Genomic DNA, 144,179 nt, shown 5'->3' with positions numbered 1-144,179 from the left:
ATGGTGATGAGGACAATGATGGGGTGGAGAGGGGCTGCATTATACTTTATGAGGAGGCTACATTATATTCTGTGGGGGGACTGCATTATTCTCACGGGACTACATTATATTCTGGGGGGGGCTACATATTACTATATGAGGGGGCTACAGTATACTCTATGGGGGGCTGCATTATATTCTGTGGCGGGGCTGCATTATTCTCTCAGGGGACTACATTATATTCTGGGGGGCTACATCATACTATATGAGGGTGGCAGAATTATGCCCTATGAGGGGGCTACAGTATACTCTATGGGGGGGCTGCATTACTGCATTATATTCTGTGGTGGGGCTGCATTATACCCTATGAGGGTGCTACATTATATTCTATGGTGGGAACTGCATTTTACCTTGTGAGGGTGTTGCATTATATTTTGTGGGGTACTGAATTATATTCTATGAGAGGGGGCTGCATTATATTTTATGAGGGAGGCTACATTATTTTATGACGGAGGCTACATTATAATCTGTGAGGGAGGCTACATTATATTCTATGAGGGGGCTACATTATATTCTATGAGGGGGCTACCCCTCTATGATTCTATGATTCTACCCGAACCCCTGCTACATAATTAAAACGTGTACTACCTTATATTATACCGTGATATTAGCGCGTTTTACCACACAATTGGTGGTCTTGTATTTATTTCTCTGTAGCTACATAGTAGGCCCCAAGAATGATTTTCTCCGGTGGGCCCAAGGTGCTCCAGTCCGACGCTCAACATGGTGATAAGTTTTTGTATGTAAAAGTGTGTAACAAAGATGGCATTGATCCCTTTGCCACTCCCAGATTGACTCTACCGCCTTATATTTTCCCTGAAGGATGGACATCTTGTGTATGCAGGAATCAGAATTCAGATTGGACCTGTCGAGTATGTGATGCCACCTGTCAGCACATAAAAACTGATAAACCTCCTGCTGCTAAGACAGAATTCTACACTTTGTTATCGCCTCACAATCCATTTGCATATGATAAACCCCCAGAGACCGGTCATGGCAGTGTAGCACCCCCGGCTTGTGCCCCAAGTGCTGCTTCACCACATTCCCCCAATGAATATCATGCCTGCACTGGACGGGAACAACGCCCCTTCAGGCCCTGCCCTCCAGCTCCTCGCACTGACACAACCCAAATGGTACAGCAGTGTTGGAATATGTTTGGTGCAACAACTCCATTCCTGTCTATGAGTGTTTAGTTGCTAGATTTGAATGCTGTTTATAAAGTAAAAAAAAAACTCCCAGAGGCTCACACAGGGATAGCATGTGACAGTATTTTCTTGTTTTCCTGTGTCTGTGAATGAGAGAAGCAGCCTGCTGTAGATGCTGAACATATAGAGACACACAAATGATTTATTCCTGATCTATCAAGCTTATCATATATTGCTCCTGTTTGTTCCTAAATAAAGAAGCTCTTCTCATGTTGATGGCAGTATTTTGATGTTAGAAAACTAACACAGTGAGGGCAGGCCAGATTAGCTTTCCAGTCAGCCACCCTTCATGATATTCTACAGGATGCTAACGAGTCAGTAGAAAAATATTATATCTGACTCTGGCAAAGATGGCAGGACTTAGGATATGAGAATATGTCCGATGTCCACACCCGTTTACTGTCCTGTGCCTTTGTTGAAGGTTTAAAGCCCATGAATAAAGAGCCACTAATAGTGTCCCACCTGGAGTACAGGACTATGTCCCAGGCCGTGATACTCCAAGTAGCCAAGGGTGTAGAAGAAACCAATGTCCTGAATAACAAGTCAAAAACTTGGTCCTGAGTCCCCCCTTATGCATGACCAGACCCAGCAAGGGGACCAGACCAGGCAAGGCAAAGTAACATCACACACATGTTATAATTGTGGAAAACCTGGACACATAAAGAGAATTTGCAGGCTCCCTCCTAGACCCACAGGAGAGCAAGACAATCTCCTTCCTCCCTCTTTTCCAGCAGAGGAGTCAGGATCTCACTAGGAAAATGACAAACCAGAGACAGTACCTGTGTGTGTAATGTCCCTCAGTAATTTTGGTCCCGCACCAATTGTCCTCATTTCAATTGCAGGTGGTGATCCCTTGCCTTTTCTCATTGACAGTGGTACAGGCAAATCAGTATTGCGCAAGAAAGATATAGAGGCTAGCTGACTCTCCATGCAGTCTCTTCCTTATGTTGGGGTAGAAGTAAAAGTGAAAGCCATTCACACCCCACTAACATGCCCCATTACAGTCTCAGTCCACTTTAAGCAGACTCCTTGTTAGCGACACTGCCCCTGTGAATCTCCTTGGTGCTGACCTGCTGCAGAATATGTGGCGCCCCTGAGGGTTCAGTCACCACAGAGGTACTGCACCTCCTCCTGAGGTGTGGTACCCCACTATCCAGGTAAGGTGGAGACTCCTGACCACACTCCAACACTCACATCCCACACGCACACCAGTAGTGTAGCAGAGCAACCTTTGTGGCTCCCTGCTTAGAACACGAAGAGTGCTGGGAGGTGGATGGAGCTTAGACTACACAAGAGAGCGGGAGAATATTAGGAAAGGGTCAGTCTGTGAGAGAAGATCCCCTGAGAGGGATGGAGTGAAAGAAGTGCTGCAGCAGACTCCTGTGACCTGGAGCTGCTGGCACAGGAAAGAGCTATAGAAAGCCTGATTCTTCAGAAGGAAGATAGTTTAGTACGGAATGTAAGGAGAAGAAGAGAACTAAGGACTAGGGTCAGAGCAGAGCCCTTCCTCAAGTTTGAAGCGCATGGCCGGGGTCCGGTCCCCGAGGTTGTATGGATACTGATGTTCCTGCAGCAGAAACCGGAGGAATAGAAGTCGTCACCACTTTATTCCCATCTTAGACTTGGGGGCACAACAGCAACGTGGGTGAGCCGGCACATGATAGCAAGGAGTCCCCGAAGCAGGCTACAGCTGTCTGCCGTACAAGTAGAATTCTAAGTAACATCAAGAAGGAGGAACTTGAGTTTAATACGCAACTACAAGTACTTTAGATTAGGAGCTAGTGTGGAGACGTTCAGAGAAGGCACATGTTGGAGGAGTGCTGGAAAGGTGTACTTTACCTTGCCTGGGAGTTGGCTGAGCCCCTGACCTGGAGGACGCGGCACCGAAGCGGGCATCTGTGTGCACCAGACTGTGAGCAAAGCCTTGGAACGACATGCCCTTGTGTCCTCCACTTATTCTTGCGCCTTGCACCCAGCTCTGCTACATCTGCGTCTTTACACCATCTCCCCATGTGCCAACCTCATCCACACTGCCCTGGGACTACAGCTCCACCTGTGGGGAGCTTCAACATCATTGCTGCACCACACCGTCTGTCCCAGAGAAGCAACCCTGCAGCGCTGGTCAAACTGACCAGAAACCACAGGTGGCATCAGAAATCATCTCAACAACTTTATCCCCATCACTCTACCCCTTTTACATTGACCGCCTGAGGCCACGGACCGGGTCACTGCCACTGTGACATCTCCCATTGTAATCAACGGGCCCGGCACCGAGTACCCCACGGACTCTGGGGTCGAGTCAAATATACATGCCAACATACATTATCTGGAGGATGGTACTGTGCCACTCTACGGTACCGTAATCAATAAGAGATTTTCCTACTGGCTGTCTGTGATTATAACCCTTGGTTCATGTTTGTCATGGTATGCTCCGAAGAGTGGACCGCCCAGTTTCTGCTAACTATACCAGAATACCTCTGTTCCAAGTGGCCAGCTGATAAAGTCCCCCTGTCTGTGCCCCCACTTAGAGTTGACCTAAAGCCTTGAGCCCCTTTGCCAAGGAAGCCACAGTACCCATTGAACATGGCACAGGCAGATGCATTATCCAAGAAATTGAATGATTTTTTAGAAAAAGGAGTTATTGTCAAAATTAAATCACCATGCATTACCCCACTGTTGACAGTCAATAAAAAAGGTAAAGAAAGCTTAGCCTGCCACTTTCCTCAAAACACCCACTGTGCCTAACCTGTATGTCCTATTGACACATATCCTTCGCATGGCCACCTATTTCACTGTCAGTGATCTAGCCAATGCTTTTTTCTCAGGACTACTCCACCCTGATTCTTGACATTTGTTTGCCTCCACACACCAGAGCAAACATTAGGCCTGTATGGCAAAGTGCCTGTCATGGTTTGAACAGGGTTCTTGCCCTGCACTCACAGGGTTAAGTGTTCGTGGCCTCTTTCTGGATCTGGGAGGGGTATTTATACTCACTCTTTACCAGGGTTCTCTGTCAGCTATACTGTTGTTCTGGTGTGTCTGACCCCTGGTGTGCGTGTATTCTGCATTGCTTGTTTGCTTCCCGTGTATGACCCGGCCTGTTCCCTCACTCTGTACTCCGTCTCTCGCTTTGGTACTATTGTCTTCTCCGCTTCTGATCTCCTGGCTTGGCTATCGGTACTCCGTTACAGTTTACCCCTATTGTACCGTCTATTGCCCGTTCTGGTTTTCTGACCTATTGCTACGTCCTGACTATCCTTTCTGTCTAAACCCTGTGGTACTGTATTTCTATCTTGTTCTTTGACCCTGGCTTCATCTGGTTTCTGTCTCTGTCTATGCCCCTTGGTAACATTGTCCCGTAGTTATCTTTCTAGGAGTTTCCCTGCAGCTCCTAGATCTGTGGAGCTTAGGCCACGCCCCCAGCAGTCATGTGCTTCAGGTCCTGATACTCTGAAGCACGCATCGTCACCGCTGCTGCCCTGCTCCACAGGTATCTTTGAGTACTGTCTTTGTACTCAGGACACCCGCACTGGCTCAGTGAGCAAGTGCAGTGCGGTGTTCCTGACAGTGCCCAAAATTCGCCCAGCCAATACATGGCCGCCATGTCTTCAGTTCTAGAGAACTGGCAAAGACCATCTGCCCAGGCAGTCTTTCTCCTGTATGTCGATGACTTGCTCCTTTGCTGCCCCGGTAAAAAGTACTGTATTGGAAATACTCTGTCCCTTCTACAGCTCCTTGCAGACAGTGTCTGCAAAGCTTCTAAAAGGAACCTTCAGTTTTGCTGTACAACTCTCACATTTTTGGGCCACTGTATTTCTGCGAAGGTAAAGCACCTCACTACCAACAGAAGGCTATTGAGATGCTCCCCCTCCTTCCAATCCTGCAGGCCTGAGAACTTTTCTTGGCCTTGTCTCATATTGCCGCCTATGGGATCGAAATGCCTTGGTCCTTATGCAGCCTATGCATGATTGCCTATCCACCCAGCCTTTCCAACTGACATCTGAAGAACTAGAAAACTTCCATACCCTCAAACTTACCATTGCTTCTGCTTTGGCCTTAGGCCTTCCAGACTACTCAACAAGTGCTCACTCTTGTTTGAGAGCCATAAATGCTGTGTCGCTCCTCTTGGAAGAGACTGCTAAAATTGTTCTGACTTTCTCCCTCACTGCTTATGTCCCTCATGATATTACTGCCATTCTCTCTCAAGTTCAACCAAAACATCTCAGTATTGCTTGCCATCTTAGTCTACAATGTGCCCTCCTCAAGCCAGATAACATCACCATTCACCGTTGCACTACACTGAATAAAGCCACCTTGTTGCCTCTGGAGGGGAGGGAGAGGTAGTGGTGACCTGCTAGTTGAGCCAGAAGAGGAACCACTGTATGGTCTGTGAAAGACGATAAAGTATTTTTTTTTATTCCTGAGGGTATGTGCACACGTTGTGGATTGGGCTCAGGAATTTCCTGAGTGGATTCTGCATCTCATACTAGAAAACAGATATAGAAATCCGTGCCTTTTTTGTGGATTTTGTGCGTTTTTAGTGCAGATTTGTTGGTATTGGCCTGCGTTTTTACCCCTGCTGATTTCATTAATTCAATGGGTGTACATGTGGATCCGCAAAAAGAATGCTGCGGAAAATAAACCGCTGCAGATTCCATGTGGAATTTTCCCTAGCATGTGCACAGCAATTTTTTTTTCTCATTGAATAACATTGTTTGGTCTCGCACTTGTGGATCTGCAGCGATCCGCCGTGGATCCGCAACGTGTGCACATACCAGGTTGATGATGCAGTCTAGTCTCCATGCAGTGGTAGGTATACAGTGGTATTGGCAATATTGGTCTTTTTACGTTGTGTTTTGTGCAGTAGAAATATGCTAATATTATTTATTCATTAATAATAATAATCTTTGTATTTGTAAAATAGTCCTGGTATAGCAGCAACAGTGTTATATAATACATTTATACAGTATGTATACATTGTTTTAAGTGGTGGCAGGTTGGGGCATTTGAGGAGACATATACCTTTGGTCTTGTGCCCCTGATATTTTAAAAACCCAATCCACGCCCATGAGGAACGAGGTGATAAGATATTTTTTACATAAATATGCATATGTCTCTTTGTAAAATTCCTGGTAACTTATTCTTATTTGCAGACCACATAGAAAACACAAAAGTCCTGTTTATGTTTAGTACATTCACATATAACATGTGCATTGCACCACCTTACTTGACAGGTATGCCCCTTGCTATGGAATATGCTGAATATGCCAATCTGGAAATTCCATTTGGCATGCCTTGGGGCACAATTCCAGTCTCCTAGAAAATGTCACCAACTCAGACCAGTCAGAACAATGTCTGCACAGACAATACGAGCAGAAAGTATTGGGGTTCTATAAAGTGGGATTTTCTTCCAAGTACACAAGAAGGAGTGAAGTGCAGAGCGAAGAGATTTCTGCTGTCACAATGAGAGTACAGTTGGATCAGCAGTTTTTTTCTTGCACAATTGCTTAAAAAAAAACACCCCATGACACCGGCATATGTAAGTACACCCAACCAAATGGTCCACTCTCTCACCTTATCTCTATCCCATCTCAGGTCTTGCATCTCTTTACTAAGGTAGGTTAGTTTCTCTTGCAGATCAGGTATAGTCCAGGCAAGGTCATCTAGGAGAAGGGAGGACAGCAGATAACTGAATAACTTCCTACTATTCATGTCATGTGGTGGTGACTGATGATATATCAATGTCTATGGACAGGTTAGAATGTTTAAATATTCTATCCTGTATTCATTGAATAAGTCAACTTGTTTTAATGTGTACTTATTTTACAATTCAATCAAATACGCTTTATGCTTTAAATTATTACCAGTTTGTTTCACTTTAAGCCATTTTTTACATGTACATTAATGTGAATCTGTCACCACGTTTTGTAGGGGCAGAGACCCTGATTCAAGCAATATATCACTTAGGCTGGTTTCACATTTCAAGTTTTTGGCGTCAGTCACAATCCGTCGGCGCGACGGATCGACGGATCCATCGCAGATTGTGAAAAACTGATGCAATGGATCCATTTTTTCGATGGACCCAACTAGCGGATCCGTCGAAAAAAAAGGATCCGTTGCATCCATTTTTTCATCCATTTCGTACGTTTTTCGACAGATCCGTTTTTTAAAATAGAAATAGAAAGAATAGATAGACAGGTAGAAAGAAAGAATAGATAGATAGAAAGAATAGATAGATAGAAAGAATAGATAGAAAGAAAGAATAGATAGAAAGAAAGAGTAGATAGATAGAAAGAATAGATAGAAAGAATAGATAGAAAGAATAGATAGATATAAGGAATAGACAGATAGAAAGAAAGAAAGAAAGAAAGAAAGAAAGGATAGATAGAAAGAAAGGATAGATAGATAGATAGATAGATAGATAGATAGATAGATAGAAAGAAAGATAGAAAGAAAAAAGGATAGATAGATAGAAAGAATAGATAGAAAGAATAGATAGAAAGAAAGAGTAGATAGAAAGAAAGAGTAGATAGAAAGAATAGATAGATATAAGGAATAGACAGATAGAAAGAAAGAAAGAAAGGATAGATAGATAGATAGAAAGAATAGATAGATAGAAAGAAAGAATAGATAGATAGAAAGAAAGAATAGATAGAAATAATAGATAGACAGAAAGAATAGATAGATAGATAGAAAGAAAGAATAGAATAGACAGATAGATAGATAGATAGATAGATAGAAAGAATAGATAGATAGAAAGGATAGATAGACAGAAAGAGAATAGATAGATAGATAGAAAAAAATTAGAAAGATAGATAGAAAGAATGGATAGATTGAAAGAATAGAAAGATAGATAGAAAAAATAGATACAAAGAATAGATAGATAGAAAAAATAGATAGAAAGAATAGATAGATAGGAAGAATAGATAGATAGCCTCTTCCCTTGGATTTTCCCACGCTTCAGAGTTCACTCCAGGTCAGGCTGTGAGGGGGCGGAGCTTGAGTGACGTCAGCGCTAGTCACTGAACCTCCGCTCCCAGCAGCTCATTCCTCAGTGCTTTACAGCCGGGGTGGTCGCATTACCACCGCTCCTGGTTGTAAAGTATTTACCCCCCAGATATGGATTACGCCATGGGAATTGACTGTTCGCCGGACAGGTATGGGTATATTGTTTTTTTATTTTTTATTTCTTTCAGGAGATCGAGGGCTTCGATTGGATTAGGAGAACAGTAAAGATGGGAAACCTGTGTGTTTATTTATTTCATTAAAGGGAATCTGTCACCTATTTTTTCGCCTATCAGCTTCCAGCACCGCCATCAGGGCCTTATCTACAGCATTCTGCAATGCTGTAGATAAGCCTCCGATGTAACCTGAAAGAGTAGAAAAACGAGTTATATTACACTCACCCAGGGGAGGTCCAGGTCTGGTTTTGGTCCGATGAGTGTCGCAGTCTGGTCCGGCGCCTCCCATCTTCTAGCGGTGACGGCCTCTTCTTTGCTTCCCGTCGCAGGCGCAGGCGCACTGCTCTGCCCTGTTGAGGGCAGAGCAGAGTACTGCAGTGCGCAGGCGCTTGACCTCTCTGACCTTTCCCGACTCCTGCACACTGCAGTACGGATGCCGTCCAATTTTTCGACGGAGACAAAAAACATTAGGTTGCCCGTCATCTCTGTCCGACGAACAAAGAATTTCCGACAGATCCGTCGAACGACGGATGAAACGTGCGGCCATCCATCGCAATCCATCACAAATAAAAGTCAATGAGAAAAAAACGGATCCAGAGGCATCAGTCGCCGGATCTTTTTTTTTCAAAATTTGATGGATTGTGATGATGGCAAAAAAAACTGATGTGTTAACGGGGCCTTACTGGGCTGCTTGCTGCTGTTTTGATAAAATCACAGTTTTATTTCCTACAGATCTACCAGTCATCTGAGTGCTAAGCTCTATATAACTCTGCCCACACTACTGATTGGCTTTCTGAGTAAACAATGCATAGGCAGAAAACTGGCAATTAGTAGTTGGGGCGGAGTTATATAAACCTCATGAATATGGATGACTGTATGGCAGCAGGTGTACTAGTTCTCTGGTGATAATCTCCTGCTGATAAAACAAATTTTATGAAAACTACAGCAAAGTAAGTGTCACGCCACTGGAATCAGGGTCTCTTTTTCTAAATTCTGCTGCTCTCAGGTTAGGTGTTAAAAACCACCTGACAGATTCCCATTAACAAACACTTTACATTTTATTTAACCTCTTCAAGACCGCAATACGTAAATATACTGACCTGAGATATAAGAGAATATCATCCCCATAAAGGTGACAATCCAGCAGTTTTCGGCTGTCCACTATATCTGACAACTTGCCGTATCACAAATTATCGGTGTTGACACCGTCCATATCTGTTTAACCCCTTAGTTGCTGCTGTCAAAAGTGACTACATCAAATAAATGGTTAAAAGATTGTGGGGGCTTGCACTTTAATCTAATTGACACACCGAGATCATGATTGTGTGGTCCTGATGTTTGCCATAGCTGTTCATGGCCAAATAGCGGCCTTAAGGCCCTTTTACATTTAGCGATGCACCAGCGATCCAACCAGCGATCCAACCAGCGATCCGACCCGGTCAGGATCGCTGGTGCATCGCTAAATGATCGCTAGTGAGCTTTCATACAGAAAGATCTCACAGCGATGCAGCAGCGACGCAGCGCACGATACTTACCATTCACACACAGCGATCCTGGCGTCCTCCCGCCTGCCTCCACGCGTCGCTGGACGTCACAGCAGGAAGTCTCAGCAGGAAGCGCCCGACGAGAAATGGAGCCGGACATTCTCGCGCGATCAGCGATGGACAGCGGGGGAGCCGGTCGCTGGTAAGTATCACACATAGCGATATCGCTAGCAATATCGCTATAACGTCACAAAACCAGTGACGTTTTAGCGATATTGCTAGCGATATTGCTTAGTGTAAAACCCCCTTTAGAGTCTCCTGGCTATAACGGTCAGTTCAGAAGTTAGCGACATTTAGGTGGTAAACAAACACTTTTTCATTCTGGCTATACCACTTTGCGTTAATTCCTAAAAATCACCTGAAGGGTTAATAAACTACCTTACAGCGGTTTTCAATATGTCAGGGGGTGCTGTTTTTAAAATGGTATCACGTTTGGGGTTTTCCAATATATAGCACTCCTAAAGTCACTTCAAACCTGGATAGGTCCCTCAAAAAAATAAATTTTGTAAATTTCCTTGAAAAAATGAAAAATTGCTGCTACATTTTTAAACCTCCTAAAAGGCTAACAAAATAAATTAGGCTACTTTCACACATCAGTTTTTTGCCGTCAGGCAGGATCCGGCTATTTTTAGAAAAAACGGATCCGGCATAAATTTTGGAGAACTGTAGAAACGGATCCGTTTTTTTGCTGGATCCGTCTAGCAGGTTATATCTGTTCCTGGGGGCTGGCCAATTGGATCTGAGCATGCGCAGACTTAAAAAAAACGGATCCGGTGGCTGGATCCGTCTTTTTCTGGATCCGGCGCATTCCGGCGCCCATAGACTTTCATTGTAGCAAAAAGCTGGAAGCGCTGGATCCGGCGCTTCCGGCTTTTTCGCCGGAGACAAAAAACGTTACAGTAGCCGTTTTTTCCAGACGCCGGAATGAGACAAGTTGCCGGATCCGGCAAAAAACGGATGAAACGCAATGCCATCCGGCACGATCCGGCGCTAATGCAAGTCAATGGGGAAAAACTGGATCCGGCATTGCATTTTGCCGGATCCGGTTTTACAAAAAAAAGCCGGATCGCGCCTGAAGGCAAAAAACTGATGTGTGAAAGAGGCCTTACAGTTTAAAAAATTGTGCTGATGTAAAGCCGACATGTGGGAAATGTGGTTTATTCATGTTTTTCTGTGGTATGACTATCTGGATTAAAGGGATAATCATTCAAAGTTTGAAAACTGCAATTTTTTTTACATTTTTGTCAAGTTTCTGATACTTTTATAAATAAACACAAAACATATCAATCTAAATTTACTATTATCATAAATTATAATGTACCGTGAAAAAACAGTATCAAAATAATTGGGATTTGTTGAAGCATTCCAGAGTTATGACCACATAAAGTGACATTGGTCAGAATTTAAAAAATTGGCCCGGTCACGAAGGGGTTAAAGTATCTGCATTACCTGTATTTTTCTGTAGAAGTCCCAGGTCACTGCGGTCCACCTTGCCTTTCTCCAGGGCTTCTATTCTTGTATGAAGCACTGCATACTCCTGAGATGTGACTCCAGGTGACCCTGGGGCAGCAGTACTATCCATGCCAGTCATAGTAGGGTTAATCTCAGTATTGTGAGGTACAGGAGCCGCAGGGTCAGCGGGGGTTAGGTCTCTCTCAGGCTGCTGTCCTGACACCTCTATCTCAGTGTCCTTCAATGTAGTTGGTGTCATACCATCCTGAGCAACATGTGGGGTCTCCACAAGGAGAGCAGAGTCTTCAGCCTGACTGGACCCTTGTGTCAGAGACGCTGTCGTCCGGGACGTGGTCAATCTGGGTCCATCAGAAATAGGAGTAGATTCTCCTGAATATGATGTCTTAGCATTCTGGTGACATAAGGAAAGTTACAAAACAGTGAGATAATCTCCATATAAGTTCAAGCCCTGTCTTGACTTCATACATAACTGATAGAAAAAGACAATAATGACTATGGTGCATACCATATATACAGTATATGGCGTATACTTCAGCGATGAGTAAAGAGTAGTATATTTTCCCATCCAGAATAATTACCTTAGTTTCTGGGCTTCCAGTCGCACTCTTGCGCAGTACTTTCAATTTTTCAGAAATAACATCTTATATCCATCTTAAGTACTTTTTTTATTGATAGCCTTTCTTCAAGATAGGATCATTGGGGGTGCCGCAATCAATAAAAAAGTAGTGTCCAACCCCATTAAGCTACTGCAGAGATCGAAAATTGCAGACCCGGATTCTACACCCCAATCCAGGGACAGGACCTGATCAGGACCAACAGACCTTGTGGCATTATTTGGCTACTGTTCAGAGCGCTGCGTGTCTCAGGGTGTAGGACATCAAGAACTGTAAATTAGGGGTAGAGAAATACCCTAAGGCCGGGGTCACACTAACCTGCGCAAAATACGGTCAGTATTTTACATGCGTAATACGGATGACAGACCCCTAAACAGTGCTCCGTATGTCATCCGTAATCAAGGTGTGGTCGCGTATTGTGCGCATGTCAGCATCCGTATGTAATCCGTATGGCATCCGTATGGAGAGATTTTCTCGCAGGCTTGCAAAATGGACATATAATGGAGCCCTATGACAGTTTTAATAAAGAATTGAAAGAATAGATATAGACACATAGAATGCATATATATATATATATATGTATTCTATGTGTCTATATCTATTCTTTCATTTCTTTATTAAAACTGTCAGTGTGAGTTTACTGTATAGCGCACTGAATTGCCGGCTTTTCTAAAAGACACCTGGTGCGTATTTCTCGCAAGTCACATGTGTGGTCCGTGTGTAATCCGTATTTTTTGCGCACCCATAGACTTGAATTGGCGTACTACGGGCGTAGTACGCTGACAATCGCAGCATGCTGCGAGTGGCACGGAGCGTAGAATACGGATGAGAAATATACGCCTGGTGCGAGGGACCCCATAGAGAATCATTGGTCCGTGTGTAATGCGTGCTTTTTGCGCCTCTCACTCTCCCGTATTCCTCGCCAGTGTGACTCCGGCCTTACAGGCAATACTTGTCTACACTGAACAATTACATTATTCAACTTCGATTTTATTATGTTATAATCCTTTTCAGATCAAGGATTACTGCAGTATAATATAGCAGTATTTCTTATAAAAAGTTGGAACAGCACAAATGTTACACAGTTATCTTGGGGCTTGTGCACACACGTCAAATACGCAGTGGATGGGAGATCTGATGTCTTACCATGCCAACAACGTAGATTTTTTAGTTGAATCTTTAATTGCGCTAGAATGCTATATATACATATTCTTATTTATTTCCACAGCTTATCACAGCACTGTAGTGTTAGTGTAACTGCAAATTGTTGTTTGGTTAATATATGGCAGTGGAAATGAACCAAAAGAAACTGCTTACTGCATGGTGCTGGTCAGTGTGTGTAAAGGCTGGCCTAAGGCTAGTTTCACACTAGCCTATTTCCCATGCAGCGCACGGCGCCGCTAAGCCCCGCCCCCTGCCGGCTCCCTGCCCACCCCATCCGGTCATCGCCGCCTACTATCGCACACGGCCGCATGCGATCTGCGCACCCTATCTTTAGCATAGGGTGCGCAGACCGTGCACTGGCTGTGCGCTAGTAGGATTTTAGCGTGTGCTGTGCACTTTTGAAGGTGCGCCCGTGTGCGCCGAACACTAAAGATAGGGTGCGCAGATCGCATGCGGCCGTGTGTGATAGTAGGCGGCAATGACCGGATGGGGCGGGCAGGGAGCCAGCAGGGGGCGGGGCTTAGCGGCACCGTGTGCTGCATGGAAAATACGCTAGTGTGAAACTAGCCTAAAACTAGTAAAAGACCAGGCTGGCAGACAATTTGTTTGGCAAGCAGAGTAGCATCTCACATGTGTTAGAAGGGGAATGTATGGCCTGAGTGACATGAAAGCGGGATACAGGCTAAATGTATAAAAGGTAAAGGGGTGTATGAGATGAAATAATGATTGTCCAAGGGGTTGAAATTGCTGAATGAGTGGCGGGTAAAGAGTTTATGGGCTAGAGAAACAGCAGACAAGAGAGTCTTTGGGCTGGATAAGTGCACATTCAAGTTCCAGATGCAGCAAAACAACCCCAAAATATGTTCTAACCTCCACCATATCTGACTGTAGGTACTGTGTACTTTTTGTAGGCCTTATTTTATTTTCAATAATGATGTGCTTTACCAAAAAGCTCTATTTTGGTCTCATCTGTCCAGAAGATGCTTTCCCAAAAGGATTTTGGCTTACGTACATTTTGACAAACTGCAGTCCAGCTTTTTTATGTCTCTGTTCAGCAGTGGGGTCCTTCAGGGTCTGCTGCCAAAGCGTTTCATTTCAGTCAAATATTGATGGATAGTTTGCACTGATACTGATGCACTATGAGCCTACAGAACAGCTTTAATTTCTTTAGATCTTGATTGGGGCTACTTATCCACCATCCGTACAATCTTGCGTTGCAACCTTTCATGAATTTTTCTCTGCTTTCCATGTCCAGGGAGATTAGCTACAGTGCCTTTGGTTGTAAACTTCTTATGTTTTGCACCATGGACAAAGGAACATCAAGAACTTTGGAGATGGACTTGTAAGCTTGAGATTATTGTTATTTTTCAACAATTTTGGTTCTCAAGTACTCAGACAGTTCTCATTTCCTCTGTCTGCTTTCCATGTTTAGTGTGGCATACACAGACATACAATGCAAAGACTGAGTCAACTTCTCTTTTTATCTGGTTTCAGGCGTGATTTTCATATCGCCAACACCTGTTCCTTGTCACAGGTGAGTTTGAACAAGCATCAGATGAGTGAAACAAAGTTGCTTATGCACAATTTTGGCATGGGCCATTTTTGCGAAATTATCATATATACTCGAGTATAAGCCGACCCATGTATAAGTCGAGGCACCTAATTTTGCCACGGAAAACTGGGTAAGCTTAATGACTCAAGTTTACGCTAGGTATGCATTGTTCCTTCATCCCTGTCCTGGTATGCATGGCTTCCCTGTCGCTGTCCTGCTATGCGTGGCTCTCCCTGTCCCGTCATTGTATGTATGGCTCCCTCGGTCCTGTCGTTGTATGCATGGCTCCCCCAGTCCGTCGTTGTATGCATGGCTCCCCCAGTCTCGTCGTTGTATGTTGTATGCATGGCTCCCCTGGTCCATTGTTGTATTCATGGCTCCCCAATCCCGTGTTGTATGCATGGCTCCTCCAATCCCATCTTTGTATGCATGGCTCACACCCTACTTTCCTGGTATACATGCTTCAAAAAAAAAAAAATCCTACTCACCCTCCTCCAGTGTGCCATCACAGGCGCAGCAACTCATTCCAGCTTTCAGCAGCGCTTCCTGTGCTGAGCGATCACGTGGCACCGCTCATTAAGGTACTAAATATGCGCTCCACGCCTATGGGAGTGGAGAGCAGTGCATATTCATTGCCTTAATGAGCGGTGCCAAGTGATCGCTTAGCACAGGAAGAGCTGTCAGCGCCGGGAACAACGGAGATGCAGCGACAGCGCAAGGAGGGTGAGTATGATGTGTTCTGGAAGCCGGCGGCTGCAGCTGTCACTGCTATAAAAGAAATGAATATTCATTTCTCTTTAGCAGCGGCACAGTTACAACCGCAGCCTCCGGCTTCTGCCGCTGCTCCGCCGCTCCCCCTCCCACACCGGCTTTCTGGACAATGACTCTTGTATGAGCCGAGGGGGGCGTTTTCAGCACAAAAAAATGTGCTGAAAATGCCGGCTTATACACGAGTATGTATGGTATGTCCAATTGGCCTTTTTGTCTCTGCTTTTTTTGTGTTGTTCCAATATACACACAGGAAGTAGACATGTGTATAACAAACAAAATGTATAATTGCAATAATTTTCTGGAACAATTTCAAGGGTGCCAATGCTTTCCGCCATGACTGTACATGCTGGATCTGCAAGTTTTAGCAGGCTTATTGGGGAGGATGCAAATATAAGGTTATTGTAAGAAAAGTTGATATTTGGATTAGCTCATTGATCACCATATCACCAAATGTAAGGTCTTCTGTGTATCTGTGGAGAGTTTTCCTTGGCCACTACAATTATTATATATCACTAACCATTGCTGCAGTCCCGGTCATTTTCTGTGTCTGATCTTCTATCCCACGCTGTGAATCTTTTAGGGTGTTAACCACTTGCATGAGGTCCTGCAGCATGGTCATAGCCTAAAATGAAAAGAAGGAACATCAGGATGAGTGGTAACACAAAGTTCTTTATACACTGCTCAAAAAAATAAAGGGAACACTAGACACTCTTACTGAGCAGACACATGGATGTTAGTGACCTTCCTATCATTTCTACCTGTTGTTTATTCCATTGGCACAACAGCAGGAGAAACTGAATCACAATCAGTGTTGATCTCACAGAAGTGTGACTGACTTGGAGTTACATTTTGTTGTTTAAGTGTTCCATTTATTTTTTTGAGCAGTATAGTAACTGAGTGGAGCTTTTCAATATTGATGCCCTTGGATATGACACAGTTTAGCTATACACAGTGCAGGAGATTCAATAGTCTCCAGAATAATTTTACTTTATATGTGATAAATTTGGTGCATCTTACTCCAGCACACTCTTCATCAAGACTGGTGTACAAAATGCCAGTCTTGAAGAATCGGAATCTCTTTCCTGGCTGAAGGAAGCCCTAGTCATCAATCTGTAGTCAGGATTGTAGGTTTTGTCATTTGTACTAGTGACAACAGTTACGCTGTTCATATAATGATGTACAATAGCAAATTATGTTGTGGTACTGTGTTAGCCAGAAAAATCGATGTGAATACTTTTCTAGCCAGTGATGACAAAAGTATTCTAGGAGTGATACCTTTTTTGGCTAACCAGAAAATAGTATGCCTGCAAGCTTTCAGAGCACCAAGGGTGCATACATACTATTACTATAACATACTATTTTCTGGTTAGCCAAGAAAGGTATCACTCCTAGAATACTTTTGTCATCACTGGGCAGAAAAGTATTCACATTGCTGTTCATATAACAATCTTATAAAGCTTTGTTGAATCAGTAAAGCAGTGTACACAAGCAGACATTTCTGACTTTTATAAGAACACATTTTGTCATCACACATATTTTCTGATCAGTGATAAGTAGAGTTGAGCGATACCGTCCGATACTTCAAAGTATCGTATCGGATGGTATCGGCCGATCTTTAAAAAAAGTATCGGTATCGCCGATTCCGATACCGGAAGTCCCATTCAAGTCTATGGGACTTCCGGTATCGGAATAAGAAAAACCCTTTCCTGCCCTTGTACAGCCTCTCTGGGGTCTGTACGGGCCTTTCGGGGGGCTGTGCCGGCCTGCCAGGGGGTCTGTGCAGGCTCCGGTGGTCTGTGCCGGCCTGCCGGTGGTCTGTGCAGGCTCCGGGGGGCTCTGCCGGCCTGCCGGGGGGCTGTGCCGGCTCCGGGGGGCTGTGCCGGCCTGCCGGGGGGCTGTGCCGGCCTGCCGGGGGGCTGTGCCGGCCTGCCGGTGGTCTGTGCAGGCTCCGGGGGTCTGTGCAGGCATCGTCCGATGGGACTACAAGTCCCATCGGGCGATGCCTGCTACCATGACAGTGATTGACACATTAGCCAATGATGGGACAGTAGTAGTCCCATCATCCGGCTAATGTGTTAAATGTAAAAAAAAAAATAAAAAAAAAATTACATGCTACATACATACAACATGCATACTACATACATGCTACATTCATACTACATACTACATACATGCTACATTCATACTACATAAATACTACATGCAACATACATACTACATATATACTACATGCATGCTACATACATACTGCATGCTACATACATACCACATATATACTACATACATACTACATGCATGCTACATGCTACATACATAACACATATATACTACATGCATGCTACATACATACTACATGCTACATACTACATGCATGCTACATACATGCTACATACTACATATATACTACATGCATGCTACATACATACTACATGCTACATACATACTACATATATACTACATGCATGCTACATACATACTACATGCTACATACATACTACATATATACTACATGCATGCTACATACATACTACATGCTACATACATACTACATATATACTACATGCATGCTACATACTACATGCTACATACATACTACATATATACTACATTCATACTACATACTACATATATACTACATACATACTACATACATACTACATGCATGCTACATACATACTACATGCATGCTACATACATACTACATACATACTACATGCATACCACATATATACTACATACATACAATACATTCATACAATACATACATAGACATACAGTACATATAACATAGAGTAACATACTTACCAATACTTGTCACATTGTTCCCCGAAGCCATTGTCTTTTCCGGGATAAATATTAACATAACAAACCACAAAAATACTCACCCACGATCCGAAGCAGTCCACGAGTGTGTCCCACGACGATCTTGGGTAGAGAGCTGCAGCATCAGATGATGCTGCCGTTCTCTACGGGCTGCAGGAATCCAATGACGGAAGGTAGGTATCCTTCCGCACTGTATTCCTCCGCCACTTAAAAAAAAAAAAGTCCCTAGTCTCACTTTATGCCATTGCTGTGTGGGAAATTCCCACACAGCAATGGCATAAAGTGAGACTAGGGACTTTTTTTTTTTAAGTGGCGGAGGAATACAGTGCGGAAGGATACCTACCTTCCGTCATTGGATTCCTGCAGCCCGTAGAGAACGGCAGCATCATCTGATGCTGCAGCTCTCTACCCAAGATCGTCGTGGGACACACTCGTGGACTGCTTCGGATCGTGGGTGAGTATTTTTGTGGTTTGTTATGTTAATATTTATCCCGGAAAAGACAATGGCTTCGGGGAACAATGTGACAAGTATTGGTAAGTATGTTACTCTATGTTATATGTACTGTATGTCTATGTATGTATTGTATGAATGTATTGTATGTATGTAGTATATATGTGGTATGTATGTAGCATGTAGTATGTATGTGGTATGTATGTAGCATGCATGTAGTATGTATGTAGCATGCATGTAGTATGTATGTAGTATGCATGTAGTATGTATGTAGTATGTATGTAGTATGTATGTAGCATGCATGTAGTATATATGTAGCATGCATGTAGTATATATGTAGCATGCATGTAGTATGTATGTAGTATGTATGTAGTATGTATGTAGCATGCAGTATGTATGTAGCATGTATGTAGTATATATGTAGTATGTATGTAGCATGCATGTAGTATGTATGTAGCATGCATGTAGTATGTATGTAGTATGTATGTAGCATGCAGTATGTATGTAGCATGTATGTAGTATGTATGTAGTATATATGTAGTATGTATGTAGCATGCATGTAGTATGTATGTAGCATGCATGTAGTATGTATGTAGTATTTTTTTTTTTTTTAACATTTAACACATTAGCCGGATGATGGGACTACTACTGTCCCATCATTGGCTAATGTGTCAATCACTGTCATGGTAGCAGGCATCGCCCGATGGGACTTGTAGTCCCATCGGACGATGCTTGCACAGACCCCCGGACATCAGCACAGCCCCCCGGCAGGCCGGCACAGCCCCCCGGCAGGCCGGTACAGACCCCCACAGGGTGCACAGACCACCGGCAGGCCGGCACAGCCCCCCGGCAGGCCGGTACAGACCCCGGGCAGTCCACACAGCCCCCCGGCAGGCCGGCACAGCCCCCCGGCAGGCCGGCAGAGACCCCCGGAAGGCCCAAAATGACGGCGCATCATGATGCGCACACACCGCGCATCATGATGACGTCAGGCCGTCAATCAACTGAACTTCCGATTCCGATGCCGAATTCCGATATTGAAAAAATATCGGAAGTCGGTATCGGAATTCCGATACAGCAAGTATCGGCCGATACCCGATACTTGCGGTATCGGAATGCTCAACACTAGTGATAAGTGGTTTACACTGGTGACTAGATGGAGATGATATATTCTGGTCTGTATCATCTTCTCCATACAAGACCCCCAGGACCTGATCAGTGATATGTGGTCTACACTGGTGATTACTGGAGATGGCTTATTCTGGTCAGTATTGTATTCATACAGGACCCCCAGGACCTGATCAGTGATATGTGGTCTACACTGGTGATTACTGGAGGTGGTATATTCTGGTCAGTAATGTCTCCTTCATACAGGAACCCCAGGATCTGATCAGTGATATGTGGTCTACACTGATGATTACTAGAGATGGCATATTCTGGTCAGTATTGTATTCATTCAGGACCCCCAGGACCTGATCAGTGATATGTGGTCTACACTGGTGATTACTAGAGGTGGCATATTCTGGTCAGTATTGTCTCCTTTATACAGGACCCCCAGGATCTGATCAGTGATATGTGGTCTACACTGGTGATTACTGGAGATGGCATATTCTGGTCAGAATTGTATTCATACAAGACCCCCAGGATCTGATCAGTGATATGTGGTCTACACTGGTGATTACTAGAGGTGGCATATTCTGGTCAGTATTGTCTCCTTTATACAGGACCCCCAGGATCTGATCAGTGATATGTGGTCTACACTGGTGATTACTAGAGATGGCATATTCTGGTCAGTATTGTATTCATACATGACCCCCAGGACCTGATCACTGATTCGTGGTCTACACTGGTGATTACTAGAGATGGCATATTCTGGTCAGTATTGTATTCATACTGTACATGACCCCCAGGACCTGATCACTGATTCGTGGTCTACACTGGTGATTACTGGAGATGGCATATTCTGGTCACTAATGTCTCCTTCATACAGGACCCCCAGGACCTGATCAGTGATATGTGGTCTACACTGATGATTACTGGAGATGACATATTCTGGTCAGTATTGTATTCATACATGACCCCCAGGACCTGATCAGCGATATGTGGACTACACTGGTGATTACTAGAGATGGCATATTCTGGTCAGTATTGTTTTCTTCATACAGGAACCCCAGGACCTGATCAGTGATATGTGGTCTACACTGGTGATTACTGCAGATGGCATATTCTGGTCAGTAATGTCTCCTTCATACAGGACCCCCAGGACCTGATCAGCGATATGTGGTCTACACTGGTGATTACTGCAGATGGCATATTCTGGTCAGTAATGTCTCCTTCATACAGGACCCCCAGGACCTGATCAGTGATATGTGGTCTACATTGGTGATTACTGCAGATGGCATATTCTGGTCAGTATTGTATTAATGCAGGACCCCCAGGATCTGATCAGTGATATGTGGTCTACACTGGTGATTACTGGAGATGGCATATTGTGGTCAGTAATGTCTCCTTCATACAGGACTCCCAGGACCTGATCAGTGATATGTGGTCTACACTGGTGATTACTAGAGATGGCATATTCTGGTCAGTATTGTCTCCTTCATACAGGACCCGATCAGTGATATGTGGTCTACACTGGTGAATACTGCAGATGACATATTCTGGTCAGTATTGTATTAATGCAGGACCCCCAGGATCTGATCAGTGATATGTGGTCTACACTGGTGATTACTGGAGATGGCATATTGTGGTCAGTAATGTCTCCTTCATACAGGACTCCCAGGACCTGATCAGTGATATGTGGTCTACACTGGTGATTACTAGAGATGGCATATTCTGGTCAGTATTGTCTCCTTCATACAGGACCCACAGGACCTGATCAGTGATATGTGGTCTACACTGGTGATTACTGGAGATGAGTCGATGACATATTCCTGTCTGAACCCCAAGACCCAGGAAGATGATGAACATCCATTACCTTGCTCACTCCTTCCTCATTCACCTCCAGTCTCTTCTTCAGCTGCAGTATCTGCCACATGTCCTCCACAGCACCGCATCCCCTCTCCTGTCCAGATTTACTCCTTTCAATAAGATCTAACCCAGAGGGCAAGGTGTTTAATGCCTCTAGCTGCTTCTCCAAGTGCAGGATTCTGTTCTCCATCCTGTCCACCTGCCCATTCTCTTTCATCACCAGGATTCCTCCTGATGGTGAGTGCTGTCTGGTGCCACCTGGGAGCTGTACACTAACATCCTGGATCTGTAGGTGCTTGATGAAGGCATGAAGGAGAGTGTGCAGTGCAGTAAAATTCACTGCCCCAACTTCTGGGGTCCCAATGGCCAAATTGGCCAAGTCAGATAGATGGATTCCTTCCATACTCCAACATATATTCCCTAATCCATTCGAGTTCTGACTGCTCAATGCATTGTTCTATAGTCAGAACACTTCAGAAAACCACACCTACTTGTGACATCATAAACAGCTGGCTCTGCCTATGACACTTCCAGACATAATTAATGCAAGCTATATATATTATATACAAACTGTTCTATTGAGATCACTGAATATGTGCATGGTTTTGTAGTTGGGACGGACTAAAAAGAATGAAGAAAAGGAATGAAGAAAAAGAATGAACATAGTAACTTATAGGTCCAAAGAGATGGAGAAGTATTATAGATTTCTTATGCATCTTGGATATGAAATGAACGTGAATTATATGTAGACAATTAGGAAATCATCAGAGATCCTATGTATGCAGGTGTATATTATATTATATTCCCTGGGCTTTATAGGAGAGGAATGAACATGAATTATATGTAGATAACAGAGGAATGAACAAATATCACATATATACAGGTGTATATTATATTCCCTGTGCTTTATAGGAGGGGAATGAACATGAATTACAGTGCCTTGCTAAAGTATTCGGCCCCCTGGAACTTTTCAACCTTTTCCCACATATCATGCTTCAATCATAAAGATACCAAATGTAAATTTTTGGTGAAGAATCAATAACAAGTGGGACACTGTATATGTAGATAATAGAGGAATGAACACACATCCCATATAACAGGAGTATATTATATTCCCTGTGCTTTATAGGTGGGGAATGAACATGAAATATATGTAGATAATAGAGGAATGAACACATATCCCATATAAACAGGTATATATTATATTCCCTGTGCTTTATAGATGGGGAATGAACATGTAATATATGTAGATAATAGGAGAATGAACACATATCCCATATAAATAGGTTTATTTTATATTCCCTAAGTTTTATAGGTGGGGAATGAAGATGAAACAGATGTAGATAATAGAGGAATGAACACACATCCCATAAAAACAGCTATATATTATATTCCCTGTGCTTGGTAGGTGGGGAATGAACATGAAATATATGTAGATAAAAGTGGAATGAGCAAATATCTCATATAAACAGGTGTATATTATATTCTCTGTGCTTTTTTGGTAGGGAATGAACATGAAATCCATGTAGATTGTGTTGACGTGCTGCTGGTTTCACAGGGGGTTTTGCCTAGGGAGCGCTGCAGGACAGAGAGAGGATGCAGACCAGCAGTAAGGTTGAGTAGGCACCGCAACGTGAAGTGTGAGCGGGACCGAGGCCTAGCTAGGAGCACGGCATCAGGAGAGACGATGGGAGCGGAGCCAGCAAGCAACCAGGAGGACGGAAGTCGGCCGAGGCTGCGGTACAGAGAGGGAGAAAACAGGATGCAGTCAGAGCCGAGACAGAGGGTCAAACCCCAGATGGGAGTGTGGGATTCGGAGGACAAGATGCAAGCATAGTCAGAGGTGAGCCGGGGGTCAGAAGCCAAACGGGAGCGTAAAACCCGAGGACAAGACCGGAGCATAGTCAGGGGCAAGCCGAGGGGTCATATGAGATATGTGTTCATTCCCCTATTAGCTACATATATTTCATGTTCATTCCCCACCTATAAAGCTCGGGGAATATAATATACACCTGTTTATATGAGATATGTGTTCATTCCCCTATTATCTACATATACAGTATTTCATGTTCATTACCCACCTATAAAGTACAGGGAACATAATATACACCTGTTTATATGGGATATTCCTCTATTATCACACATACAGAGGAACAACGATTATAGCAGAGAAACCTGGGTCAGCTGCTCTAGCCGAGAGAATGGAAGTATCACTGACAGTGCACCCAGGAAGTAGCGTCACTAAATAGCCACCCCTGAACCAGAGAGAGGCGAATTAAATTAACTCTGACCTAACCAGGACAGAAAAGGAACAACCCCGTCCTGGATCATGACATAGATTATATGGGATATGTGTTCATTCCTCTATTATCTACATATATTTCATGTTCATTCCGCACCTATAAAGATCAGGGAATATAATATACACCTGTTTATATGGGATATGTGTTCATTCCCCTATTATCTACATATACAATATTTCATGTTCATTCCCTACCTATAAAGTACAGGGAACATAATATACACCTGTTTATATGGGATATTCCTCTATTATCTACATATATTTCATGTTCATTTCCCACCTATAAAGCTCAGGGAATATAATATACACCTGTTTATATGAGATATGTGTTCATTCCCCTATTAGCTACATATATTTCATGTTCATTCCCCACCTATAAAGCTCGGGGAATATAATATACACCTGTTTAAATGAGATATGTGTTCATTCCCCTATTATCTACATATACAGTATTTCATGTTCATTCCCCACCTATAAAGTACAGGGAACATAATATACACCTGTTTATATGGGATATGCCTCTATTATCTACATATATTTCATGTTCATTCCCCACCTATAAAGCTCAGGGAATATAATATACACCTGTATATATGGGATCTGTGTTGATTTCCTAATTGTCTACATAAATGTCATGTTCATTTCATATCCAAGATGCCTAAGAAATCTATAATACCGCTCTCTCTCTTTTGGACCTATAAGTTATTATGTTCATTCTTTTTCTTCATTCCTTTTCTTCATTCTTTTTAATTCGTCCCTTTGTAGTTCAATGCCATTAACAAGTCATTTCATTATATTTCTTTCCTCCTAAACATTCCACAATCAACTGTAATAAAGTTTTTTAAAGAAAGAGTTGACATGTCCAGCACTGAGGCACATAGCGTATAAAAGTCACTTTAATTTAAAGTAACTTTAATTTTAGCAAAGTGAGCGTAAAATCTGCTAAAGTGCCCATTTATCTTTGGAAGATACCAACTGTGAGCTGATTCTATACATCAAGACTGGTGTGTGCAAGTTTGTGAACTCTTCAGAATTTTTCATACTTGTATATAAGTTTAATATAAAACTACATCAAATTTTCATACAATGCCTAAAAGCAGATGAGAACCAAATCAAACATATGAGTTAAGAATATTAGAATTTGTCGTTTTGATCAAAGAAAATGATCCAGTACCTCATAATCAAGGGTTCACAAATTTTCAAGCACCACTATAAGTGGCAAATGTAGTCTTGTAGTCAGACCTGGCAGTATTTGGAGGGAACAAATCCATGTGTCTGTTTTGTCAAGTACAGCAGGGGGATTCATGCATGAATGCATCCTGATGGACAGGCAATTAGTCAACAGCAGATCAGGAGAAAAAAATTGTATCTCCATATTTTGAAAATATTCTGTATATACTAATAGATACAGCATACTGTTATCTGACTGTGAGACACATGTAGATGTCTTTGAGACTGCAAACAGGTAGTAGAGGTACTGAAAACCGCAAACAGGTAGCAAAGGCCCTGGAAGCCACAGGAAGATTGGAGGTGTCCATGAGACCACAGACAGGTAGCAGAGTGCCATGGGTGTGTCAGATGCTACAGACAATCGCTCTGAAACTGTCTGCAAAAGGTCTCTGCGTTTGGCATTGTAGATGCAGACTTAATCCTTTTAACTTTTGGATCTACTGGCAACCTCCCTCCGGCTCTAATTGGCACACCAGGACCTGGGTGTTTATAGACTCCCAGTCTGCTTCAGTGAGTCACTGGTGATATTCACATTTTCCCTTGTGAAGGCTTGGAGAGGAAGTAAGCAGTTGGCTTACTTCCTCTCTGGCGCTGTAGGAGGACATTTGGTGTTACCTCTCCGAGTCTCCTCAAGATAGGTTGCTTACCCCTTGTTTGTCTCCCATCATCACTTTAGTGTACAGTGGGGACTGACCAGTGCTCATCCCCCCTTCCCTATTCAGGGCCTATCTCTAGGGATATACAGGGCTTAGGTTCCTGCTCGGCGATTGATATAGAACCAATATAGGGACGGTAGAGGCAGGGTGCAATTAGATCTGCCTAGGGGGCTCCACTCCCCCTTTCTCTAGCGTTTGGACTTCCTTCCCCTCATGTTGTATTTAGTCTTCCCACACTGTGCGTGACATTATCACCGGTGACTCCCTGAAGCAGACTGGGAGTCTATAAACACCCAGGTCCAGGTGTGTTAATTAGAGCCAGAGAGAGGCTGCTACTGGGTCCAAAAGTCAGAAGATTTAAGAAGGCATCTGCAATGCCAAACACAGAGACCTTCTGCAGTCAGATGCAGAGCAACTGTCTGTAGCATCTGACACACCCGTGACAGAGGTACTGGAAGCCGCATACAAACCGGAGAGCATGGATAGGGTGTTAGACACAGATGAGAGAGATGTATGGAGGTGGAGAACTGTGGAGAGCTTTGTGGGTGAAAGATATGTTTATTGCCTATTTTTTGGTCTTCCCATCCACCATACTTACTGTGGACCCTTTGCCTTACACCTGTGTAACTCAACTATCTACTGTCATGGCTTTGACAGGGTTCTTGCCCTGCACTCGCAGGGTTAAGTGTATGCGGCCTCTTTCTGGATCTGGGAGGGGTATTTATACTCACTCTTTACCAGGGTTCTCTGTCAGCTATACTTTTGCCCTTGGCTTAGTGTAAGTGACCCCTGTACATTTGTACCTTGTGCAGTGCGCATGCTTCTGTGTTTGATATCTTGGCTTCTGACCCCGTCTGTCCCCGTTGTGAGCTTGCCTGCTGATTCTGTACTGTGTGTCTATTTTCCTGGTTTCTGACTTTGGCTATGTCTCTGGTGATTCTCCTTTCTATGCCCCTGGTACTTCTGCTGTCCATACGGTTGTGAAGTCCTTATTCTCGGGCCAGCATCTCTCTCTGCTTCTGCTCTCTCTGGGAGACCTGCAGCCGGCTCCGCCCCCTAGTAGTCACGTGGTGCAGGTCCTGCTAGTGTGCAGTCACGCTGGGACGTACTCCTCTCCCTAGGGACCCCGGTAAGCCCCTGCAGCAGCGCGGATTTCTCAGAGTCCAGACACTGAATGGATGTCAGTTCTGGATATCCTTACATCTACTTTGTCCTTTAATGTGTTTGTGCTTTATTTTTCTGTATTTAAAAATATGTTTTGAATACATTTTGATATCTTTTTATATGGGACAATTTTTGCTTGTTTTTTCTTTGCGTTTTCATTAATTATGGAAATGTCCCATGCTAATATAACCCCCTTCGCCACGAGGTATGGGGTTTGACTGATTTCTTTTATGCATTCTGTTCAAAGGATTTCGTTCATGGCTGGAGGTTGTTGTTGGTTATTGTTGAAGAAGGCATTTGGTGAATTTATTTGTGACTGTTGCTAGGTTTAGAATGTGTGATAACTCCCTTTCTTCTCCTACTTTAGTTTAACTCCACCCTCCACTCCCCGGGGTTTACCTCTGTTGTTTATGTGTGTATATTTGTATGATTGGTATTTTCCTTTATCTCTGTTCTTATTACTTTGTTAGTCTGGTTGGTATTTTGCGGTACACTACTGCGCCTCTCTTCCCTGTGTGGGAAAAGGGTACAGACTGAGGTTGGATTCAGGAGCTAAGGCAAGGTATGTGACATCAGTGTCTTCGCCATCAGAAGTAATCAGGGGAACACGGCAAGCTAGGGCGTCCCTAGCGTTAGGGACTGGGAAGGAGCCAGTGGTCCTGGGACACCTGACAACAGAGTCGTGACAGACATGTTCGTGTTTTGACAGGCATTTTGATGTGGATCTGCTCCAAAATCCATCTCAAAAACCCTTCAAATACTCTTTATGCTCTTCAATGGGAAATTCTAATTGTTGTTCATACAGTGAATTATTTTCTTATGAGGTTTTAACTATCCTCGCTATGGAAAAAACATCACTACTTTGCGGAATTCTTATCAAATCTGCTCCAAGCTTAACACTGTCATGTAAAAAGTCAGCAAAAAAATGCATGGGAAAAAAACCTTCAAAAACAGAACCAAAACTGCACCGAAAACCACTTCACATTTGAAAACCACCTAAAAAAACATGGTTTTCTGACGTGCATTTTTCCTGAAAATCACTGTGGATATTTACACCTCAAAAAACTTGATGTGAACATAACCTAACAGACACCATCCACATAACATGCTATAAATGTCTGAGTATATCATCCATAGATCTTATTACTGAGAATAGGACATGTGCACAATACTATTTGGGTGCCGGACAGTTGCCACATCAGTTATACCACCCAGTGTGCAATAGCTCCTGCATACAGTATATGCATAGGCGTAGCTGGGGTTTTGGTTCAAGGGGGGCAAAACTTTTGATTGGGCCCCTAACCAGGTAACCTTGATTACAACTTGGTGACACACCCTAAGGCTATGTTCACACGTAGCGGAACTCTCGTGGAAATTACCGCGAGAATTCCGAATTCCATTCTGTGGGAAAATCGTATTTTAAATTCCCGCGATTTTCCCAAGGAAAAACTAGCATTTTGCAAGCATTATTAGCTTGCAGAATTGCTAGCGTTTTCAAAGCGAATTGTAGCATCGCTTGGACAACTGATTGACAGGTTGGTCACACTCGTCAAACAGTGTTTGACGAGTGTGACCAGCTTTTTACTATTGAGGCTGCCTATGCGGCATCAATAGTAAAAGATAGGATGTAAAAAATAAAATAAAAAAATATATATATTGTTATTCTTACCTTCCAGCGTCCCGCGCAGCCTTCCCGCCTCTCTCCACGCTCCCGGTCCCAGTAATCCTTTGCGAGAATTACCGCGATGACATCTGTTCTCACGGGATCGCGACGTCTCTCGGCCATTTGCGATGACGTCGCGCGAATGACCGCGAGACTTCACAATCCAGCGAGAACGGACGTCATCGCTCGCAAAGGATTACTGGGACTGGGAGCGTGGAGAGAGGCGGGAAGGCTGCGTGGGACGTCGGAAGGTGAGAATAACAATATTTTTTATTTTAAATTCTATTTTTTACAGGGATATGGTACCCAAAGCCCGGAGGACAGTCTCCTCTCCTCCGGACCGTGGGTACCATCCGCAAATATTCTGCTTACTTTTCGCATGGTGTGCACAGCCACATGCGGAAAGTAAGCAGAACAATGCATTCCTATGGGTGCGGGATCGATTCCGCTAAATTAATGAGCATGCTGCGTTTTTTACCGCGAAGCGATTCCGCCACGGTAAAAACCGCAGTATTAGCACAGCATTGCGGAATCCCATAGGAATGCATGGGATGCTTATTTTTTGCGTTTTCGCGGCAAAATCGCGCGGTTAAATCCGCCGCGAAAACGCGAAAAAACCGCCACGTGTGAACATAGCCTAATAGTGGATGTAGGAGAACCTCATCAGATGACCGCGCTGTTACTGAAAATAATTTCTATATAAAGACCAATATTGATATTACCGCCATATGGTCAGTGGTAGATACCAGTCCTACGGAACATATAAGAAATCACAGCAGAGTTACAGCTAATGACTTACCGCTGACATTCTTTCTGATGGAGTCGTTTCATCTGGTCCAGACCAACATGACAACTTCTTCCAGCCAGGACTTGGCTGCAGAGAATACAACAAAGACACATTTCACTTCTCACATTTTCAGCACTGTCCCCAATGGGACTATTCCCAACCTGCACAAACACCTCATCATGCTGATACCCCAATGCTGAGCCACTGCTGCCATTTGTGTCCTTATTACTGCACCTGCTGTGTCTCTCTGTGTGACCTCCAGCTGCTAAAACAAAGCTCTAGAATATAGTAATGCCGGGTGCAAGTGCCCTAGAAAACAGTGCCCATATATTATCCCCTAGAATGTAATATTGCCCTGTGTGTGCCCCTTTGACAGTCATACAGTTGTGGCCAAAAGGATTGACACCCCTGCAATTCTGTCAGATAATACTCAGTTTCTTCCTGAAAATGATTGCAAACACAAATTCTTTGGTATTATTATCTTCATTTAATTTGTCTTAAATGAAAAAACACAAAAAGAATTGTCCTAAAGCCAAATTGGATATAATTCCACACCAAACATAAAAGAGAGGGTGGACAAAAGTATTGGCACTGTTCGAAAAATCATGTGATGCTTCTCTAATTTGTGTAATTAACAGCACCTGTAACTTACCTGTGGCACCTAACAGGTGTTGGCAATAACTAAATCACACTTGCAGCCAGTTGACATGGATTAAAGTTGACTCAACCTCTGTCCTGTGTCCTTGTGTGTACCAGATTGAGCATGGAGAAAAGAAAGAAGACCAAAGAACTGTCTGAGGACTTGAGAAACCAAATTGTGAGGAAGCATGAGCAATCTCAAGGCTACAAGTCCATCTCCAAAGACCTGAATGTTCCTGTGTCTACCGTGCGCAGTGTCATCAAGAAGTTTAAAGCCCATGGCACTGTGGCTAACCTCCCTAGATGTGGATGGAAAAGAACAATTGACAAGAGATTTCAACGCAAGATTGTGCAGATGTTGGATAAAGAACCTCGACTAACATCCAAACAAGTTCAAGCTGCCCTCCAGTCCGAGAGTACAACAGTGTCAACCCGTACTATCCGTCGGCATCTGAATGAAAAGGGACTGTATGGTAGGAGACCCAGGAAGACCCCACTTCTTACCCCGAGACATAAAAAAGCCAGGCTGGAGTTTGCCAAAACTTACCTGAAAAAGCCTAAAACGTTTTGGAAGAATGTTCTCTGGTCAGATGAGACAAACGTAGAGCTTTTTGGGCAAAGGCATCAACATAGAGTTTACAGGAGAGAAAAGAGTCATTCTAAGAAAAGAACACGGTCCCTACAGTCAAACATGTTCCCTGATGTTTTGGGGTTGCTTTGCTGCCTCTGGCACTGGACTGCTTGACCGTGTGCATGGCATTATGATGTCTGAAGGCTACCAACAAATTTTGCAGCATAAGTTAGGGCCCAGTGTGAGAAAGCTGGGTCTCCCTCAGAGGTCATGGGTCTTCCAGCAGGACAATGACCCAAAACACACTTCAAAAAGCACTAGAAAATGGTTTGAGAGAAAGCACTGGAGACTTCTAAGGTGGCCAGCAATGAGTCCAGACCTGAATCCCATAGAACACCTGTGGAGAGATCTAAAAATGGCAGTTTGGAGAAGGCACCCTTCAAATATCAGGGACCTGGAGCAGTTTGCCAAAGAAGAATGGTCTAAAAGTCCAGCAGAGCATAGTAAGAAACTCATTGATGGTTACCGGAAGCAGTTGGTCGCAGTTATTTTGGCTAAAGGTTGTGCAACCAAGTATTAGGCTGAGGGTGCCAATACTTTTGTCTGGCCCATTTTTGGAGTTTTGTGTGAAATGATCAATGTTTTGCTTTTTGCTTCATTCTCTTTTGTGTTTTTTCATTTAAGACAAATTAAATGAAGATAATAATACCAAAGAATTTGTGTTTGCAATCATTTTCAGGAAGAAACTGAGTATTATCTGACAGAATTGCAGGGGTGTCAATACTTTTGGCCACAACTGTAGTAACCTGAGTTGCCCTATAACAATAAGAGCCCACTTTACATTTAATAATGTCCTTAGTCTCCCCTTTAAAGCTCCCCTCTACACAATATGATGCTCTCTTATACAGTCTAAAGCGCCCTCACTGCATATATACTGACGCCTTAGTATCCCCCAAACTGTTTGATAGCTCTAACACTAATCTCCACACTGTATGATGGCCCCCTAGATAGCCTCCATATTGTATACCGCACCAGACAATCCTCAATATAGTATAATGCACTCACCATAGGCCTCCATATAGTATAATGCACTCCCCATATCATAGGCCTCCATATAATGCACTCCCCACAGGCAGACTCTATATAGTATAATGCATTTCCCGTAGGCAGACTCTATAGCATAATGCAGCCCCTAATATATTGCACCCTGATAAGCAGCCTCTATTGTATATTGCACCCCCAGAGGCTGCCTGTATAGTATATTGCACCTCCATAGGCAGCCTGTATAGTATAATGCACCCCCATAGGCAGCCTGTATAGTATAATGCATCCCCATAGGCAGCCTGTATAGTAAAATGCACTCCCCATTTGCAGCCTGTATAGTATAATGCACCCCCATAGGCAGCCTTTATAGTATATTGCACCTCCATAGGCAGCCTGTATAGTATAATGCACCCCCATAGGCAGCCTGTATAGTATAATGCATCCCCATAGGCAGCCTGTATAGTAAAATGCACTCCCCATTTTCAGCCTGTATAGTATAATGCACCCCCATAGGCAGCCTTTATAGTATATTGCACCTCCATAGGCAGCCTGTATAGTATAATGCACCCCCATAGGCAGCCTGTATAGTATAATGCATCCCCATAGGCAGCCTGTATAGTATAATGCACTCCCCATTGGCAGCCTGTATAGTATAATGCAACCCCATAGGCAGCCTGTATAATGTAATGCACCCCATAGACTGCCTGTATAATTTAATGCACCCCCATAGGCAGCCTGTATAATGTAATGTACCCCATAGACAGCCTGTATAGCATAATGCAGCCCCATAAAAAATAAATCCAATACTCACCTTTCTTCCTCCTGGTTCCTGCGCTGCTCTGAGCGCCGGCACATCTCCAGACTGCGAGCGCCAAGTAGTGACGTCATGGCGACCCCGTCAGTGTCGGTGACATCAGACGCTGAGAGGGGGTTGATGGGAGAGGGAGTGTGACGCTCCTTTTCTCATCAGTGCGGTCAGCTGTATCGGCGCAGATACAGTTGACCCTGCAATGACGAGCGGGGGGGGTGGCAGAGCAGGGAGGTCGATTCTCGCTGTTCTGCCACAATGTAACTGTATCGGTGAGTGGGGGCTCGGGGCAATGGCCCCCTCTACCCCCCGGTAGCTACGCTACTGAGTATATGCTAAACATATCTAAATATTCACCTGACAAAGGCCAAGGGTATCCTTGGGGCTTTTAAGGCTGATAAATGGGCGTAGCCTCTGAAATGCTGAGTGGCTAATTTTCGCCACTGTAGTGTGCATCTCCCAGAATTGTTAGCAATGGGTCACGTTCAGTATTTGGTCAGTTTTTAACCTCAGTATTTGTAAGCCAAAACCAGGAGTGGAACAATCAGAGAAAAGTATAATAGAAATACATCACCATTTCTGTATGTATCACCCACTCCTGGTTTTGGCTTACAAATACTGACAAAATACTGAACATGTGAACGTGGCTCAATGTCATTATGTGTGAACTGAGCCTAACAAGCCATCACTATACAGTACTTACAGGGGTGATTCAATACGATAGTCGTGAACAAGCGTAGTTAAAAGGGCTCATTTCACGATTTTCTTGACGTGTAAACAGGCTGCCAGTCATCCAAACAACTTATTTATTGGGTGAAATTATCTTTTATTCGGCACAAAAGATCATTGTTCTTGGTGGTGCACACCTTTCACAGGACAGCTATGGTCAGTAATTGGCTGCAGGCTAATATACTGGCAGTGCTGCACATCTCCTTATCTATACTGGCAGTGCTGCACATCTCATATACTGGCAGTGCTGCACTTCTCCTTATCCATACTGCCAGTGCTGCACATCTCCTTATCTATACTGGCAGTGCTGCACATCGTATACACTGACAGTACTGCACATCTCCTTATCTATACTGGCAGTACTGCACATCTCCTTATCTACACTGGCAGTGCTGCACATCTCCTTATCTATACTGGCTGTGCTGCACATCTCATATACTGGCAGTGCTGCACATCTCTTTATCTATACTGGCAGTGCTGCACATCTCCTTATCTATACTGGCAGTGCAGAACATCTCCTTATCTATACTGGCAGTGCTGCACATCTCATATACTGGCAGTGCTGCAAATCTCTTTATCTATACTGGCAGTGCAGCACATCTCCTTATCTATACTGGCAGTGCTGCACATCTCATATACTGGCAGTGCTGCACATCTCTTTATCTATACTGGCAGTGCAGAACATCTCCTTATCTATACTGGCAGTGCTGCACATCTCATATACTGGCAGTGCTGCACATCTCCTTATCTATACTGGCAGTGCTGCACATCTCATATACTGGCAGTGCTGCACATCTCTTTATCTATACTGGCAGTGCTGCACATCTCCTTATCTATACTGGCAGTTCAGCACATCTCCTTATCTACACTGGCAGTGCTGCACATCTCTTTATCTATACTGGCAGTGCTGCACATCTCTTTATCTATACTGGCAGTGCTGCACATCTCCTTATCTATACTGGCAGTGCTGCACATCTCCTTATCTATACTGGCAGTGCTGCACATCTCATATACTGGCAGTGCTGCACATCTCCTTATCTATACTGGCAGTGCTGCACATCTCTTTAATCTATACTGGCAGTGCAGCACATCTCCTTATCTATACTGGCAGTGCAGCACATCTCCTTATCTATACTGGCAGTGCTGCACATCTCTTTAATCTATACTGGCAGTGCAGCACATCTCCTTATCTATACTGGCAGTGCAGCACATCTCCTTATCTATACTGGTGTCATGATCCAGGACGGGATTTCGCTTTGACCCGTCCTGGTTAGACTATGGGTTAATTGTGCTGTCTCTCTCTGGCAGCGGGAGGCTATTTAGTGCTCACTGGACCTGGGTCCGGTGTCAGTTATACTCCTGCCCTCGGCTGAGTTAAGTGACCTCTTGTATACGTGTGCCTTGTGCCTGATATCTTGCTTGCTTGTTCGGTTGTGATTTGGTTCTGTCCCTGTTACGAGTTCTGCCTGCCCCTCTTGTACTGCGCTACCTCTCGTGTATGACTCTCTGCTTGTGACCTGATTTCTCTCTGCTCGTCCCCTTGGTACTACGTCGCCCTCTTGTGTATGACCTTTGGCTCTGTCTGACTACCCGTCTGTTTGTCCCTCCTGTACCTCATTTGCCCGTACTGCTGTGACCTCTGTTTTGCCTGACTCTGAGTTGTTGTATGGTGTCCTGTCCTCTCTGAATACAGGACGCTAAGCCCCGCCCCCTTGCAGTCACATGACCATAGGTCCCTGCACATTATTCAGTTTCAGTGTCCGCAGGTCCTATGCCTATTTACCTTCCAGCGCTGACTGGACCCTGACACTAATAGCCTGAAGCACGCATGGTCACCTCTGCTGCCCGTCTCTACAGGTATCTTTTAGCACTGCTTCTGTTCTCAGGACATGCGCACTGGCTCTATGAGCAAGTGCAGTGCGGTGTCTCTGACAACTGGCAGTGCTGCACATCTCATATACTGGCAGTGCTGCACATCTCCTTATCTATACTGGCAGTGCTGCACATCTCCTTATCTATACTGGCAGTGCTGCACATCGTATACACTGACAGTACTGCACATCTCCTTATCTATACTGGCAGTGCTGCACATCGTATACACTGGCAGTACTGCACATCTCCTTATCTATACTGGCAGTGCTGCACATCTCCTTATCTATACTGGCAGTGCTGCACATCGTATACACTGGCAGTGCTGCACATCTCCTTATCTATACTGGCAGTGCTGCACATCGTATACACTGGCAGTACTGCACATCTCCTTATCTATACTGGCAGTGCTGCACATCTCTTTATCTATACTGGCAGTGCTGCACATCTCTTTATCTATACTGGCAGTGCTGCACATCGTATAAACTGGCAGTGCTGCACATCTCCTTATCTATACTGGCAGTGCTGCACATCGTATACACTGGCAGTACTGCACATCTCCTTATCTATACTGGCAGTGCTGCACATCTCCTTATCTATACTGGCAGTGGTGCACATCTCCTTATCTATACTGGCAGTGCTGCACATCTCTTTATCTATACTGGCAGTGCTGCACATCTCCTTATCTATACTGGCAGTGCTGCACATTGTATACACTGGCAGTGCTGCACATCTCCTTATCTATACTGGCAGTGCTGCACATCGAATACACTGGCAGTGCTGCACATCTCCTTATCTATACTGGCAGTGCTGCACATCGTATACACTGGCAGTACTGCACATCTCCTTATCTATACTGGCAGTGCTGCACATCTCTTTATCTATACTGGCAGTGCAGCACATCTCCTTATCTATACTGGCAGTGCTGCACATCTCTTTATCTATACTGGCAGTGCAGCACATCTCCTTATCTATACTGGCAGTGCTGCACATCTCATATACTGGCAGTGCAGCACATCTCCTTATCTATACTGGCAGTGCTGCACATCTCCTTATCTATACTGGCAGTGCTGCACATCTCCTTATCTATACTGGCAGTGCTGCACATCTCTTTATCTATACTGGCAGTGCTGCACATCTCCTTATCTATACTGGCAGTGCAGTACATCTCCTTATCTATACTGGCAGTGCTGCACAACTCCTTATCTATACTGGCAGTGCTGCACATCTCATATACTGGCAGTGCTGCACTTCTCCTTATCCATACTGCCAGTGCTGCACGTCTCCTTATCTATACTGGCAGTGCTGCACATCGTATACACTGGCAGTGCTGCACATCTCCTTATCTATACTGGCAGTGCTGCACATCTCCTTATCTATACTGGCAGTGCTGCACATCTCCTTATCTATACTGGCAGTGCTGTACATCTCCTTATCTATACTGGCAGTGCAGCACATCTCCTTATCTATACTGGCAGTGCTGCACATCTCCTTATCTATACTGGCAGTGCTGCACATCTCATACTGGCAGTGCTGCACTTCTCCTTATCTATACTGGCAGTGCTGCACATCATATACACTGGCAGTGCTGCACATCTCCTTATCTATATTGGCAGTGCTGCACATCGTATACACTGGCAGTGCTGCACATCTCCTTATCTATACTGGCAGTGCTGCACATCGTATACACTGGCAGTACTGCACATCTCCTTATCTATATTGGCAGTGCTGCACATCTCTTTATCTATACTGGCAGTGCTGCACATCTCCTTATCTATACTGGCAGTGCTGCACATCTCTTTATCTATACTGGCAGTGCTGCACATCTCATATACTGGCAGTGCTGCACATCTCCTTATCTATACTGGCAGTGCTGCACATCTCCTTATCTATACTGGTAGTGCTGCACATCTCCTTATCTATACTGGCAGTGCTGCACATCTCCTTATCTATACTGGCAGTGCTGCACATCTCTTTATCTATACTGGCAGTGCTGCACATCTCCTTATCTATACTGGCAGTGCTGTACATCTCCTTATCTATACTGGCAGTGCTGCACATCTCCTTATCTATACTGGCAGTGCTGCACATCTCATATACTGTCAGTGCTGCACTTCTCCTTATCCATACTGCCAGTGCTGCACGTCTCCTTATCTATACTGGCAGTGCTGCACATCGTATACACTGGCAGTGCTGCACATCTCCTTATCTATACTGGCAGTGCTGCACATCTCCTTATCTATACTGGCAGTGCTGCACATCTCCTTATCTATACTGGCAGTGCTGTACATCTCCTTATCTATACTGGCAGTGCTGCACATCTCCTTATCTATACTGGCAGTGCTGCACATCTCATATACTGGCAGTGCTGCACTTCTCCTTATCCATACTGCCAGTGCTGCACGTCTCCTTATCTATACTGGCAGTGCTGCACATCGTATACACTGGCAGTGCTGCACATCTCCTTATCTATACTGGCAGTGCTGCACATCTCCTTATCTATACTGGCAGTGCTGCACATCTCTTTATCTATACTGGCAGTGCTGCACATCTCCTTATCTATACTGGCAGTGCTGTACATCTCCTTATCTACTGTATACTGGCAGTGCAGCACATCTCCTTATCTATACTGGCAGTGCTGCACATCTCCTTATCTATACTGGCAGTGCTGCACATCTCATATACTGGCAGTGCTGCACTTCTCCTTATCTATACTGGCAGTGCTGCACATCGTATACACTGGCAGTGCTGCACATCTCCTTATCTATACTGGCAGTGCAGCACATCTCCTTATCTATACTGGCAGTGCTGCACATCGTATACACTGGCAGTACTGCACATCTCCTTATCTATACTGGCAGTGCTGCACATTTCTTTATCTATACTGGCAGTGCTGCACATCTCCTTATCTATACTGGCAGTGCTGCACATCTCTTCATCTATACTGGCAGTGCAGCACATCTCCTTATCTATACTGGCAGTGCTGCACATCTCATATACTGGCAGTGCTGCACATCTCCTTATCTATACTGGCAGTGCTGCACATCTCCTTATCTATACTGGCAGTGCTGCACATCTCTTTATCTATACTGGCAGTGCAGCACATTTCCTTATCTATACTGGCAGTGCTGCACATCTCATATACTGGCAGTGCTGCACATCTCCTTATCTATACTGGCAGTGCTGCACATCTCCTTATGTATACTGGCAGTTCAGCACATCTCCTTATCTACACTGGCAGTGCTGCACATCTCTTTATCTATACTGGCAGTGCTGCACATCTCTTTATCTATACTGGCAGTGCAGCACATCTCTTTATCTATACTGGCAGTGCTGCACATCTCCTTATCTATACTGGCAGTGCTGCACATCTCCTTATCTATACTGGCAGTGCTGCACATCTCATATACTGGCAGTGCTGCACATCTCCTTATCTATACTGGCAGTGCTGCACATCTCTTTAATCTATACTGGCAGTGCAGCACATCTCCTTATCTATACTGGCAGTGCAGCACATCTCCTTATCTATACTGGCAGTGCTGCACATCTCCTTATCTATACTGGCAGTGCAGCACATCTCCTTATCTATACTGGCAGTGCTGCACATCTCTTTAATCTATACTGGCAGTTCAGCACATCTCCTTATCTACACTGGCAGTGCTGCACATCTCTTTATCTATACTGGCAGTGCTGCACATCTCCTTATCTATACTGGCAGTGCAGCACATCTCCTTATCTATACTGGCAGTGCAGCACATCTCCTTATCTATACTGGCAGTGCAGAACATCTCCTTATCTATACTGGCAGTGCTGCACATCTCATATACTGGCAGTGCTGCACATCTCCTTATCTATACTGGCAGTGCTGCACATCTCATATACTGGCAGTGCTGCACATCTCTTTATCTATACTGGCAGTGCTGCACATCTCCTTATCTATACTGGCAGTTCAGCACATCTCCTTATCTACACTGGCAGTGCTGCACATCTCTTTATCTATACTGGCAGTGCTGCACATCTCTTTATCTATACTGGCAGTGCAGCACATCTCTTTATCTATACTGGCAGTGCTGCACATCTCCTTATCTATACTGGCAGTGCTGCACATCTCCTTATCTATACTGGCAGTGCTGCACATCTCTTTAATCTATACTGGCAGTGCAGCACATCTCCTTATCTATACTGGCAGTGCAGCACATCTCCTTATCTATACTGGCAGTGCTGCACATCTCTTTAATCTATACTGGCAGTGCAGCACATCTCCTTATCTATACTGGCAGTGCAGCACATCTCCTTATCTATACTGGTGTCATGATCCAGGACGGGATTTCGCTTTGACCCGTCCTGGTTAGACTATGGGTTAATTGTGCTGTCTCTCTCTGGCAGCGGGAGGCTATTTAGTGCTCACTGGACCTGGGTCCGGTGTCAGTTATACTCCTGCCCTCGGCTGAGTTAAGTGACCTCTTGTATACGTGTGCCTTGTGCCTGATATCTTGCTTGCTTGTTCGGTTGTGATTTGGTTCTGTCCCTGTTACGAGTTCTGCCTGCCCCTCTTGTACTGCGCTACCTCTCGTGTATGACTCTCTGCTTGTGACCTGATTTCTCTCTGCTCGTCCCCTTGGTACTACGTCGCCCTCTTGTGTATGACCTTTGGCTCTGTCTGACTACCCGTCTGTTTGTCCCTCCTGTACCTCATTTGCCCGTACTGCTGTGACCTCTGTTTTGCCTGACTCTGAGTTGTTGTATGGTGTCCTGTCCTCTCTGAATACAGGACGCTAAGCCCCGCCCCCTTGCAGTCACATGACCATAGGTCCCTGCACATTATTCAGTTTCAGTGTCCGCAGGTCCTATGCCTCTTTACCTTCCAGCGCTGACTGGACCCTGACACTAATAGCCTGAAGCACGCATGGTCACCTCTGCTGCCCGTCTCTACAGGTATCTTTTAGCACTGCTTCTGTTCTCAGGACACGCGCACTGGCTCTATGAGCAAGTGCAGTGCGGTGTCTCTGACAACTGGCAGTGCTGCACATCTCATATACTGGCAGTGCTGCACATCTCCTTATCTATACTGGCAGTGCTGTACATCTCCTTATCTATACTGGCAGTGCTGCACATCGTATACACTGACAGTACTGCACATCTCCTTATCTATACTGGCAGTGCTGCACATCGTATACACTGGCAGTACTGCACATCTCCTTATCTATACTGGCAGTGCTGCACATCTCCTTATCTATACTGGCAGTGCTGCACATCGTATACACTGGCAGTGCTGCACATCTCCTTATCTATACTGGCAGTGCTGCACATCGTATACACTGGCAGTACTGCACATCTCCTTATCTATACTGGCAGTGCTGCACATCTCTTTATCTATACTGGCAGTGCTGCACATCTCTTTATCTATACTGGCAGTGCTGCACATCGTATACACTGGCAGTACTGCACATCTCCTTATCTATACTGGCAGTGCTGCACATCTCCTTATCTATACTGGCAGTGGTGCACATCTCCTTATCTATACTGGCAGTGCTGCACATCTCTTTATCTATACTGGCAGTGCTGCACATCTCCTTATCTATACTGGCAGTGCTGTACATCTCCTTATCTATACTGGCAGTGCTGCACATCTCCTTATCTATACTGGCAGTGCTGCACATCTCATATACTGTCAGTGCTGCACTTCTCCTTATCCATACTGCCAGTGCTGCACGTCTCCTTATCTATACTGGCAGTGCTGCACATCGTATACACTGGCAGTGCTGCACATCTCCTTATCTATACTGGCAGTGCTGCACATCTCCTTATCTATACTGGCAGTGCTGCACATCTCCTTATCTACACTCACTGGCCACTTTATTAGGTACACCTGTCCAACTGTGTGTTAAGACTTAATTTCTAATCAGCCAATCACATGGCGGCAACTCAGTGCATTTAGGCATGTAGACATGGTCAAGACAATCTCCTGCAGTTCAAACCGAGCATCAGTATGGGGAAGAAAGGTGATTTGAGTGCCTTTGAACGTGGCATGATTGTTGGTGCCAGAAGGGCTGGTCTGAGAATTTCAGAAACTGCTGATCTACTGGGATTTTCACGCACAACCATCTCTAGGGTTTACAGAGAATGGTCCGAAAAAGAAAAAAAATCCAGTGAGCGGCAGTTCTGTGGCCGGAAATGCCATGTTGATGCCAGAGGTCAGAGGAGAATGGGCAGACTGGTTCGAGCTGATAGAAAGGCAACAGTGACTCAAATTGCCACCCGTTACAACCAAGGTAGGCAGAAGAGCATCTCTGAACGCACAGTGCGTCGAACTTTGAGGCAGATGGGCTACAGCAGCAGAAGACCACACTGGGTACCACTCCTCTCAGCTAAGAACAGGAAACTGAGGCTACAATTTGCACAAGCTCATCGAAATTGGACAGTAGAAGATTGGAAAAACGTTGCCTGGTCTGATGAGTCTCGATTTCTGCTGCGACATTCGGATGGTAGGGTCAGAATTTGGCGTAAACAACATGAAAGCATGGATCCATCCTGCCTTGTATCAACGGTTCAGGCTGGTGGTGGTGGTGTCATGGTGTGGGGAATTTTTTCTGGGCACTCTTTGGGCCCCTTGGTACCAATTGAGCATCGTTGCAATGCCACAGCCTACCTGAGTATTGTTGCTGACCATGTCCATCCCTTTATGACCACAATGTACCCAACATCTGATGGCTACTTTCAGCAGGATAATGCGCCATGTCATAAAGCTCGAATCATCTCAGATTGTTTTCTTGAACATGACAATGAGTTTACTGTACTCAAATGACCTCCTCAGTCACCAGATCTCAATCCAATAGAGCATCTTTGGGATGTGGTGGAACGGGAGATTCGCATCAGGGATGTGCAGCCGACAAATCTGCGCCAACTGTGTGATGCCATCATGTCAATATGGTCCAAAATCTCTGAGGAATGCTTCCAGCACCTTGTTGAATCTCTGCCACGAAGAATTGAGGCAGTTCTGAAGGCAAAAGGGGGTCCAACCCCTTACTAGCATGGTGTACCTAATAAAGTGGCCAGTGAGTGTATACTGGCAGTGCTGTACATCTCCTTATCTATACTGGCAGTGCTGCACATCTCCTTATCTATACTGGCAGTGCTGCACATCTCATATACTGGCAGTGCTGCACTTCTCCTTATCCATACTGCCAGTGCTGCACGTCTCCTTATCTATACTGGCAGTGCTGCACATCGTATACACTGGCAGTGCTGCACATCTCCTTATCTATACTGGCAGTGCTGCACATCTCCTTATCTATACTGGCAGTGCTGCACATCTCTTTATCTATACTGGCAGTGCTGCACATCTCCTTATCTATACTGGCAGTGCTGTACATCTCCTTATCTACTGTATACTGGCAGTGCAGCACATCTCCTTATCTATACTGGCAGTGCTGCACATCTCCTTATCTATACTGGCAGTGCTGCACATCTCATATACTGGCAGTGCTGCACTTCTCCTTATCTATACTGGCAGTGCTGCACATCGTATACACTGGCAGTGCTGCACATCTCCTTATCTATACTGGCAGTGCAGCACATCTCCTTATCTATACTGGCAGTGCTGCACATCGTATACACTGGCAGTACTGCACATCTCCTTATCTATACTGGCAGTGCTGCACATTTCTTTATCTATACTGGCAGTGCTGCACATCTCCTTATCTATACTGGCAGTGCTGCACATCTCTTTATCTATACTGGCAGTGCAGCACATCTCCTTATCTATACTGGCAGTGCTGCACATCTCATATACTGGCAGTGCTGCACATCTCCTTATCTATACTGGCAGTGCTGCACATCTCCTTATCTATACTGGCAGTGCTGCACATCTCTTTATCTATACTGGCAGTGCAGCACATCTCCTTATCTATACTGGCAGTGCTGCACATCTCATATACTGGCAGTGCTGCACATCTCCTTATCTATACTGGCAGTGCTGCACATCTCCTTATCTATACTGGCAGTGCTGCACATCTCCTTATCTATACTGGCAGTGCTGCACATCTCCTTATCTATACTGGCAGTGCTGTACATCTCCTTATCTATACTGGCAGTGCAGCACATCTCCTTATCTATACTGGCAGTGCTGCACATCTCCTTATCTATACTGGCAGTGCTGCACATCTCATATACTGGCAGTGCTGCACTTCTCCTTATCCATACTGCCAGTGCTGCACGTCTCCTTATCTATACTGGCAGTGCTGCAAATCGTATACACTGGCAGTGCTGCACATCTCCTTATCTATACTGGCAGTGCTGCTCATCTCCTTATCTATACTGGCAGTGCTGCACATCTCTATCTATACTGGCAGTGCTGCACATCTCCTTATCTATACTGGCAGCGCAGCACATCTCCTTATCTATACTGGCAGTGCTGCACATCTCCTTATCTATACTGGCAGTGCTGCACATCTCATATACTGGCAGTGCTGCACTTCTCCTTATCCATACTGCCAGTGCTGCACGTCTCCTTATCTATACTGGCAGTGCTGCACATCGTATACACTGGCAGTGCTGCACATCTCCTTATCTATACTGGCAGTGCAGCACATCTCATATAGAGGGGCAATGCTGCACATCTCATATACAGGGGCAGTGCTGCACATCTCACATACAGGGGCAGTGCTGCACATCTCACATACAGGGGCAGTGCTGCACATCTCACATACAGGGGCAGTGCTGCACATCTCATATACAGGGGCAGTGCTGCACATCTCATATACAGGGGCAGCGCTGCACATCTCATATACAGGGGCAGCGCTGCACATCTCACATACAAGGGCAGCGCTGCACATCTCACATACAGGGGCAGCGCTGCACATCTCACATACAGGGGCAGTGCTCTCATGGACACGGGCAGTGCTGCATATCTCAGACACGGGCAGTGCTGCACATCTCATATACACGGGCAGTGCTGTACATCTCATATACAGGGGCCGTGCTGCACATCTCATATACAGGGGCAGTGCTGCACATCTCATATACAGGGGCAGTGCTGCACATCTCATATACACGGGCAGTGCTGTACATCTCATATACAGGGGCCGTGCTGCACATCTCATATACAGGGGCAGTGCTGCACATCTCATATACAGGGGCAGTGCTGCACATCTCATATACAGGGGCAGTGCTGCACATCTCATATACAGGGGCAGTGCTGCACATCTCATATACACTGGCAGTGTTGCACATCTCATATACAGAGGCAGTGCTGCACATCTCATATACACTGGCAGTGTTGCACATCTCATATACAGGGGCAGCGCTGCACATCTCACATACAGGGGCAGTGCTGCACATCTCATATACAATGGCAGTGCTGCACATCTCATATACACGGGCAGTGCTGCACATCTCATATACACGGGCAGCGCTGCACATCTCATATACTGGCAGTGCTACACATCTCATATACACTGCCAGTGTTGCACATCTCATATAAACGGGCAGTGCTGCACATCTCATATACATGGGCAGTGCTACACATCTCATATACACTGTTAGTGCTGCACATCTCATATACAGAGGCAGTGATGCACTTCTCATATACACTGGCAATACTGCATATCTCATATACACTGGCAGTGTTGCACATCTCATATACACTGGCAGTGTTGCACATCTCACATACAGGGGCAGTGCTGCACATCTCACATACAGGGGCAGTGCTGCACATCTCACATACAGGGGCAGTGCTGCACATCTCATATACAGGGGCAGTGCTGCATATCTCACATACAGGGGCAGTGCTGCACATCTCATATAAACGGGCAGTGCTGCACATCTCATATACATGGGCAGTGGTGCACATCTCATATACACTGTTAGTGCTGCACATCTCATATACAGAGGCAGTGATGCACTTCTCATATACACTGGCAATACTGCATATCTCATATACACTGGCAGTGTTGCACATCTCATATACACTGGCAGTGCTGCACATCTCACATACAGGGGCAGTGCTGCACATCTCACATACAGGGGCAGTGCTGCACATCTCATATACAGGGGCAGCGCTGCACATCTCATATACAGGAGCAGCGCTGCACATCTCACATACAAGGGCAGCGCTGCACATCTCACATACAGGGGCAGCGCTGCACATCTCACATACAGGGGCAGTGCTCTCATGGACACGGGCAGTGCTGCATATCTCAGACACGGGCAGTGCTGCACATCTCATATACACGGGCAGTGCTGTACATCTCATATACAGGGGCCGTGCTGCACATCTCATATACAGGGGCAGTGCTGCACATCTCATATACAGGGGCAGTGCTGCACATCTCATATACAGGGGCAGTGCTGCACATCTCATATACACGGGCAGTGCTGTACATCTCATATACAGGGGCCGTGCTGCACATCTCATATACAGGGGCAGTGCTGCACATCTCATATACAGGGGCAGTGCTGCACATCTCATATACAGGGGCAGTGCTGCACATCTCATATACAGGGGCAGTGCTGCACATCTCATATACACTGGCAGTGTTGCACATCTCATATACAGAGGCAGTGCTGCACATCTCATATACACTGGCAGTGTTGCACATCTCATATACAGGGGCAGCGCTGCACATCTCACATACAGGGGCAGTGCTGCACATCTCATATACAATGGCAGTGCTGCACATCTCATATACACGGGCAGTGCTGCACATCTCATATACACGGGCAGCGCTGCACATCTCATATACTGGCAGTGCTACACATCTCATATACACTGCCAGTGTTGCACATCTCATATAAACGGGCAGTGCTGCACATCTCATATACATGGGCAGTGCTACACATCTCATATACACTGTTAGTGCTGCACATCTCATATACAGAGGCAGTGATGCACTTCTCATATACACTGGCAATACTGCATATCTCATATACACTGGCAGTGTTGCACATCTCATATACACTGGCAGTGTTGCACATCTCACATACAGGGGCAGTGCTGCACATCTCACATACAGGGGCAGTGCTGCACATCTCACATACAGGGGCAGTGCTGCACATCTCATATACAGGGGCAGTGCTGCATATCTCACATACAGGGGCAGTGCTGCACATCTCATATACAGGGGCAGTGCTGCATATCTCACATACAGGGGCAGTGGTGCACATCTCATATACACTGGCAGTGCTGCACATCTCATATACAGGGGCAGTGCTGCACATCTCATATACAGGGGCAGTGCTGCACATCTCATATACAGGGGCAGCGCTGCACATCTCATATACAGGGGCAGCGCTGCACATCTCATATACAGGGGCAGTGCTGCACATCTCATATACAGGGGCTGTGCTGCACATCTCATATACAGGGGCAGTGCTGCACATCTCATATACAGGGGCAGTGCTGCACATCTCACATACACAGGGGCAGTGCTGCACATCTCATATACAGGGGCAGTGCTGCACATCTCATATACAGGGGCAGCGCTGCACATCTCATATACAGGGGCAGTGCTGCACATCTCATATACAGGGGCTGTGCTGCACATCTCATATACAGGGGCAGTGCTGCACATCTCATATACAGGGGCAGTGCTGCACATCTCACATACACAGGGGCAGTGCTGCACATCTCATATACAGGGGCAGTGCTGCACATCTCATATACACTGGCAGTGCTGCACATCTCATATACAGGGGCAGTGCTGCACATCTCATATACTGGCAGTGTTGCACATCTCATATACACGGGCAGTGCTGCACATCTCATATACAGGGGCAGCGCTGCACATCTCATATACAGGGGCAGCGCTGCACATCTCATATACAGGGGCAGCGCTGCACATCTCATATACAGGGGCAGCGCTGCACATCTCACATACAAGGGCAGCGCTGCACATCTCACATACAGGGGCAGCGCTGCACATCTCACATACAGGGGCAGTGCTCTCATGGACACGGGCAGTGCTGCATATCTCAGACACGGGCAGTGCTGCACATCTCATATACACGGGCAGTGCTGTACATCTCATATACAGGGGCCGTGCTGCACATCTCATATACAGGGGCAGTGCTGCACATCTCATATACAGGGGCAGTGCTGCACATCTCATATACACGGGGAGTGCTGTACATCTCATATACAGGGGCCGTGCTGCACATCTCATATACAGGGGCAGTGCTGCACATCTCATATACAGGGGCAGTGCTGCACATCTCATATACAGGGGCAGTGCTGCACATCTCATATACACTGGCAGTGTTGCACATCTCATATACAGAGGCAGTGCTGCACATCTCATATACACTGGCAGTGTTGCACATCTCATATACAGGGGCAGCGCTGCACATCTCACATACAGGGGCAGTGCTGCACATCTCATATACAATGGCAGTGCTGCACATCTCATATACACGGGTAGTGCTGCACATCTCATATACACGGGCAGCGCTGCACATCTCATATACTGGCAGTGCTACACATCTCATATACACTGCCAGTGTTGCACATCTCATATAAACGGGCAGTGCTGCACATCTCATATACATGGGCAGTGCTACACATCTCATATACACTGTTAGTGCTGCACATCTCATATACAGAGGCAGTGATGCACTTCTCATATACACTGGCAATACTGCATATCTCATATACACTGGCAGTGTTGCACATCTCATATACACTGGCAGTGTTGCACATCTCACATACAGGGGCAGTGCTGCACATCTCACATACAGGGGCAGTGCTGCACATCTCACATACAGGGGCAGTGCTGCACATCTCATATACAGGGGCAGTGCTGCATATCTCACATACAGGGGCAGTGCTGCACATCTCATATACAGGGGCAGTGCTGCATATCTCACATACAGGGGCAGTGGTGCACATCTCATATACACTGGCAGTGCTGCACATCTCATATACAGGGGCAGTGCTGCACATCTCATATACAGGGGCAGTGCTGCACATCTCATATACAGGGGCAGCGCTGCACATCTCATATACAGGGGCAGCGCTGCACATCTCATATACAGGGGCAGTGCTGCACATCTCATATACAGGGGCTGTGCTGCACATCTCATATACAGGGGCAGTGCTGCACATCTCATATACAGGGGCAGTGCTGCACATCTCACATACACAGGGGCAGTGCTGCACATCTCATATACAGGGGCAGTGCTGCACATCTCATATACAGGGGCAGCGCTGCACATCTCATATACAGGGGCAGTGCTGCACATCTCATATACAGGGACTGTGCTGCACATCTCATATACAGGGGCAGTGCTGCACATCTCATATACAGGGGCAGTGCTGCACATCTCACATACACAGGGGCAGTGCTGCACATCTCATATACAGGGGCAGTGCTGCACATCTCATATACACTGGCAGTGCTGCACATCTCATATACAGGGGCAGTGCTGCACATCTCATATACTGGCAGTGTTGCACATCTCATATACACGGGCAGTGCTGCACATCTCATATACAGGGGCAGCGCTGCACATCTCATATACAGGGGCAGCGCTGCACATCTCATATACAGGGGCAGTGCTGCATATCTCACATACAGGGGCAGTGCTGCACATCTCATATACAGGGGCAGTGCTGCATATCTCACATACAGGGGCAGTGGTGCACATCTCATATACACTGGCAGTGTTGCATATCTCACATACAGGGGCAGTGGTGCACATCTCATATACACTGGCAGTGTTGCACATCTCACATACAGGGGCAGTGCTGCACATCTCACATACAGGGGCAGTGCTGCACATCTCACATACAGGGGCAGTGCTGCACATCTCACATACAGGGGCAGTGCTGCACATCTCATATACAGGGGCAGTGCTGCATATCTCACATACAGGGGCAGTGCTGCACATCTCATATACAGGGGCAGTGCTGCATATCTCACATACAGGGGCAGTGGTGCACATCTCATATACACTGGCAGTGCTGCACATCTCATATACAGGGGCAGTGCTGCACATCTCATATACAGGGGCAGTGCTGCACATCTCATATACAGGGGCAGCGCTGCACATCTCATATACAGGGGCAGCGCTGCACATCTCATATACAGGGGCAGTGCTGCACATCTCATATACAGGGGCTGTGCTGCACATCTCATATACAGGGGCAGTGCTGCACATCTCATATACAGGGGCAGTGCTGCACATCTCACATACACAGGGGCAGTGCTGCACATCTCATATACAGGGGCAGCGCTGCACATCTCATATACAGGGGCAGCGCTGCACATCTCATATACAGGGGCAGCGCTGCACATCTCATATACAGGGGCAGTGCTGCACATCTCATATACAGGGGCAGTGCTGCACATCTCACATACACAGGGGCAGTGCTGCACATCTCATATACAGGGGCAGTGCTGCACATCTCATATACACTGGCAGTGCTGCACATCTCATATACAGGGGCAGTGCTGCACATCTCATATACTGGCAGTGTTGCACATCTCATATACACGGGCAGCGCTGCACATCTCATATACAGGGGCAGCGCTGCACATCTCATATACAGGGGCAGCGCTGCACATCTCATATACAGGGGCAGCGCTGCACATCTCATATACAGGGGCAGCGCTGCACATCTCATATACAGGGGCAGTGCTGCACATCTCATATACACTGGCAGTGCTGCACATCTCATATACAGGGGCAGTGCTGCACATCTCATATACAGGGGCAGTGCTGCACATCTCATATACAGGGGCAGTGTTGCACATCTCATATACACTGGCAGTGCTGCACATCTCATATACAGCGGCAGCGCTGCACATCTCATATACAGGGGCAGCGCTGCACATCTCATATACAGGGGCAGTGCTGCACATCTCATATACACTGGCAGTGCTGCACATCTCATATACACTGGCAGTGCTGCACATCTCATATACAGGGGCAGTGCTGCACATCTCACATACAGGGGCAGTGCTGCACATCTCACATACACAGGGGCAGTGCTGCACATCTCATATACACTGGCAGTGCTGCACATCTCATATACAGGGGCAGTGCTGCACATCTCATATACAGGGGCAGTGCTGCACATCTCATATACAGGGGCAGTGTTGCACATCTCATATACACTGGCAGTGCTGCACATCTCATATACAGGGGCAGTGCTGCACATCTCATATACAGGGGCAGCGCTGCACATCTCATATACAGGGGCAGCGCTGCACATCTCATATACAGGGGCAGCGCTGAACATCTCATATACAGGGGCAGCGCTGCACATCTCATATACAGGGGCAGCGCTGCACATCTCATATACAGGGGCAGTGTTGCACATCTCATATACACTGGCAGTGCTGCACATCTCATATACAGGGGCAGTGCTGCACATCTCATATACAGGGGCAGCGCTGCACATCTCATATACAGGGGCAGCGCTGCACATCTCATATACAGGGGCAGCGCTGCACATCTCATATACAGGGGCAGCGCTGCACATCTCATATACAGGGGCAGCGCTGCACATCTCATATACAGGGGCAGTGCTGCACATCTCACATACGGGGCAGTGCTGCACATCTCATATACAGGGGCAGCGCTGCACATCTCACATACAGGGGCAGTGCTGCACATCTCACATACAGGGGCAGTGCTGCACATCTCACATACAGGGGCAGCGCTGCACATCTCACATACACAGGGGCAGCGCTGCACATCTCACATACAGGGGCAGTGCTGCATATCTCACATACAGGGGCAGTGCTGCACATCTCACATACACAGGGGCAGTGCTGCACATCTCACATACAGGGGCAGTGCTGCACATCTCATATACAGGGGCAGTGCTGCACATCTCACATACACAGGGGCAGTGCTGCACATCTCACATACACAGGGGCAGTGCTGCACATCTCACATACACAGGGGCAGTGCTGCACATCTCACATACACAGGGGCAGCGCTGCACATCTCACATACACAGGGGCAGCGCTGCACATCTCACATACAGGGGCAGTGCTGCACATCTCACATACACAGGGGCAGTGCTGCACATCTCACATACACAGGGGCAGTGCTGCACATCTCACATACACAGGGGCAGTGCTGCACATCTCACATACAGGGGCTGTGCTGCACATCTCACATACAGGGGCAGTGCTGCACATCTCACATACACAGGGGCAGTGGTTCACATCTCACATACAGGGGCAGCGCTGCACATCTCACATACAGGGGCAGTGCTCTCATGGACACGGGCAGTGCTGCATATCTCAGACACGGGCAGTGCTGCACATCTCATATACACGGGCAGTGCTGTACATCTCATATACAGGGGCCGTGCTGCACATCTCATATACAGGGGCAGTGCTGCACATCTCATATACAGGGGCAGTGCTGCACATCTCATATACAGGGGCAGTGCTGCACATCTCATATACACGGGCAGTGCTGTACATCTCATATACAGGGGCCGTGCTGCACATCTCATATACAGGGGCAGTGCTGCACATCTCATATACAGGGGCAGTGCTGCACATCTCATATACAGGGGCAGTGCTGCACATCTCATATACAGGGGCAGTGCTGCACATCTCATATACACTGGCAGTGTTGCACATCTCATATACAGAGGCAGTGCTGCACATCTCATATACACTGGCAGTGTTGCACATCTCATATACAGGGGCAGCGCTGCACATCTCACATACAGGGGCAGTGCTGCACATCTCATATACAATGGCAGTGCTGCACATCTCATATACACGGGCAGTGCTGCACATCTCATATACACGGGCAGCGCTGCACATCTCATATACTGGCAGTGCTACACATCTCATATACACTGCCAGTGTTGCACATCTCATATAAACGGGCAGTGCTGCACATCTCATATACATGGGCAGTGCTACACATCTCATATACACTGTTAGTGCTGCACATCTCATATACAGAGGCAGTGATGCACTTCTCATATACACTGGCAATACTGCATATCTCATATACACTGGCAGTGTTGCACATCTCATATACACTGGCAGTGTTGCACATCTCACATACAGGGGCAGTGCTGCACATCTCACATACAGGGGCAGTGCTGCACATCTCACATACAGGGGCAGTGCTGCACATCTCATATACAGGGGCAGTGCTGCATATCTCACATACAGGGGCAGTGCTGCACATCTCATATACAGGGGCAGTGCTGCATATCTCACATACAGGGGCAGTGGTGCACATCTCATATACACTGGCAGTGCTGCACATCTCATATACAGGGGCAGTGCTGCACATCTCATATACAGGGGCAGTGCTGCACATCTCATATACAGGGGCAGCGCTGCACATCTCATATACAGGGGCAGCGCTGCACATCTCATATACAGGGGCAGTGCTGCACATCTCATATACAGGGGCTGTGCTGCACATCTCATATACAGGGGCAGTGCTGCACATCTCATATACAGGGGCAGTGCTGCACATCTCACATACACAGGGGCAGTGCTGCACATCTCATATACAGGGGCAGTGCTGCACATCTCATATACAGGGGCAGCGCTGCACATCTCATATACAGGGGCAGTGCTGCACATCTCATATACAGGGGCTGTGCTGCACATCTCATATACAGGGGCAGTGCTGCACATCTCATATACAGGGGCAGTGCTGCACATCTCACATACACAGGGGCAGTGCTGCACATCTCATATACAGGGGCAGTGCTGCACATCTCATATACACTGGCAGTGCTGCACATCTCATATACAGGGGCAGTGCTGCACATCTCATATACTGGCAGTGTTGCACATCTCATATACACGGGCAGTGCTGCACATCTCATATACAGGGGCAGCGCTGCACATCTCATATACACGGGCAGTGCTGCACATCTCATATACAGGGGCAGCGCTGCACATCTCATATACAGGGGCAGCGCTGCACATCTCATATACAGGGGCAGCGCTGCACATCTCATATACAGGGGCAGCGCTGCACATCTCACATACAAGGGCAGCGCTGCACATCTCACATACAGGGGCAGCGCTGCACATCTCACATACAGGGGCAGTGCTCTCATGGACACGGGCAGTGCTGCATATCTCAGACACGGGCAGTGCTGCACATCTCATATACACGGGCAGTGCTGTACATCTCATATACAGGGGCCGTGCTGCACATCTCATATACAGGGGCAGTGCTGCACATCTCATATACAGGGGCAGTGCTGCACATCTCATATACACGGGCAGTGCTGTACATCTCATATACAGGGGCCGTGCTGCACATCTCATATACAGGGGCAGTGCTGCACATCTCATATACAGGGGCAGTGCTGCACATCTCATATACAGGGGCAGTGCTGCACATCTCATATACACTGGCAGTGTTGCACATCTCATATACAGAGGCAGTGCTGCACATCTCATATACACTGGCAGTGTTGCACATCTCATATACAGGGGCAGCGCTGCACATCTCACATACAGGGGCAGTGCTGCACATCTCATATACAATGGCAGTGCTGCACATCTCATATACACGGGCAGTGCTGCACATCTCATATACACGGGCAGCGCTGCACATCTCATATACTGGCAGTGCTACACATCTCATATACACTGCCAGTGTTGCACATCTCATATAAACGGGCAGTGCTGCACATCTCATATACATGGGCAGTGCTACACATCTCATATACACTGTTAGTGCTGCACATCTCATATACAGAGGCAGTGATGCACTTCTCATATACACTGGCAATACTGCATATCTCATATACACTGGCAGTGTTGCACATCTCATATACACTGGCAGTGTTGCACATCTCACATACAGGGGCAGTGCTGCACATCTCACATACAGGGGCAGTGCTGCACATCTCACATACAGGGGCAGTGCTGCACATCTCATATACAGGGGCAGTGCTGCATATCTCACATACAGGGGCAGTGCTGCACATCTCATATACAGGGGCAGTGCTGCATATCTCACATACAGGGGCAGTGGTGCACATCTCATATACACTGGCAGTGCTGCACATCTCATATACAGGGGCAGTGCTGCACATCTCATATACAGGGGCAGCGCTGCACATCTCATATACAGGGGCAGCGCTGCACATCTCATATACAGGGGCAGCGCTGCACATCTCATATACAGGGGCAGTGCTGCACATCTCATATACAGGGGCTGTGCTGCACATCTCATATACAGGGGCAGTGCTGCACATCTCATATACAGGGGCAGTGCTGCACATCTCACATACACAGGGGCAGTGCTGCACATCTCATATACAGGGGCAGTGCTGCACATCTCATATACAGGGGCAGCGCTGCACATCTCATATACAGGGGCAGCGCTGCACATCTCATATACAGGGGCAGTGCTGCACATCTCATATACAGGGGCTGTGCTGCACATCTCATATACAGGGGCAGTGCTGCACATCTCATATACAGGGGCAGTGCTGCACATCTCACATACACAGGGGCAGTGCTGCACATCTCATATACAGGGGCAGTGCTGCACATCTCATATACACTGGCAGTGCTGCACATCTCATATACAGGGGCAGTGCTGCACATCTCATATACTGGCAGTGTTGCACATCTCATATACACGGGCAGTGCTGCACATCTCATATACAGGGGCAGCGCTGCACATCTCATATACAGGGGCAGTGCTGCATATCTCACATACAGGGGCAGTGCTGCACATCTCATATACAGGGGCAGTGCTGCATATCTCACATACAGGGGCAGTGGTGCACATCTCATATACACTGGCAGTGTTGCATATCTCACATACAGGGGCAGTGGTGCACATCTCATATACACTGGCAGTGTTGCACATCTCACATACAGGGGCAGTGCTGCACATCTCACATACAGGGGCAGTGCTGCACATCTCACATACAGGGGCAGTGCTGCACATCTCACATACAGGGGCAGTGCTGCACATCTCATATACAGGGGCAGTGCTGCATATCTCACATACAGGGGCAGTGCTGCACATCTCATATACAGGGGCAGTGCTGCATATCTCACATACAGGGGCAGTGGTGCACATCTCATATACACTGGCAGTGCTGCACATCTCATATACAGGGGCAGTGCTGCACATCTCATATACAGGGGCAGCGCTGCACATCTCATATACAGGGGCAGCGCTGCACATCTCATATACAGGGGCAGCGCTGCACATCTCATATACAGGGGCAGTGCTGCACATCTCATATACAGGGGCTGTGCTGCACATCTCATATACAGGGGCAGTGCTGCACATCTCATATACAGGGGCAGTGCTGCACATCTCACATACACAGGGGCAGTGCTGCACATCTCATATACAGGGGCAGCGCTGCACATCTCATATACAGGGGCAGCGCTGCACATCTCATATACAGGGGCAGCGCTGCACATCTCATATACAGGGGCAGTGCTGCACATCTCATATACAGGGGCAGTGCTGCACATCTCACATACACAGGGGCAGTGCTGCACATCTCATATACAGGGGCAGTGCTGCACATCTCATATACACTGGCAGTGCTGCACATCTCATATACAGGGGCAGTGCTGCACATCTCATATACTGGCAGTGTTGCACATCTCATATACACGGGCAGCGCTGCACATCTCATATACAGGGGCAGCGCTGCACATCTCATATACAGGGGCAGCGCTGCACATCTCATATACAGGGGCAGCGCTGCACATCTCATATACAGGGGCAGCGCTGCACATCTCATATACAGGGGCAGTGCTGCACATCTCATATACACTGGCAGTGCTGCACATCTCATATACAGGGGCAGTGCTGCACATCTCATATACAGGGGCAGTGCTGCACATCTCATATACAGGGGCAGTGTTGCACATCTCATATACACTGGCAGTGCTGCACATCTCATATACAGCGGCAGCGCTGCACATCTCATATACAGGGGCAGCGCTGCACATCTCATATACAGGGGCAGTGCTGCACATCTCATATACACTGGCAGTGCTGCACATCTCATATACACTGGCAGTGCTGCACATCTCATATACAGGGGCAGTGCTGCACATCTCACATACAGGGGCAGTGCTGCACATCTCACATACACAGGGGCAGTGCTGCACATCTCATATACACTGGCAGTGCTGCACATCTCATATACAGGGGCAGTGCTGCACATCTCATATACAGGGGCAGTGCTGCACATCTCATATACAGGGGCAGTGTTGCACATCTCATATACACTGGCAGTGCTGCACATCTCATATACAGGGGCAGTGCTGCACATCTCATATACAGGGGCAGCGCTGCACATCTCATATACAGGGGCAGCGCTGCACATCTCATATACAGGGGCAGTGCTGCACATCTCACATACAGGGGCAGTGCTGCACATCTCACATACAGGGGCAGCGCTGCACATCTCACATACACAGGGGCAGCGCTGCACATCTCACATACAGGGGCAGTGCTGCATATCTCACATACAGGGGCAGTGCTGCACATCTCACATACACAGGGGCAGTGCTGCACATCTCACATACACAGGGGCAGTGCTGCACATCTCACATACAGGGGCAGTGCTGCACATCTCATATACAGGGGCAGTGCTGCACATCTCACATACACAGGGGCAGTGCTGCACATCTCACATACACAGGGGCAGTGCTGCACATCTCACATACACAGGGGCAGTGCTGCACATCTCACATACACAGGGGCAGCGCTGCACATCTCACATACACAGGGGCAGCGCTGCACATCTCACATACAGGGGCAGTGCTGCACATCTCACATACACAGGGGCAGTGCTGCACATCTCACATACACAGGGGCAGTGCTGCACATCTCACATACACAGGGGCAGTGCTGCACATCTCACATACAGGGGCTGTGCTGCACATCTCACATACAGGGGCAGTGCTGCACATCTCACATACACAGGGGCAGTGGTGCACATCTCACATACAGGGGCAGCGCTGCACATCTCACATACACAGGGGCAGCGCTGCACATCTCACATACAGGGGCAGTGCTGCATATCTCACATACAGGGGCAGTGCTGCACATCTCACATACACAGGGGCAGCGCTGCACATCTCACATACAGGGGCAGTGCTGCATATCTCACATACAGGGGCAGTGCTGCACATCTCACATACACAGGGGCAGTGCTGCACATCTCACATACAGGGGCTGTGCTGCACATCTCACATACAGGGGCAGTGCTGCACATCTCATATACAGGGGCAGTGCTGCACATCTCACATACACAGGGGCAGCGCTGCACATCTCACATACAGGGGCAGTGCTGCATATCTCACATACAGGGGCAGTGCTGCACATCTCACATACACAGGGGCAGTGCTGCACATCTCACATACAGGGGCTGTGCTGCACATCTCACATACAGGGGCAGTGCTGCACATCTCATATACAGGGGCAGTGCTGCACATCTCACATACAGGGGCAGTGCTGCACATCTCATATACAGGGGCAGTGCTGCACATCTCACATACAGGGGCAGTGCTGCACATCTCACATACACAGGGGCAGTGCTGACTGGATGGTTTTATCCAACTCTGTGCTGACGCTCAGCTTCCTCCTCTGCAGCGCCCCCTCCTGTTCGCACTTGTCAGCACAGAGGTTTCACTTTCGTTTTCGGGAGCTGGCGCGCGCTACTCCTGCAGTTACAATGGAGGCGGACGACCATTACTCACACCTACTGTCCGACCATTTAATCTGCAGCATCTGTTGGGAGGTGTTCGCCAACCCCCTCACCCTTTCGTGCGGGCACAGCTTCTGCCTGACATGCATTAACAAGTACTGGGACAAGGAGATGCCTTCCTACACCTGCCCGGAATGCCGGTTCCCGTTCGCCCAGCGGCCGGAGCCTCAGAAGAACGTGAGCCTCAGTAAGGTGGTGGATGGCATGAAGGCTCTGGAGCTTAGCAGAGCCCTGCTGCCCCCTGTGCACACAGACCCCGGTGCCGACAATGCCGCGCTGTGCCAGCGCCATCACCAGCCGCTGAGCATGTACTGCGCCACCGACAGTCGCAGCATCTGCGGCAAGTGTCTGCTGACAGGCTGCCGGCAACATGACGTGCAGGACGCGGAGGAGCTGAGTGGGCAGAAGAAGGTGAGGCCATCCCATAGCCTGCGAATGCTGAGCCCTGGAGTGTACCAGCAGTATCTGTATATACATGACTGTGTGCACGGATGTGGATGTGCTCTGGCACAGCTAAAGCCCTTAAAGGGGTTGTACAAAGTTTCCATAGGATAGGGTTCTTTCCCCACCGTTGGGACCCCCACCGATCCTGACAACTGGGGCTAATGGAACAACTCTGTGTGATGCAGCCCTATGAATCCGCCAGGGCACGGACTTGGCGCTCGGTCGGTTTCAGACCCGGGCCGGACCGAAGCGTATGTATGCGTTATATTTAATGCCGGCCACTTGCATGGAGCATGCTGCACCCTCTAGTCGGAAATGCTCATTGGCTGTCCGTTTCACTGGTCGGTGAGCGGCCTTGGATCTATACAAGTTTATGGAGCAAGACTGCCGCCACTGGCCGGGGGCATGTATAACACATACCCTCCAATCCTGGGCACTATGCGCTGGGGGGATTCATAAGTCTGCAGTCACACAGAATGTTGTAGGCATATCGGTTTTGACTGGACAACCCCTTTAAGGGAGTGCTGTAGCTCTGCGAAACGTGGAGTTCCCATTAAGAATGAATGGAGCGGTGGTGCTCATGATCGACCATGGCTCCCTTTGTCCCAGTTTTCAGGAAAGTCAGGTTTCCTATTGTTCGGTAAGGGATAGGCCCAAACTTGGTACAACCCCTTTAAGAACCAGGGGTAACCTCTACAATGAACAACCGTGTAAAAATAGATAAAAAAAATTGACAAAAAAACTATGGAATAAGGTGCAATTAAAAAGACTAATGTAAATAATAATGTCATCTCGTCCCACTAAAGACAAGACGCCATACAGCTCCATCAGTGGAATATTAAATATAGCTCTCAGAATACAGGTGCAAAAACAATATTTTTATATAAAATTATTTTGTGTAGAAGCTGCAAAATATAAAAAGTATAATACTGGTATCGCTGTAATCATACTGACCCAAGGACTAAAGTCGTCTAAACACTAATAATGCACGAGGAACAGCATAAAAAAAAAAAAAATCTGAGTTGCTTGTTTCTGTTTATTCTGCCTCCTAAAAATTTGATTAGAAAGCGTTAAAAAAATGTTATGTGTCAAAAATAAAAACTCTGACTCATTCCGCAAAAACCAAGCCCTCACATGACGGCAGAACTATAGAAAAATTATAGCTCTCAAAATATGGCAATGCAAAAATAGTTTTTTGTTAAAAAAAAAAAAAAAAAGGGTCTTTTAGTGTGTGATATTAGCAAAACCTAAAAACCTTAGTCTAGTATCACTTTAATCACACCAACCCGAAGCATTAAGTCTTCTAATCACTTATACGGCACAAGGAGCTGCGTAAAAAATGAATAGAACCACTTCTTCACCTACTGTTGATTTGTTCATTCTGCCGCCCAAAGATAGCAGTAAGGCTTAACTCACATTTATCCTGTGCTCTACACTGAGCGCTTATACCGGGGTATCCGTGTAAATCTCTGAAATGCGTGATTCAGGTGGAACCCCTGGCGGAAGATTCCCTATAATGAGGCAGATAGAGTTCACAGTGCCTCCATCAGGCCTGTGACCTTGGGTGTCTTTTTAGGCATGCGTAAAAGCATGGTCTGCCACAGTTTTGTGCACTTCTGTAATGCCCGTTACCACCAAAGAGAAGCTACACGCAGTCCAGAGTAACTGCTGCCACGTTAGTGAATTGATCCTTCAGGAGTTTCATCCAAATCACATATTTTGTGGATTTAGATGAAAACCTTGATGTAAGTACTCAGCGTAGAACGCAAGATAAATGTGATCTGATCTAAAACGCCACCAAAGAATCTGCTACTCATTCCACAAAAACAAGTTCCTACTCAGGTCCGTCATCTGTTAACAGAAATATAGGGGGTGTCCACATTTCTGGTAGCACAAAAGCTTTCGAATATTTTACATGGCTCCCTCCAGACAAAATCCAGCAAAATCTCAGCTCCCAAATCCAAATGCCCCCTCCTCCTGAGCCACACATCAGCCAGTTGGCATCCATATGTGTGGTATTATTGTGGCTATGAGAGCCCACTTCATTTGCGGAGTGTGTGTCTCCAGAAGCACGAGCTAGGCACAATGTACAGGCACACATACATCTGCACTTTCGGTCGTGTGCACTGCACCTCTGAAGCCTGGAAGCGTACACCCGGCCAAATCTGCTGTGGAACCGCAGCAGAATCCGCAGCGTGTGCACACACCCTAACATATGAAGAGGGATGGAGAAACTATCGCAAAATCGACTAGCCAAAGGACTAATGTGCATAAGAAAAACAGAGCTTATAAATATTTTTTTAACGTGTGTAACACCGATGTCCTTGCATGCTTCCGCTCCTCCCTCCCGACAGGGACACATACTTAACTCTCTGGTTGCCCTGTCATGTCCCCCTGCTTCGGCTCCCCCGTCTTGGTCGCACACTACCGGTCTATAAAAGAGACTGCGCTCTTAATCCTATGTGTCCCCAGCCAATACCTAAGAGACACAATGTTTCAAGCATCTCCACCTGGGGGGAGGTGCCTGAGCAACAATTGTAGTTTGTCAGTCTACAAGCTGCTAACTTATGATCAGGACTCAGTACCTACCTGTTCCCATCTTGTCTGAGTTGATAACTGAACCCGAAACCGCTCCAGCCGTGCCTGAATATGAAACCAATCTGGCGGTGCGTGAACTTCAAACCGCACCTGCGATACCTGAACCCCCGAAATCGCTCCTGCTGTGCCTGTAATCGCACCCACATTACCTGAACCCTGTAAACGCTCAGGCTGCAACTTTGCCTGAAACCAACGCTTCAATTGTCTGTCCTGTGTGAACCAGCGGCTACGTCTGTACCATCTGTAACCGATGCTGCCTTGGACTCCTAGTCCGTTGCTGCTGTCCTGACCCTTGGGTTGTGTTGCCGCTGTACCGTGATCTGTCTTGAGTAGCACCTGGCGTCTACCTGGGCTCAGGTCTAACCCCACCATCAGGGGCTCTAGTGAGAAATCAGGTGGTCACTTAGTCATGCCTATCAAGGCTCTTGCCAGTCTATGGCGCAGTGGGTCCACGATCCACAAGCTTGACAGTTTGCTCAGGCCACGGACCCCGCTAATCCTACAACTCCTCTGCTTATGGAGTTGTTCCAAGAAATGTCCCGGCAACGGATCATCCCTCCTCTGAGAGGTCTAACTGTAGGCCAATATAAAGCCCAGTTTCGCACTCTTTCTTCTGAACTAGCCTGGAATAATGAGGCCCTGGTGGCGGCTTTCTGGGAAGGTTCTTCAGAAGAATGCAAGATGAACTGGCTGGTCGAGACATCCCTGCCACATTGGATGACCTAATTTACCTGACGTCTCTGTCCGTGAAAGATCACATACATGTGAATGGCCCCAAACAGGTATGAGTGCTATCCGTGAAAATCATGGATAGCACTCATACGCAAAAACAGACAACCGAATGAGTCCTTAGATGTAATCACACACAGTTCTGCAGTGAGATCAGTACAACAGATTGTCAGTCATTAAACATGATACACTGGTAACACTCCCTTCATTTAAAATATTTTCTGGAGACAGATTCTTGGGGAAATCTATGTCCTTCCCATAAATTTTAAGAAAAAATGTAGCTGCACTCTGAAATACTAAGAATAATGAATTTAGAATATTGAAACTACATTACTTCCATAGAAAATAGGTAAACACAACATTATGTATACCGTATATGGAATGTTTGAAAAATAGAACTGCAAAATTGCTATAGAATAATTACAGTAAAAAGGAAGTACTATGCGCATAGATTGGCCAATATATGTGAGCCCAACAGCCGTCATACTTAATTGTTGGGTCCCTAACCTGATAAGTCACCTCTTCTGGGCTTCAAAGCTCAGAGTTATGGGATTGTACACACTAGCTTGGATGTGCTGGTCAGTTTTTCTGTTTGTAGCAAACTCTTATGACGTGCATCACTACTCCCATCAGCCTAAGGTGATTTTAATTAGCTGGTTCCTTCCTGCCCTATAAATTGTAGGCTTTTCAGCCCAGGCGAGGTGACTTATCAGGTTAGGGACAAAACAATTCGGTACGCCTTGACAATGGCTGATTGGCTCATATATATTGGCCTTTTACCGTAATTCTTCCTTAGCAATTTTGCGGTTCCTTTTTTCTAATATTCCATATGTACATATTGTAGCCTTTACCTATTTTCTATGCAGGTAATAGAGAAACAGTAAGTTAATACTGCGCTGCCGTGTAGGAAGGATAAAGAATGCCAATCCGATTATAAGTGGTTTATTTGTCAACGAGTTTCGAAGTATATAAACTTCTTCTTCAGGACAACCATGATTGTGTTTGCCCCCTTCCTAATTTCCTATTCTTTTGCATGTTTGTCACACTTAAAGCTATGTGCACATGTTGCGGATCCGCAGTGTTTTTGAAGCGCGGAATTGCACCAAATCCACAATGTAGTGCCCAACCAATATCAGGGTATGTGCACACACGGTGCGGATTCTGCTGCGCATCTGCAGCTGCGGGTCCGCAGCAGATTTAGGTGCGTTGTACAGTACCATTGTTGTCAATGGTAAACTGGAAAACGCTGTGCACATGCTGCGGATTTTCCTGCGCGGTTTTGCTGCGGTTTACAATCCGCAGCATGTCAATTCTTTTGTCCAGAAACGCTGCGGTTTCACACCTCATCCATTATGAGGTGGAAAACCGCAGGCAAAATCGCAGATAAACCGCAGGACTTTAGTCCTGCGGATTTATCTGCGGTTTTCACTACAAATTCCGCAGAGGCAAAAAACTCTGTGTGCACATAGCCTCAATCAATGGGAATCCAGAATTGGTGTGCACATGCTGCGGGAAAAATCAGCACGGAGTCGCAGCGTTTTATTTTCCGCAACATGTCAATTCTTTTTGTGGATCTGCAGCGTTTCTGCACCTGTTGACTTCCATTGAGTCAGTCAAATCTGCAGCAAAACCGCAGTTGTAAAAAGGTTTGCGGATTTGCTGTGGACGTGCGTGCCAAAAACGCTGCATAAAGGCAGGAGGAAGAATGTGTGGGCGAAGACTGTGTGAGCGGAGAATATGCGTCTGTCTGCGGGTGTCTATGTCTAACTGTGTTTGTCTGCGGGGGTCTGCGAGTGTGGGCGCGGCTCTGTGCGGGTCTGTGTGTGCGGGTGACCTTGTGTTGGCAGGCATCGTCTGATGGGACTACTACTCCCATCCGGCTATGTCTGCTGTCAGATATTCAATGACAGCCTGAGCCGATGATATGGGATAGTGGTTCCATCATCCGGCGACTGTGTTGAATAATAGAAAAAAAAAAAATTCATACTCCCCAAACAGCTAATCCCCGACTGCCTTGATTTCCTGCAACAAAAATAAAATAATAAACTAACTAACCTATACTTACCTTTCTGCCGTAGTCCATTTAATAACGATTGTCCCATGACTATCTCATGTGTAGAACAGTCACAACGAGAGATGTGACTGCTCTACAGGGCCTCCGGTGATACAGTGACAGGAGATAATCCTCCCTCAATGTATCACTCCGCCGCCGTGAGTTCACCAGAGTTCATGCTGTCACTTGCAGCACGAGAAAATTCTCACGCAGTGGTAGTGCCGTAAAGTGAAAGTACGAACTCCGATGAACTCTGATACACTGACAGGAGATAATCGCTCCTGCAGTGTATCGCCGGAGGCCGTGTAGTGCAGTCACATCTCCCGATGTGACACATGAGATTGCCGTGGTACACTCGTTATTAAATGGACTACATTGGAGAGGAATTATTTGTGTTGATTTATTATTTTATTTTTGTTGCAGGAGATTGAGGGAGTCAGGGATTAGGTGATGCAGTAAGTATGGTTAATTAAGATAAGGACTTTATTCTGGCTGTGTCTTTATTTACCATATAACTATAGGATTAGTAATAGATAGGCGTCTTATAGATGCTTCTCCATTGCTAAGCCGTGGGCAATACAAAGGTGACATCAACCCCACATATATTACCCCACTTGCCACCACTACAGGGCAAGTGGGTGTCACGATACTAGTGGAGACAACTGGACACCAGTGGCTAGGTCAAAGAGACTGCAGACACAATGGGTTGCGCAAGCAATATTGTATTAGTAATCTGAATGCAATATAGCATATAAGTCCAGATAAATGTTCAGTCAATCTGATAAATGGTTATAGCAGAGTTGATACTCTGTGACACAGCATTCAAAGTCACTGAGCAATGCGGGCACAAGACACAGACTCTTGCAGAGCGGAGGAACACACTAGCTGGCTGGAGTTCCTACTTCACCGCAGGTGTAGTCAGGCAGAGGTTTCTGAAGTCAGGTGTTCAGCAATCACTCGGTCAGCAGGCAGGGATCCAGACGTGCAGGTTGATGGAGGAATCCGCTGTTAAGAGAGGACCAACAGGGATAGTAAGTCCAGGCTTGGGACTGCAGAGGCACAAAGTCCAAAACATAATACTCAAGCAATGAAACAGAACAGGTGCTGGCTTTATATACAGCTTGGGCAGAAAGCAAGATGGCCGACGTGTGAAACATCAAGATCCATGTTGTCTAAGGGCAAGAAAAAACAGATTCTAGGACTAGATACTGACATTACTCCCACCTCAAGGATGGCCTCCGGACGACCCTAAACCAGGCTTGCCAGGGTACCTTTGATGGAACTGCTCAATCAGTCGGGAGGCGTTAATATTATCCACGGGTTCCCAGGAATTCTCCTCTGAGGAATAGCCTTGCCATTTAATCAAATACTGCAGTCGATTTCTGTAGATTCTTGAATCCAGAATCCTCTCAACGATGAACTGCTCTTGACCATCCACAAGAACGGGATCAGGAGGAGGAGATGAACGTCCTGGAAAAGGATTTGGTACTACAGTCTTTAGTAGAGAAGTATGAAAGACAGGATGTATCTTCAGTGTTCTTGGGAGTTTTAAGCGACATGCAACAGCACCTACCAGGCCACTGATCCTATAAGGACCGTTGTACTTCTGTCCCAACTTAGGGGAAGGTATCTTCATTTTTAAATTCTTTGTAGATAACCAGACTAAATCTCCTACCTTAAATGTTGGCGTTGGTTTGCGAAATCTGTCAGCTGCATTCTTGTACCTCTCTTGTGCGGAACCCAAAGTCTCTTTCAGAAGTTCAAGGTTCTGTTGAAGTGAAGAGATCCTGTCGGCAACTGCTGGTAAAGATGTATCTACCGGTAATCTGGGGAGAATGCTAGGGTGATATCCCAGGTTAGCGTAGAATGGAGACTGCTTGGTGGAGGCACTCTGGGAGTTATAAGAAAATTCAGCCAATGGGAGTAGCCTTACCCAATCATCTTGCAAATGGCAAACGTAGCAGCGAAGATATTGCTCTAGTGTTTGGTTGGTACGTTCTGTCTGCCCGTTGGACTGAGGGTGGAAAGCAGAAGATAAGTTAACTTCTATGCCTAATGCTGAACAAAAGCTTCACCAAAACTTTGAAGTAAATTGAACTCCACGGTCAGAAACAACTTCATCCGGAACCCCGTGCAGGCGAAAGATGTTCTGGATAATTAGGTCAGCAGTGTCCTTCGCAGAGGGTAAACCGGAACAAGGGATGAAATGGGCCGCCTTGGTCAGGCGATCGACCACCACCAAAATCGTACTCTTTCCCTCAGAAAGGGGCAGTTCTACAATAAAGTCCATAGAAATGGATCCCCACGGGCGAGACGGCACCGGCAAAGGCTGTAACAGATCAGTAGGGGAGGCACGTGGAACCTTGAATTTGGCACATACCTCACAAGATGAAACGTACTTTTGGACATCCTTCCGAAAACCTGGCCACCAGAAGAAGCGAGATAAGAATTCTTGAGTCTTCTGAATTCCTCTGTGCCCTGCAACCTTAGAATCATGAACCAATCTCAACACTCTTAACCTCACAGCTTCAGGAATGTAGAGGCGCCGTTCCCGGGTCCATACTCCATTCCTAAAAAGAAGGCTTACCTCATCAGATGGCTGAGACAGGAAAAGATCAGAGTTGTAAGCTTCTTTGATGACCTGCAACAAATCTTGATTATGAATGACTCCTACAAAATTGCAATCAGAAAGTATGGTCTTAGGTGGAGCATCTGGAACAGCGTCAGTGGAGTACATCCGGGATAGAGCATCTGCTTTTCCATTGCGCGAACCTGGTCTATAAGAGATTGTAAAATTGAATTGATTAAGGAAAAGACTCCAGCGGGCCTGCCGTGGGGTCAGGCATCTTGCTGACCTGATGAACTCAAGGTTGCGGTGATCCGTGAGGACCACGATCGGCTGTGAAGCTCCTTGCAGAAGATGTCTCCACTCCTTGAAGGCGGCGATGATAGCCAGTAATTCTTTATTTCCTACATCGTAGTTCTTTTCGGCAGGAGACAGTCGCTTGGAAAGAAAAGCACAAGGATGAAGTAAATTCTTCTCACCTGTTCTTTGGGACAGTATAGCCCCAGTGGCACAGTTTGAGGCATCTACTTCAATAATGAAGGCGAGTTCCGGGTCAGGGTGGATCAGTACCGGTGCTGACGTGAACTCGGTCTTGAGCCGAGAGAATGCTTCTTGGGCTTGAAGGGACCAAATAAATGCTGTCTTCTTCTGTGTCAACTGGGTGATGGGCGAGACAATGTCAGAGAAGTTCTTGATGAAGCGTCTGTAGAAGTTAGCAAATCCGATGAAGCGTTGGACCTCTTTGACATTCTTAGGGATTGGCCACTCCTGAATCGCCTTGATCTTGCTGTTATCCATACTCAGACCCTGTGGGGAAATTACATAACCTAAGAATTGGATCTCCGACTTGTGAAATTCGCATTTCCCGAGCTTGATGTACAGATGGTGTTCCCTCAACCGCTGCAAGACAGTCTTGACATGTTGCTGATGTTCCTCCATGGAGCTAGAAAAAAATCAGAATGTTATCCAAATAGATTACGACAAAAAGATCAAGAATGTCTCTGAAAATATCATTTACTAGATGTTGGAAAGTTGCTGGGGCATTGCAAAGTCCAAATGGCATGACCAAATACTCAAAGTGTCCATATCGAGACCTAAATGCTGTTTTCCATTCGTCTCCAGGTCTTATACGGACTAGATTGTATGCCCCGCGTAGGTCCAATTTTGAAAAGACCTTGGCCTGACGAACTCTCTCTAGAAGCTCCGGAATTAATGGCAGGGGGTAGCGGTTCTTGATGGTTACCTTGTTAATTTCCCGGTAATCAACACAGGGTCTGAGGGATCCATCCTTCTTTTTAACGAAAAAGATGGGTGCACCGGCTGGAGAGGATGAGGGGCGTATAAATCCCTTAGACAGGTTTTTGTCTATATATTCTTTGAGAGTCTTGAGCTCAGGACCGGACAATGGATAAATATTACCAAAAGGAATGGAAGCAGCAGGCAGAAGCTCGATTGGGCAGTCATAAGAGCGGTGTGGTGGTAATTTATCTGCATTCTTTTTATCGCACACATCCGAAAATTCTTTATAAACTGCCGGTAAACTTAGGTCCGATGATGGGTTGCCCGGAGATTGATCAATCGATTTCTCAGAAGTTACCTCTTTAGCTGGGAAGCGTAATCTCTTAGTCTCCCAGTCAATGATGGGATTTTGAGCCTGCAACCAAGGTAAACCCAAGATAATAGGAAAATGTGGAGAGGAAATCAGAAGGAAGGGCAATTTCTCCTGGTGATCATCTCCCATGAGGACCTTCAGTGGTTCAGTCTGCTGGTCTACGGGCCCCGAGGTCAAAGGGGACCCATCCACAGTCTCCATCAGAATTGACGATACTCTTCTCTGTGATCGGATTCCATATTCCTTAGCAAAAGAAGTGTCCATGAAGTTACCGCTAGCCCCAGAGTCTATCATGGCGGAACTGTTCACCCAACGGGTGTCAATCCAGATCTTGATAGGAAGGTAACAATGTGAATCTTTTTTCTTATTGCAAGGGTATGAAACTGCAGAAGATAGAATAACAGCATTAATGGGTAGTATAGTTTCGGATGTAACAGAGTTCATATCTGAAAAGTCATAATCAGGTGCGGTTGCTGCAATTTCAGGTGGCCCGGATTCGGAAGTTATGGAGTATGATTCAGAGAAGTCGCGTTCTACCACGGCTGCGGTTGTCCTGCGAGAACGATTGGGGCAGTTGATAATAAAATGTCCTGACTTCCCACAGTAAAAACATAAATTCTCCTTGAAGCGAAATTCCTTCCGTTCGTCACTTACTCAACTTCGTAGTGAATTTACTTGCATCGGCTCAGGTGCGGACTCCTGAGGACTTGGGTCCAGATTCTCCTTAGGAAGGAAAGGAAGAAGCGATTTATTGCTGCGGTTCATCTCAGACCACCTTTCTAGTTTTCGTTCGGAGATGCGAGCGTCTAGGCGAATACAGTGATTGATGAAATCACCTAGAGCAGTGGGAGCCTCCGCACGTGCAAGCTCGTCCTTGATAGAACTGGACAACCCCTTCTTAAATATTGAGTACATTGCTGCACTATTCCAGGTGGTGTCCTGAGCCCACCTTCTAAAATCCATAGTATACTCAGTCACTGGGCGTTTACCTTGACGCAAATTCAGCAGGGCCGTCTCAGCTGTAAGGCCACGGTTCGGATCATCAAACATCTGCCCCATGGCGGTAATAAACATATTGAAGTCGTTCAGACATGCATCCTGTGATTCTATCAGAGGGTTTGCCCAGGCAAGAGCCTTATTAGTCAGCAACATGATGATAGTCAATACTTTGGAACGGTCCGTAGGAAACTGTGTGACATGTGCAGCAAAGTATAAACGACACTGGTTCAGAAACCCACGGTATTTGTCTCTGTCGCCACCAAACCTAAATGGTGGTAGTTTGGGGATGGCAGGAACAGAAGCCTGAGATTGTGCCTCCAGAGCCGCAACTCGGCCACGCAATTCCTGAAGGGTCTGACTAAGCACTTGCATATCATATTTAGTCTGCCCCTCTAGGCCTTCTATTCTGCTCTTCCATGTCTGCACTTCAGCGTGTACAGTGGCAGTGATATTATTTAGCTTCTTAACACGCACTTCTAAAGTCTCTGACCCAGCGGCATCCATTTTTTAAGGCTAGTGGAGACAACTGGACACCAGTGGCTAGGTCAAAGAGACTGCAGACACAACGGGTTGCGCAAGCAATATTTATTGTATTAGTAATCTGAATGCAATATAGCATATAAGTCCAGATAAATGTTCAGTCAATCTGATAAATGGTTATAGCAGAGTTGATACTCTGCGACACAGCATTCAAAGTCTCTGAGCAATGCGGGCACAAGACACAGACTCTTGCAGAGCGGAGGAACACACTAGCTGGCTGGAGTTCTTACTTCACCGCAGGTGTAGTCAGGCAGAGGTTTCTGAAGTCAGGTGTTCAGCAATCACTCGGTCAGCAGGCAGGGATCCAGACGTGCAGGTTGACGGAGGAATCCGCCGTTAAGAGAGGACCAACAGGGATAGTAAGTCCAGGCTTGGGACTGCAGAGGCACAAAGTCCAAAACATAATACTCAAGCAATGAAACAGAACAGGTGCTGGCTTTATATACAGCTTGGGCAGGAAGCAAGATGGCCGACGTGTGAAACATCAAGATCCATGTTGTCTAAGGGCAAGAAAAAACAGATTCTAGGACTAGATACTGACAGTGGGATAAGCAAGGCTAAGTGACAGAATTGGCACATCTATAAGATGCACCATTTCTGGGGCGGATGAGAGCTGATGTTTTTAGCCGGGGTGGGGGAGGGGGGCTATATCCATGGCCCCTTCCTAGGCTATTAATATCAGCCCGCAGCTGTCTGCATAGCCTTTGCTGCTTATTACAGGGGGACCCCACATCATTTTGGGGGGGGTTCCCCTATTTTAATAGCCAGTAAAGGCTAAGTATACAGCTGCGAGCTGATATTAATAGCCTGGGAAGATCCATGGGTATTACCCCCTTTCCAGGCTATAAACATCTGCCCCCAGTCATCGGCTTTCCCTCTGCTGGTTAACAAAATTACGCAGGAGCCCGCGCCATTTTTTTTACAATTTTTTTGAAAATTAAACAGCTCTGCATATTTGTGTGTGTCTTTATTTAAATCTTTATGTACCAGTTTATTATGTTCATTGATAAACCTCGGGCTTGGTATTATCTACCAAAACATTTACCTATATATATATATATATGTATATATATATATATATATATATATATATATATATATAGTGAGAATCATGTGGGAATAGTGGATGAGGGCAGGTATATCTCGCCCAGATTCCTTTCCTATGTGGCCTAGTCTGGTCAGTATCGCACCTGCTTACTAATGGATAATGGGAGGTGGATATAAAAGGATGCCAGGTGGTTGTGTGAGTGTCTCAGCCTGGGAACACAGAGAGCCTGTCTGTGTGAGAGACACACGTGAGTGGAAGCAGTGCCCACTGCAACTGTGGTTTGGCTGGACGGGAGAAGCCCGCCAGTTGGTAGTTAGGTTGTCCATTGTTTAGTTAGTGCCGGACAGGCAAGGATTTGTTTTATGTTTTATTTCCTTTTGCATTGCTTTCACCGTTAATAAACCTGACCCAGGGTCAGTTACACCCGAATCCCAGCTCTGCTCCTGAGTTTCATGCTGAATGCACGTGACCTTTGACCCCAGCAAAGGCGATACCGGAGTGTTTTATCACAATATATATATATATAAAAATTATATTCACTTATATTTGTTTTGTGTGTGTAAACATTATGCACTGCTCAAAAAAATAAAGGGAACACTAAAATACTAGATATCACTGAAAGAAATATTCCAGTTGCAAGTCTTTATTCATTACATAGTGGCATGCATTGAGAACAATAGAAATGATAAATGTAAATCAAAATTAATATCCCATGGGGGTCTGGATTTGGAAATATACTGAAAATCAAAGTGGAAAATAAAATTACAGGCTGATCCAATTTCAGTAGAAATGCTTGAAGACAAGGAAATGATGCTCAGTAGTGTGTGTGGCCTCCACGTGTCTGTATGACCTCCCTACAACGCCTGGGCATGCTACTGATGAGGTGGTGGATGTTCTGATGAGGGATCTCCTCCCAGACCTGGATTAAAGCTTCAGTCATCTCCTGGACAGTCTGTGGTGCAATGTGGCGTTGGTGGATGGAACGAGACATGATGTCCTGGATGTGCTCTATTGAATTCAGATCTGGGGAACTGGCAGGCTAGTCCATAGCATCAATGCCCTCATCATGCATTAACTGCAAACACACTCCAGTCACTTGAGGTCTGGCATTGTCCTGCATTAGGAGGAACCCAGGGCCAACCACACCAGCATATGGTCTCACAAGGATCTCATCTCGGTACCTAATGGCAGTCAGGCTACCTCTGACGAGCACATGGAGGGCTGTGCGGCCCTCCAAAGAAATGCCACCCCACACCATTACTGGCCCACTGCCAAACCAGTCATGCTGAAGGATGTTGCAGGCAGCAGATTGCTCTCCACGGCGTCTCCAGACTCTGTCACGTCTGTCACATGTGCGAACCTACTTTCATATGTGAAGAGCACAGGGTGCCAGTGGCAAATTTTCCAATCCTGGTGTTCTGTGGCTAATGCCAAGCATCCTGCACAGTGTTGTGCTGATCACAACCCCCATCTATGATCGTCGTGCACTCAGACCATCCTCATGGAGTCGGTTTCTAACCGTTTGTGCAGACACATGCACATTTGTGGCCTGCTGGAGGACATTTTGCAGGGCTCTGGCTTTGCTCCTCCTGTTCCTCCTTGCACAAAGGCGTAGGTAGCGGTCCTGCTGCTGGGTTGTTGCCCTCCTACGTACCCCTCCACATCTCCTGGAGTACTGGCCTGTCTCCTGGTAGCGCCTCCAGCCTCTGGACACTATGCTGACAGACACAGCAAACCTTCTTGCCACAGTTCGCATTGATGTGCCATCCTGGATGAGCTGCACTACCTGAGCCACTTGTGTGGGTTGTAGAGTCTGTCTCATGCTACCTCGAATGTGAAAGCACAACCAACATTCAAAAGTGACCAAAACATCAGCCAGAAAGCATTGGTGTAACAACCCTGCTGGCATCACTGAATGGCCTCCCATCCCCCGCACACCAACTTACTTTCTGCTTCAAGCCATGCTGTGAATTCTGTCTGTTGCCAGCTCTGTGCCTCTGCTCTCCATGTTTCCGGACTGTGTGTATAGTGGGGCGGCGCCTGAACTCTCTGGTTCTTATGTAGTCAGGGTGCACCTGTGTAATATGTCCCTTACCAATCACCTAGAGCCCTTGACTATTTAGTTTCGCCACTCCCACTGAAACATTGCCTGTGCAATGTCTAAACTCAGCTCCTTGCTGCTGAGCCAGCCAGGCCCTGTCCTATGTCTTGCCTTCTCTGAAGGCTCTTACTGCGTATTCTTGTGTCTTGGTACCTTGCCTAGCATTTCTCTGTCCGCCTGCCAGGAGGCAGAATATCCTGGCCCTTGAGTCTTGTTCCCAGTGCCTTGTCTGTTCTCTGTCCGCCTGCCAGGAGGCAGAATATCGTGGTCCTTGGGTCTTTGTCCCTGTGTCTCTGTCTGAACTCAGTCTTACCTCCGTCTGTCAGTCTCCTTGTTTGTGGTTCCTTCTCCGCCGTGTCTTTCCTTGTGTCCTCCCTATCTGTGTGTCTGCTCCCTGGCCGCTCTGTCTGCACTGCTCCCTGGCCGCTCTGTCTGCACTGCTCCCTGGCCGCTCTTGTCTGCACGGCTCCCTAGCCGCTCTGCCTGCACGGCTCCCTAACCGCTCTGCCTGCACGGCTCCCTAGCCGCTCTGCCTGCACGGCTCCCTAGCCGCTCTGCCTGCACGGCTCCTTATCCGCTCTGCCTGCACGGCTCCTTATCCGCTCTGCCTGCACGGCTCCTTATCCGCTCTGCCTGCACGGCTCCTTATCCGCTCTGCCTGCACGGCTCCTTAGCCGCTCTGCCTGCTCGGCTCCTTAGCCGCTCTGCCTGCTCGGCTCCTTAGCCGCTCTGCCTGCTCGGCTCCTTAGCCGCTCTGCCTGCTCGGCTCCTTAGCCGCTCTGCCTGCACGGCTCCCTAGCCGCTCTGCCTGCCCGGCTCCCTTGGAGCCCAGCCTACTCCGCACTCCTGCGGCTCCGCCTACCTGCATCTCCTGTGTGAACAGGTCCAAACCTGTCCCTTCATATTCCACTCCTTCCTGACTATATCCATACCTGCACCTCCTGTGTGAACAGGTCCAAACCTGTTCTCTCATATACCACTCCTTCTTGCCCTATGTCTCCAAGCCGTGCCCGCTTGCCCAGTGTCTCCAAGCCGTGCCCGCTTGCCCAGTGTCTCCAAGCCATGCCTGTCTGCCAGTGTACTAAGCCGTGCCTGCTTGCCCAGTGTCTCAGCCTGCCTGTTAGTCACACCTGTCCAAGTGACTTGTCCCCGAGTGGGACCAGCAGCCACAGCCAGACACCATCCTGGAGTAGCACCCGACAGCTATCTGCCGCACAAGCCTGACCTCACCATCAGAGGCTCCAGTGAAGACCAAGGTAGCTGTCGTAGTCACGCCCCTTCCAGGGTAGTCTGGTTTGTGGCTCAGTGGGGCCACAAACCCCCGGCTCGCGCCATTCAGCCAAGGCTCGAGCGTGACAATTGTTGTCACGACTGCAGACGCAGCCCAGCAGGCGCCTCCACGCCGATGGCGAGGGGCGGGCATCCCCCGGGGACGCAATATGGACCTCCCACAGAGGGGGACCAGGGCCTACCCGAACTAGGGAAGGGCAGCGACCGGGATTCTGTGGCAGCTGAGCATGTGGACAAAGAAGACGTAGGACTTGATGACACCGCACAACTTCAGGTATAAATAAAGTAAAGTTTACTTAAAGTAAAGTCACAGTACATAAACAAAATCAGGACACATGAGGTCATCAGGACACACGAGGTCATCAGGACACGAGGTCATCTGGACATCAGGACACACGAGGTCATCCAGACGCAGATAGGACATCAGAGTCACCGGCAGACATCAGATGGGAGTCGTTTGGTTCCGGACATCCAACACGACCTACAGGCACCACTGCAGTCATCCAGCTCCAGGCTCCAGGCAGCGGTCACCAGGTTCCAGACTGCGGTTGTCAGGCTCCAGGCATTGGACCTAGGAAGGAACTCAAGCGTGATGGTACTAACACCACAGGATTGCTTGGCCTGCATGGAGCTAGCACCGCATGGTAGTCAGAGCACAGCATAATAGATGCTCAGCAGGAACACCGGTTACAAGAGTCTCAGAGTCACTGGGTGCGGGGCTCCATTCACAGAGGGATTCAAGGAACATAACACATCAGACAGTTCAGATATAGTCAGGTACGGGATAGGTACAGGATCAAGGATTCAAGCCTGGATACACCGCCTCCAGGCCAGGGCGGATTTAGATGGGGTCAGGTACAGGCTCAGGGATTCAGGCCTGGGGATTCAGGCCTCCGGGGCAGGGCGAGGGAACAGGACAAAGCAGAAATCAAGGCAGGGAATTTGGTACCAAAACAGAGACAGACGAGGTCCAGGGACACACACGAGACACACATGGCAAAGTTCAGGAGCTTTGTGAGTAGCTCTGGCCCCGCCCATAGAGCAGGTAAGTTTATAAAGGAGCTGCCCCTCAGCAATTGGCTGGGGACAGCATTTCAAGTACACATACTAACCCTGATAAAAGCAGGGAAGGTGTGGCTGCGCCCGCCCTAAGCACACACAGAAACCATTGCAGCACAATCAGTGCAGGAACTGCAGCTTAGAGCACCTGGCCATGGCTGCCAGCCAAGACACACGTGGAAAGTCATGCACCAGCTGCAAATGACCTCACAACCCGCGGACAGCTTCCACAGCGGCGACCAGGGACCGCACATGTGAATGGTCAAGCAGCAGAGCAAAGACCTAACACCACATGTGCAGCTACGCAGCAGAGCAGGGAACCGAGCAGGCTCCATACAGGTAAAAGCCAGCAGTATCCCAGCTCAATTAGGGGGAAAGGAGTAAGGGGTTAAAGCAAAAAACATGCATTGTCACGCCGACAATCAAATACAAACAGAACGGCGTGACAATTGGTACTGAGTTGTGATCTGTGGTCCCCACCTGCAGAACCACTCCTTTATTGAGGGTGTCTTGATAATTGCCAACATTTTTTTTCATCTGTTGTCTATTCCATTTGCACCACAGCATGTGAAATTGATTGTCAGTCAGTGTTGCTTCCTAAGTTGGCAGTTTGATTTCACAGAAGTTTGATTTATTTGAAGTTATATTCTGTTGTTGTTGTTTAAGTGTTCCCTTTATTTTTTTGAGCAGTGTATTTGAACATGGTATGTAATGATATTATGGAGATTGTAAAAGAAGAGGTTGGACAAGGAAATTACATCACATTTCTTTTTTTTGTTGTTAAATAATATAGCTTTATTTAGCTTACAAATCCGCATGAAAATCCACATCAAAAACGCATCAAATCCACACAGATTTTTATCTGCATTTTCTGCCAAGAGAGGAAGATTCCGCGTAGACTTTTACAAAAGCAAATCCGCAACATGTGCACATAACCAAATGTTTCAGATCACCAAACAAATTCAAATATTAGACAAAGATAACACAAGTACACAAAATGCAGCTTTTAAATGAAGATCTTTATTATTAAGGGAAAAAGAAACCCAAACCTACAGGGCCCTGTGTGAAGAAGTGTTTGCCCCCTAAACCTAATAACTGGTTGGGCCATCCTGCAATCAAGTGTTTGCGATAACTGGCAATAATAACAATATAATAATAAATTTTATTTCTATAGCGCCGACATATTCCGCAGCACTTTACATTTCAGAGGGGACTTGTACAGACAATATACATTACAGCATAACAATAATCACATAGATCATAACAGATACTAAGAGGAATGAGGGCCCTGCTCACAAGCCTACAGTCTATGAGGAAAAAGGGAGACACGAAAGGTGGGTGGTAACAATTGCCCTGATTGTATGGACCAACCATAATGTTAAGTGTGTAACAGTACCGACACAGAGGGCTAATGGATGCATAAAGCATGTGGGAACATGATGCGGGGAACCTGGTTATGGTAAAACTTTTGGCTGTGCCACACAGGGATAGATTAGGTTAATATGTTGAGGCGATAGGCCAGTCTGAATAAATGCATTTTCAGGGCACGCTTAAAATTGTGGGGATTGGGGACTAATCGTATTGACCTGGGAAGTGCATTCCAAAGAATTGGCGCAGCACGTGTATCGTCTTGGAGACGGGAGTGGGAGGTTCAGATTATTGAGGATGCTAACCTCAGGTCATCAGCAGAACGGAGGGCGCGGGTAGAGTAGTATACTGAAACAAGGGAGGAGATGTAGGGTGGTGCTGAGCCATGGAGGGCTTTGTGGGTGAGGGTAATAAGTTTTATACTGAATTCTGGAGTGGATGGGTAGCCAGTGTAATGATTGGCACAAGGTAGAGGCATCGGTGTAACGATTGGTGAGGAATATGATCCTGGCTGCAGCATTCAAGACAGATTGGAGAGGGGAGAGTTTGATAAGAGGGAGACCGATTAGAAGAGAGTTATAATAGTCGAGACGAGAATGAATAAGAGAAACAGAAAGAGTTTTTGCAGAGTCAAAAGTAAGAAAAGGTCGAATTCTAGAAATGTTTTTGAGGTGCAGATGACAAGAGCGAGCCAGTGATCGAATGTGGGGGGCAAAGGAAAGCTCGGAGTCAAGTATGACCCCAAGACAGCGGGCATGTTGCTGGGGAGTAATAGTGGAACCACACACAGAAATGGCAATGTCGGGTATAGGTACATTAGTAGAGGGAGGAAATACAAGGAGTTCAGTCTTTGACAGGTTCAGTTTCAGATATAGTGAGGACATGATGTTAGACACAGCGTTTAGACATTCGCAGGTGTTTTCTAGAAAGGCTGACGTGATGTCAGGAGAAGAAGCGTATAATTGGGTGTCATCAGCATAGAGATGGTACTGGAAACCAAATCTACTGATTGTTTGACAAATAGGGGCAGTGTACAAGGAGAAGAGGAGGGGGCCTAGAACCGATCCTTGAGGAACCCCAACAGTAAGGGGAAGGTGAGAGGAGGAGGAACCGGCAAAAGATACAGTAAAGGAGCGGTAAGAGAGATAGGAGGAGAGCCAGGAGAGAACGGTGTCATTGAGGCCAATGGAACGGAGCATAGTGAGGAGGAGCTGATGATCCACAGTGTCGAATGCTGCAGAGAGATCCAAGAGAATTAGCATGGAGTAATGACCATTTGATTTAGCTGTTAGTAGATCATTAGAGACTTTAGTGAGGGCAGTTTCAGTAGAGTGCAAAGAGCGGAAACCGGATTGGAGAGGGTGGAGAAGAGAGTTATCAAAGAGATAGCGGATAAGACAGGAGTGGACCAGGCGTTCCAGGAGTTTAGAGATGAAGGGAAGATTAGAGACAGGTCTATAGTTAGCGGCACAGTTTTGGTCGAGGGATGTTTTTTTAAGTAGTGGATGTATGATGGCATGCTTAAATGAGGAGGGAAATATACCAGAAGAGAGAGAGAGGTTAAATATTTTAGGTGAGGGGTGACAGCAGAGGAAAGGGACTGGAGGAGATGTGACGGAAATGGGTCACTGGTGCAAGTGGTCGGGCAAGAAGCCTGCTTATTTCTTCTGTGACTGGTTTAAAATCAGGGAGTGAGCTAGATGCAGTGGGGGAGGGAGGACAGTGCATGGTATGAGGTGATTGGGAGATAATTTCCTGTCGAATTCAACTCTCTGGAGGAATTTTCGCCCACTCATCTTTGCAGAAGTGTTGTAATTCAGCCACATATGACTATTGCAAGACTCGTTAAAGAGTCGACTGTGACTTGTAGGATTGCTGCTTCCAACAGGTGGCGCTGTAGAGTTCAAGTCCTCTTCCTCTCTGAAGAGGTTATTTTTATATTAAATTTCCCAGCAGAGCATTGCACGGTGAATAAACCACCTTGGCATGCCAGAGCTGGTATGTCACTCTACACAAGGAGAAACTTTACCCCAGGCTTTTTATTAACTTGTAAAGATATTATGACTTGTAAAAAACGATGTTGCAAACTATACTAACTATTTCTAGAAAATCTGTTAACAGGTTTTTGCTACCTTATCAAAAATCAAAATAATGATAAGGCAGAGACCTTGATTCCAGCGATATATCACTAACTGTACTGCTTAGTGTAGTTGTCATAAAATCACTGTTTAATCAGCAGGAAATCAACACTACATTAGAGGACTAGTAAACTTGCTGTCATGTAGTCCTCTATATTCATGAGCTCTCTGTGACCTCCCAAAAAGAAACAGTATGAACGGAACACTGTGACATGGCATGGTTTAAAGTAGAGCGAGGCGTCAGACAAGTCGGCATCCTGTCACCATTTCTCTTCAATTGATATGTAGAAACTATTTTCAGGAAGGCTGGACTTGACAAAAAAGAAGTAATCAAAATTGCTGGACGAATTATCAACAATCTTAAATACGCAGGCGATAAAACATTGATAGCAACAAGTGTAGATGGAATGAAGGACTTAATACGGAGTGTCAAGATGGAAAGCTCAAGCATGGGACTCCTACTCAGTACAAGGAAGACAAAGATATTGGCCACTAGCAAGTACGACTCATACACATTTAAGATGTAGTGCGACGAACTGGAAGTTGTAAAGGACTTCAACCTACTCGGATCAATGATCACTCAAGATGCAGCAAAGAAATCGGAAGTCAATAGAAGAATAGCTATGGGCAAATCAACAATAAAGTCACTGCACAAGGTCTTCAAATGGAAGAACATTTCACTGACGACAAAGGCACGGCTTGTACATAGTCTGGTCTTTAATAATAATAATCATTTTATTGCTATAGCGCCAACATATTCCGCAGCGCTTTACATTTTAGAGATGACTTGTACAGACAATAAAAGACATTACAGCAGTTGACCAATCTGAAGAAATGCGTTTTTAGGTCACGCTTAAAGCTGTAGGTATTGGGGATTAATCAAATTATCCTGGGTAGTGCATTCCAAGTAATTGGCGGCAGCATATGAGAAGTCTTGGAAACGGGAGTGGGAGGTTCTGATTATTGAGGATGTTAATCTTCGGTCATCAGCAGAACAGAGGGCTCGGGTAGGGTGGTAGACTGAGAGGAGAGAGAAGACGTAGGGTGGTGCTGAACCGTGGAACGCTTTGTGGGTGAGATTGATAAGTTTATATTGAATTCTGGAGTGGATGGGTAACCAGTGCAATCACTGGCACATGGTAGATGCATCAGTGTAACGGTTGGTCAGTCTTTTCTGTAGTAACATATGTATGCGAAACCTGAACGATAAAGAAACAAGACAGTAGAAGAATCAGTGCTTTCGAGATGTGGTTCTGGAGAAGGATGCTATCAATACCATGGATTGCAAGAAGAACAAACAAATCAATTTTGGATGAAATAAAGCCAGACATGTCACTCGAAGCAAGGATCACCAAGCTATGACTTGCCTACTTTGAAAACATCATACGAAGAGAGCAATTGCTTGAGAAAGACATCATGGTCGGAAGTATAGAAGGAACAAGGCGAAGAGGAAGACCAGCAACTCGATGGTTTGATGCAATCAAGATGACAGCAGAGAAGACCCTGGTTGGCCTACCTAGGCTTGCACAAGATCAACCTTCCTACAGAGCGTTCATCCATTTAGTTGCCATGGCTCGAGATCGAACTGAAGGCTGTTAATAATAATAATAATTTGAAACCTCACCCCCACCACTAATTGGCAGCTTTTAACTTTAGGGCACAGTCAGACGGCCATATAACACGGACGATGATTACATTGGAGTTAAGGACTGGCCGGCACTTCTCCTGACCCAAACGTGACAGCTTCATGTATTTCTATGCAGCTGTCATGCTTGGGTCAGGAGAAGTGCCGGCCAGTCCATTCACTGCAGCGCTATCACTGTCTGTGTTATATGGCCATCTGGCAGCTTTTAACTTTATGGTGCAATCAGTTATACAGCTGTCTGACGTTGTCCATATACACATTGTACATGGAAAGCTGCCAATCAGTCATGTGGGCCGGGTTGTACAGAGCTCAGCTTTTAGAGAACTGTTAAATCTGCAGCAGAATAAAATGTGATTTTATCAAAACTGCAGCAAGCTGCCCAGTAAGTGATGCATCGCTAGAATCAGGGTCTCTGCCTCTACATCATGCTGCTCTTAGGTTTGGTAGCTAAAACCTGGTGACAGATTCGTTCTAATATGGATTTGTCAAAAGATTTCATGATCGAAATTGTGTATGTTATTAGAATAGAAATGTTTGACCTGATGGGACAGGTGTACTCCCTATCAGAATGTTTTTTATTCCTGATATTAAGATGAGCATATTATGATCTTAGCAATACAGTGAAATAGCTCATGTGTACATGTGTATGCTGTCTCCGCTCTCACGTGGAGCTTGTACTGAACAGTGTGAGATCTCAGCAAGAGGGACACTGAGGAGCTGCCAATTAGGCCAGGTAAGTTGAGATTAAGTTAAACTTTAATAAAGGATTATACAACCATTTTAACATAGATGTTTAAAGTAAGTACAGCATCCTCATGATGTCTAGGATCTATTTAAAAATGTATGTAGTTTGCATTTGGGGATTGGGTGACGGACTGGCTTTAAAGGGCATCTGTCTGTAGCATCAACCCAAGTAAGCCGTTTATATGGTGTAGGGATTCGCTCTGGTAGGTAATGGCAGGGCTGCAGTAACGAGGCAACACACAGGCTTAAAGTCCAATTTCAGTGGTTTAATGTCAGGTTGCAAACAGCCGGTTAACAGAAAGTAAGGAAAACCTAAATATACTCCAGCTTGGAGAACCATTGGTCCCAGACTCACCCCTTGCACGGGACAGGCTTAACTAAGCGGCTGCCAGGTCCGCGGCATCCGCCAGGTGCCATTCCCAGGGTTGTTGAGAGTCTTGCTGCTATAGTCCTGCAGCACGGGGAGCCTGTATACAAGTTCAGGCTAACTCCAGCCAAGTTCCTGTAACTTCCAGACACCTCACCATGTGCCAAACACCAACCTCCATTACATAGCCCATAACCCCTCCCACAGGTGAGGTAGACATCACATGGGCTAATCACGTGACCATAACATCATCGCAGGTACTGTCTTTAGGGAATAACCCGGCCAAACATTAATCTGATGGGAGAAATGTATCTCCCATCCAGTAAAACACCCTTTACTGTACCACAATGGGCATGTAGCTCATAGAAAGTTGATACATGTAATGACTGACACTTTGCTCTCATAATCATACAAAGCTTTAAAACAGTACAGCAGAGCTAACCCATTAGAGCCGAAGTGAACTGTCTGATTACAAACATTTGCAGCAGCATTTGACCTCTCATAGTGCTGTCAGCTCTGCTGCGGAGCTGTGTCTGAATATAACTAACACAGTACCACAGAGTTGAATCGTGTCTTATTACGAATACAACAAGCACATTTTGCAGCTGTTGGCTCTGCTGTACTGCCTTTCCACACTAGCAGCCTGTGAGAACGAAGCTGAGGTACTGTGAGTGGACTGCAGCTGCAGATATTTTTGTAATGAGGCACAGTTCACTGCTGTTGTGCTATATTAGTTCAGAACTCACTGCAGAGCTGTGTATGATTATGAAAGCAAATTGTCAGTCATTACATGTCTCAGTGGTAATGCCCCCTTTTATTTAAAATAACCTCTGGAGGCAGATTCTCAGGGAGATCTACATCCGGCCCATAGCCCTGAACAGCCCTAATTACATATAAGAAAAACGTGGATTTCTCTGGAAAAAGACATCAGATTGCACATATCAAAGTTTCACTTTATTCCGCTTCCTATGACCTACATGCCCATATAGATGGCTTGGGAGGGTTGATTCTATTCTTTTTAAGTCAACCCTAGTGCTAGATGTAACCAGTAATCCATTCATCCTGTACCTGTATAATACTGTTTTTATCTCATTTTCTTTATTTCCACACAAATAGAAGAAACTCTTAAATGACTTGAAAGCCAACGACTGTCAGCAGAAGCATACGGAAGAAGAGATTGAAAAATGGAAGTGTAAAATAGAAGACATTAAGGTACTGTATGCATGCAGCAGGGTTAATGTGCTTGCTATTGTGCTAGGTGATTAAAAATGCTTTGCTGGAGATTTCTAGTGAATGTGGAAGAGCAGTGGGGGTTCCACACTGAGTAGAGAATCTTTGCTTTAGTGTGAGATCTAAGCTCAAAGACAATGTTATATGATTATTTTACATATGACCTGCTAAAAGGCTTCTACTTATAGGTGCTGTTTTAAGGTGACTGTGCCGTGCCATGCTTCTTAAACTCTGAGACATGTCTTGTCGGCCGGTGTGGCACAGGTTCGTTCCAATATGATCATTGCACCCCTAGAGTAATTCATTGAGAGCTGTAGTTTGTAAAATGGGGTCTCTTATGGGGGGTTTGCTATTCTGGCACCTCAGGGGCTCTGCCAGTGTTACATGGAACGCTTCTTTTCTCCTGAGCTTTGCACTGTGCCTCAAAAGTAGTTTTCAACCACAGGTGGGGTATTGACATATTCAGGAGAACTTGCACAATAAATTTTGGGGCCCATTTTCTCCTGTCTTTGTGAAAATAAAAAATGCGGGGCTAAAATAACATTTTTGTGGGAATCTTTTGATTTTTTTTTATTATCTTCACAGCTCTACATTATAAACTTTTGTGAAGCACTTGGTGGTTCAAGGTGCTCACCACACATCTAGATACATTCCTTGAGGGGTCTAGTTTCCAAAATGTTGTCATTTTGTTTTTTTTTCACTGTTTAGGCACATCAGGGGCTCTCTAAATGAGACATGACACCGGCAGACCATTCCATCAACGTTTGCGTTGCAAAACATCACTCCTTCTTTTCTGAGCTCCACCGTGAGCCCCAACAGTGGTTTACCCCGACAAATAGGATATCGGCATACTCAGGAGAAATTGCACAATAAATTGTATGGTGCAATTTTTTCTGTTACCCTTGTGAAAATGCAAAATTTGAGGCTGAAAAACATTTTTGTGGGGAAAATGTGAAGCACCTGGTGTTATGATCCCAGTGCAGGTTTTGACCTGCACGTCAGGGGTTAATGTCTTGAGCTCAGTGCAGGCTTTGACCTGCACGCCTGGGGTTAATTATTGTGGCCTCTCTTTGGTTCTGCGAGAGCTTCTTATAGCCCTGAGAAACTCCCATCCCTGTCAGTTATACTTTTGCCGTTGGCCGAGTGTATTGACCCCTGTGTGCCTGTGCATTGTCTTCTAGCTTGCTATATGCTTCTGATCCGGTTCTGTCTTCCGTTGTGAGTTTGCCTGTTGATTCTGTACTGCGCTAACCTCTCTGTGTATGACTCATTGCCTGTGACCCGACTATTCTTTGCTCGCCCCTCTTGTACTTTGCAGCTATATCCGTGTATGACTCATTGGCTACGTCCTGACTATCTGTTCTGTCTAAACCCCTGGTTTTGTCGTGCTATCTCGTGCTGATCTGTTTACGTCCCTGTCTATGCCCCTTGGTAACTTTGCCCCGTCGTTACCCTGCTAGGAGTTTTCCTGCAGCTCCTAGCTCTCTGAGGTCTAGGCCACGCCCCCAGCAGTCACTTGCTTCAGGTCCTGTTGGTCTGAAGCACGCACCTTCTCTGCTGCTGCCCGCTCCACAGGTATCTCTGAGCACAGTTTGTCTTACTCAGGACACGCGCACTGGCTCAGTGAGCAAGTGCAGTGCGGTGTTCCTGACATTATATCTGACCGTGAACTTTTTTTTCTCCTCACTTCTGCAGCATGGACCCAATGCATGCTTTATCTGAGCAGGTGAAATGCTTTACTCAGTCGCTGCAGAAGCTAAGTTTGGAACACCAAGCTCTGGCCCAGTGCCAACGGCAGGTTGCAGACTCGGTTCAGGGGGCGCTTTCCGCAGGCTTTCAGCAGATGGGGATTAGAGATGTCATTTTAGTCCCACCCGAATCTCTGGTTAAATTGCCAGATACGTTTGCTGGTAACAAAAATGAATTTAGAGCATTTAAGGAGGGTTGTAAGCTCTTTTTCTCCTTGAGACCCCGCTCCTCTGGGGATGAGAAACAGAGGATGGGGGTGGTTATGTCCCTGCTTAGAGGGGCCCCGCAAACCTGGGCATTTTCTCTTTCCTCTTCTGCCCCAGAGAGAATGACTGTGGATGCATTTTTTGAGGCCTTAGGCCATATTTACGATGAGCCGGATAGAATGCGTTTGGCTGAGGACAAGGTGATGAGTGTCTGTCAGGGGAAGCACTCGGCCGAATGGTTCTGTTCTGAATTTAGGCGTTGGGCAGCTGAGATTTCTTGGAGTGATGCCGCCCTTCCGGGGTTGTTCCGTAGAGGCCTGTTTGAACGTCTGAAGGATGCCCTGGCACTTCATCCTCTACCTGACTCCCTGGAGGATGCCATGACCCAAGCGGTTCGTATGGATCGCAGACTGTGGGCAAGAGTGGTTATGCAACTCGAAACATCATTATTCTCCAGTGGAGGTGAGACCCGGACTCCTCCTGTGGCTATGGAGGTGAGCACTGTCACCTGTGAGAAGGAAAGAAGACGCCGCCGGGAGGAGCAGTTGTGCTTCTATTGTGGGGAATCTGGACATTGGAAGAAGGACTGCCCCTCCTGTCCGTCATCCTCCAAGATGGCGGTAAACGACTAGGTCTGGGTAGTAGTCGAGGAGGCTACCCAGACCTTCAGGTACCTTTTTCCTCACTTGCAAAAATTGTGCTTCAGGTGGAACTGGAACTTGGTGATGGTCCTTTTCAGACTACCGCCTTTGTTGACTGTGGCTCTGCTGTTAACCTGATTGATGCCTGGATTATGACTCTTAATAAGATAGGGACAGTCAGGCTTCAGGATCCTGTTAAACTTGTGGCAATTAACTCGTCCTCTCTTACCCCGGATGGTATCTGTTTCAGGTCTGAACTTTTTTCTCTGAAAGTGGGTCCCACTCATGTGGAAAAATTAACTTGTCTTGTGTTAGATAACTTGCCTGCAGGACTGGTGCTGGGGATGCCTTGGCTACAACGCCATAATCCTACCATTGATTGGGTGATGGGGGAGATCACTCAATGGGGATACAAAGATAAATGTTGTAACCTGGGGCCTCTTGTTAACTCTGTTAAAACCGTATCTGTGTCGTCTGTCGGTCAGGAAGGTATTCCGGAGTACCTGAAAGATTTCGAAGATGTGTTTTCCGAAAGTGAGGCTGAACTGCCACCACATAGACCCTACGATTGTGCCATTGATTTAATACCCAGATGTTGTGAGTTCATTTTCCCCTTCACTACTGAGGCCCGAGGAACTCCCTCTTCTGCTAAAGAAAGGTAGTGAGTCTGATTATCAAACACCTGAGTCTGATGATGATGACTGGATGAGTGGAGTTACTGACTGGATATAAGGCTGCCAACGCCCTTCGGCCCTGCGGGTGATTTCTCTGTGGGATCCTTGGAGACCAGTCTGAATTCCTGCTCCTCTAAAGCTAAGTTTTCTGCTCGGCCTTTTGCATTTGTGCTTAGACTTTGTTTTGCTTTGTTTTTCTGGATTTCTGCCATTCCCTGCTGGGGTGTGCTGAATTCCTTTAGCTCTGTCTTCTGAAAATACCTGAGTGCTGATTTAGTTTTTGAAGCCTAGCTGCTTCAGGGTCTTTTTCATATCAGCTTGTTGGCTTATGTCTTTGATAGGGTTTTGGCAGATTGCAGACAGCAACCTTCCTTTCCTGTTCTGTTTAGCTAGCTTGGGCCCCATCGTTTGCTCAGCCTATCTTTCTATCTGTGTGAGTGTTTTTTCATCTTGCTTCACCGTCATTATGTGTTGGGGGCTGCCTTTTACTTTGGGGTCTGCTCTGGGGCAGTTTAGATTTCCTTTTCTGTCTTTAGGCTATTTAGCGCTCCGGCTGTGATCGAGGGGTCTAGGGCATCGTAGGAACCCCCCACGGCTACTGCTAGTTGTGTTGATAGGTTCAGGGGTCTGCAATCTGATAGTTGCCAACTTCTCTGGTTTTCTGGACGTAGCTTCTATTTTTGTGTCTGCCTCCTACGGTGACTCAATCATAACACCCAGAGCCAAGCTTCCTAAGGCTCGATTGTTCAATTTGTCTGGGCCTGAGCGCCAGGCCATGAAGGAGTACATAGCTGAGAGTCTCCGCAAAGGGCATATCAGGCCTTCTGTGTCACCCGTGGCAGCTGGATTCTTCTTTGTGGAGAAGAAAGATGGTGGTTTGCGACTGTGCCTCGACTTTCGGGAACTTAACAAGATAACGGTTAGGAACACTTACCCGCTTCCCCTCATCCCAGACTTGTGTAACCAGTTATCTGGGGCCCAATGGTTCTCCAAGTTAGATCTCCGGGGGGCCTACAACCTGATAAGGGTTCGGGAAGGGGACGAGTGGAAAACTGCGTTCCTCACATCAGAAGAACTCTTTGAAAACCTGGTTATGCCGTTTGGGTTAACTAATGCACCTGCTATTTTCCAGAATTTTATCAATGTTGTGTCTTCTGACCTGATAGGCCGTTTTGTTATAATTTATTTGGATGACATTTTGGTGTATTTCCCAGACAGTCAGTCTCACTTGCACCATCTACAGACAGTTCTCCAGAGACTCAGGGAGAATGACTTGTTTGCTAAATTGGAAAAGTGTTCGTTTTTCATACAGGAACTGTCTTTTTTGGGGCTCATTGTGTCCTGTGAGGGGTTTCGTATGGATCCTAAGAAGGTGCTGGCGATCGCTGACTGGTTTCAGCCTCGAGATCTCAAGGGGCTCCAGCACTTCTTAGGATCTGCAAACTATTACCGGAGATTCATTAAAGGTTTCTCACAAGTGGTTAAACCACTCACGGATCTCACCCGGAAGGGGGCTGATGTAAAAAATTGGTCGGTACTCGCTAAGGAGTCCTTCTCAGCTCTAAAGAAATGTTTCATGTCCGCCCCGGTGTTGGTCCAACCAGACCTGTCCAAACCATTCATTGTGGAGGTGGATGCTTCTGAGGTGGGGGCTGTGCTGTCCCAGGGTCCGGCCACCCTTACCAATCTCAAACCCTGTGCTTTCTTCTCCAAGAAGTTCTCTTCAGCCGAGAGAAACTATGATGTAGACAATAGAGAACTTCTTGCGGTCAAGCTGGCATTCGAGGAATGGAGGCACTTTTTGGAAGGGGCGGCTCACCCTATCACTGTTATCACGGATCACAAAAATTTGGCATACCTTGAATCTGCTAAGAGGCTTACTCCTAGACAAGCCCGTTGGTCACTTTTTTTTTTTCACGATTTCAATTCTCCATTACTTTTCGACCGGGGTCCAAAAATGTTAAAGTGAATGCCCTGTCCAGACGTTTTGACCCGGTGTCTCCCCCCGAGCCACCGTCCTCCATTCTTCCCCCAGGGGTGGTAGTGGCGGGGTCTCATCAGAATTGGAACAAGAAATTTTAGGGGCTCAGTCCCTAGCTCCGGCAACCAGGCCAGGGGATAAATTTTGTTCCAGAGTCATTGCGGCCTAGACTTCTGCAGGAGTTTCATGAGTCTAGGCTGAGTGCTCATCCTGGTATCCGGTCACTAGAGAAGCAGTAGCCAGGGGTTTTTGGTGGCCTTCACTGAGGTCCGATGTCAAGAAATTCATTTCTGCTTGTAATGTGTGTGCCCATTCCAAAAGCTCGCATAACCGGCCGTCTGGGGAATTCATACCTTTACCGGTTCCTGATAGGCCATGGACTCATCTCTCCATGGACTTTATTACCGGCCTCCCACCTTCCAGGGGCAGTACCGTGATCTGGGTGGTGGTGGATAGGTTTTCAAAGCAGGCCCATTTCATTCCCTTGGCAGCATTACCCTCAGCAGAAACAATATCAAGGTTGTTTGAGCAGCATGTGGTCTGATTGCATGGGGTACCCCTGAATGTGGTGACTGACAGAGGTGTGCAGTTTGTGGCCAAATTTTGGACGGCATTCTGTATGAAATTGGGCATCTCACTCTCCTTCTCGTCAGCATATCACCCAGAGAGTAATGGTCAGACGGAACGCACCAATCAATCCCCGGAACAAATTCTCAGGTGTCTGACCTCGGCCAGACAGGAGGATTGGTGTGATGCGTTACCGTTGGCGGAATTCGCTTTTAACAACCGGGTGAGTCAGTCCACCAACATGTCCCCATTCCTAATCAATTATGGGTTTAATCCTCATTTTGGGGAGTTTTCACGGGTGGATTCCGGTTGTCCAGGGGGCAGAGGGGTCCGTCCAACAGTTTAAAAACCTCTGGGCTGAAGTCCAGCATAATATCTCTCGGGCCCAGGGGAGGTACAAATATTTTGCTGACAAAAGGAGAGCCCCGGGGGCCGGGACACATGTTTCAGGTGGGGGAGAAGGTTTGGCTTTCCACACGTAACATCAACTTGAAGGTACCGTCAGCTAAGTTGGGACCAAAGTTCATTGGTCCGTACGAGATTATGGAAATAGTCAACCCGATGGCATATAGGTTGCGTCTCCCCGCCTCCTTAAAGATATCCAATTTGTTCCATAAATCTCTGTTGAAACCCGTGGGGTCTGTCAAGGAGGACTCCGAGTCTGTTGTTCCTCCAGTGTTGGTGGAGGGTCACTTGGAGTATGAGGTTGGACATATTGTGGACTCTCGGCTGGTGCACCGCTCTTTGCAGTACCTGGTCCACTGGAAGGGATATGGACCGGAGGATCGCTCATGGGTCCCTGCTCACTCTGTACATGCAGATCTCCTGGTTCGGGCTTTCCATGCCAAATACCCAGGGAAACCTGGGGGTCCAGAGGCCCCCCGTTGAGAGGGGGGTACTGTCATGATCCCAGTGCAGGTTTTGACCTGCACGTCAGGGGTTAATGTCTTGAGCTCAGTGCAGGCTTTGACCTGCATGCCTGGGGTTAATTATTGTGGCCTCTCTTTGGTTCTGCGAGAGCTTCTTATAGCCCTGAGAAACTTCCATCCCTGTCAGTTATACTTTTGCTTTTGGCCGAGTGTATTGACCCCTGTGCCAATGCCTGTGCATTGTCTTCTAGTTTGCTATATGGTTCTGACCCGGTTCTGTCTTCCGTTGTGAGTTTGCCTGTTGATTCTGTACTGCGCTAACCTCTCTGCGTATGACTCATGCCTGTGACCCGACTATTCTTTGCTCGCCCTTTTTGTACTTTGCAGCTATATCCGTGTATGACTCCTTGGCTATGTCCTGACTATCTGTTCTGTCTAAACCCCTGGTTTTGACGTTCTGTCTCATGCTTTGACCCTGGCCTGATCTGTTTACGTCCCTGTCTATGCGCCTTGGTAACTTTGTCCCCTCGTTACCCTGCTAGGAGTTTTCCTGTAGCTCCTAGCTCTCTGAGGTCTAGGCCACGCCCCCAGCAGTCACGTGCTTCGGGTACTGTTGGTCTGAAGCACGCACCTTCTGCTGCCCGCTCCACAGGTATCTCTGAGCACAGTTTGTCTTACTCAGGATACGCGCACTGGCTCAGTGAGCAAGTGCAGTGCGGTGTTCCTGACACCTGGGGGGTCAAGGTGCTCACCACACATCTAGATAAGTTCCCTCAGGGGTCTAGTATCCAAAGTGGTGTCACTTGTGGGGGGTGTCCACTGTTTAGGCACATCAGAGGCTCTCCAAACGCAACGTGGCATCCACTATTTCCAGCAAATTTTACATTTTACATTCAAAAAGTCAAATGGTGCTCCTTCCCTACTGAGCCCTGCCTTGTTCCCAAACAGTAGTTTCCCCCCACATATGGGGTATTGGCGTACTCAGGAGAAGTTACACAACAAATTAAATGTTTATTTTTTCCTTCCACATTCCAAAAATTCCAGTGACGCTCCTGAAAGGTTGATAGACTTCCTGAATGTGGTTTTGAGCACCTTGAGGGGTGCAGTTTTTAGAATGGTTTCACTTTTGGGTTTTTTCTGTCATATAGATCTCGCAAAGTCACTTCAAATGTTAGGTGGTCCCTGAAAAATGGTTTTGTAAATTTTGTTGGAAAAATGAGAAATCGCTGGTCAACTTTAACCCTTATAACTTCCTAACAAAAAGAAATTATGTTTCAAAATTTTTGCTGATGTAAAGTGGGAAAATAGCTATTTATTAACTACTTTGTGTGACATATTTAGGGGCATAAACTTAAAAGTTTGAAAATTTTCAACATTTTCACCAAATTTTCCACAAATAAATGCAAGTCATATTGAAGAAAATTTGACTACTATCATGAAGTACAATATGTCACGAGAAAACAGTCTCAGAATCAGTGGGATCCGTTGAAGTGTTCCAGAGTTATTACCTCATAAAGTGACACTGGTCAGAATTATAAAAGTTGGCGTGGTCTTTAACGTGCAGACAGCCTTGTGGGGGGGGGGGGGGTGGTAAAGGGGTTTAAATGAAGGGTTTTAATATTAATGGAAACAGAAATCCAAACCTACAAGGCTCTGGAATAAATGGTGCTTTATAAATGAGTAAAATAAATCAATAGTACAGCCGAATCCTTCACTCCAGACCTCTTTTATAAACCAGGAAAGAGAGGATGCCAGGTTGACAATGTATTATCCGATGGATTTCACTGGGTTTTGGGTAGTGCCTTATCTTGCAGTGAATAGGACACATTCACTTTCCTAATTAAAGGGGTTGTCTGGTTAAAATCGGTAAGTCTGCAGTCACTTATTGTGACTGCAGACTTATGATTTTTCCCAGCACACACACTTGCGGGCATTCGCCGGTTTCAGACCTGGGACCGGAGGGTATGTATGAGATATTAATTTTCCTGAGGGGCCACATGAGAGACCGTGACTGTTGTGGAGGCCGAACCAATAGGTTCAAATTAATTCTGCTCAATATTAATATTTACATAATACCATGATTATAATTATTTTATATTGATTGTATGACTTAGTATTGAGCAGAATTAAGTATGCTGTCACCCCTCTATATAACGCACACAGCGCCCCTATGTATTGTATGAGCCCAAACACAGCCCCTATATACAGTATGAGCCCCACATAGCCTCCCATATTTAGTATGAGCAACTACATACCCTCCTATATACAGTATGATCCCCCACAAATCCTACCATGTATAGTATAAGCTGCACATAGCCTCCTATGTGTCCCACATAACCTCTGATATAGAAAACATGCCCCACGTAGCCTCTGATATACATCTGTTCCATGTAGCTTCTGCTATACAGAGTTTGTCCCACGTGCCCCACATAGCTTCCCTATGTACAGCATGTGCCCCTCATAGCCTCAGATATACAGCATGTGCCCCACGAACAGGGCCGGCTCCAGGTTTTTGTGGGCCCCGGGCAAAAGTGTCTCAGTGGGCCCCTTTAACACATAACACAATTCATGATGCACAGATACGGCAAAGAAATATAGGTATAGCACAATGCCAAAGATATCACTTCTTACATTACATGAGTGATCTCTTGTAAATTCTACAATATCTCAGAAACCATCAAATCCTCGCAGAGCACAGTGCGTGCCCTAGTGGGGATTCAAAAGTTTTCATTTAAGACCGGACAGTATAGAACTCCATACAGTATTCTGGGCATCACATAGTCTTCTGTACAGTTTATTGGACACCACATATTGCTTCATACAGAATAATGAGCCTCATATAATGCTCCATACAGAAGAATGACCCCCAAATATTGCTTCATACAGAATAATGGGCCTCATATAATGCTCCATACAATATAATGAGCCCCAAATATTGCTTCATACAGAATAATGAACCTCATATAATGCTCCATACAGAATTGTTAGGTGTCGGATTCCTGCAGCTGCACAGCGGGAATCCAGAGCCATACATCCAGTGGTCTCCCATTCCTTTCCAACCGCTCAGGGAGCCGCACAGCAATCTCAGTGATCCAGGTGCCCTGCTCAGACCATCTCTCTGGGTCTGGATGTTGCGGCCACCTCTGGACCAGCAATGGTAGCGCAACCTGCTTTGCAGGAAACCACTCCAGAGGCTAAGTCCTTTCGCCGCGCTACTGGGCATGCCCACGAGACGATCTCTCAGTGGAGATCGGGGGTCACATACTCAGGTCCTTGTCCTGATCTGATTGGCCCATCTCAGAGGTCTGGAAGGTCCCAGAAGCGCATGGCTATAAAAGGCCCGAATGACCGCTCGCCCATGCGCTAGTATAGACTATACTTGCTATGTGTGAATGGTGATGGATGTATGATTCTGGTGACTGACTCATTAAGAAACCACTTCCCTCTGATATTACGCATGTGGATAGGGAATTAGAGTTATAGTCAGCGCCAGTCAGTGGCAAGCCATACGCCACAGTTCATACCGCACCGCTACACTAGCGTCCGATAGTGTGATGCCTCACGGCACTGTCGTACAGCGGCAGTAGTTACCGCCGCGCTGCAGTTAGCAGCACTTACTGGCGTCCGTGGTAGTGACGCCGCACGCACGGTAGGTCAAGACGGACACCGACCTCTGCCTTGGGCCGTGTCCTGTGACCATATACCGTGTGTGCACGCCAGCTGAGACCTGTGAAACTATCAGGCTCGGTGTTTATGCTTTATTTGTACTAAAGCGCCTCTGTGAGTTTAACAGAGTCCACTCTGCGCACCTCGGGTGACGTTTAACCCTAGCACAGTATACCGCCATATAGCGAGTCTGCCATTACTCAGCAGCGGTTGTTACACCTACTGCACAGTGGACCCCGGGCGGCGAACGCTCTTCCTATTATTTATATTTAGTGCGTTCCGCCATCCCAAACACAGAATAATGGGCCCCAAATTTGCTTCATACAGAATGAGCCCCATATATTGCTCCATACAGTATAATGGACCCCATATATTGCTTCATACAATATAATGAGCCCCATATATTGCTTCACACAGAATAATGGGCCCCATATATTGCTTCATACAGAAAAAGGGTCCTCATATAATAATGGGCATCATATAATGCTCTATACAGAATAATGGGCCCCATATATTGCTTCATACAGAAAAAGGGTCTGTGAGTGAGGTCAGCTTACGCTGAGTCGACTTTTTCTTTAGAGTGAACCCTCTGGGTCGTGGCACCCACCCACCTAGGGCGAGCTGACTTTGTGAGGAACAACCCCCTATACAGGGAGTGTCAGAGGCAAGACCAAGGGGGTGAGCCACCACGACTGCTGGCACCAGACGGCCGGCTCAGGTAGACACTAGGTACGAGTGACTGACGACAAGGACGTGCAGTAGACAAGACGTAAGTTCAAGGTATCTTCTTTAAGACAATTTCAGGATAACATTCAGTGTGAAACGTGATAACAAGTAAACACGGCAAGGTGCGTGCGTGGTACGGCAAAGTGCGTGCGTGGTACGCCAATGTCCATGGAATAGTACATGCTAGAAGGCAAGCCTGGTTACTGGCAAGGACACGATGGCATCGGACTCCGGACAGCTGGCAGGGATCAGGGCGTCAGGCTGTAGACTTCATGCTTACGATCTCTGGCAGTGATGGCAGGTTCGGGAATCCAGCAGGCAAACCAGGGTACAGGCAAGGAGGCACGACAGATCTCCAGACATGGTGCGTGTTAGGGTACACGCCGAGGTCCAAGGCAAGTTTCCAGGCAGGGTGCGTGCTAGGGCACACCAGGGCAAGGTGCAAAGCAAGGTGCGTGTGCAGGGAACATGGCAGGTTCAACGTGCAAAGTGCAGTGCGTGTGTAGGGGACACGCCAGGGTTCAAAGTTCAACATACAAGACAGGATGCGTGTGTAGAGACACGCCAAGGCACAAGGGACAAGACAGAGTCCTGTGCGAGCAGAGGGCACGCCAGGGTCATAGTTCAAGGCAAAACACAAGCCGCGGAGACACCATCACATGTTTCTCAACGCAAGCAATGACTAGCCAGGTCTTTCCCCGGGAAGGAACAACCACGGGAAGGGCAGTCTCCAATGAAGGAAACCACCTATGCCAAAACATGGTATCCATCCACAGACAGCTGTTTCGGGGTATTGCCCCTCATCAGTGTGGAGTAGGAAACTGGCTAGTAGGAGCAATGCCTAGTAAAAGACTGTGAAAATGCGGATGAGTGACCTCGTGGAGATCAAACATCCAACACTGCGGAGACACCATCACATGTTTCTCAACGCAGTGATCTAGAGCAATGCCCCCATCCCTTATGGGAAATATGCAAAAACATGCAAAACACAAGCCGCGGAGACACCATCACGTGTTTCTCAACGCAAGCAATGACTAGCCAGGTCTTTCCCCGGGAAGGAACAACCACGGGAAGGGCAGTCTCCAATGAAGGAAACCACCTATGCCAAAACATGGTATCCATCCACAGACAGCTGTTTCGGGGTATTGCCCCTCATCAGTGTGGAGTAGGAAACTGGCTAGTAGGAGCAATGCCTAGTAAAAGACTGTGAAAATGAGGATGAGTGACCTCGTGGAGATCAAACATCCAGCACTGCGGAGACACCATCACATGTTTCTCAACGCAGTGATCTAGAGCAATGCCCCCATCCCTTATGGGAAATATGCAAAAACATGCAAAACACAAGCCGCGGAGACACCATCACGTGTTTCTCAACGCAAGCAATGACTAGCCAGGTCTTTCCCCGGGAAGGAACAACCACGGGAAGGGCAGTCTCCAATGAAGGAAACCACCTATGCCAAAACATGGTATCCATCCACAGACAGCTGTTTCGGGGTATTGCCCCTCATCAGTGTGGAGTAGGAAACTGGCTAGTAGGAGCAATGCCTAGTAAAAGACTGTGAAAATGAGGATGAGTGACCTCGTGGAGATCAAACATCCAACACTGCGGAGACACCATCACATGTTTCTCAACGCAGTGATCTAGAGCAATGCCCCCATCCCTTATGGGAAATATGCAAAAACATGCAAAACACAAGCCGCGGAGACACCATCACGTGTTTCTCAACGCAAGCAATGACTAGCCAGGTCTTTCCCCGGGAAGGAACAACCACGGGAAGGGCAGTCTCCAATGAAGGAAACCACCTATGCCAAAACATGGTATCCATCCACAGACAGCTGTTTCGGGGTATTGCCCCTCATCAGTGTGGAGTAGGAAACTGGCTAGTAGGAGCAATGCCTAGTAAAAGACTGTGAAAATGAGGATGAGTGACCTCGTGGAGATCAAACATCCAACACTGCGGAGACACCATCACATGTTTCTCAACGCAGTGATCTAGAGCAATGCCCTCATCCCTTATGGGAAATATGCAAAAACATGCAAAACACAAGCCGCGGAGACACCATCACGTGTTTCTCAACGCAAGCAATGACTAGCCAGGTCTTTCCCCGGGAAGGAACAACCACGGGAAGGGCAGTCTCCAATGAAGGAAACCACCTATGCCAAAACATGGTATCCATCCACAGACAGCTGTTTCGGGGTATTGCCCCTCATCAGTGTGGAGTAGGAAACTGGCTAGTAGGAGCAATGCCTAGTAAAAGACTGTGAAAATGAGGATGAGTGACCTCGTGGAGATCAAACATCCAACACTGCGGAGACACCATCACATGTTTCTCAACGCAGTGATCTAGAGCAATGCCCCCATCCCTTATGGGAAATATGCAAAAACATGCAAAACACAAGCCGCGGAGACACCATCACGTGTTTCTCAACGCAAGCAATGACTAGCCAGGTCTTTCCCCGGGAAGGAACAACCACGGGAAGGGCAGTCTCCAATGAAGGAAACCACCTATGCCAAAACATGGTATCCATCCACAGACAGCTGTTTCGGGGTATTGCCCCTCATCAGTGTGGAGTAGGAAACTGGCTAGTAGGAGCAATGCCTAGTAAAAGACTGTGAAAATGAGGATGAGTGACCTCGTGGAGATCAAACATCCAACACTGCGGAGACACCATCACGTTTCTCAACGCAGTGATCTAGAGCAATGCCCCCATCCCTTATGGGAAATATGCAAAAACATGCCGCGGAGACATTGCTTGCGTTGAGAAACACGTGATGGTGTCTCCGCGGCTTGTGTTTTGCATGTTTTTGCATATTTCCCATAAGGGATGGGGGCATTGCTCTAGATCACTGCGTTGAGAAACATGTGATGGTGTCTCCGCAGTGTTGGATGTTTGATCTCCACGAGGTCACTCATCCTCATTTTCACATAGTTCAAGGCAAAGTCCTGCACGTGCAGAGGGGCACGCCAGGGTCCGGGTACAAGGCAGAGTCCTGCACGTGCAGAGGGGCACGCCAGGGTCTGGGTACAAGGCAGAGTCCTGCGTTTGCTGAGGGGCTCGCCAGGGTCAGGGCTAAAGGCAGAGTCCTGCGCATGCAGAGGAGCACGCCAGGGTACATAGTTCAAGACAGAGTCCTGTGTGTGCAGAGGGGCACGCCAGGGTCAGGGTTAAAAGCGGAGTCCTGCGCGTGCAGAGGGCATGCCAGGGACAGACTACAGGCTAGGACCTGTGAGTGCGAGAGGACACGACAGGGTACATGGCAAGGCCTGCGCGTACTTTTACAGAAGCACGGGGAGGTATGCCACCGGGCGGCGAGGGCCTGCGCGTGCTATGAGAGGAGCACACAAAGCACAGTGCAGAGATAGCGTGGGTGCAAGGAAGCACAGAGAGCATGGCAGGGGCACTGGCTAGCTGGACGGGCTGCAGCACAAACAGGCGGGTAAGACTCCAGCGAACCCGACTGGGACATAGCAGGCGACACAGCTGTCACTGACGGACGAGCACGGCTGAGGCACAAGCAGGCGGGCACGGCTGAGGCACAAGCAGGAGCCTAGGAAGGCCAGGCGCATGCAAAGGGCACACGGAGAAACAAGGCAAAGCTAGACAGGGTATGGAACCAGGAGCGGAACGTAGGCAGAAACAGAGTCCGGTCAGAGCGAGAACAGAGCTAGCAGCGGAGCGTAGGCCAAAGCCCAGAGCCGGGTCAAGGCAGAGCCTAGAGACTAGCCTGGAAATGTGCAAGAGAGCACCAAAGGTAAGAGAGGAGGAATGGTGCGTGTGCCAGGAGGCACTACAGAGCACCATAGGGAAGAAAGGAGGAATGGTGCGTGTGCCAGGAGGCACAACAGAGCATCATAGGTAAGAGCAAGGAAGAACAAGCCAAGACAGAATACATAGGAAGGACCACAAGGCAAAGCATAGCAAAGGCAAGACATGGCAAGGCAGAGAACACCGGAAGGACTACAAATCCAAGCATGACAGAGACAAAACATGGCACAAAGGACAACACACGACATGGCACGGGACAAGAGGCAGAGTACAAGCACAGAGCGTGTGCAGAGACACACTACAGGGCAGAGTGCAAGGGCACAGAATACAGAGACCGAGCAGACCAAGCAGCCATGCAGGGAAGCAACACGATACTCAGGCCCCGACCATAGGAAGGGGCGGTCTGATATAGCACCTGCAGTTCCGGGTCAGGATCAGGGAAGGACCTCCGGTTCAGATCCTCCGGTTCAGATCCTCCAGGATCATAGAGAGCGTTGCTAGATCAGACTGGGCAGAACCATAGACAAGGTCACATGATCAGGGCTCCAGGAATACATAGAGGATTGCAGAATCAGACAGTGCTGGAACATAGGAAAGGTCACATGATCAGGGGGTCCAGGAATACATAGAGGATTGCAGAATCAGACAGCGTTGAAACATAGGAAAGGTCACATGATCAGGGGCTCCAGGAATACAGAGGATTGCAGAATCAGAGCAGAGACGGATGGTTACCTAGCAACGGTGTGCAGCCATGAGGTAAGGCGCGCTTGCACACCGCTCCAGGCATCTTGCAGCATGAGAATTCAGTACACGTGCACACAGCTCCAGGAGTCATGCAGCACACCAGACTTGGCGGGCATGATAGTTCGGTGCATGCTCACACTGCTCCAGGGGTCATGCGGCAAAACAGACATGGCGGGCATGACGGACATGACAGGCATAACGGGCATGACGGTCCTCATATAATGCTCCTTACATAATAATGGGTATCATATAATGCTCTATACAGAATAATGGGCCCCATACAATGCGCCATACAGAACTCCATACAGAAAATGGGCCTCATATAATGCTCCATACAGAATAATGGAAACCATATAATGCTCCAAACAGGATAATGGGCCCCATATAATGCTCCAAACAGGATAATGGGCCTCATATAATGCTCCAAACAGAATAATGGGCCCCATATAATGCTACAAACAGGATAATGGGCCCCATTTAATGCTCCATACGGTATAATGGGCCCCATATAATGCTCCATACAGGATAATGGGCCCCATACCATATAATGCTCCAAATAGGATAATGGGCCCCATATAATGCTCCATACATATAGAATGGGCCCCATATAATGCCCTATAGAGAATAATGGGCTCATCTCCCCCCGCTGGGCTCATTCTCCTCTCCGCTGGGGTCATTCTCATTCCCCCTGGGCTCATTTCCCCCCCTGGCTCACTCTTATCTCCCCCCAGGGGCTGGGCTCATTTCCCTCCCTGGCTCACTGTCATCTAACCCAGGGGCTGGGCTCATTCCACCCCCGCTCACTCTCATCTCCCCCCCGCTGGGCTTATTTCCCACCCAGCTCACTCTCATCTCCCCCGGGGGCTGGGCTTATTTCCCCCTCCCCCCGCTCACTCTCATCTCCCCCGCTGGGCTCATTTCTCCCCCCCCTGGCTCACTCTCATTTACCCGGGGGCTGGGTTCATTCTCCCCCCGGCCCCGCTGCCTCTCATTCTCAACGCCGCTCACCTGAGTCCAGGCGCCGGTAACTTTTTCTTGTGAAAGCGCGCAGTCACGTGGTACCACTCATTAAGGTCATGAATATGGGCGCCACGCCTATGGGAGTGGAGTGGCGTCCATATTCATGACCTTAATGAGCGGTAACATGTGGACCGCGTGCTCTCACAGGAAAAAAGATAGTAGTTAGTATGATATTTTGCAGAGGGCTGGGGACTGACCCCGGATTTATAAATAAAAAAAAAATTTAAAAAACCCTGTCTCGCCAGGGCCCCGGCACTTGCACGGGTACGCCGGGTGCGGACGCCAGCCCTGCCCACGTAGCCTCTCCATGTACAGTATGAGCCCCACATAGCCTCTTATATATAGTGTGGGCCCCACAGAGCCCCCCTTTATACAACATGAGCCACACATAGCCCCTTATATACAGCATGAGCCCTGCACAGCCTCCTATATGCATACAAATATCCTAAACACATTGCGGTTAAAACACGCCTTTCTTGGTATATGATCTACGAAAAATTATCTGCCATACTTACAGATAAAGTCGGTAAGTTTGAGAAAATATGGCTTCCCTGGGCGGAGTACGCCAACCACACCCCCTTTGCCACACCTGTATTTCATCTAATCAACCCAAATCCCCCTGATTCTGATTGAATCATTAACGATAATTGGACACAACATACCCCCCCTCCTCGGGCTTCCCCCTCCCCTCCTTTACCTCCTACCTTGTTGTTAGTTTGTCTGTTTGTTTGTCAACCGTTTACATGCTCTCTTATGCATATTGCAAATACAGCTCTGTATTGAGATTTGCTATCACCTTATTTGTAAAATGTAAACTTTCAATAAAAATTTATTGTTCAAAAAAAAAAAATCCTAAACACATGAGAAAAAAAACCACATACCTCGCACCCGTTCCCCCGGCTCTCCATTTCTGCTCTCTGATGCACTGACTCTCCAGAGTGCACAGCTGAGGTGATGAAATGAGCGATGCGGTGACAGGGAGCGGTAGACGGACGGTGGGCTGGAGTGCACGGTGCTGTCTCAGTTCACTGGCAGGACTGGGTCAGACAGAGGGCTGCATGTGGCTCGCGGGTTGCACTTTGCCCAGGTCTGCGTTATATTGTCCATATTCTCTAATGACAGTCATACTCATTAGGTGGCTGTTGGACGAACAATGCTTTGGTCAGTCATTTGCCCGACAGCCGTCTCACCTGATACTCCTGTATACAAAAGCTCTCGCTCAGCAGAAACGCTCCTGTGTTCTCTATGAGAAAGCCACTGGATGCCACTTCAGTCAGAAGCTTATCACTGGGAGAACAAAGTGATTGGCACTCCGAAATCGAACATGTGTGATTGACAACTCTACCAACGCCCTCATTTACATTAGACTGTTGGTTGAAGCCGTCGATATTGGCAGGTTTAGCCAACATTTGTCTGTGTATGAAGGGAGCATAAAGGGAATATGTCAGTAGGCTCTTGCAATGTAATCTGACAGCAGCATGATGTAGAGACAGAGACCCTGAGTACAGCGATGTATCACTTAGTTCACTGCTTGACAGAATCACAGTTTTTTCTGCTGGAGATTTAGCTTGGAATGTTGAGTCCTGCCCAAACCACGGGCTGGCTACTTTCTCTGTACAGTGTTTATCGACAGTAAGCGCCTAATCAGTGCTGGGTGCCTGGTTGGGCCAGGATGCACAAGGCAGCTAGTCAGATAGTGATAATCTTCTGCTGATAAAACACTCATTGAAACAAATTCACAGCCCAGTAAGTGACACATCCCTGTAATCATGGTCCCGTCACTTACATCATGCTGCTCTCAGATTACATAGTAAAAACCTGGTGACACATTCCCTTCAACATCTTTATCAACGATTTAGATGAAGGAATTGAGGGTAAACTAATTAAATTTGCTGATGACACAAAGCTAGGAGGGATAGCTAATACTAGAGAAGAGAGAGAGAGGATTCAAAAAGATATAAATAAACTGGAGAAGTGGGCAGCAACTAATAGAATGGTTTTTAACAGGGAAAAATGCAAAGTACTACATCTGGGCAATAAAAATGAAAAAAGCATATACAGAATGGGAGGAATAGGGCTAAGCAACAGCACATGTGAAAAAGATTTGGGTATACTAATAGATCACAGACTGAATATGAGTCAACAGTGTGATGCAGCAGCAAAAAAGGCAAATGCAATTCTAGGATGTATTAACAGAAGCATACAGTCTAGATCACGTGAAGTCATTATTTCCCTCTACTCCTCTTTGGTCAGACCTTATCTGGAATATTGTGTCCAGTTTTGGGCACCACATTTTAAAAAAGACATCAACAAACTGGAGCAAGTTCAGAAAAGAGCAACCAGAATGGTGACCGGTCTGCAAGCCCTGTCTTATGAGGAAAGGTTGCAGGATTTGGGAATGTTTAGTTTGCAAAAGCGAAGACTGAGAGGAGACTTAATAGCTGTCTACAAATATCTAAAGGGCTGTCACATTGTAGAAGGATCAACTTTATTCTCATTTGCACAAGGAAAGACTAGAAGCAATGGGATGAAACTGAATGGGAGGAGAAACAGATTAGATGTTAGAAAAAACTTTTTGACAGTTAGAGTGATCAATGAATGGAACAAGCTGCCACGAGAAGTGGTGAGTTCTCCTTCAATGGAAGTCTTCAAACAGAGGCTGGACAGACATCTGACTGGGATGATTTAGCGAATCCTGCTTTGAGCAGGGGGTTGGACCAGATGGCCCAGGAGGTCCCTTCCAACTCTACGATTCTATGATTCTTTAAGGCTATGTGCACACATTGACTTATCGCTGAGTTTTTCTGTTTGAAGAAGTGATGGGATGAGTCTTCTTTGTCATCTTTTATCTCGTGGCGGCTTAGCTGCTCTTTTTTTTTAAATATACTGTATATAAAGTAGTGTAAAGAATGCTCAGGTTGTTTCTTTTTAGACGCTTCACAGCTTTGAAAGCCTGAATCAGGTAAAAAAAAAAAAAAAAGCTAAAAAGGACTGCACACATAAACAACAAATTGTTTTGATGCCGTGGGTGTGAGCACTTTTTCTGGCACATTTCAGGCAAAATCTGCCAGAAACTGGCGTCGTGTGCAAGGCCAAGTGCACACGTTGAATATTTGGTGATTTATTTTTTTTTTACCTCTGGCTGTTCCACTCCTGATTTTGGCTTACAAATATTGAGGTAAAATACTGAACAAATACTGAACGTGTGCATGTGGCCTTATAGAAACCCGTCACCACTTCTGCATTTTTCACCCACTCCTGGTTTTCGCTTACAGATACTGAGGTAAAAAACTCACCAAATACTGAATGTGGGAACGTGGCCTGAGAGGACATATGGAAAGGCATTATCTTGGTGGGATTTACCTCAGGTTCTGTGACTTAGGCCGGGGTCACACTGGCGAGGAATACGGCCGAGTGAGAGGCGCTAAAAGCACGCATTAGACACGGACCAATGATTCTCTATGGGGTCCCTCGCACCAGCCGTATATTTCTTATCCGTATTCTACGGTCCGTGCCAATCGCAGCATGCTGCGATTGTCAGCGTACTACGCCCGTAATACGCCAATGCAAGTCTATGGGTGCGCAAAAAATACGGATTACACACGGAGCACACATGTGACTTGCGAGAAATACGCACCCGGTGTCTTTTAGCAAAGCCGGCAATTCAGTGCGCTGTACAGTAAACTCACACTGACATGTTTAAGGAAGAAAGAATAGATATAGACACATAGAATACACACATATATATCTATATATGCATTCTATGTGTCTATATCTATTCTTTGGTTTCTGTTAGAAACCCTGTCATAGGGCTCCATTATATGTCCATTTTGCAAGCCTGCGAGAAAATCTCTCCATACGGATGCCATACGGATTCCATACGGATGCAGACATGCGCAAAATACGCGACCGCACCTTGATTACGGATGACATACGGAGCACTGTTTAGGGGTCATTCATCCGTATTACGCATGTAAAATACTGACCGTATTTTGCGTCGGTTAGTGTGACCCCGGCCTTACAGAGAGACTAAACATTAGGGTATGTGCACACGGAGTGAAATCTGCTGCGTTTCCGGCTCTGCTGCGTTGTACAGTACCTTTATTTTCAATGTAAAAAAAAAAAACGCTGTGCACATGCGGATTTTTCCGCGCGGTTTTGCTGCGGTTTACAATCCACATGTCAATTGTTTGGTGCAGAAACTCTGCAGTTTTACACCTCATCCATGGCAACATAGGACCCAACAAACTTAAATACTCTATAATAAATAATTGAGACATCCAGACATATGTGGAGAAAAGTGGCCATGTAAACTTTATTAAGGGTTACTGAAATCCATGGGAAAAACCAAAATCCACCAAATAATTAATTCTTTAATAAATAATTCCATAAATAATTCCTTTATTAATCCGATAACCAAAATTCGCTCATTGAAAAGAGCAATCGTACCCAAACGGGCAGACATCACGAATGGCTGACCACCCCCAAAACAACCAGCCACTGCTCCACAACCGTCTGGAGGCCCAAATTAAAGATATCGAGGCCTATGTCCCCCAGATGAACACCATCCGGACGATACAGGCCCGGCAAAAAGCCTTCCAAATCCAAATGGCGAAAAGAGAAAAAACCTAGACTAGACATGAATCTTTCCATCCTCCTGTTAATCCTTTTCCTGATACCGTTCACAAAACTTAATGGGCCACCATTCCAGATCAAACGGGGAACGACTTCGGAAAAAAACAGAAAAGTCCCGGGAAACATAGAACGGAGTAAATTCATATCCCTCTGCATTAACCAAAACAAATCCCAAGTCCGGATCTTACCCAAGTCGTTCCCCGATAGATGAACAATCAACAGATCGGGAAGAGGACAGGAGGATGAGAGCTCTCTAATAAGCTGGCACAGATCCCCCCAGCGCAAGCCACGAACGCCATGCCAAAAAATACGGACGGTAGCCGGATCGAAAGACAAATTGTTTGTATAAGGCCGAAAACTTGCTCTATGATGAGCCCAATGAACGTAAGAATGTCCTACTATCCATATAGTCCTTGGACCTATAACAAAAGAACAAAAATTAAACCGTGAATGCCAGGTCAGGACGAATATACAATTCTGCTCTATTAGATTCCCACCTTCCCAGACGTTTAATCCTGTCTTCTGACAGCCCAAGACGGGCCGCTTCAGTTGCGGCCCCGATCCTAAAAGAATGTGGGGTAATTCTTAGGTGTCCCAGACCCAAAAATAGCAAACATTTCTTAAGTAAACCACCAAATTGGAATTTCGTGACCGGCTCCAAAGAGCCGTGCAAAAATAATGGGCCATTGACTTTAGGGCGGAAAGAAAACCAACGTACCAAGTTTGCCTTAGGGCAAAGCGGAGAATCTGGAACGGCCCCAAGCCGGATCAACACGCCTTTACCCAGTTGATCTGTTTTGGAACGACGGAGCCGAATAATGACCGACGAAAAATAAACGGTAACGTCAGAGACCTGTAAACCTGACGGCGAAACCTTGTTCAAGGCGACCAGCTCGCAAACCCGAAACGCGCCAAAAAATGCAAAAACAAAGCACGTCCGGAATAAGCAAGTTTCGAATGAATCGAAACAGACCTTGGGCAAAGTGTCCCATAACCGCATCAGCAGATCCACTGATATAGGCCGCCTACAGTCCGGACGAAAATTCGCTTTCCTTAAACCCTTTAGAAATTGGCGCACCGGAAAAAGCCCATGTAAAGACGTCCGACCGTAAAGTTGCATGAAAAAGGAGATCCCAGCCAAAATCCGATGGAGACCGGAAGAACTGACACCAGACTTTACCTTTTCTTGCAAGAAGGCTAGGGTTAAACTAGCGTCGTAGGACAAACAATGACAATTATGTACTGAACAGAACATCTTCCAATCAGACCAAGATGCTGAATAAGAACACCAAGTCGAAGGAGCCAGAGAATTACGTATCAGTGACTGGATGATATCCCCATCACACCCCACAAGGATTGCGGGCAAGGGACACTTTCTCGCTCCATCCTTGGATGTTGACACAGAAAGTCTTCCAAACGCTGTCGTGAGACAAAACCACCAAAAAATTGACCTTGCTCCTGATGCAAAGAAGCCTTTATCCAAATGTTATGCAAAAGACAGGTCAAAACCAACTCCCTCAAAACCCTAGCCATGAAACTGCATTTAGTAGCCAAAGTGTTAATCGCAAAGACCGAACCAACCAACTCCAGCCTAAACCGGACACGTTTATTAGCTAAACATTCACCCCACCGCGTCAACAATACTGCGAACACTTCCAGAAGAGCAGAGCCAGAAACAATCCCAGAAGACACCCATTCCGACGGCCACGACCATGAATCCCACGTGGAACAAAAACAGATCACAAAACCAGAGGAAGGAAAAGAACGAATAAAAACCGACAATGCGTTGGAGTCCACAAAATCCTCTTGCATTACACTAATCCCATTAAAGGACACCAGGAATTTCCTCCAAACACCAAGATCCGAACGAAGCTCGGCTGTTAACCGAATATGATCGCCTGCACCATGGACTCCTTTAATACTGTCATACAGCCGACGGGAAAATGCTCTAGCCATTGGCAAGATCCTCAGGGCAAAATTCAAAGATCCCAAAAGAGATTGGAATTCTCTCAAAGTAGCTTTTTTCCTAAGCAGCAAAGAATCAATCAGGGAAACCAGTTTTTGAACTTTGTCCTGCGGAAGCCTCAATTCCATCGCGGAAGAATCTAAAATCACACCTAAGAATTCCAGACACGTACAAGGACCAACTGTTTTCTCAGGCGCCAGAGGAACACCAAAAAACTCCATTAAACGCTGAAAAGTATCCAGCAGTTTAAAGCAATCTCCCGAAATCTCCGTACCGAAAAACAAAAAATCATCCAAATAATGTAAAATAAACCCGCAATTCGCTTCCTCAAAAGTCGCTCATTCCAAAAACGTCGAAAAAGATTCAAAGTAAAAACAAGAGAGCGAGAAACCCATCGGGAGACATTTTATCAAAATAAAACAAATAGTCGAACGAAAAACCCAACGAATTAAAACCCTCTGGACTGACCGGGAGAAGACGAAAAGCCGACTTGATGTCCGCCTTAGCCAAAAGAGTGAAACGGCCAAACCGACGCAGAGCGTCCACTGCTACATCAAACAGCGTGTATGAAACCGGAAACTCCGACGGATCGACTTGATCATTCAATGACGATCCTTTTGGATAAGAAAGATGATGAATCACTCTTACCGCATGCGAATCCCTCTTGGGTACGGCACCCAAAGGGGATACCCGAAAACCTGAAAACGGAGGCTCTAAAAACGGACCCGCGATCCGATCCAAAGACAACTCCTTTTCAATATGAGCCCGAACCTCAGAGGAAAACGAACGCACTGAAGACAAATTACCTGAGACCGTACAACCAATACCAGAAAAACCAGGTACAAAAAAAACAAACAAAAAACCATTACTGATTAACTCGGCCTTCTTGTGGTCGGGGTAACGGTCCAACCACGGGACCATATTTAGTACCTTCACAGGCGTCCGAGCTCTTGAAAATTGAGTCCCTCCCACCACCTTGTGGCTGCTGAGACAGCTGATTTGCCTTCTTAAAACATTTTGCGGCGGGGTGACGGCCGCCGCAAAAGGAGCACTCGTGGCGAAACCGACAGTTTGCCTGCCACTTACACATAGTCATTAAAAGCAAAGCAGAAACCCTTTTTCAAAGGCAAGCTGCTTTGCTGTTTAGGTCCTGCGGACCTCTGAGGCAGCATAAGGTTGAGCCAAAGGCCCACATCCTTAGTACCCCACGCCAGCGAGGGGTGCACGGCCATTTTCTGACGAAACGCTTCGTCATAATGAAGCCATGCGACCCTTCCAAAGCTTTTGTAAGCCTCCAAGATAGAGTCTGAGTGCTGAAACAGCCCACTGCATAGCGAGGGATGTTTTTCCCCTAAAACAGCGGCAAAAATATTGAAGGCCTGAAGCCACATATGAAAAGATTTAAAAGATTTCTTCTTCTCATCGCCGTCTGCTTCTTTCCTCTCAAGCCGAGAGCTATAATCCTTCTCACCAGGAAGCAATGAGAAAATGTCAACATACTCATTATTCCATATTTTATCTTTGACTGTCTGACTGAGATGGAAGCCCAAAGGGGAGACATCGCAGGTCATAGCCTCGCGGTAAAGGGATTCATCCACCCCCACAGCTCCGACAGCTGAGGGTAACATCTGAGAATTAACCCCCATTGAACTTCTAACTTCCGCCACAACCCTATTAACTAAGTCCTGAACAAAAGCAGGAGAAGCCCTATCTGCATTAAGAGAAGAAAAAGCGTCAATCTCACCACCAGTAGCAGGTCGTTCCATGTTCGGTTCCTGTGAAGTCGAAGAGGTCCGGCACCTAGGTGGAGGCTGAACCTCAGCCTGAAGATCATGAGGCATCCACACCGCAGCCAGATCCGGGGCTTCTGATCCTCTGGCAGCCCCAGTCTGCCCTTGGCTAGAATGAGCTCGGGCGTAGCGACAAACAACTCCAACATCTCCTCTTCCCGCGGGTACTTGCAGAACCTGGGCTTGTGCTTCAGCCTGTGGCAGAACACACTCATCTCTTCTCCTCTCAATAAACCTCTCCTGAGGTTGCAATTCCCTGGCCGAACACAAGATGGCGCCAGGGTCCCGTGATAGAGAACAAGATCCTCTCCTCCTGTCATTTCTGCTTCTAGATGGGGCCCTGGCCCGCTGAGCCTCCACAGGAGACCTCCTCACTGCAGCACGGTGTCTGCGAGGGGTAGGGGGCGGTGGGGAATAAGCTTCTCTTGGCCTCCGCAACCTGGATCCACTCCTGCTTTCACCACTCTCCATGGCTTCAGCTGCAGGAACAATCACATCGGGGGCATTCTCCACAGAAGCCCCTGCAGCTGCTGAGGTATTTGATAACACAGGCTGAGATAAGCAGTCACGTAACCATGACTCCCCTCCTTCTTCCCTCACACGAGATAACAGCTGTGCTAGCAGAGCGTCCATCTTCTTAACTTCAAAGTTGAAAAGTGATGAAATCACCTCAGGTTCTAGTGTATATATAGTCCTTTACTCCCGCCGAAAAGGCAGACCAATCAAAGCCTGTTACCGGGTCAATTCACACAACTCGATTTCTTATTGGTTAATAACCAGCCAATTAATAAAACAATTCCTCAGAACCTGAAAGAAGAAACTTAGAGACAGCATTAATCCTTAAACTACCCAACCCAAATAAAAACAGGTCCATGTTGCCATGTAACCATCGGACAAGGGTCCACTGCTTTGACATTATGAGGTGTAAAACCGCAGGGCAAAACCGCAGATAAACCGCAGGACTTTAGTCCTGTGGTTTTCTCTCCAAAATCCGCACACCCGAAAAACTACGTGTGCACATAGCCTTAGAATTCAGATGGAAATTTTCACATGTATCTGGAGGTATGCTAGAAATCCAAAAGCTGTGCTAAGCCCAGTGATGTCCACCCTGCTTTTACAACCTTTTTCTTTTCATTACTCTCTAGGATTCTTGTGAAAAGATTGTGTCTGGAATGACAGGGAAATTTAATCAAGTGCAAAAGACTTTGGAGGAATGTCACATTCTGGCTGTAGAGGCCGTGGACTGTGAAAAGACTGTGGCACTGACACAGGCAGAAGAGCATGTCCTGCTTCTACAGAGCCACCTGCAAAAGTTGGAAAAGCACCGCATGGAGGCGACAGTGCTGCTGAGGAATGATGGGGTGGCATTTCTTGAGGTAAAGTGGTTATTTGCTGAATTAAAGGGTATTGAAACTAGTGATGCCCAGATAAGGTGCTTTCCGAGCATGCTTGTGTGCTAACCAAGTGTCTTTGGCATGCTCAAATTGCCTTGTGGCTGTACAAACAGTATCAAGTATAGCGTGGCACTACCACAAGGTGCACAAGTAGGTTACCCAGACCCAAGTGAATAATAATAAAGTAACTTGGCACTCAACTGAATTGTCCTTTTTAAGTGAAGTTTTTATTTATGTGCAGTCCTACAAAAAGACGTTTCGGCCTACACTTGGCCTTCGTCAGTCCAACTGCTGTCTATATAGTATGAACAAACGTATGTAAAAAACGGTATGCAGGTGTGCAGGTGAGACCAGCAGCCTAAGGCTAATATGGGGCTTATAGAAGTAGGTTGCAAGTGTGCAGGGCTGAACGCGGTATCCACCGCCGTTTGGAAGCCTGCTACCGGTCTCAGTACAGACATTTTCAACAGGTATATTTTTACACCGGTCTCAGTACAGACATCTTCCACAGGCAAATTGCTTCAGCAATCCAGCGGGAACCTCTCCTCATTTCCGTATGGAATATATTGCATCTAATTGAATTACCAGCACAGCACACCTTAAGGCTGTGTGCACACGCTGCGGATTTAGGTGCGGATTCATCCGCTCGGATTTTGTAAAATCCGCAGGTGAAACCGCAGGTCAGACCTGATATCCGCGGGGGGCGGGGGGGGCGAAATATGATGCGGAGTGGCGCGGCTGGCGGGGATGGTTTTCCCACTGAACTGAGGCACTGATGTACACTCACTGGCCACTTTATTAGGTACACCATGCTAGTAACGGGTTGGACCCCCTTTTGCCTTCAGAACTGCCTCAATTCTTCGTGGCAGAGATTCAACAAGGTGCTGGAAGCATTCCTCAGAGATTTTGGACCATATTGACATGATGGCATCACACAGTTGGCGCAGATTTGTCGGCTGCACATCCCTGATGCGAATCTCCCGTTCCACCACATCCCAAAGATGCTCTATTGGATTGAGATCTGGTGACTGAGGAGGCCATTTGAGTACAGTGAACTCATTGTCATGTTCAAGAAACCAATCTGAGATGATTCGAGCTTTATGACATGGCGCATTATCCTGCTGAAAGTAGCCATCAGATGTTGGGTACATTGTGGTCATAAAGGGATGGACATGGTCAGCAACAATACTCAGGTAGGCTGTGGCGTTGCAACGATGCTCAATTGGTACCAAGGGGCCCAAAGAGTGCCAAGAAAAAATTCCCCACACCATGACACCACCACCACCAGCCTGAACCGTTGATACAAGGCAGGATGGATCCATGCTTTCATGTTGTTTACGCCAAATTCTGACCCTACCATCCGAATGTCGCAGCAGAAATCGAGACTCATCAGACCAGGCAACGTTTTTCCAATCTTCTACTGTCCAATTTCGATGAGCTTGTGCAAATTGTAGCCTCAGTTTCCTGTTCTTAGCTGAGAGGAGTGGTACCCGGTGTGGTCTGCTGCTGCTGTAGCCCATCTGCCTCAAAGTTCGACGCACTGTGCGTTCAGAGATGCTCTTCTGCCTACCTTGGTTGTAACGGGTGGCAATTTGAGTCACTGTTGCCTTTCTATCAGCTCGAACCAGTCTGCCCATTCTCCTCTGACCTCTGGCATCAACAAGGCATTTCCGGCCACAGAACTGCCGCTCACTGGATTTTTTTTCTTTTTCGGACCATTCTCTGTAAACCCTAGAGATGGTTGTGCGTGAAAATCCCAGAAGATCAGCAGTTTCTGAAATACTCAGACCAGCCCTTCTGGCACCAACAATCATGCCACGTTCAAAGGCACTCAAATCACCTTTCTTCCCCATACTGATGCTCGGTTTGAACTGCAGGAGATTGTCTTGACCATGTCTACATGCTTAAATGCACTGAGTTGCCGCCATGTGATTGGCTGATTAGAAATTAAGTCTTAACACACAGTTGGACAGGTGTACCTAATAAAGTGGCCAGAGAGTGTATAATTTTGATTTTTGTTTATTTGTGGAGCCATGTTGTTTATAGGCTCAATTTTATGCAAATATCTGTGTTTTGAGATTTTCTTCTTTTTATTTATTCTTACACAGGAAGAGTTTTACCCTTTAAATAATATCTGCTTTCAATGTAATTTTTACTAGCTATATAAGATGTCATATTCTTTCTGTATTGATTCCTGAATGTTTAATAAAAAAAAAGATCTGATTCAAAAAAGAAACCGCAGGTCAAAATACCTGCGGTTTTACCTGCGGATTGCTCTGCGGTTTTGCCCTGCGGTTTTTCATCTCCTCAATGGAGGAGATGGCAAACCGCAGCAGAATCCGCAGAAAGAATTGACATGTCAATTCTTTCTGCGGTTTCAAAACCGCAGATAATCCGCGCGGAAAAATCCGCACCGTCTGCACTGCGGTTTTTGATTCCCATAGGGAATCATGGTACTGTACACCGCAGCAAAAACTGCTGCGGGTCCGCAGCGGCCCAAACCGCTGCGGAACCGCAGCAAAATCCGCAGCGTGTGCACACAGCCTAAGGGTAGCTGGAAGCCTGCTATATGCCTACACCATATTTTGAATCAGGACCTTACAAAAAAAACTATTTTGCTCGTGGACATACTATATAGACAGCAGTCGGACTGACGGAGGCCAAGTGTAGGCCGAAACGTCTTTTTGTAGAACTGCACATAAATAAAAACTTCACTTAAAAAGGACAATTCAGTTGAGTGCCAAGCTACTTTATTATTGTACAAACAGTATAACCCTTCTTTTAAGGGTATGTGCACACGTTGCGGATTTGACCCTGCGGATCCGCAGCAGATACTCCTGCGTGTACAGTACCATTATATTCAAGGTAAAATCAAAAATTCTGTGTACATGCTGCGGAGAAATCCGCGCTGAAATGCAGCGTTTTGAAATCCGCAGCATGTCAATTCTTTGTGCAGATTCCGCAGCGTTTTTACACCTGCTCCATTATAGGAATCCGCAGGTGTAAAAACACAGGTGAAATCTGCACAAAATCTGCAGAAAATCCGCAGTAAATCTGCAGGTAAACACAGGTCATTTTACCTGCGGATTTAGCAAATTCTGCGCAGCAGAATCCGCAACGTGTGCACATACCCTTATCCTTTCCCAGTCTTTGGTTGAGCTGAATGGATTTCAATCGTATTAATTATGTAACTTTTTTTTTTAGCTGCAGCCCATCACTGAGCTTGGAGGCTTGTGTCATCTTCATGACAGAGCTGTTGAGCTTAGTGCTTGGCTGGATTGGTGATGTTAAAGGGAATCTGTCACCCTTTTTGTCACCCTTTTTTTCACCTATCAGCTGCCGGCATAGACATCAGGGCTTATCTACAACATTCGCCCCCAATGTAACCTGAAAGATAAAAAAACAAATTAGATTATACTAACAGGGCAGAGCAGTGCGCCTGCGCTGGAGCCATTACAGGACGGGAAGAAGAGGACGTCATCGTTTGAAGATGGGAGGCGTCGGACTGGACCGCAACACCCATTGGACCAGACCGCCCCCTCCGGTGAGTATAATCTAACGTGTTTTTCTTATCTTTCAGGTTACATAGGGGGCTTATCTACAGCCTTACAGAATGCTGTAGATAAGCCCCTGATGTCAATGCCGGCAGGTGAAAAAAAGGGTGACAGATTTCCTTTAACTGTCAACACCCTGCACCACAAACGACAGAGGTCACATTACCCAACTATGCTGTATTGCTCTCTCACCCACACCTCGTTAGTTGGCCCCTGGTGAATCCTCTTCAAAATGTCCAATTGAAGGATGCCTTACAATTTACCCTAAACAGGATCTCCCAGGATCATCAATGTGTATGTTAAAGGTGTGTGTTAGATCGGAACATCACGTATTGTGCACACAGTTTGGATCACATAATACATTTTTCATCTGATTTCGCCATCCCCCATTCGAGTGCAGGACTCCTTCTATTCTTCAACTATTAACGCTATATCATCATTGTAGCCAAAATTTTGAGACTGGAGCAGCGCCAAACATTCGGCGCTCAGTATTAGAGAAATAGAGTTCACCGCTCATAAATCTCAAACAAGAGGGCTCGCTAAGGGCCTGGAAGAGACATGACATGGAGGAGCAAGAGAAAGATCATGCCCATATATAAAGCAGCACCTTAATTGTATATAAAGAATAGTGACACTTTATTAGACAATATTACAAAAAGCAAAAAAGCACACAATACATATTAAAAACATTTAAAATACAAAAAGGACCTACAATGAGTCATGCCTTATTATAGAAGCAGTGACTTACCACACCTACTAATCTCCCAGTGAACAAGGTAAGTACATTAAAGCCACTGTCAAAGGTATTGCATATATATAATATATATATGATCAAGAATAAATCCTGTATAGCTGAAGAAGCATAAATATAACTCATATGTAACAGCATCAGATAATTCCTCAGTGGCTATAAAGTGCATATAAGAAATACCATATGGGCCCAGAGAACCACAGGAAAAAAAAGGCGTATGAGAGGAGAGTAATTAGCCTGTTAAATACAAGTCCCTAAACAATGGCCAAAAGTAAAGAACTAATAGCACACAGATTTTAGAAAAGATGACAAAAATCCTCAATGGCTATAAAGTGCATAAAAGTAGTACTATATGGGCCCTGAGAAACACAAGAAAAGGCATATGAGAGGAAAATAATTAGCCTGTTAAATACAGGTCCCTCAACAATGGCCAAAGATAGAAAACTAGTAACACACAAAATTTTAGGGAAGATGACAAACCCATTCCTGGGCTGAGGTACCCTCGCACACCAAAGTGAGTGTGGATGCTAGAATCTGAGCCAGGGCCCTGGAGATAGGGAGAAAGAAAATGTGGGATAGGTTCCAACATTCGGCGCTCACCCCAGGGAGGGTGAGTACCTGCTTGCTTTATTATGTTACATATATAAAAGCATTTGGGATCCACTTTGCTTAAAGGGGAAAAACCCATCTACACCTTTCCGTATGGGTGGAATAGGTGGTTATTGACTTGACAGCACACTGTTTGTTCTGTACTGTAGGCGCGGTATAGAAACCAGGTTCTCAAACCTTTAGTTTTTGTTTTAGTCACACAAGCTAATAGAATAATAAATACGTGGTAAGATCTTCATCAGACCAGACAATCCTGAGCAGCATACTTGACAAGGAAGTAAATATAGAGTAAAATTAGACGCTTGTAGATATGCAGATCACGTTGGCTTAAGCTACTTTCAGACTTGCGTTAGGAGGCGCAGGGCCGCCGCTAAGCTCCGCCCCCGGCTGCGCCTCCTCCGGTCAGCTCCTCCTATGGGCGCATGACGCTGCATGCGACCAGCGTACCCTATATTTAGCGTAGGGTACGCTGGCCGTGCGCTGGTATGATTTTGCTGGCGTGTAATTAACAAAGAGAAAAAGGAATAGGCCACAAGCAGGGGATCACCCTGAATAGTAAGTAGCATATACAATACAAATTATTTTGACACAGCAAACAGACACAAACAATTAAAAACATTAAAAATGGTCACACATACAAAAATTGCACAATGCTCGTAATAGAGCAACCCGCCTGCTACCAAAAAACACTGTCACCGGGAATAATACCTAAGACCCTAGGTCCATGTAAACAGAATAACCCAAATGGAAGGTAAGACCAGAAGTAGACACAATAAATCATACATAAGTCGAAAACATCAACAATACATGATTACAGTGGAACATACATTTCTAACCCAAAATGGTAAAAAGCAGCATATGGAATAATATAGCCCCAAAGGTATCCTGATCAAAATGAGGTGCACAGAGAAAATAGTAGTGCAAGCTGAATAACCCTCATATACAAATAAAGGTGCCTCAGCCTAGAATAAGGCATAGAGAACATAAGTGACCTTATCATCCGAACCAATAGGGGCTAGAGGGGGTTAAATGGACAGAGAAATTCTCTATGACCACCCTCAATAATTAGCACACACGCAAGTCAGCACAATAGAACACCCATGTGGAGTGGAGTGGAGCAGGCAGAGTCAGGGACCCGACGCGTGTCGCCACTCTGGGTGGCTTCTTCAGGGGTACAACTTGCCAGTCAGCTGTGCCAATAAATATGGTTACCTGATGAATGAATAGGGAACAGCTGCGCAGCTGCTTACCATAGCATGAATGATGTCGGAATACACCTGAAAATCAGCGGTTAGTCAGTAGTCCGTAGCGGTGGCTATCAGCTTACAACGCCGGCGTGTGACATCACAGAGTGTACTAGATTATACCGACTGCGCAGGCGTTGGCGTCTGAAAGATCGGAAACCAATCACAAACAGAAAGAGTAAAGGAACTCAATATCGCTACTGCGCAGGCGCTTACAATAGCCCACTGCGCATGTGTCGGCGTCTAGGAGACCGAACTCGCATCACAGATAGAGGAAGTAAGGAACTCAGAACAGCTAATGCGCAGGTGCTTACAGTCATGTGACCGATTTAGACACTAGAGGTTTATAGCTCAATTGCTATAGTGGTTATCTGAGTAGGCGGGGACCAACCAATTTAGGATAAGATTGATAGCACCTGTATAAATATTAGTGCCTGATATCATATATTAAATATCAATCCCTATGGACCCTGAAGAGGGACATGCCTATCCTCAGTCAAGATGGAGGAACCCAACACAGGTAGAGCAGATGTGACTACAGACCAACCGTATTTTTATTCTTGCGCACATCACAACAGAAGGGACAAAGTAGAGGAATAAAAATTCAGCAGCTATAATATTTATACAGGCGCTATCAATCTTATCCTAAATGGGTTTTTTCACTTCCATCTTCAACACGGCCTGTTTGGCCTGGTTGTGGATTTCCATTAAACTATCTTTTTCAGGCATCTCTGAGTCAGAATGTGGTTGTCACTTGTTTGATAACGTCGCTGGCGTATAGTTCATCACGTCTGTGCTCTTTTTGTACTTTTGATATTTTTGGTGCCCCTTAGTGACTGGGACCCATTTTATGTTATAATGTACGTTTCCGTCTGTAACATACGTGTGCTCAGCCCAACTGACCATAATTACAATATAGGGGTACCTTTGATGTGAGATTTTCTCTCATCCAATCGATGTCTTGATTAATCTGGTAAGTGGTGACGTTTAATTAAGTAGTTCACCCCTTAACGTGAGTATCCTCTGCATACCCCCCTTTGGTCAGTATAATACTATCCCTTGGATCCCTGGACTGTTGCACTTCATTCGCTTATGCTATCACTATACTGCTATCTGGAAAGTTGGCCTTGTCCGGGTAGCTATAGCAATACTTGATAACACCTACATGATTTGATATTTTCTGTCTAAATGCCCGACTAATTCATGAATCCAGTATGATTATCTGGTGTAATATGGTTATGGTCACTTTGATTCCAATGTTCTGCGACATATACCGTCATACCTATCTCCACACTTTTTGCATTTTGCATTGGCGTTTGTGGGGACTGGTTGCTCATTTGGTATTTGGTGTATTTGTCCAGCCACCGCTCACTTGGCTAGCTACTTTAGCAACGGAGCTGTGAGTATGATAATGGGCATTTGTTTGTTCTTATTGTATGCGCCTGCGCAGTAGCGCACAGTTTCCATCCATATAACTGACTATTATCATAACTGAGCCGTAGACCATTCTTAGTTTAGCTGTACTTATTACTTTAAACGTGTCCGCATGAATAACTTTGAGTTTTTTTACTCCTTGGTTTTTTTGACTATAAAGTCTGTGTAGTAGCGTTTGATTTCCACCCATTTGGCTGAGTATAAACGCCGGCGCAGTAGCGTTTTGTTTATATAATTGATCAGCATGGTAATTGAGCCGTAAACCTTCTAAGGTCCAGGCAGTCCTATGATTACAGGTGTTTAGGCATCAAAGTTATTGAGTTTTTCATTGTCTCTATCTGTTATGTGTGCCTATACAACTGGTTACTATCGCAGTTGAATGGCCAATAAGATAATAGTTCTGTTCCTTTCTGGCTACAAGCGCCTGCGTAGTAGCGCTTGGTCCCCGCCTGTGATGCGAGTTCGGTCTCCTAGACGCTGACGCATGCGCAGTGGGCTATTGTAAGCTCCTGCGCAGTAGCGATATTGAGTTCCTTTACTCTGTTTGTGATTGGTTTCCGGTCTTTCAGACGCCGACGCCTGCGCAGTCAACATAATCTAGTACACTCTGTGACGTCACACGCCGGCGTTGAAAGCTGATAGCCACCGCTACGGACTACTGACTAACCGCTGATTTTCAGGTGTATTCCGACATCATTCATGCTATGGTAAGCAGCTGCGCAGTTGTTCCCTATTCATTCATCAAGTAACCATATTTATTGGCACAGCTGACTGGCAAGTTGTACCCCTGACGAAGCCACCTAGAGTGGCGATACGCGTTGGGTCCCTGACTCTGCCTGCTCCACTCCACATGGGTCTTCTATTGTGCTGACTTGCGTGTGTGCTAATTATTGAGGGTGGTCATAGAGAATTTCTCTGTCCGTTTAACCCCCTCTAGCCCCTATTGGTTCAGATGATCAGGTCACTTATGTTCTCTATGCCTGATTCGAGGCTGAGGCACCTTTATTTGTATATGAGGGTTATTCAGCTTGCACTACTATTTTCTCTGTGCACCTCATTTTGATCAGGATACCTTTGGGGCTATATTATTCCATATGTTGCTTTTTTACCATTTTGGGTTAGAAATGTATGTTCCACTGTAATCATGTATTGTTGATGTTTTCGACTTATGTATGATTTATTGTGTCTACTTGTGGTCTTACATACCTTCCATTTGGGTTATTCTGTTTACATGGACCTAGGGTCTTGGGTATTATTCCCGGTGAGAGTGTTTTTTGGTAGCAGGTGGGTTGCTCTATTACGAGCATTGTGCAATTTTTGTGTGTGTCACATGTGTGACCATTTTTAATGTTTTTAATTGTTTCTGTGTCTGTTTGCTGTGTCTAAATAAAATTTGTATTGTATATGCTACTTCCTATCCAGGGTGATCCCCTGCTTTTGGCCTATTCCTTTTTCTCTTTGTTAATTACATGTAGCATATAGGTCAAGGTTGGAACCCTTGAAACTTTTCGGTGGTGCCCCCGTTTTTGTTCTCCATTGTGATTTTGCTGGCATGTGCGCCCTTTTCGCTCTGCGCCGACGTAAGTCAAACACATCGTGTCGCATTTTCGTGCGCTCGGCGCAGCGCCAAAAGGGCGCACGCGCCAGCAAAATCATACCAGCGCACAGGCAGCGTACCCAACGCTAAATATAGGGTACGCTGGTCGCATGCAGCGTCATGCACCCATAGGAGGAGCTGACCGGAGGAGGCGCGGCCGGGGGCGGAGCTTAGCGGCGGCCCTGCGCTGCACCTCCTAACGCAAGTCTGAAAGTAGCCTTAGCATTGTAGTACTTCATATGGGAATTCATCTTAAATGACTTGTCTCAGTAAGGATTTGTTCACATTACGTCAGAGGTCTACATCGAGAGTAGTTTCAGCTATAAATTTAATTTATTTCAGTTCTTCAATATAAAAAGTGAAACTCATATATTCATATATTATACAGAGTCATTACAAACAGAGTGATCAATTTCAAGTGTTTATTTTTGTTAATGTTGATGATTATGGCTTACAGCCAATGAAAACCCAAAAGTCATTATCTCAGTAAATTAGAATAATTAACAAAAACCACCTGCAAAAGTTTCCTAAGCGTTTAAAAAGGTCCCTTATTCTGTTTCAGTAGGCTCCACAATCATGGGGAAGATTGCTGACAGTCAATGACACGCTCCACCAGGAGGGTAAGCCACGAAAGGTCATTGCTAAAGAAGCTGGCTGTTCACAGAGTGCTGTATCCAAGCATATTAATGGAAAGTTGAGTGGAAGGAAAAAGTGTGGTAGAAAAAGATGCACAAGCAATCAGGATAACTGCAGCCTTGAAAGGATTCTTAAGAAAAGGAATTTAAAAAAATTTTGGGAGATTCACAAGGCGTGGACTGCTGCTGGAGTCATTGCTTCAAGAGACACCACACACAGACGTATCCAGTACATGGGCTACAAGTGTCGCATTCCTTGTGTCAAGCCACTCATGAACAATAGACAATGCCAGAAGCGTCTTAACTGGGCCAAGGTGAAAAAGAACTGGACTGTTGTCAGTGGTCCAAGGTGTTGTTTTCAGATGAAAGTAAATTTTGCATTTCATTTGGAAATCAAGGTCCCAGAGTCTGGAGGAAAAGTGGAGAGGCACACAATGCAAGTTGCTTAAGATCTATTGTGAAGTTTCCACAATCAGTGATGACTTGGGGAGCCATGTCATCTGCTGGTGTAGGTCCACTGTGTTTTATCAAGACCAAAGTCAGCACAGCCGTCTACCAAGAAACTTTAGAGCACTTCATACTTCCCTCTGCCGACAAGCTTTTTGGAGTTGGAAATTTCATTCTCCAGCAGGACTTGGCACCTGTCCACACGGCCAAAAGTACCAATACCTGGTTTAAAAACAACAGTATCGCTGTGCTTGAATGGCCAGCAAACTTGCCTGATCTTAATCCCATAGAAAATCTTTGGGGTATTGTCAAGAGGAAGATGAGACACCAGACCAAACAATGCAGACGAGCTGAAGGCTGCTATCAAAGCTTCCATAACACCTCAGCAGTGCCACAGGCTGATCACCTCCATGCCACTCCGCATTGATGCAAAAAGACCCCCGACCAAGTACTGAGTGCATTTACTGAACATACATTACAGTAGGCCAACATTTCGGATTTTAAAATCATTTTTCAAGCTGGTGTTATAAAGTATTGTAATTTTCTGAGATAATGAATTTTGGGTTTTCATTGGCTGTAAGCCATAATCATCAACATTAACAGAAATAAACACGTGAAGTAGATGACTCTGTAATGACTCTATATCAGGGGTCCTCATACTTTTTAAACAGGGGGCCAGTTCACGGTCCCTCAGACCATTGGAGGGCCGGAATATAGTTTTAAAAAAACTATGAACAATTTCCTATGCACACTGCACATGTTATTTTGAAGTAAAAAACAAAACAAAACAGGAAAAAAATACAATATTTAAAATGAAGAACAAAGTTAAATCAACAAACTTACCTGTATTTCAATGGGAACTATGGGCCTGATTTTGGCTAATGAGATGGTCAGTGTCCAGTTCCATATTTGCCACTGCTAGTCGTAACAAGTGAAGAAATTGTTCTCTTTCTTGATATCATTGTTTCCTAGGGATTCCAAATTGCTATTAGTAAAATACATATACATATATACAGTACAGACAAAAGTTTGGACACACCTCATTCAAAGAGTTTTCTTTATTTTCATGACTATGAAAATTGTAGATTCACTCTGAAGGCATCAAAACTATGAATTGACACATGTAGACTTATATAATTTATAAAAAAGTGTGAAACAACTGAAAATATGTCTTCTATTCTAGGTTCTTCAAAGTAGCCACCTTTTGCTTTGATTACTGCTTTGCACACGCTTCAAGAGGTAGTCACCGGAAATGGTCTTCCAACAGTCTTGAAGGAGTTCCCAGAGATGCTTAGCACTTGTTGGCCCTTTTGCCTTCACTCTGCGGTCCAGCTCACCCCAAACCATCTCAATTGGGTTCAGGTCTGGTGACTGTGGAGGCCAGGTCATCTGGCGTAGCACTCCATCAATCTCCTGCTTGGTCAAATAGCCCTTACACAGCCTTGTGGTGTGTTTGGGGTCATTGTCCTGTTGAAAAATAAATGATGGCCCAACTAAACGCAAACCGGATGGAATAGCATGCCGCTGCAAGATGCTGTGCTAGCCATGCTGGTTCAGTATGCCTTCAATTTTGAATAAATCCCCAACAGTGTCACCAGCAAAGCACCCCCAACACCATAACACCTCCTCCTCCATGCTTCATAGTAGGAATCAGGCAGGTAGAGTTCATCCGTTCACCTTTTCAGCTTCGCACAAAGACACGGTGGTTGGAACCAAAGATCTCAAATTTGTACTCATCAAACTAAAGCACAGATTTCCACTGATATAATGTCCATTCCTTGTGTTCTTTAGCCCAAACAAGTCTCTTCTGCTTGTTGCCTGTCCTTAGCAGTGGTTTCCTAGCAGCTATTTTACAATGAAGGCCTGCTGCACAAAGTCTCCTCTTAACAGTTGTTGTAGAGATGTGTCTGCTGCTAGAACTCTGTGCGGCATTGACCTGGTCTCTAAACTGAGCTGCTGTTAACCTGCGATTTCTGAGGCTGGTGACTTGGATGAACTTATCCTCCGCAGCAGACGTGACTCTTGGTCTTCCTTTCCTGGGGCGGTCCTCATGTGAGCCAGTTTCTTTGTAGCGCTTGATGGTTTTTGCCACTGCACATGGGGACACTTTCAAAGTTTTCCCAATTTTTCGGACTGACTGACCTTCATTTCTTAAAGTAATGATGGCCACTCGTTTTTCTTTACTTAACTGCTTTTTTCTTGCCCTAATACAAATTCTAACAGTCTATTCAGTAGGACTATCAGCTGTGTATCCACCAGACTTCTGCACATCACAACCCCATTTAGAAGACAAGAAATCCCACTTATTAAACCTGAAAACCTCAAAAAGAGGAAAAACAAAAATCCTCCAAAAAATTCAGTTACAAACCAGACAGGCCCAAATGCATCTGCACTAATCGAGGGTGCAGCGGACCCAAGTAAAATGGCAGCTGCACAGGTGCATAAATATCAAATGAAACAGCCAGCCTACAATCAGGGATTGGCCGTGTGGTACACCAGTGCAGAAAAAATAATCCGCATGTGGCAGTGTTCACACAGGGAATGCAGGGCTTCTGGCTCACAACCTCTTAGTAACACCATATAGGGGGGCTGCACAGTGCCAACTAGAATGCATCCCGTGTGAACAGAGGCCACAAGTTTGCAGAACCATTTGGGCCCAACTGCACCCTGGAAAAAATATAAAAAGTGCACAAAAAACATCAATATATGTAAGGTATTGGTTGATATTAAGGCCTTAATACGGAAGCTGACAAACTGCGTCAAAGTTCCTTACACTTGTCAGTCCCTACTCTAACATGAAAACCTCAAAAAGAGGCGTAGGCGGCGTGATGACAATGACGTCTGTGCTGCATATGGAAGCCGTGCATCACCTTTCCTCACAGCCTTGTCGTTCCGCCTGTAATTACAGGACCGGTCAGCATTGAACTGTAGTGAAGTTCAACGTCGTCCGGGCCCATGGGCCGGATAAATGTCCTCGGCAGGCCGCATGTGGCCCGCGGCCCGTAGTTTGAAGACCACTGCTGAATATATTATATATGATCTTCACTTTTTATATTGAAGAGCTGAAATAAATTAACTTTTTGATGATATTCTAATTTAGTGAGAAGCAAGCACTTGTATATACAGTACCTCTGACAGAGACTACAACTGAGTGCTATGTGATTGTATTGTAAGGTGTTGTGAGTTCATTTTCCCCTCCACCACTGAGGCCCGATGAACTCCCTCTTCTGGTAAAGAAAGGTAGTGAGCCTGATTATCAAGCACCTAAGACTAATGATGATGACTGGCTGAGTGGAGTTACTGACTGGATATAAGGCCGCCGACGCCCTTCTGCCCTGCGGGTGATTTCTCTGAGGGATCCTTGGAGACCAGTCTGAATTCCTGCTCTTCTAAAGCTAAGTTTTCTGCTCAGCTTTTTGCATTTGTGCTTAGACTTTGTTTTTGCTTTGTTTTTCTGGATTTCCCTGCTGGGGTGAGCTGAATTCCTTTAGCTCTGTCTTCAGAAAATACCTGAGTGCTGATATAGTTTTTGAAGCCTAGCTGCTTCAGGGTCTTTTTCCATATCAGCCTGTTGGCTTGTGTCTTTGATAGGGTTTTGGCAGATTGCAGACAGCAACCTTCCTTTCCTGTCCTGTTTAGTTAGCTTGGGCCCCATCGTTTGCTCAGCCTATCTTTCTATCTTTGTGAGTGTTTTTTCATCTTGCTTCACTGTCATTATATGTTGGGGGCTGCCTTTTGCTTTGGGGTCTGCTCTGGGGCAGTTTAGATTTCCTTTTCTGTCTTTAGGCTATTTATCTCTCCGGCTGTGATCGAGGGGTCTAGGGCTCCGTAGGAACCCCCCACGGCTACTGCTAGTTGTGTTGATAGGTTCAGGGGTCTGCAATCTGATAGTTGCCAACTTCTCTGGTTTTCTGGACGTAGCTTCTATTTTTGTGTCTGCCTCCTACGGTGACTCTATCATAACAGAATCACCCCCCATACCGCAGATCCTAGGGTACTCAATAGCAGGAAAGAATTGTAAAAAAAAAAAAAAAAAAGTGTGTATATTTTTTCCTCTATATCTCTGAGACCGTAGGGGGAATTTTTTTTTCTCTCAATGGAGATAAAGCAATTGTCTGATCGTGTGGAGCAGCTCGCTGCGGAAGTGCGGGGAATTTCCGCCTACCTTGCTCATTCACATGCTGCTGAACCAAAGATTCCTACACCTGATGTATTTTTGGGGGATCGGTCTAAATTTTTGAATTTCAAAAATAATTGTAAATTATTTTTTGCCTTGAAGCCTAACTCGTCAGGGAGCTCCGCGCAGCAGGTTAAAATTGTCATCTCTTTGCTGCGTGGCGATCCCCAGGATTGGGCATTTTCTTTGAAACCAGATGATCCTATTCTGACTAATGTGAACGCATTTTTTCAAGCCTTGGGGTTGTTGTATGACGAACCTAATGCTATTGATCAGGCTGAAAAGACCCTGCTGGCATTGAACCAGGGTCGAAATTCTGCAGAATTGTACTGTCAAAAATTCCGAAAGTGGGCGGTACTTACTACCTGGAATGATAATGCCTTGGCTGCTCTCTTTCGGAAGGGTTTGTCAGAAGCCGTAAAAGATACTATGGTGGGATTTCCTGTTCCCTCTGGTCTGGACGATTCTATGTAATTAGCCATTCAGGTTGATCGGCGTTTGCGTGAACGCAGGATTGCACGAGAGGTGTTGCCACCAGTTGAACAGGTGTCTGAACCTATGCAATGTGATACAGTTTTGTCCAGAGAGCAGCGTCAGGAGTTCAGAAGGCGTAATAAGTTGTGTTTTTTCTGTGGAGATGCCTCGCATATTATTTCTGTCTGTCCTAAACGAGAGAAACGCTTTGCACACACGTTTTCTGTTGGTGGTGTTCAACCTAAGTTTCTTCTGGCTATTACTCTGATCTGCTCCCTGTCCACATTTTCCGCCAAGGCTTTTGTGGATTCGGGAGCAGCCCTAAACCTAATGGACTTGGATTTTGCTAAACATTGTGGATTTCCGATGACACCCCTGCAGACGCCTATCCCTTTGAGGGGGATTGATGCTACTCCTTTGGCGAAAAATAAACCTCAGTTTTGGACCCAGGTGGTAATGCGGGTCGCCCCAGACCATCAAGAAAATTGCAGATTTTTGGTGTTGCATAATCTGCATGATACCATTGTTCTGGGGTTTCCCTGGTTACAAATTCATAATCCAGTTTTGGATTGGAAATCTGTGTCTGTGGTGAGTTGGGGTTGTCGGTGTGCCTTTAGTGAGGCTCCGGTGTTTTCCACCTCTCCTCAGTCGCATGATGTTCCTGACTATTTGGCGGACTTTTATGATGTATTTAGTGAGAATGAGTCTGCGTCCTTGCCTCCTCATAGGAGTTATGACTGTGCAATTGAACTGAGCCCGGGGTGGAAATTTCCCAAGGGTCGGCTCTTCAATTTATCTGTACCCGAGCACGAGGCTATGCGATCCTATATTTAGGAGGCGTTGGAGAAGGGTCATATTAGACCATCCTCGTCACCCTTAGGTGCCGGGTTTTTTTTGTAGCCAAAAAGGATGGATCATTAAGATCTTGTATTGATTATCGTGCCCTCAACAAAATTACTGTTAAATATCAGTATCCGTTACCCCTGATTTCGGATCTATTCTCTAGAGTTAAAGGTGCTTGCTGGTTTACCAAGCTTGTCCTCAGGGGGACGTATAATCTTATTCGCATTAAGCATGGGGATGAATGGAAGACGGCGTTTAATACTCCGGTGGGACATTTTGAGTACCTGGTGATGCCTTTTGGGCTCACTAATGCCCCTTCTGTCTTCCAGTGCTTCATGAACGATATTTTCCGAGATTTTGTCGATAAATTTTTGATCATCTATCTGGATGATATTTTGATCTTTTCCAAGGATTGGGATTCTCATGTGGAACATATTCGGACTGTGTTCCGGATCTTGAGGGAGAATTCCCTGTATGTCAAAGGATCTAAATGCCTTTTTGGAATACAGAGGATTTCTTTTTTGGGATTTATTTTGTCTCCGTCTACTATTGAAATGGACCCGGCCAAGGTACAGGCCATTTACGATTGGTTTCAGCCCACTTCTTTGAAGGCCCTCCAGAAGTTTTTGGGTTTTGCTAATTTTTATCGGAAATTTATAGCAAAATTTTCTAGTATTGCCAAATTTGACTAAGAAGGGTGCTGATGTGTTAAATTGGTCTCCGGAGGCTGTTTCTTCCTTTCAGGAGCTGAAGCGAAGATTCACCTCCGCCCCGGTTTTGCGGCAACCTGATGTCTCACTTCCGTTCCAGGTAGAGGTGGATGCTTCTGAGATTGGTGCAGGAGCTGTTTTGTCCCAAAGGGATCCTGTAACATCTAAAATGAATCCCTGTGCTTTCTTTTCCCGAAAGTTCTCTCCATCTGAACGTAACTATGATGTGGGGAATCATGAAATGGGCATTTGAGGAGTGGAGACATTGGTTGGAGGGAGCTAAACATCAAGTCGTGGTCCTCACTGACCACAAGAATTTGATTTACCTAGAGTCGGCTAAGCGCTTGAACCCTAGACAGGCTAGGTGGGCCTTGTTTTTTTACACGTTTTGATTTTGTGGTTTCTTTTCTTCCTGGAACTAAGAATGTCAAGGCAGACGCCCTCTCTAGGAGCTTCTTTGCTGATTCTCCTGTGGTGACCAACCTGCTACCATCTTAGGCGAAGGGGTAGTTCTTTCTGCCATCTCGCCCGATTTGAGACGTGCTCTAGAAGAGTTCCAGGAGGACAAACCTGAGCGTTGTCCCAGTGGAAAGTTGTATGTTCCTGACCAGTGGAAGAAGAGAGTGATGTCTGAAGTTCATTGCTCTGCTTTGGCTGGTCATCCAGGTATTTTTGGTACTAGAGATCTGGTGAGTCGGTCTTTTTGGTGGCCCTCCTTGTCTCGTGATGTCAGGAATTTTGTGCAGTCCTGTGGGACTTGCTCCCGGTCTAAATCGTGTTCTCGCTCTAGTGGGTTGTTGATGCCTTTGCCTGTCCCCAGGAGGCCATGGACCCATATTTCAATGGATTTCATCTCTGATATGCCTGTCTCTCAAAGGATGACTGTTATTTGGGTGATTTGTGATAGGTTCTCTAAGATGGTTCATCTTGTACCACTCCCTAAGTTGCCGTCTTCCTCTGAGTTGGTGCCCCTGTTTTTGCAACAGGTGGTTCGCTTGCTCGGGATTCCTGAGAACATTGTATCTGACAGAGGAGTTCAGTTTGTGTCTAGATTTTGGAGAACTTTCTGTTCCAAGCTGGGAATTCAGTTGTCCTTCTCCTCTGCTTTTCACCCTCAGACCAATGGGCAGACAGAGAGAACAAACCAGACCTTGGAGTCGTATTTGAGATGTTTTATTTCCGCTGATCAGGATGATTGGGTTTCATTTTTGCCCTTGGCCGAATTTGCTTTAAATAATAGAGCTAGTTCTGCCACTTTGATGTCACCTTTTTTTGTAACTTTGGGTTTCATCCTCGATTTTTCTTCAGGGCAGGTGGAGCCCTCTGCCTGCCCAGGTGTTGACACTGTGGTGGAGAGAATGCACCAGATCTGGGACCAAGTGGTGGATAAGTTATCTCTCTCCCAGGAAAAGGCCCAGCGGTTTTCCAACCGACATAGGACCATTGGTCCCCAGTTTAAGGTTGGTGATATGGTGTGGTTATCATCAAAAAATATTGCTATGAAGGTGGCTTCTAAGTTTAAGCCTAGATTTATTGGACCTTACAAGATTTTGGAGATTATTAATCCGGTCTCTTTTCGTTTGGCTCTTCCTGTCACATTTAAGATCCATAATGTGTTCCATAAGTCTTTGTTGAAGAGGTTTGTTGAACCTGTTGTTCCGGGGGTGGCACCTCCAGACCCTGTATTGGTTGAAGGTAACCTGGAATATGAGGTAGAGAAAATACTGGATTCCCGTCTGGCTAGACGGAGACTCCAGTATTTGGTTAAGTGGAAGGGTTATGGTCAGGAGGATAATTCCTGGGTCTCTGCCTCTGATATTCATGCCAAAAGATTGCTGCGTGCCTTTCATCGGGCTCACCCTGATCGCCCTGGTGGCGTGGTTGAGGGTTCGGTGACCCCTCCTCAAGGGGGAGGTACTGTTGTGAGTTCATTTTCCCCTCCACCACTGAGGCCCGATGAACTCCCTCTTCTTGTAAAGAAAGGTAGTGAGCCTGATTATCAAGCACCTGAGACTAATGATGATGACTGGCTGAGTGGAGTTACTGACTGGATATAAGGCCGCCGACGACCTTCTGCCCTGCGGGTGATTTCTCTGAGGGATCCTTGGAGACCAGTCTGAATTCCTGCTCTTCTAAAGCTAAGTTTTCTGCTCAGCTTTTTGCATTTGTGCTTTGACTTTGTTTTTCTGGATTTCTGCCATTCCCTGCTGGGGTGAGCTGAATTCCTTTAGCTCTGTCTTCAGAAAATACCTGAGTGCTGATATAGTTTTTGAAGCCTAGCTGCTTCAGGGTCTTTTTCCATATCAGCCTGTTGGCTTATGTCTTTGATAGGGTTTTGGCAGATTGCAGACAGCAACCTTCCTTTCCTGTCCTGTTTAGTTAGCTTGGGCCCCATCGTTTGCTCAGCCTATCTTTCTATCTTTGTGAGTGTTTTTTCATCTTGCTTCACCGTCATTATATGTTGGGGGCTGCCTTTTGCTTTGGGGTCTGCTCTGGGGCAGTTTAGATTTCCTTTTCTGTCTTTAGGCTATTTATCTCTCCGGCTGTGATCGAGGGGTCTAGGGCTCCGTAGGAACCCCCCATGGCTACTGCTAGTTGTGTTGATAGGTTCAGGGGTCTGCAATCTGATAGTTGCCAACTTCTCTGGTTTTCTGGACGTAGCTTCTATTTTTGTGTCTGCCTCCTACGGTAACTCTATCATAACAGTAAGGGTTCCAATGGATTGTAATGAATAAGAAAATGCTCACACAAGAATTGAATTTACTAAATTGATTTACTTAATAAGTGGTAAGATCAAATAATAAACAGCATAAACAATAAATATACACGTGAATTAAACATACATTACATTATTCAGGTAGAATTCAGGTCCATCTCTTTCTCATCTCCGTGTCCTCGTCTGGTCCGATCATCTCCCCTCTGTCTCTCTGTGTCTACATCTCCTCCCCCCTGTGTGTGTGTGTCCTCTTTTTATATGTAAAAGCTTCTCTAAAGCCTTTGATGTCCCAAAGTATGTGTTGGAGACTTAAACAGTATCTATCTAACATATAGTTAACAAGATAAAATCTCTGTGACTCTCATCTTTCAAATTCAAGAATTCTTTGTTTTTAGAAGATAAGTGTCAAGATAATAAAAACCAGTTAATTGCCCTTTTTGGACTGTGTGACCATCTGGTTGAACAAGTCAAGATCCTTCTAGGAAGGATCAAAGAGATGAGACTATATATATATATATATATATATATATATATATATATATATATATATATGTGTGTGTATATATATATATATATATATATATATACACAGTAGATTGTAACCGTATCGATAGTTGGTATTAATTGGAGTGTTGAAACCATTAAAAATAACTCGTAGTATACATTCCACCCCTTGGTTTCAATCACTTTAATGAATTAACCTGCCACTAAACTATACCATTTATTATTATTTGCATTGCTCATTTATATTTATAAATTTATTTATTTGCTACCAATAGAAAACCGCTTGGTAAGAAATAACATCCTTGGCTTAAAACGGAAAAAATCAAAACAAAAACAACATTGGACCAGCAGGTGCTGAAATATCAAATGTCTGTAGAAATCTTCTTTCTTCGGATCTTCTTGACCGCAATTTTTAAATGGGTCTCTGTTGCAGGGAAGCACGGGGAGTATTATGCCCTCATCACTTTGGGGTGACTTCACTACTTTCCCTGGTTAGCAAAAGAACAGACTCTAAAGAGCAATCTGTCCCTGCCCTTCATGACATTAACCCCCTCGGTGCAGGTGTCCAATGACTGATCATAAGAGTCCTTTCATCTTCTATTGCTGCAGTTGTTCAGGGCCTCACTTTATATGCCATTTGGTTTCCGGCAGAAGCTTCTAGGGTTAGTTGTCCCCTCGCTTGTCTTCAGCTGGCAGTCATGAGGATTCACCCTGGTGACGGTTCAGCATCATCTGGGCTCAGTCTCAGCGCTCAATTGGACATCTTCAGTGTACACACAAGACACAGCCTGCACTGTGGGAAAGTGAAATTCACAATCATACTTGAAAGTTCCAAAGTCTTGGCAGAGCTAACTCAGTCCAAAGCAACAGTCCAAAATAACTCAGTCCATGATATATACACAGTCCAAGATAGAATAACTTGTTCAATATAACTCAGTCCTGGTGGCTTGTTTTCCACCCCTTGATCAAATGAATCAAACAAAATTACTGTAGGTTTGTTGGTCCAAATGAATTGTGCCCAGAATGACCTTTGAAATTTTCTACTGTAACAAATATTTGTACTCTAGATAATAACTACTACATAAAATATATCATATGTGTATGGACTTATACACTGAAATAAATCATAATATCAAAATATCAGATACCAGTTATCAAACACATCAAATTCATGTCAATCACATTTGCATAATAACGATCATAATTACCAGTACAATCATGTTCATAGAGATGACAAAATAATGTTACTACTAATCAGAATCAGGACAATCACATGTTAAGGAAAACAGAACCCAAACCAATTTGCTATTAACCCAATTCTAGCAAATTATTATTTTTACATCATAATATACACATTACATCAACACACACTCTGGCTTCACCTAATGCATTCATTCAGTAAGCAGGAGAGATTCTCATTTACATATAGACAAACACACACTTTGGGTACCCACACACTTGCATTGCATGACTCAGGTGTAGGTGAACAAAACTATATCAAGAGCAAAAGACTGACATTAACAAACTAGCATTCATTGAAATCATTTAACATATATGTTCTTCAAAACCCAATTTGCACGGGAGCTCCCAAAAAAATAAAAAATGTTAAAACTCAAAAATAAGTCATAAAATATCATCTTATATTAGGTAGATGGACTCCTTTTTCACTACTGCAGAAAGGAACTATTTTACTGTGCACTGTATTTACATGTTAATTAAATGGCCAAGGTTTCTTCTTTTACTCCTGCAAACAAAAGGTTAATTACACACCCCATCCCCCAATCCAACATGTAGTGGACTGAAAAGAGAAAAAAAACAAAACAATTCCTTTTAAAACCAAGAATGCTAAACACAGTACAATTAAAATTCAAAAAATGAGCTCAGAAAAAATAAAAATATACCAAATAAAAAGTAAAAATAAAGATACCACGTGGATTTTTTCTTTGGCTGTGAACCAATTTTAACAAGGGATATCCATGACAAATACACAAAGCACATACAGTGACAAAGACAACACTTAGTACAAATAAGTCATCTATTATCTTGTCAACCCCCCAGTATATTATCAGTCATCTAACTTTAGTTCAGTCTTAAATTCATTGTCTGTACTGTCACTCCCTCTTTTCCTTGTATGTTTCTCTCACATGGCTCCCACATACAGAATCATCTTATATCTGCTGTGGTCTTTTGCCTTTTAAAACATCAACGTGTATTACAAACCCTCAGGTGAGGAATGCACATTTATGCATCACCAAGACCAAACCCAATTCATCATATATCAGCCAGCGCATACGTCACAGTATGCTCACAGGAGTATTTCTCTAAGAAACTCTAAAACGAAAACAAACATCATTAGACATCAAAAAATGGCAAAAATGTTCAAACAACAATTTTCAGGGATATTTCACAACTTTTATCTAAAATCTGCATTTAAAATTAGTCCATGAGGGAATCTTGGCAGGGGGTGTAGTATGCCATGGTATTGGAAGAGTGCAAGGGGCGGTTACAGTGGGGGCTTTGTATGTCTCCATCAGGTGTCCCACCTCTATCTTTCCAACCCCCTATCTCATCTGTCGCCATCCTCTTGGGTCTGGCGAGTTGCAATTTACCTTTTCTCCTCAGATCTTGCCATCTCCTCAACAGGTCACTTGTAGAGATCCCATCTATCTCCTGGAATAGAACTCCACTATCAGCTATCAGGTCACAAAACAACTCCTTCCTGCTCTTTCTTATTTGGGTATCACACTCTTTTCTCCTTTCTTGATCTACTCTCTCTGCTGTACTATTTATTGACACTTTTGCTCTCTCAAGAGCAGATAGCTGGGAGATTAAATTGCATGCTGTGGAGACATTAGTGGAATTTCCCATAAGTGCACTGAACATAGTGAACAATGGGGCTTTGTATGACGCTGGGGCACCTCCTATGAACTTATTCTTCATCAATACTGTCAATATTGCAGCATCTGGTCCCTTCCATCCGCAAAATGATCATTCAGATCTGGCACAGGATTGCGAGTTAGGCTATGTGCCCACGTAGCGTTTTAAAACGCTCACTAAAAACCGGACTCCTTCCCAGAAATCGCGCGTTTTTTTTCCGTGCGATTTCACAGCGATTTTACCGCGATTATGATCGCGAGTTTGCCGCGATTTTCGCGTGCGATATTCAAGCACTTTCCAAGCGATTTGAAGCATCGCTTGGAAAGTGATTGACAGGTTGGTCACACTCGTCAAACATAGTGTTTGACAAGTGTGACCAGGTTTTTACTATTGAGGCCGCCTATGCGGCCTCAATAGTAAAAGATAGGATGTTAAAATGATAAAAAAAATTAAAAAATCGGGGTATATTTACCTTCCGGCGTCCCGCGCTTCCATCCCGGGCCACAGCGTTCCCAGTAATGCCTTGCGAGACCTGTGATGACGTAGTCCCGCGTTGCTATAGCGATCTCGCGAGACCGCTAGAATCACGCGAGACTACGTCATTACAGGGCCTTGCCGCAAGGCATTACTGGGAACGCTTAGGCCGGGAATGCAGCGCGGGACACCGGAAGGTAAATATACCCCGATTTTTTATTTTTTATTCTTTTTTTTACAGGGGTATGGTACCCAGGGCCTGGAGGACAGTCTCCTCTCCTCCACACCGTGGGTACCAACCGCACATGAGACGCTTAACTTCCCGCATGGTGGGCATAGCCACATGCGGGAAGTAAGCGGTTCTCATGCACTCCTATGGGTGCGGAATCGCGGCAATTCTTTGCGATTCCGCACAAAAGAATGAGCATGCTGTGATTTTTTCCGCGATGCGATTCCGCCGCGGAAAAAAGCGCAGCATTAGCACAGCATGTGCGGAATGCCATAGGAATGCATGGGGGGCATTCTGTACACGATTTTTAAGCGTTTTCGCGCCGAAAATCGCTGCAAAAACGCTTAAAAATCGCTACGTGGGCACACAGCCTCCTATACCTGCGATTTCTCTCAATCTCTGAACTCCATCTGCAAGAGTCTCCCATCGTGTCTGTGGTATTAATTCCATGGGACAGTCATACACTTGTGCCACAGAATCCCCCACCAACTGCAGCAAAGAGAAAGTCTCTGTAGTGTCCCTTGCACGTCTCATTTTTAGACGCACCATAGGTTCAATACAAATACTACAAAGTCCTACTGCCTCAAGACGGTTCAAAATTATAGTATCGGCTCCCTGATCCCATAATCTGAGAATCCATGCTAACAAAGGTTCTCCTGCTTGCTGCCTGTACCTGGTAGCTAATTCTGATAATTCTCTGGCTGTAAAGTTCCTAGTTTCCTCGGTCATTGAAGCTTCTGCTCCTGCAGCTGCGTTTCCTGCATCCATCCTATCTCCACTACGCTGTGTGACTTCTCTCCTAGTTTTAGTAGTCACAATTGGTCTGGCTTGCTTTTCTTCCTCATCTGTCTCACTGTTACAGCCATCGCATTCTAGCAAATCTGACCATTTATCACGTGCAATCATGGTGCTAATCTGTGCAGTATGAATATCTGACACTGGCTGCTGTCTCCTCCTGCGCCTATTCTTATTCACATTTTTCATTACATAAGCTTCAAAATTCCTTTGCATATTGTCATGCTGTTTCATTTGGTCTCTCAAGGCTGATTGCAAGCTAATCCTTTGCTCTATAGCTGTATGCAGCTCTAAACGCAAATTATCTATCTCCTCCTGTAAGCTTTGAGACACTTGCACACAAATCCATCCAACGGCTGCTGCAGCTTTCTGCTCTTTTGCATCATACCTTGAGAGATCAAATTTGGCAGCCACATCCTGGGGATTTGGCAAGCGCTGTCCCTCCATATGTTTGTTACATTCCTTTGCCAATGGGGTCCACTTTCCTGGTAATACCCATTCTGGCAAAGATCTGACACTACTCTCAACTGCTTTCCTACTCTTAACAAACTTATTCAATTTTGCATACATTTTTATTCAAAACAATCCCACTTCTGACACCAATTTGAAGGGTTCCAATGGATTGTAATGAATAAGAAAATGCTCACACAAGAATTGAATTTACTAAATTGATTTACTTAATAAGTGATAAGATCAAATAATGAACAATAAATATACACGTGAATTAAACATACAGTGATAAAACATCGCATAGCACTCGGATCAGTGTTATACTATGGGGCCGCTTACATGTGCCATTATTTTCTCATGCCGATTTGGCATGAGAAAACAGTGGCAGCATATCTCGCACTGCGCGCACCCATTCAAGTCAGTGGGTGCGTGAAAAACTTTGGACTACACTCGGATGTCAACCAAGTACAGTGCAATTACCACGGATACGGCAACGGAGGAAATGGAGAAATTACTTTCTCTGTCTCCTCCATACCTGTGCTGCAATTTTCTCATGCGAGACAATCAGAGCACAATGCACTGACACTCGGCTCACACAGCAGAGTTTGAGCAGAGTATCATTAGAATATCGCATCCGATGCTCACATTTCATTTTCACATGCTTCATGTTGCTTGTGCTATTATGAGTAGTTTGGGCGGCACGGTGGCTCAGTGGTTAGCACTGCAGCCTTGCAGCGCTGGGGTCCTGGGTTCAAATCCCACCAAGGACAACATCTGCAAGGAGTTTGTATGTTCTTCCCGTGTTTGTGTGGGTTTCCTCCCACATTCCAAAGACATACTGATAGGGAATTTAGATTGTGAGCCTTCAGGGACAGCGATGCTAATGTGTGCAAAACTGTAAAGCGCTGCGGAATTTTTTAGCGCTATATAAAAATAAAGATTATTATTAGTTTGTGTGGAACAAAACTTGCTACCATGTCCTGCAGTGTCTACAAACTTACACTACTGTTCAAAAGTTTAGGGTCACTTAGACATTTCTTTATTTTTTAAAGAAAAGCACAGTTTTTTCCAATGAAGCTAACATTAAATGATTCAGAAATACACTATACATTGTTAATGTGGTAAATGACTATTCTAGCTGCAAACGTCTGGTTTGTAATGCAATATATTCATTCATATGTGTATAGAGGCCCATTTCCAACAACCATCACTCCAGTGTTCTTATGGTACTTTTGGTTTGCTATCTGTGTAAGAAGGCTAATGGATGGTTAGAATACCCTTGAAAACCCTTGTGCAAGTATGTTAGCACAGCTGAAAACAGTTTGGCTGATTAGAGAAGCTATAAACCTGACCTTCTTTTGAGTTAGTTGAGAATCTTGAGCATTACATTTGTTGGTTCCATTAAACTCTCAAAATGGCCAGAAAAAAAGAACTTTCATGTGAAACTCGACAGTCTATATTTGTTCTTAGAAATGAAGGCTATTCCATGCAAGAAATTGCAAAGAAAATGAAGATTTCCTACAATGGTGTGTACTACTCCCTTCAGAGGAGAGCACAAACAGGCTCTAACCAGAGTAGAAAGAGAAGTGGGAGGCCCCGCTGCACAACTGAGCAACAAGACAAGTACATTAGAGTCTGTAGTTCGAGAAATCGACGCCTCACAGGTCCTCAACTGGCAGCTTCATTAAATAGTACACGCATCGCACCAGTGTCAACATCTAAAGTGAAGAGGCAACTCTGGGATGCTGGCCTTCAGGGCAGAGTGGCAAAGAAAAAGCCATATCTGAGACTGGTTAATAAAAGGAAATGATTAATATGGGCAAAAGAACACAGACGTTGGACAGAGGAAGATTGGAAAAAAGTGTTATGGACAGACAAATCCAAGTTTGAGGTGTTTGGATCACACAGAAGAATATTTGTGAGACGCAGAACAACTGAAAAGATGCTGGAAGAGTGCCTGACGCCATCTGTCAAGCATGGTGGAGGTAATGTGATGGTCTGGGGTTGCTTTGGTACTGGTAAAGTGGGAGATTTGTACAAGGTAAAAGGGATTTTGAATAAGGAAGGCTATCACTCCATTTTGCAATGCCATGCCATACCCTGTGGGCAGCGCTTGATTGGAGCCAATTTCATCCTACAACAGGACAGTGACCCCAAAGCACACCTCCAAATTATGTAAGAACTATTTGGGGAAGAAGCAGGCAGCTGGTATTCTATCTGTAATGGAGTGGCCAGCGCAGTCACCAGATCTCAACCCCATTGAGCTGTTGTGGGAGCAGCTTGACCGTATGGTACGTGAAAAGTGCCCATCAAGCCAAAGCAACTTGTGGGAGGGGCTTCTGGAATTATGGGGTGAAATTTCTCCAGATTACCTCAGCAAATTAACTGCCAGTAAGCCAAAGGTCTGTAATGCTGTAATTGCTGAAAAGGGAGCATTTTTTGACGAAAGCAATTATTATTTCAAATAAAAATCTTTTTTCGAACCTTGTCAATGTCTGGACTAGATCTTAAATTCATTTGGCAACTCATTTGATTAATAAAACTATGAGTTTTCATGGAAAACACAAAATTGTCTGACCCCAAACTTTTGAATTGTAGTGTATCTCTCATCGAACACATCTGAGACATCATTGGTTAGGAATTGCGAAGGGAGCTGCCAGCAGCGGATCTTGATGATTTGCCAAAGTGCATTCAGCATGGCAGAACATTCCTCTGAAAACCATTAATAACCTCATTGATAGCAGCCAAGGTGGTGTAACTAGAGAGATTTCTGTATGTTTTCATGCTTAATACTGAAAATATTGAGACATTTTGAAAACATTTTTTCACATTTTTTTTTATCAGGAACATGTTTATTCATTCTGTGATTTCTATAATTCCATGACTTTTCCATCTTGCTGTTGCAATTTAATTGTTGAGTAGAGGTGTGTGTGTATACTATATATATATATATATATATATATATATATATATAGTACAATTTACAATTGTGCACTATTGTCAATAAATAAAAAGTTACGTATTATTTTTCTTGTATACACAGCACTATGCATGGATGACTAAATTTTCCATGTAACTGTTTCAGGGTCTTCCTAAACTTGTACCAATCGGGACTGCTCCAGCATCCCCAAATGTTCCGTTGTGTGGTAACCTACAAATGGAAGCAGTAACTAGGATTCTTCCAGAAGTCACCAGGCTGCTTCAACAGGAATTTCCTAATTTGTTACACCCTCAAAGCCCAATAGGTATATCTAAAGGCTGGTGCAATGGCCAGAATAATGGAAGAGATGTCCATCACTTTATATCAAATAACACATTTCACACTCTGTTCTCTAGAGTCCTCAGTTGTTCTGTCTGGTATTACTGTAAATGACTCCTGTTGTACAGCAGGACCATCTTTGAATGAACATAAATCATCTCCTCCGAAAACCCCAGGAAGGATCAGTGCCCTCAGAATGCAGCTTTGTAAAGGTAAATTATAAATCGCATGAGAAAAATCGGCCACATGTTTATAGAGAATAAAATATAATATTTATTAAATCTTGCTAAAAACACATAACATGTCATTTTGGTATATTAAAAAGAGTTCCAGAAAAGTCAGCACAATGAGCAGATCACAGGGAATGGGAAATGTGATGCTTATAACATGTATATATTTAAAAGGGGATCCAAATCACATGAATAGCCATCTCTTAAATACAATTAGAAAATCATAAATCATAGATCTCATAAATATGAAGTGCAAGTGCATTGATATATTTAGAACTAATCATAGATAAGATAATTATAAAGTGCAAGTGCATAATTGTATTCAAATATGATCATGTGCAACTAAATTAATGAAATATATCTAATCATGATTGTATAGAGGGAAAGCATAATTCATAACCTATTAAAAAAATATATATAAAGTATTTAGTCAGCCACCAATTGTGCAAGTTCTCCCACTTAAAAAGATGAGAGAGGCCTGTAACTGGCAACTATGAGAGTCAAAATAAGAAAACAAATCCAGAAAATCACCTTGTCTGATTTGGCAAGATTTATTTTTCAAATTTTGATGTAAAATAAGTATTTTGTCATTAACAAAAGTTCATCTCAATATTTTGTTATATGTCCTTTGCTGGCAATGACAGAGGTCAAACGTTTTCTGTAAGTCTTCACAAGGTTGGCACACACAGTGATGTTTTGGACCTGTTTCTGGTCAACACGGATTTTCAAATCCCTCCAAAGTTTTTCTATGGCGTTGAGATCTGGAGACTCCAGGACCTTCATATGCTTCTTACGAAGCCACTCCTTCGTTGCCCTGGCGGTGTGCTTGGGATCATTATTATGCTGAAAGACCCATCCATGTTTCACCTTCAATGCCCTTGCTGATGGAAGAAGGTTTGCACTCAAAATCTCACGATACCTGGCCCCATTCATTCTTTCATGTACACGGATCAGTCGTCCTGGTCCCTTTGCAGAGAAACAGCCCCAAAGCATGATGCTGCCACCCCCATGCTTCACAGTAGGTATGGTGTTCTTTGATGCAACTCAGCTTTCTGTCTCCTCCAAACATGACAAATTTTGTTTCTAACAAACAGTTCTACTTTGGTTTCATCAGACCACATAACATTCTGCCAATACTCTTCTGGATAATCCAAATGCTCTCTAGCAAACTTCAGACGGGCCCGGACATGTACTGGCTTAAGCAGAGGGACATGTCTGGCACTGCAGGATCTGAGTCCCTGGCGGCGTAGTGTGTCACTAATGGTAGCCTTTGTTATTGCTCTATGCAGGTCATTCACTAGGTCCCCCGTGTGGTTCTGGGATTTTTGCTTACCGTTTTTGTGATCATTTTGACCCCATAGGGTGAGATCTTGCGTGGAGCACCAGATCCAGGGAGATTATCAGTGGTCTTGTATGTCTTCCATTTTCTTATTATTTCTCCCATAGTTGATTGTCATACCAAGCTGCTTGCCTATTGCAGATTCAGTATTCCCAGCCTGGTGCAGGGCTACCATTTTGTTTCTGATGTCCTTCGACAGCTCTTTGGTCTTCACCATAGTGGAGTTTAGAGTGTGACTGTTTGAGGTTGTGGATAGATGTCTTTTATTCTGATAACAAGTTCAAACAGATGCCATTACTACAGGTAATGAGAGGAGGACAGAGGAGCCTCTTAAAGAATAAGTTACAGGTCTGTAATAGCTAGAAATCTTGCATGTTTTTAGGTGACCAAATTCTTATTTTCCACCATAATTTTTAAAATAAAACTTGCCAAATCAGACAAGGTGATTTTTCTGGATTTGTTTTCTCATTTTGACTCTCATAGTTGTGGTCTACCTATGATGTCAATTACAGGCCTCTCTCATCTTTTTAAGTGGAAGAACTTGCACAATTAGTGGCTGACTAAATACTTTTTTCCCCACTGTGTATATGTATATATATATATATATAGATATATAGATATATATATACAGTAATATCAACTCAAATAGATATTAATGTAAATTATGATATATAACCCATACCAGTCTGCAGCGACCTGTGCCCTGACGCGCGTTTCGCATCTAGATTCCTCAAGGGGGAAAGGTAAAGTAACATTACCTAGATCAGTGTTGCTTAGTATTCTGTGCTATATTACCCAATACATATGCAACATGGTTTACTTAGGATTATTCTTATCCACTTTTCTCCATAAATCAGTTGCACCAGTTGCACGTAGTCTTTTGAATGTAATTTCTCCTTTACCTAGAACATACAGAAATTGCTGCTTGTCAATTGTGAGGATTTAAGAGTGTTGAGCTTGAGAAATGTGGCATAATTGCCTTAATATAAAATGACTGCTCATGATTGACATCAATATGCAATAAAAAAAATCTTAAACTTAGTCAATTCATTAAAAATCCATTTTAAAGTGCACAGATCATGGACGTTCATGATTTTGACATCCGAGGACTTTTATTGCAGTTTTGTGTCATGGTTACAGCAACTTGGAAGTCACAACGCAACCATATTCACTTACATTATGCTGTGATGTTGCAATTACATAGCACAATCTTTGGTTGTGTCGTGGTCTAAGATCATCATGTAGCCCTAGGTTTAGATATTATATTATGATCAGCAAAGATCTGACTGTTGCAACCCCTACCAGTCCTGAAAATTAGTGGACCATAGCTGTGATTTGGCACTGCTGGACACTTTTTGTATTGAGGGAACTGCAGGATGGCCTCAATTACTGTGCGGGGAAAAATCAGCACTGAGGTCCTTTCATTCTCAAGATGGATGGGGCAACAGTCGGACCCCCAAGAATAACAAAGTGAAAGCATATCCAAGCAATATGAGTGGCAGGAGTTACCCTTTAATTTATATTTAATTTGGACATTTTTCACTGGTTACAAGTGACATAAAACTTACAGTTGAAACCAGAAGTTTACATACACTATATAAAAAGATACAGATGCATGTTTTTCTCAATATCTGACATGAGATCAGAATAAACCTTTCCCGTTTTAGATCAATTAGGATTACCATAATTATTAATATTTGCCGAATGTCAGAATAATGATAGAGAAAAGCATTTTTATTACTTAATGCAATGTCAAAAGTTTATATACATTTCATTAGTATTTGGTACCATTGCCCGTAAACTGAATGACTTGGGTCAGACATTTGGGAAATCCTTCCACAAGCTTCTCACAATAGTTGGTCGGAATTTGGGCCCATTGCTCCTGACAAAACTGGAGTAAACTGATCCAGGTTTGTAGGTCGCCTTGCATGCACCTGCCTTTTCAGCTTTGCCCATAAATTTTTAATAGGATTGCGATCAGGGCTTTGTGATGGCCACTCCAAAACATTGACTTTGTTATCCTTAAGCCACTTTGATACCATTATGGCAGTATGCTTTGGGTCATTGTTCATTTCGAAGACCCATTTCCGCCCAAGTTCTAATTTCCTGGCTGATGTCTTGATAGGTTGCTTCAGTATTGCCACATAATCTTCTTTTCTCATGATGCCATTATTTTGTGAAACAAAACAACCCCACAACATGATGCTGCCACCCCCGTGTTTCACAGTTGGGGTGGTGTTCTTAGGCTTCCAAGCTTCTCCCTTTTTACTCCAAACGTAACGATGGTCAGTATGCCCAAACAGTTCAATTTTAGTTTCATCAGACCACAGGACATGTCTCCAAAAATTAGAATCTTTGTTCCTATGTGCATTTACAAGCATTAATCTGGCTTTTTTTATGTTTCTTTTGGCATAATGGCTTTTTCCTGGCAGAGTGGCCTCTCAGCCCATCTTGATACAGTACTCGTTTCACTGTGGGTATTGACACAATCTTACCAGCTTCTGCCATCATCTTCACAAGGTCTTTTGCTTTTGTCCTTGGGTTGATATGCACATGTCGGACCAAAGCACATTCATCTCTGGGACACAGAACCCATCTCTTTCCTGAGCAGTATGATGGCTAGTCATTGCCATCTTGTTTGTACAAACTTGTGTATAATTGTTTGTACAGATGAACGAGGCACCTTCGGGTATCTTAAAATTGTACCCAAGGATGAGCCAGACTTGTGCAAATCCTCAATTCTCTTCCTGATATTTTAGCTGATTTCTTGAGACTTTCCCATGATGCTACACAAAGAAGCAGTGTGTTTCAGGTGTGCATTAAAATACACCTACAGGTTTGTCTCTAACTCAGATGTTGCCAAAAAAAAACAATTATCAGAAGCTTCCCAACACATGACATCAACATATGGGCAGTTCAGAATTGTTTAAAGGCATAGTAATCTTGGTGTATGTAAAAGTTTGACTTTGCAGTAAGTAACAAAAATGCTTTAAAGCATTCTCTCTCTCTAGTTATTCTGGTATTTGGCAAATAGTAATAATTATGGTAATCCTAATTGACTAAAAACAGGAAAGGTTTATTCTGATTTCATGTCAGATATTGAGGAAAACATGCATGTGTGTCTCTTTATATAGCGTATTGTAATCTTCTGGTTTCAACTGTAGTTGTTTACATGGCTACTCTAAATAAAACATGGACATTTATGACTGAATCTGCTTTAATCCACAGATTACCGCAACTTAAAATTCGACCCTGAGACTGCCAACAAATACATAGCAATATCACATGAGAACTGCAAAGCCGCACACAAAGAATGGTTCCGGGCAAATGATGTGGAAGATTCCCCAAACCGATTTGGGGAATGGAATGTAATGTGCACTGAGGGTTTTTCTGAGGGAAGTCACTACTGGGAGGTTGGTATATCCACCTACTTTGTAGATTTAGGAGTAGCGTATGAATCCTTGAAACGTACTAGGGAACAGGAAAATAAAATTGGACATAACAGTTCTTCATGGAGCTTGCAGCTGCGTAGTATGCGCCAGTCTGTTTGGCATGACAAGAAAGAAACTAAGCTTCAGTCATCAATGTTCCCAGAGATTGGCATTCATCTTGACTTGACAGCTGGCAGTCTGACGTTCTACGGAGTTAATGATGGTCGCCTGCATCTTCTGCATTCTTTCTCATGCCTCTTCTCTGAGAAGGTCTTCCCAGTTTTTTGGATTGGAGAAGATGCAAATGTCACTCTCCGCACTATCCCAAATTCTGAAATGGATGCTGAAAACCAAGGCTAATGGGATTAGTTTGGATAAAAAAGATTCTGTGCAGCACGGAATTCTTCTCCTAATGTTTGTGTGGGTGTTCTGCCACACTCCTAAAACATACAGCTAGGGAATTTAGATTGTGAGCCCCAATGGGGACAGTGACAATAATGTCTGTAAAGCTCTGCTGTATAAGTGGGTAAAATAAACACTGTAAAGGCTAGGTTCACACAACAGTTTTTCTCTCATCCTAGAAATTCTGGACGATTATACTAATTACCCTCTGATCAGAGTGTACTCCGATTCTCTCAGATATGGAAAAAAAAATCTCCCTCTTCTCCATTCTGTTAGGCCGTGAAATTGGACCGGACCAATTTGATGTCTTCCAAGTGCAGTCTGATTTTTTCCTCCGCCCATAGCTGAGTGCAATACAAATTGGAGGCAAATCGGGCATGTTGTGAATTTTTCCTTGGACTGACTGGTTCCAAAGAAAAAATCCGACATGTGCACTGCCCCAGGATAAAAATAACATGGGGACAAGTGCTAGCCATCAAAAAGACAGATAGCACTCGTCCGGTTTTTACATTCATGTGCACGAGCAATAAAAATAACACCATATACTGTATCAATTGTTAGCTTGCGCTATTTTAGTAATTAAATACCTCTCAGTCCAGTCCAGCCCTCCTGGGGATAACAAGACAGCCCCTTTCCACGTGCCTTTTCAGGGCATATGGACTTCATTGGGCAGGAGTCCTCATCCGGCACACCACATCTGCCATAGCGGAGAGCTGCTAAGAAAGCTCGTCTCCGAGATATGTATTTTGGGGTTGGTGGCCATCCAGTTGAATGGCTGTAATGTAAAAATACATTTTCTCTGAAGCCCCAGACTGTTTTAAAGCTGCAACTATGAAAGTCCAGTCCAAGACTGAATACTGGGCAAGTTTTTAGCACAAAGTATATCATTCAAAAACAAATCTTTACTATGGTAGGAAAATACATCTCCAGAGGGAAAAAAAACAAATAGGGTGTAATAATGCATTAAGGGAAGAGATATGTGCACACAAAAGTGTATTAAATTCTGAAGAAACATAACTAATTGTCAGAAAAAGTGCACAGCGCCAAGGAATGAATGCAGATATGACAATATGAGTTCATGTCAATTGCTGTCAATACGGGGCAGTGGCAGCGAGCGTGTTAAAGAGAATCTATCGCCTGCTTTTGTTACCCCATCCTAGAACAGCATGATGAAGGGTCAGAGACCCTGATTCCAGTGATGTATCACTTACTGAGTTGCTTGTTGTAGTTTTGATAAAATCCCTATATTATACGCAGTAGATTTACCAGTTCTCTGAATGCTGAGCTCTATATAACCCTGCCCACACCACTAATTGGCATCTTTCTGTGTACACTGTGCATAGGCAGAAAGCTGCCAATCAGTGGTGGGGGCGGCGTTATTTAGAGCTTTTGAATATGGAGGACTATTGTCAGCAGGTTTACTAGTCCTCTAGTGATGATCTCCCGCTCATAAAACAGTGATTCTAAATCTATCCATTAGCTAGTGTCTTGTGCCATAAGGCGAACCCCGTGACCACAGGGTGCTATGTCACATGGGAAGGCGCCGTTGAAATGCAGCAATGCTGGGCAGGAAGGGGGAGACGTATATGCACAGCTGCAGGCTTCTAGAGAATGGACAATCAATAGCATAAAATAAACCTTACTAAAAGAAGCAGATAACAGCATGTGAGATGGATGAGAGCACAGATTGTCATATTTATGTCATGTAAATACCCTTTGATCAAAAACATCATCATTATTCTAAAAGAATAATGTAATGAAAAAGGAAATATGGAAAAAAATGATGACTAAAATAAGTATATGATGAACGAATGGATGCAATGATTAGATTACAATGTACATGATTGGTGAAATAAATACATGATAAATGAATGAATGCCATTGTCTGGCTGGCTTCCATTAAAATTGGTCTAGTCTTCATGAGAGAACCCTTTTAAATCACAATATTATTATTTTATGCTTTTTCATTACGGTATATGCAATAGTTGGAAATCTAGAGAAAGATGTGAGAAGTCATCCCTCCTGGATATTTCATTAGACCGGCATAGATCTTTTATTTTTTTATTATTATGATTGATTCACTTACATTGCTTTACAGCAGAAAGTGATTGAT

The 144,179-nt window shown here is 45.5% G+C and overlaps 1 protein-coding gene across 1 annotated transcript; it reads left to right on the top strand.

Moving 5' to 3' along the window:
• Nucleotides 1-57,807: 57,807 nt before the first annotated feature.
• TRIM65 (tripartite motif containing 65) lies at nucleotides 57,808-143,942 on the top strand. Its single transcript, XM_073587914.1, has 6 exons — nucleotides 57,808-58,368; nucleotides 82,375-82,470; nucleotides 108,637-108,867; nucleotides 136,491-136,650; nucleotides 136,742-136,876; nucleotides 141,462-143,942. The coding sequence occupies exons 1-6, from the start codon at nucleotides 57,925-57,927 to the stop codon at nucleotides 142,022-142,024; spliced, it is 1,629 nt and encodes a 542-aa protein (XP_073444015.1). The 5' UTR covers nucleotides 57,808-57,924; the 3' UTR covers nucleotides 142,025-143,942.
• Nucleotides 143,943-144,179: the final 237 nt, after the last annotated feature.

The sequence above is a fragment of the Dendrobates tinctorius genome, unplaced genomic scaffold (genome assembly GCF_039654945.1).
Source record: "Dendrobates tinctorius isolate UK_male_01 unplaced genomic scaffold, ASM3965494v1 ptg000103l, whole genome shotgun sequence".
Lineage (NCBI taxonomy): Eukaryota > Metazoa > Chordata > Amphibia > Anura > Dendrobatidae > Dendrobates > Dendrobates tinctorius.
The sequence above is the reverse complement of the archived record's forward strand: the minus strand, read 5'-3'. Positions and strand labels throughout refer to the sequence as shown.

What these genes read in the sequence shown, in the direction of transcription:
- TRIM65 (XM_073587914.1), top strand. Translation starts at nt 57,925, where the DNA reads ATGGAGGCGGACGACCATTACTCACACCTACTGTCCGACCATTTAATC. An exon ending in ATGGGGTGGCATTTCTTGAG is followed by an intron (nt 108,868 to 136,490) that starts GTAAAGTGGTTA and finishes TAACTGTTTCAG; the next exon opens with GGTCTTCCTAAACTTGTACC. An exon ending in ACACCCTCAAAGCCCAATAG is followed by an intron (nt 136,651 to 136,741) that starts GTATATCTAAAG and finishes TCTGTTCTCTAG; the next exon opens with AGTCCTCAGTTGTTCTGTCT.